Genomic DNA, 144179 nt, shown 5'->3' on the forward strand with positions numbered 1-144179 from the left:
TGTGTGTGTGTGTGTGTGCGTGCGTGCGCGTGTGTGTGTGTGTGTGTGTGTGTGTGTGTGTGTGTGTGTGTGTGTGTGTGTGCTGGGCGGGTGGGTGGGTTGGTGGGTGGGTGGGTGAGCTGTTGGGTGCCGAGGACAGGTCAGGTCCTGGGGAATGTGAGGCATCAGAGAAAGCAGACAAAACACGTCATATCCCTATCATGTGAATAACTGCCTCTCAAATGTACAGTAATCTACTGGCCCATCAGCGGCAGAGACTGTACGGTACAAAGACAGCCAGGCTGGCTGGAATAAAGCCTCTTCATGACATGTTGAAGGCTTGTTTATGTGTACACCTCTGATTTATATCAACGTTACAACTCCACACTGTTGTGGAAAACCCAATCCAACAATTAGGCAGATACTAATTTAATGGTATAGTAGGATTGATTTGAATGCATACAAGCAGCTGCAAGGTAGATCTGTCTCTCAGTCAGGATCTCCAAAGAGTAAATGGTTACATGTCCCTTATATAGTGGGAGATGGTAATAGAATGATATTGTTACGCAACCGTTCTTTTATACAAGCAGCAGTTCCGGAACACAATGGCCGGAGTCTATGAAGTGCATCACAGTTCAACACAGAACAGAGTACGAACCTTGAGAAGTTACAACAGCTCACCTCAATTCTGCCAGCGCAACACTCACGCACATACAAAATCATATTCACATACTCTCACTGCTGATGCTGTACACCGAGTGTACAAAAAATGACATAGGCTGCTCTTTCCATGACATAGACTGACCAGGTGAATCCAGGCGAAAGCTATGAACCCTTAATGATGTCACTTAAATCCACTCCAATAAGTGTAGATCAGTGCTCTCCAACTGACGGTCCGTGTGTGATTTTATCTGAGGTAAAGAAAAAGTTGAACACAAGACTGTAAAAACACTAGCAAATCAGCTCCAAGTGATTTTAATTCTGGAAACCTGTTCTAAAGTATTCTCATGCAGAATAGAGACAGATACAGTCTGTCATCATATACAAATGTAAGGAAGGTTTGAAATGATTCTGTTTTAGTTAAATATTGTATCCGTTTGAGTTTCTTGTGGTCGATTTGCAGTTTGCAAATGATTTGTAAATATGTTCCGGTCTCTGACCATCCGCTCAAGAAAATAATTGTCCCGCGGCTGAATCTAGTTGATGATCTCTGGTGTAGATGAAGGGGAGGAGACAGGGTAAAGAAATTGTTTTAAGCCTTGAGACAATTGAGACATGGATTGTATATATGTGCCATTCAGAGGGTAAATGGGTAAGAGAAAAGATTTAAGTGCCTATTAACAGGATATGGTAGTAGGTTCCAGGTGCACTGGTTTGTGTCAAGAACTGCGACACTGCTGGGTTTTTCACGCTCAACAGTTTCCTGTGTGTATCAAGAATGGTCCACCACCCGAAGGACATCCAGCCAACATGACACAACTTTGGGAAGCATTGGAGTCAATGTGTGCCAGCATCCCTGTAGAATGCCTTTCGACACCTTGTAGAGTCCACGCCTTGACGAATTGAGGCTGTTCTGAGGGCAAACGGAGATGCAACTCCTAATGTTCCTAATGGTTTGTACAATCAGTGTACACGTCATGTTTGTGCATGCGCGAGCTTACATCCGCGTGTGTATGTGTGTCTGAGTTGTAGCCGTGTGCCTGCGTGTGTGTGTCTGAGTTGTAGCCGTGTGCCTGCGTGTGTGTGTTTGTGCGTCTGTGAGCTCTGACTGGACAGGCAGGTTTCCTACCTCCTGGCGCCAGCGGGGATGAAAGCTTCACGCTTGGGCTGAGATTACCTGTGCGGGCGCCCTGTGTGGTGTGTTTATCAAGCATCCCTTTTTTGTTCCCATTTCCCCCTCAGCTTGCGTCGTTTAGGACAGTCCAGGAAGGGCTGCAGTGGGCCAAGTAAAGGCAGGGGTGGGTGGGTGTCATCACGCACACCTCGCTTCGCCGTGAACCCCTCACCTGGTGGTGACCCGCCTGCGGGTGTTTTCACCTGGTTATCACCGTGACGATAAAGCCCCGCGCCATGACAGAGGAATGAAAACAGTTTTAGAGAGGCCAGACAGACAGGAGTCAGAGACGTAGCCTAGCGCATCACGAGGACATACCGGCATGAGGCTAAACACACTCCACCCCACCCTGCTCTAATCTAGAAACATTCACAACCCCTTAGTATCACTCAGGTCCCCAAAACATATCACTCTCTTTCCTATCTAGCTATCTTAGATGACTGCCACATACCCACCCACACACATCCAGCCCAGGACATTCAGTCTCTACCTAGCACTATTGTTTACATGGTAGCAGTGTTCAGCTGGAACACTTAACTATTCCAGGCATGTGCAACATTCAAGTGTGGGACCATAGTGGCCTTTCTGGTGAGTGTCAGTTGTGTGTGTAACGACCGTGTAGTGTGTGAGTGACATGAGTCAAGAGTCTTTCAATTGGTGTGACTGTGATGGCGTTAGATTGACTACGCACAACAGCGTTTGGCAGCTTGTGGGGGATCTTTGTCTCTTTAAGAGTAAAAAAAAGCATGTGAAAACATTCAGTTGGAATGCGACAGTTGTGTTTAAACGGGGTCAATGCAGAGAGCTGTACCACTAGTCGAATCTAGACTGTGCCCAAATCCCCCCAATCCTTGACTTACCCTCCATATCAACCCTACCACTTCCACTTCCTCATCAACCCTACCACTTCCTCATTCCTCATGTCTCCATACCCCCACTCTCTTCTTTCCCTCTCTCTGCCACAGGCCCCAAAGCCCCAAGATGCTGGTTAAATTACCCATCATGCCCTTGACCTTGGAGGTCACCCAGCATTGCAGGATGAAGCTTTGGGTGCCCAGGGAGAGGGAGTGAGGGAGGCAGAGAGAGTGAGAGAGAGAGTGACAGAGAGAGAGAGAGAGAGTGAGGGAGGGAGGGAGGCAGAGAGAGAGAGAGAGAGAGAGAGAGAGAGAGAGAGAGAGAGAGAGAGAGAGAGAGAGAGAGAGAGAGAGGAAGGGTGGCAGAGAGAGCGGGGATGGTTGAGTGAGTGAGGGGGAGAGAGAGTGAGGGAAAGGAGGAGAGGTGGAGAGATGGAGGGAGAGGGATAGAGTGAGTGAGAGAGTGAAGGCCTCAGCCTCAGCCCTGGCTGCTCACTCTTATCTCTCCCGCTTGGTGGAGTTTTAAATTATTCATTCCCTGCTGCTCCCGCCGACTTACACATCTCCATCACACGGCTGCCCGCATCCGCCCGGGGAACAGGCGGTCGCCACGGCAACCTTATCGCAGATCGCAGATTTCGGCTCCAGAAATGAAATAAAAGAGGAAATTGGCTGTATTAGCATAAGAGGAGTCAGCCTGGAGTTGAATACACACATCACCCCCAAAGCACGTACAGCCCCCCCTCCTCCTTATCCCCCCTCCTCCTTATCAGCACTGTCTGATCGCTGCTCTCCTTTTCTTTTTTTTAGTCCTGCTTCCCGCCCCCTCACTCTTTGTTCCTGCTCGCACTGAGGGAAGAATGGAAGCAGGGGCTGATGGGTAGAAAATAGATGTGGTAGTGGCAACCTCTGACCTTTTCAGAACGAGTAAACAATGAGTAATAACCTGGGAGACGTGACTCAGCTGTCGTCGGGGGCGACAGACTGACAGCCCGCTTTATTTCCTGTCCAATAGGACCTTTTCTCCCCATCGTGTTTTTTTTAATCAAATGTTATTATTGCCGTGTTTTTTTTCTTTCTGTTATCGTTTCACCTGGTCTTTCGAGACCTGATATCCCGATTTGTTTGAGCGGGGGACTGACTGTGACCTTAAAGAAAAGGTGTGACATGTTTGTTTGGCTTTCTGATGACTGTGTAACTATATGTAACTTCTTGGCTGTATTCACAAGTCAGTCCAAGGCAATCAGTCCTTTATAGGCCCTTCGGTCCCCATTACCATCCTCTGTCAATACATATCTCTTATAGGCATCAAACCCCCTCCATCACTGTACAACCACAAAGACCAGGACACTAAGCAGACTCTTTAGAGCAGAGCTGTAAATGTGTTTTCTCCTTAGCACCTCTTCTCCCTCCACAAGTGGTCCCTGATTCCCTCCCTCCCTCTCCTCTCCTCCTCTCCTCTGCTCCCCCTTTCTCACGCCTCTCTCCCCTAATTGAAGTTAAACAGCTGAGAAATGGTCTTCATGCCTCCCCAGATGGTTTTAAATGTAGACATTCTCTCTCACTTAGATTGACACGTCCCTGGGGAGGTGTGTGTGTGTGTCTGTTATGGAAATGATTTCCCCACTCACTCACATCTATTGTGTAAATCAGAGCAGCATGGGGTCCCTGTGGGACAATAACACCAATGTCAATTATCATCATTGTCATCATTACGGAAACTTTATTGTAATGTTTCTCTGTTTCTCTGTATGTTCCCCAATGACTACCAAGGCATAGATGTATCTGAATTAATGATTTAATGATGGTTACGAATGAATGAACTCTCTTTAACTCTCTTTAGCTCTCTTTAACTCTCTTTAACTCTCTTTAACTCTCTTTAACTCTCTTTAACTCTCTTTAACTCTCTTTTTGAAGTCTCTTTAAAGTGACGCTCCAGAAGGTGGTGCTCACGAGCAAAAACGGGACCCTGTTTTTATGGCATACTTTTATTCTGATATATTGGATGTTCTGGTCCTGAGCCTTCAGTGTGTTAGTAGAACAGGTTTGTGAACTCAGTCCCAGGACCAGCTGGATGAGGGGTTGGTAATGATATGAGAGGGGGTCACTGTATTTTAGATGTTTCCGAAACTGCTCTTTTTTGAGTTTTTATTATTAGTGGATATTGGCCTAATTCTGCCCTGCATGCATTGTTTGTAGTTTTTCTCTGGACATGTAGGATAATCTTACAGAACTCTGCATGTATGGTTTCAATGGGGTGTTTGTCCCATTGATGAAATCTTGTTTTGCAAGTGGACCCCACACCTCACTGCCATAAAGTGCAATTGGTTCAATGACACATTCAATTAGTTTTAGACAAATATTAATAGGCATTTCAAATTGAATTTGTTTTTTAATGGTCTCTCTCTCTCTCCCTGTCTCTCTCTCTCTCTCTCTCTCTCTCTCTCTCTCTCTCTCTCCCTCTCTCTGTCTCTCTCTCTCTCTCTCTCTCTCTCTCTCTCTCTCTCTCTCTCTCTCTCTCTCTCTCTCTCTCTCTCCCTCTCTCTCTCTCTTTCTCCACTACCCATCTCCCTCTCTGCTCTGATGTGTCTCTGGATGAGTTCAGTCTTAAATCTGGACCTGGAGAGCCATCAGAAATCTCCTCCAGAACCACAGAGAGAGCCCATACCAGATCAAACTTACTCCTGAGGCCAGCTCTCCCACTGGACCTCTCCCAAACACCCCCTCCCTCCCCCACCCTCACCCTATACTGCCCCCTTGTGGCCCCTAGGGCATGTAAACCCTATTGTCTTGGTTTGAGAGAGTCCTCCTACTTCTTTAGTAGCAGTGCTGATGGCTCTCTAGGGATGGTGGTTGGTCTATGAGGAGGAGATAACTAGACGCTATGCAGTTCTGACCCAGACCAGACACTCCACCCCCTCTTGTCCTTTCACAGGGCCTCATCCAGTCTCCCTTTATAGTGGTTTCTCTCAGCTCTTCCTGTCCCCACGACACTGTCTGTCACTGTCCTCTCAGCCAAACCAGGGCTAGTTTCTGGGCCCCTGTTGTATGTTCCCATAGAGGAAAGATGATCAGGAGGAGAGGAGATGTAGATAGACAGATTCAAACGCTGAGACCCAGACAGTTGTGGGTGTAGTGGGTGGGTTATTTTACACTATCTATAGCCCCATGGGGTCAGAATTGGAGTAAACTCCAAAGCATCTCACTATCTGTACTAATGGCACTCTAACAACACAACTTTAGTGTCTGGTATCTACGTGTTCGCATAGAAAACTAGGAATAATGGGCAAAAGTCCAAAGGTCATTTTTCATACATCCTCTAACCTCGCAGGCTTCAGCTCAGTGTGAGAACAGGCCTTAGACCGTGTTTGTCTACTTATTTCTCTGGCTACGCTGTAAGATGCTGTCTTAGTGACATTGTGCAAAGTCGATTCCCCAATTCTAAATAACACTCTATTTGCAGCAGTTAATTCGAAAGAATTCTCAATGAACTTCTTTCTCTTCTCCCCTTTCATCTATTCATCTACGTTTATTACAAGTGCATTAATGTCAGAACAATTCCCTTCTTGTTCCAGGGCCACTATCTCCTCGAGGGGCTCTTTACTGGTTGTCCTAACATTCTAATTCCCCATGCGTCCCCATGGTGACGTCAGCGTCGTTGGTTTGTCAAGCTGTTAATCTGGTTAGATGATGAATACTTGGTAACAGTAGGAGAGCGGTCTAAAACGGTCCAGCCAGCCAGGCATCTATCCTGCAGTTTGCTCTACTCGTTGGTGGTCCAGAGGATTTTTTAACTAAAGCTTCTCTCCCTGTTTGATTGTACAGCTTGGTTGGTAAATGGTTGGAGGCTGATCGCAGCCTACGTGTGATTTCACATGGGGCTAAAGAGACGCTCAGTGCCTGTAGCTCTGTCCCACCCACACACAGTCTGCTCTGCAAACAGATCCACCACTCACTCACACTCACAATCGGGTGTGTAGGTTTGCTGTGAACCGCCTGTGGTGATGGAGGGAGCAGGGAGGGGTGAGTGTGTGTTTGTATTTATTGTGTTTGTGTTTGTGCGTGTGGCTCGGTATGTGTCAGTCCCAAGACCACACATCCAGGAAGGTTCTCTCTCTCGCTCTCTCTCTCTCCCTCTCTCTCTCACACACACACCGTGGCAGGCGGCTCTAGCTACCCCTCCTGTAATGTTAACTGACAGGGTGAGACAGGAGACAATGATGATCCTGCACCGTCCAAAACCGGATCGCTCCCTCTCCCTCTCCCTCCCTCTCGCTCTCGTCAAGCCCTTGTTCCTGTCCCTTGCCCTGGTGTCCGAGACCAGATAACCACAGCAGGGACCGGAGCGGGTCTGGGGGAACGAATCCCAGAGGTGGAGGGCTTTGGATGCAGACGCTGTATTTCTGGTGAGGAGCACGGGTGCAAAGGGGCTGATACCCCACTGGATTGTGGGTAGTGGTATCACACTCTTTCCTGCGCCCTCGGGGCTGAGGCGGAAGATACTGTCTCTCGTGTTCAGTCAGACCAGCGTCTCCGTGTTGGTCATGGGAGATTTAGGGAGCGGGACGAGGAGCTGTGAATGGTACCATTGCGTGTTAGAGACTGGCATCCCAAGATGGCAGCCACCGTGTAGTCATGTTTGGACAAGTGTTTGTTTGCAGTGGGATAACGTCATGGACATTTTAACAAAGGGGATTTAAAACGAGTTGTCGAACACAACAACTCCAGCCCCATATTTGATGTAGCTACAGTATGGAGAAAGGAGAAAGGGGAACTCTTCTGACAGTGTGAGTTTAGTTAATGTGGCATTGTAGAGCCACAATGGACCAAGGAGGAAGCCATGTTTCTTTTGAAGTATATCCTTATAGGTGTTTAACACTTTATTCAGATAGTAAGGAAATGAGAGAAACAACAGATGCAGGGATTGAACACTGGTCTCCAGTGGGGAGTTGGACAGGAGACGTTCCAGGGAGTGTTACCAATGAACCACAGCTCTGCACAAAAACACATGTTTCTTTACCATACGTGCATTCAAGCCCCTAAAAACATGATCCGTTTGATTTGATTGGTATTAAAACATGAAGCGTTGATGAGAACTGGACTTCTAATAGGCCGGTAGTCTGAGGTTTTCATGTCATATCTCAACCTCTAAACGTCCTCTCAGCAAAACATGGTGTAAAATAGATAGCCAATACAAGAGACATGTAAATAGAAATACGTGTGTGTGTGTGTGTGTGTGTGTGTGTGTGTGTGTGTGTGTGTGTGTGTGTGTGTGTGTGTGTGTGTGTGTGTGTGTGTGTGTGTGTGTATGTGTGTGTAGCGGAGGGAGAAGAAAGCAGGCCCATAAATCCTAGTGCTATCAGTGGTCCAGTCTCAGCCACCCTCGTGTTCCTTTATTGAATGTTATTGTAGCCGGACAGACCCCTAGATGATATTTCCTGGTCCCAAATCAAGATCAGAGACAGGGGGGAGGCAGGAGGAGGATGGAAGGAAAATGAGAAATGAGAGATGGAGGATGAGGAAGAAGGGATGAGGGTTGGAGGGTTGGGGGTGGTGGATTTAGGCACGAAGAGAAAAGAAAAGGAGAAAGGGAACGATTTACGGAATTCCTGTTAGGGAATACATAATGGGAATCCAGGGGGTGTGAGGAGAGGTGGGAGATGGGAGATGGGATCATCCCACTGGGGTGTATGAAGCAAAACGTCTATGGTCTCGGAAAGTAGATGTGGATGACTGAATCAGTTGGTTGGAAAAAGGAGGAGTGAGAAAAGAAAATGTTTGACAATACAAACATTATAATCTGAGTTTGTGTCACGGGTCGGCTTGAGCTTTAAAGTCAGAACCCACACGAGTAAACAAATAAAATAACCAGTGATGATGTCGGTGATAATGTATTGAAACAATGAGTGTGAATCAAGGGGGTGGAATACAACTAGAGTGAAATCATTCTTACACCCCCTGGAATGATTCAGATAATGTTACACTATATACTTATAACATAATAGGCCAACGTTAGAGCTGAGTACCTGTGTGTTTCTGCTGTACATACAGGACATAAGTGTTTGCTTTGGTTAAAACCCCTAGTGTATTTTGCTAAGCTTTTGTTCGTCCCATGCTATATTCTTACTGTAATTGTATTTGTGTATATTGTATGTATGTGAGCCCTTCACGGTTTGTGTGGGAGGTGTGCACAGTCTGTCCTTTTCTCAATTGAATTTGCTCAACTCCTGTGTCCTCTCTTCTCCGTCCTCTCTCAAATCCTTTCGAAAAAGGTCAAAGGTAATCGAGCCGGTGAGGAGAAGGAACGTGGACGAAAATGAGCTTGTATGAAATTAGACTCTTCTACACTCGCGCATCAGGCAAATTAAGTTTACAGGGGTAGATCCCAAAACAAATGAAGTTTACAGGGGTAGATCCCAAAACAAATGAAGTTTACAGGGGTGGATCCCAAAACAAATGAAGTTTACAATGGTGGATCCCAAAACAAATGAAGTTTACAATGGTGGATCCCAAAACAAATGAAGTTTACAATGGTGGATCCCAAAACAAATGAAGTTTACAATGGTGGGTCACTAAACAAATGATGTTTACGATGGTGGGTCACTAAACAAATGACGTTTACGATGGTGGGTCACTAAACAAATGAAGTTTACAATGGTGGATCCCAAGACAAATTAAGTTTACAATGGTGGGTCACTGAACAAATGAAGTTTACGATGGTGGATCACAAAACAAATGAAGTTTACAATGGTGGATCCCAAGACAAATGAAGTTTACAATGGTGGATCCCCAAACAAATGAAGTTTACAGGGGTGGATCCCAAAACAAATTAAGTTTACAGGGGTGGATCCCAAAACAAATGAAGTTTACAATGGTGGATCCCAAAACAAATGAAGTTTACAATGGTGAATCCCCAAACAAATGAAGTTTACAGGGGTGGGTCCCAAAACAAATGAAGTTTACAATGGTGGATCCCAAAACAAATGAAGTTTACAATGGTGAATCCCCAAACAAATGAAGTTTACAGGGGTGGGTCCCAAAACAAATGAAGTTTACAATGGTGAATCCCCAAACAAATGAAGTTTACAATGGTGGATCCCAAGACAAATAAAGTTTACAGGGGTGGATCCCAAAACAAATGAAGTTTACAGGTGTGGATCCCAAAACAAATTAAGTTTACAGGGGTAGATCCCCCCCCCAAAAATGAAGTTTACAGCGGTAGATCCCAAAACAAATGAGGTTTACAGATGTGGATCCCAAAACAAATGAAGTTTACAGGGGTGGATCCCAAAACAAATGAAGTTTACAATGGTGGATCCAAAATCAAATGAAGTTTACAATGGTGGATCCCAAAACAAATGAAGTTTACAGGGGTAGATCCCCCCCAAAAAATGAAGTTTACAGGGGTAGATCCCAAAACAAATGAGGTTTAGAGATGTGGATCCCAAAACAAATGAAGTTTACATGGGTGGATCCCAAAACAAATGAAGTTTACAATGGTGGATCCCAAAACAAATGAAGTTTACAATGGTGGATCCAAAATCAACTGAAGTTTACAATGGCGGATCCCAAAACAAATTACGTTTACAGGGGTGGATCCCAAAACAAATGAAGTTTACAATGGTGGATCCAAAATCAAATGAAGTTTACAATGGTGGGTCACTAAACAAATTAAGTTTACAATGGTGGATCCCAAATCAAATGAAGTTTACAATGGTGGATCCCAAAACAAATGAAGTTTACAATGGTGGATCCCAAAACAAATGAAGTTTACAATGGTGGATCCCAAATCAAATGAAGTTTACAATGGCGGATCCCAAAACAAATTAAGTTTACAATGGTGGATCCCAAAACAAATGAAGTTTACAGGGGTGGGTCCCAAAAACAAATGAAGTTTACAATGGTGGATCCCAAAACAAATGAAGTTTACAATGGTGGATCCCAAAACAAATGAAGTTTACAATGGTGGATCCCAAAACAAATGTGTAAAGTGATAAAAACAAATTATGTTAGTTGAGCAAGACATTTCATTGATAAACCGTAGCATGTTGTTTTTAAATGTGTGCATGCGTTTCCCCTCGGACAAAACATACGCTGATTCACAGGGGGTGTGGCAGATTATTAAAACTCTTCTGAGAAGAACTCAGGTAGGATACACATGACTAACCTCCGTGAAAGGTGGCTATTGAGGAGGGGAGGAAACTCTTCCGTTCGCTCTCCTCGACCACTTGAACACTTATCAGTTTCCGGGTCACGGATGAGAGAGGACAGAGGAGAGAGGGTGTCTGGATGGATTTTTGCCCAAATGAGAAAAGGCCTATGTCCTGCTCTGTGTGTTAGTGTGTTTCTCACTGTGTGTGTGTGTGTGTGTGCATGTGTGCGTGTGTGCGTACAGTAAATGTGAGTAGGCCCATCCGTAGGCGTGATTTCTTGGACTCCCCTGCGGCTATCTCCTTGCTCTTGATTCACTGGGGAATCGCTGGGAGACAGGGATAGAATGGACTCCAGAGATTGCCGTTCCACTGGTGTTTCCCAAACGTGCTTTGCTCAACATGCACCCTCACTCCAGCCCTCCCAAATTCCCCCATTCGCCACCGTCTCACCCCACACTGCGCCTTGGTAATAGAATCAAAACACCACTTTCTCTCTGTGGAACACCACCTTTTCTTTGGGGTGGGTGTGCTCCATCCCTCTTTATGGGGGATGTGGGGGGGGGGGGGTGAAGCGTGGAACCTTTGAATGGAGAGAGATACACAACCCACACCCCCAACGACTCCCCCCTTTTACTCACCCCCTCATCCTTCTGCCCAAATCCAGATTTACTGAGTTCTCCTCTCCTCTCCTCTCCTCTCCTCTCCTCTCCTCTCCTCTCCTCTCCTCTCCTCTCCTCTCCTCCTGTAGTTGTGCCCTCTAATGCCAGTAGCGGCTGTAGTGTGTGTGTATGTGTTTGCATGTGTGTGAACAAGAGAGGGCAGGATGGCAACTAATCTGGCCCAGCTCTAGAGGAGATAAGGTTTATTTAGTGTTTGGAGTTCCCCCGGCCCAGCGCCCAGCCCCCAGCCCCATGCGCCCAGCGCCCGCCACACTGGCACTAGAACATCTCAGACAACGCCAAGGTAGATGGAGACTGAAGATAGATCATAGCAGGCTGCTTTTTTTTTGAGTAGAAAGGATTTGATTTCATTCTGATCCCCCTCTATTTCTCTCACACACACACGCGCACGGTCACACACACACACACACACTCACACGCAAGACACACGGACCCAAGCACGTACGCCAACACGCAACCACAAACATGCACAGGAACATGTAACTCTCAACAGGGCTTAGGCCATAGTCTGGTGGCGATCCTACGTTAGCCAGATACATGGCAATTTGACACACACACAGATAAACCCACACCATCAGCAGCATAGGACCGAAGAACAGTAGATATCCCAAGTGGTGTTATTGTGATTAGAGCAGTGTTAGCGTTAGAGATGCAGAAGTGATAATAACTGATTATATACATTATCCACTCTTCTCCCTGATTCACATCTATCCCTGTCTCCCCTCCTCTGATCTGTAGCTGGGGGGGGGTCTACAAGGATAATGTAAAAAAAAAACTAATCTCACATCAGTAACAGACGTAGCTAACTGTCTCATTGGCCGGTTATCTACGTGTTCGACTACTTATGTGATTAGAATCACAGATCACTGTTTAGCTGTGCACTAATGATGTTGTACGTTGTTACAGTCACATTACCAACAGCACACTTTAGCGTGTAGGTGCTTGGTTTATTTGGCTGATTTCTATCACATTGAGACATTCTTCTATTTCTCAACTTTCAAATGTAATTCAGAATGGAGGGTTGATGAAGTGTCGTTGACAATGGACGACTTTCCTGCTTGCCTGGTGTCTTCCATGTTGTCCCTGGTAGCTGCGGTGAATTGGTTGTCGTGAGCGTCAGGTCCATAGCGATCCACTTGATTACTCGTTCTTGTCTCCCGCCTGCCTTTCGATCTGAGCACAGCGTGACCACACCACAGACAAAACACCCCCGCTCCGGGCCCATCCACATCAAACAGGTTACACTCCTCTACCTCTCCTTTCATCCCCTCCCTCTCTCTCTCTCTCCTTCCATTCTTTCCTCTGGACCTGCTAACCACAAGCCACCACACACCCAGCTATAGTTCTCTGTTCTTCCCTTCGTTTAACTCTTTCGGGAATCCCTCTCTTTCTTCTTCTTCTCTGATATCAATCTGTTTGCCCGTCATGGTCTCTCTCTCCTCCATCTCTCTTCCTCTCGTCCCTCGTTCTCCCTCTCGCTGTGTGGGCTGGTGTTCTACACAAGTCATATACAGGTACTAGGGCGTCCATGTTAGGACTCTGATCCAGAGAAGAAGGCAAATTATAGAAAAGAAGAAGAAAAAGAGGGAATAAGAGAAGGGAAAGAAAGGAGAGGGGGTCACAGCGCCATCATCACCACCATCATCATCAGAGCATGCCAATACCTTAATCAAGTCAACGCTAACATGTCTAACCACCCTCGAACGTTCCCCCAACGTAATGAAGTGCTACCCAGTAACGTTCCCGCAACGTAATAATGTGCACCTTCTGTCTAATTTGGCCATTATTCAGGCCTGTCAGACTGCAATTATTTAGAGCTTATCTCCCTCGCACACCACAAGACACGTTTGTCACGCTTTCACGCCGTTCAGCACACACCCTTCCGCTTGCCTCGCCCCCTCCACACGCACACACTCACATACCCCCCCCCGCAGCCCTCTCCACACACAGACACACACACCCGAGCCGAGGCGCTATAGAAGTTCCGCTGATGACTCTCTGCGATAGCGGCCGGCCGTAGCAGCGGCTCCCTCCCCGCTATCATTACTGCATTGATTACCGTGCTCTGCTTATCATCTGCACGTATTCACCACCGTCAAGGGAGGACACACTCCCTCAACACCGCGGTGGTTTAGATTGAGATTCTGGCTTTTGTTGTTGTTGTTGTTTCTCCCCTGTGTGGGGTAGATTATTTCTACTGGCGTGACTGTTGTTGGTTAATGTCATCCACACCCCTGGACAGGTGTGAAGAAAGAAAGAAGGAAACATCGTCTTTGAATTAAGATTGTTTCTAAAAGAATGGATGATTGTGGATTCTAGAATCTTTGAGATTCAATGTGATGCCACACAAAGGGTTTAGTGAAACACACGTGGAAACACTGTTAAATGGTGATCGGGTTTCATCTGAGAGGATGAGAGGTAGAAAAGAGGGAGAGAGAGAGACAGGGAGAGAGGGAGAGAGACAGACAGAGAGAGAGAGAGAGAGAGAGAGAGAGAGAGAGAGAGAGAGAAGAGCTGCACATCTATTTGGAGTTGTAGGGTTACATTCGCCACAACAAGACCAATCTTCCAGAATAAACTGGCCATGTAATTCACAATGAAAGATAAGTAATTATGTTTTTAAGCAATAAAGTCAATGGTTATGGCCATCATTAACAGGTACCATTACCATCTCAAACAAACAGATCCTATCTGCTGAAAATAATAACATTTTTCTGAGGACACGGAGGAAATGGGGCCCCGGACAATACTAGACATCAGATAGTGTGCCTTCTTAATTCTCTCATCCCCTGTTGAATAATATCATTATCATTGGCTAATGACGATGCTGCGGCTAGCGCTTATGGAATAAGCCGATTAGACAGAGACAAACAACGAGGGGACAGGAAGCACACCAAGGCCATTTACCATGCACTTCACACAGGACAAATCACCCCTCCCACCATCTCTCTCTCCTTCTCTCCTTCTCTCCCTCTCTCTCTTACCCTCTCACTCGCGCTCCACTTCTCTCGTTATTTCTCTCTCCATGTCTCTTCCCTCCATCTTCCTCCCCCGGATTTTTGTTTAAAAGGGGCATCATCATATATTTAATTCCCTTCCTTCTCCCTCCTCCCTCTATCTCCTCTCCCCCCCCCTGTTTGTGTGGAGGTAATTGTAGATACAAAGGGAAGAAGGTCCTTATCGGCCCATAACATCTGTTGGTGTGTCAGGTGATGATGAGATGGAGCTAGCTAGCGCTGTGCTGGCGGCGTGCAGGCAGGCTCCTTTAATGCAGAGAGGGGAGTGTGCAAACAAACAGCAGCAGATAGGGTCTATGCTTGTCACAATCGTTCAGGACCGTGATCTATCTTCCCCCTGCATTCGTTCCTTCTCTCTCTTGCGCTCTTTTGCTCCTTCTTTCGCTCGTGCTCGAGTGCCTATGTTCCTATGTTCCTTTCTCTCTCTCTCTCTCTCTCTTTCTCCTCACCCTCCCCTTTTGGATTAAATTCCCTCTCTTCCTCCTCATACTCTCTCCATCTCTCTCATTCTGTCTATCCTTGGATTGAATCTCTCTTTGTCTTGGGTGTGTGTTGGTTTGCTTGCGTCGTGGTTCTGTGAATGTATGCTCACAGTGTGCCCACAGGGGCCATGGGTTGACCAGTATGATGAGATGGTGGTGTATACAAGAGATAACAGAGAAATGGAGGAGAGAGAGAGAGAAAGGGATAAGAGACATCAGAGGAATGGAGGACAGAGAGAGAGAGAGAGGGATAAGAGACATCAGAGGAATGGAGGACAGAGAGAGAGAGAGAGAGAGGGATAAGAGACATCAGAGGAATGGAGGACAGAGAGAGAGAGAGAGAGGGATAAGAGACATCAGAGGAATGGAGGACAGAGGGAGGGATAAGAGACATCAGAGAAATGTTGGAGAGAGAGAGAGGGATAAGAGACATCAGAGAAATGGAGGAGAGAGAGGGCTATAAGAGATGAGGGGGCTAATGCTAGAGAGAGGTGGTTGTATTGCATTGGAAGAATTGTCTCCTGTCAAAATGGTTCATCATGTTGCAGTCGTCATCTTCATCGCCGTCTTCATCATCCGTTCAAACACAGGCCACCTTCTAGGGCCCATTTGCTCAATGCCAAGTCCAGACCTAATGTGAAGGCCAAAGAGACATCTTCATGCTGTACAATCACCATGTGCAACGCTAGCAGAAGGAAACACAACACCCTTAACGGTCTGTCAGCAGAAACAATATTTCTCTCTTTTCCCTCCATATTAAATGTTATTTCATCACCATGTCTGTTAGGTTGTATGAAGGAGCACTTTAAACATGTCCTGCCCTCTAAAGCACTCTTAAGCACACAGACATAATGTCATTGTCAGGAGGTCTGTGGCAGCTAAATCAATAAGCAGTAATTCCTGTAGTGAGGGCCGAGGGCCCTAGCTAGCGTCCAGGCTCAGCTCTGCTTTGCCCTGCCTGTCCCCCCCGATCTAGGATGTCCTCTAATGGACCAGGCTAGATCTAATCACAGCTGTAATTGAAATTTACTTTGAAGCTTTCAATCCAGTGGAATATTTACGAGGAAAACGAGGAAGAGGAGGTGAAACTCAATCTACTGGTCTGGCCCCTCTCAGACCTGATCTGATCTGCAGCTAACACTGGTCAATAATAGATGAGATGCATTGACATTGGGTTTCAATCTTTTTGTTGTTGTCTTTCTTCTGTTTGTGCATTTGCTTCCATTTTCCATAAACATTTTTAACACTTTTATCTTACTTAATTCCAAATGAATTATGAAAACTATATACAGTATGAAACATACAGTATTCATTAAAGAGATTGGTTTGTGGTATTAACTAGTCCAGGAAAAGCTGATTGAAATTCTCTTTCAATTGTGCATCAGGTGTGGGAAGGACATCTCCAGACTGGAGATGATGGCGACCGAGAGAGACCAAGATGGAGACCCAGTAAGGATGATGAAGCTGTAAGGTGGTGGAAAGTGAGGCAACATGTCTACCGTTTATTGTATGGATGTGTGCAATGTCTATGTAGGGACTGTTGCTTTGTTGTGATAGTGTTGTGTAGTGGTTGTTGTTGTGGTTGTGACAGTGTTGTGTGGGGGTTGTTGTGTGGTTGTGATAGTGCTGTGTAGTGGTTGTTGTGTGTTTGTTATAGTGTTATGTAGTGGTTGATGTGTGGTTGTGATTGTGTTATGTGGGGGTTGTTGTGTGGTTGTTGTGTGGTTGTGATAGTGTTGTGTAGGTGTTTTGTGTGGTTGTGATAATGTTGTGTAGTGGTTGTTGTGTGGTTGTGATAGTGTTATGATAGTGTTGGCGTGATTCCTGGCAGTGGCTCTCTGATTGATAAAGCTGACTGCGGAGGGGCAGCGTGAGATGAAGAGCAGTCTGATAGCAGAGAGCTAGATACTCTGAGATTCACTGTGTGCCAGATACTGATAACACAGAGAGAGGGAGAGAGAGAGAGAGAGAGAGAGAGAGAGAGAGAGAGAGTGGGAGAGAGGGGGAGAGAGAGAAGGAGTGGGGGGAAAAGGAATAGAGAGAGTGTCAGATTGGAATGGGAAGAAGGAGGCGACCAATTTCTAATTTCATCCCAGGCATAAACACTCTGCTCTGAGTCCCTCAGACACTGGCCTCACACAGACAAGGAACAAGCTTCGTCATCCTCCTCACTATATGGTTTGACACTCTCTCTCTCTCTCTCTCTCTCTCTCTCTCTCTCTCTCTCTCTCTCTCTCTCTCTCTCTCTCTCTCATATATATATATGTATGTATATATATATATATCTCATTCTCTGTCTGTCTCTATTTCTCTACCTCCGTGTCTCTTGTTATTACTAACTGCCTGTGGAAGATGAAGTAAAGCAGGTGAATTTATGTGGTTGGTCTCCCCTGTCAGAAGAAATGTATGTTTTGTGATAGCACTCTGAGAAAAATGTACCTTCTCCTCCTCTGTCTGGGTATCAATAACACTCTTCTACCATCCCTCTTTTGCAACCTATCCACTTTCCCCCCTCATTACTTCTGCCTTATCTATCCATTTTATCTCTCTCATTTTCAGCACTATTTTTCCTCTTCCTCGCCTTCCTCTCTCATGGTGACGTCACAAGGTTCTCTGTCGCCAGGGAGACGGAACTGGTTCTAGAACATGTGACGGCGGCTTGCTCTGTCACAAGGTTAATGACGCAACTGACTGTTGCACGCAAACACACACACACGCACAACGTCCACCTGGTCACAGGTCATATAACCTGGTATTCAAGTAAAGATATGACCTGGAGTTCACACATACCTGTCAGTCAGGTAGAGGATTGCAGTGAGACATCTAATCAATTTATAGAATGCAGTTAGGGCCATTCCACACATGGCAGTCATACCAGGACTGTCACAGACACCTGATATCCAGTGCCTTACAGGCACTACTGAAGTCTACAAGCAAAGAGACTCAACTCACTTCACGATGTATCATCACCTTAACGCTCAGTCACCCATTCTACTGTCTCTGGGAAGTCTCTGACCTGGGTCATGTTCATTAGGAATTTCAGTACTTCAGCGTAACGCTTCCTACAGGTTTCTTCTTGGTTCTATTTAAAGTCATGTTCTCAAATTGTTCCAAGAACGTTCAGAAAACAGTTCATAAAAACCACAGAAAACTTTAGTAACGTCCAGAGAAATCAAACGTTATTTAAAAACGTATACAGTACATTCAGTGCTCATCATCAACAAAACTCTCTCTATCCTCTATCTTGTTAACTGTGTTCAGGTGTGTAGGCCACGCCCACTAATTGGCCACACCTGATCTTAATGAATGCTTAATTCCTTTGAAATGGGGTCTGTCTGAATAGACTAAAATAAACAGCTTTGTATACGTAAAAAAAAAAAAACATAGCATGCCAGCTCCCTCCTGGTGGCGCTGTGAACTAATTCCATGATTAGAGAAAAGCAGATTAAAGGTTTGAATCTTTCTGATGCCGTGTCACAAAAAAAATAAAATGTGTTTGCATGATTAATGTATTCTCCACAAATCTGTGCTAAACAAATTGGCCTTTCACACTACATTTTACACCATCTCTTTACATGCTACTTCACAGGGACTCTTGAATAAGAAAAAAATGTGAGATTTGATGTTGCACTTCTGAGTATTAAGACTAAATTACTACATTTGCCAGGATTTCGCTTGAACACTTTTCTAAAGAGAATTGTGTTGTGGAGATTGTCAACCCTAAGAAACTGCTAAACGGGGAGAAAGCCTCACTGCTGGTCTTTACTTCTGCTGAACCTGCCCAGATGTTGGGGTGTCTCTTTGTAGACTTTAAAGCAGTGTGTTGTGTTGCTGAAGTCTATAGCTGCATTTTATTAATTCACGTAGACAGGCACAGTGCAGCTCTCATCTAGGGTGGTCTTGTGCCCAACAACTCTTCCATAGTACAAATCTTTAGAAATGAAGACTGATGCATCATTATCTATTGTGTTTAGCTTAGCCCCGATTCATAGTCATTTGTGATTTATAATCATTACAGGGGATTGTGTCCAATACAGAGTAGTGGTTTTAAATATGAATATTTATACCGCCTGTTTTAACATACTAATTCACACATGTTGCTGGATTTGGGATGTTAGTTGTGATGAGTAGGCACAAGCCTCAGACGCTCTGAGAAGTAGTTTCCATCGTTCCCTTTCATTCCCGTCAGGGTGAGGCCGGCTGGGGCGGAGGGGTTTTGGAGACATCGACCAGCAGGAAAATAAAAGAGGGGCTGCGTCAGACCATCAATGCTTCTGTGTTTGGTCTGCTCTAATTGATGTAATGAATGTGATTAGCTACTATCTGTGCGATCGTAGACCCTGCCCCTCCGCCCCGTCCTGTCCTTATCTACACTGGGCTTCCTGGGCGCTACGCAGCCGGCCCATAATGCATCACCATGGCTGAAGACCGCCTCTGTCTCCGTGACAGGGAGGGAGATGGATGGGCACCAAGTTGCTGTAGTTACCGGACAAAGCCTCACGAGCAACACAGAATGGCACAAAGACATGCACACATAGCCTAGTCTAATGCATACATTCTCACTTGAAGCCACAATCACACCCACATCACACAAAAGCATAAACACAAATGAATAACCGACAACAACCCATGTGATGCAGTTACTGATGGATAGTTGTACAGAGACTGTATTTTCCTGCCCATTCCTAGCAAATACTTTAAAGCCTGGGAATCAACCTAGGGAATTCTTGAACTGCCAAATGTGTATACCAAACTCTTAAACTCACAATGGACTTCTCTTTAAGTTGGTTACTATCCTCTTTGAGTTCTTAAGACCGTCGGACAGGACAGGATGAACACAGAGAGCATTCTGTTATTAAGCAACATTGTCATCCTGTGGAGGGAAGTTGACTTGCAAAGTGGAGAATCCTAGCTATAATACGATTCTGTGGAGTGCACTGCCCCTCTGTGGTTACGAGAAAATAGTATGTCCTTTCATTATTGGTTTGGTAAAAAATGAAAATTCCACTCAAGTGCACCTATCATTTCTCACCAGCAGGTGGTAGTATGACACTCCACTGACAATAACACTGCTGCCTTAAGAGAGAGTTCGACATGCAATAAACTGATGATGTGGAATAAGTCAAAGTCAATTTGAAGTCAATGGCTTTAGTGAATGAATCATTGTTTAGATGTATTACTTCATGCTTTGTAATGAGACCTCATAATAATCCATAACAGAGTCTATCACCATTGTGAGTTAATGGTGGTGGTGTTTATGCTAGTCATCAGTATTGATCACCTAGCTTCTCCATCATTATAGTAGATGATACTGTGTGGATCCTACAGCATATCTATAGCATCAGAATCTAACCATTAAAATGCCCATTACCCATTTAATGGACTGAAGCTTGTTGATATGTCTATTACAAGAGAAACAACCCCATACAGACTACTTATTAAACCCCTTTACAGGTGATTCCACCTGTGTAATCATAGAGTGAACTTTAACCTCTGCCACTGTGACAATAGCCAGCTACATTCTTATAGAGAGAGAAAAAGCAAGGGATTGTGGAAGGAGCAGGTGAACAGAAAGGGTGATTTCTATGAGATCATTAAAGTATGGAGAGAAAGTAAGAGTGTGGGGGGAGAGAGAGACATATAATTAGTGAGAAATCAAGAGAGCAGGTGTACAGACAGACACATAGATAGACAGATAGACATAACGAACGACGTAGTGAAGGGTTGACAGGAGTTCAGTCTCTCTGTAGCGGTAACGAGCGGTAGGGGTAACCTCACACCCCTCCACTCCCCTTTGGCCCTCAGCCTGCTCTGCCATTACCGGTTACTGGGGCTCAGAGCTGAGAGGCCTCCTGGTATCCTGGTAATAACTGTAGCATTGATCCCTCCTCCTTGGCCAGCCAATTACAGAACAGAACAGCCTCCATATTGTCTAATGAGCAGCAATCGCTCCTGTGGCAATTACTGAGGCATTCTGCAACCGAACAGAGAGGGTGGACCTTATATTCTACACACAACAGACAGTATAGTGTAGAACAGAACAGAATAGTGCACAGAACAGAACAGTATAGCAGAGCATGGACAGAATTTATCGTTTTCATTGACATGACTATCAATTGATCATCTCTCTCTCGACAAACTAAACACCATCTTCGCCCGCTTCGAGGAAAACAACACCGAGCCGCAGACATGGGCCCCCGCTGTTCACGAGGACTGTGTGCTCCCGATCTCCGTGGCCGATGTGATTAAGATATTCAAGCGTGTAAACCCTCGCAAGGCTGCCGGACCATACTGCATCCAAAGCCGTGCCCTCATAACATGTGCACACCAGTTGGCTGGAGTGTTACGGACATATTCAATCTCTCCCTGCCCCAGTCTGTTGTCCCCACTTGCTTTAGGATGTCCACCAATGTTTATGTACTCCCTCCTGTACTCCCTGTTCACACATGACTGCATGACTATGCACATGTCCAACTCAATCATCAAGTTTGCTCAAGACACAACAGTGGTAGGCCTGATTACCAACAATGATATGAAAGCCAACAGGGAGGAGGTAAAGAGCCCTGGCAGAGTGGTGCCAGGAAAATAACCTCTCCCTCTGGCAACAAAACAAAAGAGCTGATGGTGAACTACAGGAGACAGCAGAGAGAGTACACTCCAATCCACATCGACGGGGAAGCAGTAGCAGCAGTGGAGAGAGTGAAAAGCTTCAAGTTCCACGGCATGTACATCACAGAGGACCTGAAATGGTCCCTCCACACCAACAGCATGTTGAAGAAGGCGCAACAGCACCTCCTCAACCTCAGGAGGCTAAAGAAATTCCGCTTGGCCCCTAAGTCCCTCATGAACTTCTACAGATGCACCATTGAGAGCATTCCGCAGGGCTGTATCACCACCTCATCAAATCACAACTGCACTGTCCGCAACTGCAGGGCTCTCCAGAGGGTGGTGCTGTCAGCCCAACGCATCACCAGGGGAACACTGCCTGCCCTCCAAGACATCTACAGCACCCAGTGTCACAGGAAGGCCAAGAAGACCTCAGCCACCCGTGCTACTGCCTGTTCACCCCACTAGCATCTAGAAGGCAGAGACACTAAAGGTAGAGTGGGGCAAAAAAGTATTTAGTCAGCCACCAATAGTGCAAGTTCTCCCACTTAAAAATATGAGAGAGGCCTGTAATTAGGTACACTTCAACTATGACAGACAAAATGAGAAAAAAAATGCAGAAAATCACATTGTAGGATTTTTTATGAATTTATTTGCAAATTATGGTGGAAAATAAGTATTTGGTCAATAACAAAGATGTATCTCAATACTTTGTTATATACCCTTTGTTTGCAATGACAGAGGTCAAACGTTTTCTGTAAGTCTTCACAAGGTTTTCACACACTGTTGCTGGTATTTTGGCCCATTCCTCCATCTCCTCTAGAGCAGTGATGTTTTGGGGCTGTTGCTGGGCAACACGGACTTTCAACTCCCTCCAAAGATTTTCTATGGGGTTGAGATCTGGAGACTGGCTAGGCCACTCCAGGACCTTGAAATGCTTCTTATGAAGCCACTCCTTCGTTGCCCGGGCGGTGTGTTTGGGATCATTGTCATGCTGAAAGACCCAGCCACGTTTCATCTTCAATGCCCAAACTTCAGACGGGCCTGGACATGTACTGGCTTAAGCAGGGGGACACGTCTGGCACTGCAGAATTTGAGTCCCTGGCGGCGTAGTGTGTTACTGATGGTAGGCTTTGTTACTTTGGTCCCAGCTCTCTGCAGGTCATTCACTAGGTCCCCCCGTGTGGTTTTGGGATTTTTGTAATCATTTTGACCCCACGGGGTGAGATCTTGCGTGGAGCCCCAGCTCGAGGGAGATTATCAGTGGTCTTGTATGTCTTCCATTTCCTAATAATTGCTCCCACAGCTGATTTCTTCAAACCAAGCTGCTTACCTATTGCAGATTCAGTCTTCCCAGCCTGGTGCAGGTCTACAATTTTGTTTCTGGTGTCCTTTGACAGCTCTTTGGTCTTGGCCATAGTGGAGTTTGGAGTGTGACTATTTGAGGTTGTCTTTTATACTGATAACAAGGTCAAACAGGTGCCATTAATACAGGTAACGAGTGGAGGACAGAGGAGCTTCTTAAAGAAGAAGTTACAGGTCTGTGAGAGCCAGAAATATTGCTTGTTTGTAGGTGACCAAATACTTATTTTCCACCATAATTTGTAAATAAATTCATAAAAAATCCTACAATGTGATTTTCTGGATTTTTTTCCCTCATTTTGTCTGTCATCGTTGAAGTGTACATATGATGACAATTACAGGCCTCTCTCATCTTTTTAAGTGGGAGAACTTGAACAATTGGTGGCTGACTAAATACTTTTTTTGCCCCACTGTATATCAAAGCTGGGACAGGCCATCAGACTGTTAATAAACAGTCACCACTAGCGGGCCTCTGCCCAGTACACTGCCCTGAACCTTATTCATTGTTACTAGCCGGCTACCACCTGGTAATCTACCCTGCGCCTAAGAGATTGCTGCCCCATGTACATAGAGTCATTGAACACTGGTTGCTGTAATAATGTTAACATACTGTTTTATTCACTTTATATTGTATTCTAGTTATGGCTCATCCTATATAACTACAAACCTTTTCTATGTATATACTGTCCATAATGTCTATACATACGAGTTATATATATCTCGGAGTCTGAAATTACTAGTTCTGACATTACTCCTTCTGACATTACTCGTTCTGACATTAATCGTTCTGATATTACTCGTTCTGATATTACTCGTTCTGATACCACTCGTTCCGACATTACTCGTTCTGATATTACTCGTTCTGATACTACTCGTTCCGACATTACTCGTTCTGATATTACTCGTTCTGACATTACTCCTTCTGACATTACTCGTTCTGACATTAATCATTCTGATATTACTCGTTCTGATATTACTCGTTCTGATACCACTCGTTCCGACATTACTCGTTCTGATATTACTCGTTCTGATACTACTCGTTCCGACATTACTCGTTCTGATATTACTCGTTCTGATACTACTTGTTCCGACATTACTCGTTCTGATAATACTCGTTCTGATATTACTCGTTCTGATATAACTCGTTCAGATATTACTCGTTCTGATATTACTCGTTCCGACATTACTCGTTCTGATATTACTCGTTCTTATACTACTCGTTCTGACATTACTCGTTCTGATATTACTCGTTCTAATACTACTCGTTCCGACATTACTCGTTCTGATATTACTCGTTCTAATATTACTGTTTCTGACATTACGCCGTCTGACATTACTCCTTCTGACATTAATCATTCTGGCATTACTCATTCTGATACTACTCGTTCCGACATTACTCGTTCTGATATTACTCGTTCTGATACTACTTGTTCTGATATGACTCGTTCTGATATTACTCGTTCTGATATTACTTGTTCCGACTTTACTCGTTCTGATACTACTCGTTCCGACATTACTCGTTCTGATATTACTCGTTCTGATATTACTCGTTCTGATACTACTCGTTCCGACATTACTCGTTCTGATACTACTCGTTCAGCTATTACTCGTTCAGCTATTACTCGTTCAGCTATTACTCGTTCTGATATTACTCGTTCCGACATTACTCGGTCTGATATTACTGGTTCTGATACTACTCCTTCCGACATTACTCGTTCCGATATTACTCGTTCTGACATTACTCGTTCCGACATTACTTGTTCTGATATTACTCGTTCTGATATTACTCGTTCCGACATTACTCGTTCTGATAGTACTCGTTCTGATACTACTCGTTCCGACATTACTTGTTCTGATATTACTCGTTCTGATACTACTCGTTCAGCTATTACTCGTTCAGCTATTACTCGTTCTGATATTACTTGTTCCGACATTACTCGTTCTGATACTACTCGTTCCGACATTACTCGTTCCGATATTACTTGTTCAGCTATTACTCGTTCTGATATTACCCGTTCCGACATTACTCGTTCTGATACTACTCGTTCCGACATTACTCGTTCCGACATTACTCGTTCCGATATTACTAGTTCTGATACTACTCGTTCCGACATTACTCGTTCTGATATTACTCGTTCCGACATTACTCGTTCTAATATTACTAATTCTGATATTACTCGTTCCGACATTACTCGTTCTGATATTACTCGTTCTGACAATTCTCGTTCTGATATTACTTGTTCTGATACTACTCGTTCCGACATTACTCGTTCTGATATTACTCGTTCCAACATTACTCCTTCTGATATTACTCGTTCTGATATTACTCGTTCTGATACTACCCGTTCCGACATTACTCGTTCTGATATTACTCGTTCTGATACTACTCGTTCCGACATTACTCGTTCTGATATTACTCATTCTGATATTACTCGTTCCGACATTACTCCTTCTGACATTACTCCTTCTGACATTTCTCGTTCTGATATTACTCGTTCTGATACTACTTGTTCCGACATTACTCGTTCTGATACTACTCGTTCCGACATTACTCGTTCTGATATTACTCGTTCAGACATTACTCGATCTGATATTACTCGTTCAGCTATTACTCGTTCTGATATTACTCGTTCAGATATTAGTCATTCTGACATTACTCATTCTGACATTACTCACTCAGATATTACTCGTTCTTACATTACTCGTTCAGACATTACTCGTTCTGATATTACTCGTTCAGCTATTACTCGTTCAGCTATTACTTGTTCTGATATTACTCGTTCAGATAATTACTCGTTCTGATATTACTCATTCTGACATGACTAATTCTGACATTACTCGTTAAGATATTACTCGTTCAGATATTACTCTTTCTGGCATTATTCGTTCAGACATTAATCATTCTGATATTACTTGTTCAGCTATTACTCGTTCTGATATTACTAGTTCAGATGTTACTTGTTCTGATATTACTCGTTCAGATATTACTTGTTCTGACATTACCCGTTCTGATATTACTCGTTCTGACATTACTCGTTCAGATATTACTCATTCAGATATTACTCGTTCTGACATTACTCGTTCTGATATTACTCGTTCATATATTACTCATTCTGACATTACTCACTCAGATATTACTCGTTCAGATATTTCTCGTTCTGACATTACTCGTTCAGACATTACTCGTTCTGATATTACTCGTTCAGCTATTACTCGTTCTGATATTACTCGTTCAGATGTTACTCGTTCCGATATTACTCGTTCTGATATTACTCATTCAGATATTGCTCATTCAGATATTGCTCATTCAGATTTTTCCTGTTCTGATATTGCTCGTTCTGATATTTCTTCATTTTTCAAATTATTTAAACTCTTGGCTATTGTATTTAAAGATATTACTGCACCGTTGGAGCTAGAAAAATAAGCATTTTGCTACACCTGCAATAACATCTGCAAATCTGTGTATGCGACCAATAAACATGGATTTGAATTGGTTTTGATATGTCGTTCTCAACCTCTCCACTCATTTCTTAGCCTGTGTGTGTGTGTGCGTGTGTGTGTGCCTGTCTGTATGTCTGTCTACTTGTCTGTCCGTCCCTGTCTGTGTGTCGGCATCTTTGATTATGTTCTAGAGCTTTGAAATCACAAAGTTTTCTCTTTGTCTCAGTGGCTAACAACCGCTCAACTTGTCTAGTTAGTCCGTCTGTGAGCCTGTTTGTCTATCTGGATGTTCTAGAAACTTTAATATCACAGCTCAGAACACGAAGAAACTCAGTGACACAGAGATAAGGGAGCTACATAAACAGTCTTCAAACACCTTTTTATGTATTGTAAGTAAGAGAGAGAACAAAATGAAGAGACCAACATGGTGATGAGAGGGCCTGATGGAGGGTTTGACGTCAGGAGATAACAAAAGCCTCTAAGCCCCCTTCTTCATTAGAGATCACACACACACACGCGCGCACGCACACACACACACACACACACACACACACACACACACACACACACACACACACACACACACACACACACACACACACACACACACACACACACACACACACACACACACACACACACACACACACACAGAGCAGCAGCAGCAGCAGCAGCAGTGTCATTAGCCTGAGAGACAGTGGGGAGGGATAGGAGTGTAAAGGTTACATGATAATCAACACTCCCTCTCCACTGTCAACCCAAACAATAAAGACCTGACATCAATATGCCACATCACTCATCACCACAATACAGCCTGGCACCACAGGGAAAGGGCCCATGAGTACACCCACACTGATTCAACTGTGTGTGTGTGTGTGTGTGTGTGTGTGTGTGTGTGTGTGTGTGTGTGTGTGTGTGTGTGTGTGTGTGATGCTGGAATGGTGAGTAAGGCAGGTTGGGTCAGTGCCTTAGGGACAGCCATTAGCATGGAGTCATTAAGGCAAAGTGTTGGTGTGTGATATTTGTTAAGACTGACCCAGCTCTGAGACAGGGGCCAGACACTGCCCTTTCAGTCTGATAGAGCTGTCATTGCTTCCTCCACAGCAGAGAGAGTGACTCTCTCTCTCACACACACACACACAAACACACACACACACACACACACACACACACACACACACACACACACACACACACACACACACACTTTCTTGTTTTTTTCTCTTGATCTAAAGGTGTAACCTTTTATGTAGCATGAGGGAATATTTAGTAGGATAGAGAGACCATCATTCCATGTATATTTCACCTGTAGTGCTGGAACATACTATAGGACAGACAGGATGACTAATTTTGGTCCATCTGAAAGCTAAACATTTGGCTGCTGCACCTCTAGATGGAGGTATGACACCACTCCTATCTCGTACATATAGACAGACCCATACAGTTACATATGAATACACACACACATGCACACACACACAAATACAAAATAAACACACATAGTGATTGATTGCTACGGTTTGGTGTGTGTTTGGGAGGAAATTACCCACAAGTTCTCACAAACGCTTCAGCATAGGTGGAGAGTAGAAAGTACAGTTGTTTCATTCCCATGTGCTCACTGAAAACAACTTCTTACCGTCTACTCTTGCAAGCAATTTGTCTCACGTTTTCTACGTTTTATTTTCCACGTAATTGAACTTGATGCCAGCCAAAGTTTTTCTGTGTACATGCGTTGCCCTTTCAACCCTCTCTGACGTATCTGGGTCACGTGGCTATATCCAGTCCACCTGTCTCTCTCTGTCAGAGGTGTGTTCATTTATGGAGTAGTGTGTTTCTTCCTAGGTGTGTTAAACACTTGCAGGTAGCACTAAGGCGTTGTGTAGTCATGGTAATGTAATGACATCAGTGTGTGTGTGTTTGTGTTTCGACATGGACTGTACTTAGGCCAGTCCACTCTATCTTCCCCTGGGTAACACATCCGGCACCTCTTTCTAAGCACACATGAGCACACGCAAGCACGCGCACACACACATGCACACACCTATGAACTTAATTAACCAATGAATAATTAATGTTTGATTGCACCGTTCCCTCAGGCTGTCAACACAAGATAATTTATCATAAGATTATAATTCATCACTAATTGGTTTGGCAAGAGGTTTTTGATTAGAATAATTTGCTTATTTAATGCACAAATTTTATTAGGCAGCAAACTTTTTTTAAGAGTGTGTATAGATTTAGGGTCACACACGAGGTTAAAATGAGAGACTCGTTAAATTGCTTTTTATTGAATTACATTTTCGGGATTAAAAATAGGTGTTTGCTCAGTCAGAAAGCAGTCTGGCTTTCCATAATTTAGTTAAACAAAGCAGCTGAAAATACTCATGTTTTTAGATCCAATAGACTCTGGAAGACTCGGGGAGACTCGGGGAGAGACTTGGAACACAGAGGTGCTCTTCCCTCACCTCTAATCCAGGAACACAGTGTCCTTGTGGAACTTCTTCACTTCCTCGTTAATTTCTGTTTGTTTCTACTGAGCCTGGAGGCCCTATATGAATTAGAACAGTTTTAAATGACAGTATCTCTCAGCCACAGTACCTGTTTGTAAATCACTGTGTAATGTAGCTATCCAATCGTTGGATAGGAAGCTGTTGCACTATGTAACGTAAATCTCAAGACTCTCAGTGCGGTGGTGGCCACATCCGTTCTCTTTCTGTGGCATTTAAAAAATACAAAGGAGAGGAGAGGAGAGATGAGAGGAGTTGTGCTGTAAGGTCTGTGTGTTCCTCGTTCTGCTGCCCAATCGATGTGAGAGGACAGGGGTGCTGAAGGCCTGGACACCGCTACTGGTCCTCACCTCACCTCAGTGTCCTCACGTCACTGGAAATGATCCTCACAACACACACACACACACATTTTGCTATTCCTGTTGTGTGTTTTCCTCCGAGCCAAAAGCAGACAGAGAGAGCGTAGGGGTGTGTGTGGGTTATCATCCCAGCTCTGAGCTGGCCTTATCAGCCAGTCTCCTGAGGAAGACAGGGGGAGATTATCAGCCCTGCCAGCCAGCTGTGGTGGTGGCGAGAGGGGAGCGATGGGTGGCCAGATAGCACCCCCTTTCTCTCTCTCACACACACACACACACACACACACACACACACACACACACACACACACACACACACACACACACACACACACATTGCCAGAGAGACACTGTTAAAGGATTTGGCAGCCGTGGTGGAGCCGTCAGACAGCCAATCACAGGATCGATGGCAGCCGTGACTTGGCCAATGACCTGCACTGTTATCACTGCTGGCCATCCTCTCTCCCTTCAACTCACCGTCCAATTCATTCTCCCTCTGCGCTTATTTTCTTTTCTCTCTCACTCAATTTTTTTTCTTGCTTCCGCTCTCATTTCAGGCCATTTTCCTCTATCTAAAACTTTTCTTTCTTCAACTCCCTCCCTCTCTCTTTCCTCCCTCTCTCCTCTCTCTCCTCTCTCTCCCTCTCTCCTGGTATGGTTAGTGTGGTCTAATGAATCTGGGGTCTCAGGGCAGGCTCTGCTGGGCTGATTAGGATCCTCATTAAAGAGAGGACCAGACACCCCTCTAACCCCCCCCCCCATCCATCTTTTTTTCTCTCCTCCGCCCCTCCTCCCCTCCTCCCTCCGTCGTCCGTGCACCCTGCCCTGTCTCGCAGTGGCATTTTTAATTATCAGACCTCATCCTATAAAAGCATGGTAATGCATTAGAGGAGTACATCCGTATCAGTGTGTACGCGTGTTTGTGTGTGCGTGCGTCTATACGTGTGTGTGAGTGTTTGCATGTATTCACTACATATAAGCAGTGTATCAGTGGATGTAAACCCATTGCACACCTGGTCTAAGAGGGATGTAAGGAATGAGTACCCTATGGCTGTTACGGTTGACCAATAGCTGACGTGAAGAGAAAGTAGACAGATAACGGCCTCATTTAACGTGGTTTCAAATGTTTACAACCCCCTGCCAACTTCTAATAGGCTATAAGGAATAAAGAGTATCTACAGTTAAAAAGAGAGGGACAGACCAAGTTGAATGGTGAAGGGAGAGAGACAGAAAAGTACGGAGGGAGAGAAATGCAGGGGTAGAATGGCTGAGAACGAGCGAGAGAGAATTTCAGGGTTGTTCTGGGTTAGCCATATTCTAATGGGATCAGTATCAGTATAGCTACACAGGATGCTGAGGGACAGAAGATAAATCTGATTATGTTGCCTGAAAAGACAAATCTCCCTTGTTCTTGTGTTGAAAACATTACTCTGGGAGATATAGAGCAGAAAGCAATAGAGAGAGTGAGGGAGGGAAAGTAGAAATTCAGTGATGGAATATCATTCTCATTCTCTCACTTCCTCTCTCCTTCTATCTCTCTTTTTCTCTCGCTTTCTCTCTCTCTCTCTCTTTTTGTTTGCGTGTACGCATATGTCTCTGTCATGTCAGTTAGCTATCCAGTCACCCCGATGAAAGGGGATCGATGCCTACCTCAGGAGATGTTTATCACCTGACAGACACTCAGAACAAATCTAGTCATATCTGCCTCTCCCAAACAGAAATAGACAACAGAAAAGAGGCATGTCACCCCTCCCACCTCTCTTCTGTACAGCAGCAGAGACCAGAGACAGGGGGAGTCATCTGCCCAGGGGTTCAAATTGTACTATTTAGTACTGTACGTGGTAGAAGTGTTGTTTTTTCACAAATCTGTTCAGTGCTCCTCTAACTCTACCCCCATCCATGTCTACAGAAACAGACAGTGTAGACACAAACCTGATTCTGAACCCAACCCTACTTCCTCTCTCTCCTCTCTCCTCCCCTCCTCTCTCCCCCATCCTCTCTCCTCCCCTCCTCTCTCCTCGCCTCATTTCTCCTCCCCTCCTCTCTCTCGTTTCTCCTCCCCTCCTTTCTCCTCCCCTCCTCTCTCTCGTTTCTCCTCCCCTCCTCTCTCCTCCCTCCTCTCTCTCCTCTCTCCTTTCTCCTCCCCTCCTCTCTCCTCCCCTCCTTTCTCCTCCCCTCCTCTCTCTCGTTTCTCCTCACCTCCTCTCTCCTCCCTCCTCTCTCTCCTCTCTCCTCCCCTCCTCTCTCCTCCCCTCCTCTCTCCTCGCCTCCTTTCTCCTCCCCTCCTCTCTCCCCCCCTCCTCTCTCCTCCCCTCCTCTCTCCCCCCTCCTCGCTCCCCCCCTCCTCTCTCCTCCTCCTAACCTGTCAGTAGACATCAGGGTATTGGAATTGCTCACTGACTCGAAGAGTAACCAGAGAGGGAGGGATGGAGGGATAAACACACACAGACACACACACACAACATACACAGACACACACAGACACACGCACGCACACATACAAAGTGGCAGAAAGTCGCTGTTACGCTCTCTAATTCCTGCCTCTCTCCTCATGTACGGTCCAGTAATTAAAGTCCATTAAGAGTGGCGTTTGAGACCGCCGAGCCTCTGCCGGAAAAACAACATAGACGCGGGTAAAAATGCACCCAATTCGACAGCGTCTTCTCTAGACATGATCACACCTGACCATCGAGAGAGCCGTGGGTTCACTACGTCTCAACAAGCCTCAACTTTGAACACCAGCTAGAGGTTCGGGGAAGTTTGTAACGCTCAAACACAGCTCTAAAATTAGGAGAGATGGAGAGTTACAGGGGTAGAGATGTGAGGGAGTTGTGTGTTTTTGGGGTATTACAGAAGAGGGGTCAGACTGTTGGACTCCTCCATTCTCCACTCTCTAGGAGGCTAACTAACATGTACACGAGAGACCTTTCTACAGTTTAGGATCAGTGTGCTGTCCTTCTCTCATCTCTCTGTCTCTCTCATCTCTCTCCCTGCGGTGCCACTGAAGCCACCTTCACACAAAAAAAGCCATCTTCACTTGGTAGCCTTTATCAGTGACTGGGGCTGTCCCTATTAGCATACTCTGCTGACCACCGATAAAAGACCTCATGACAACATCTCAACATCCACACTAATGTATTTTTTTCATCTCCTTTTAAGAATTAAGGAAGGATGGAGGAATGAGGGGAGGGATAGTAGGAGGAAGGGTGTTAAGATGAAGAAATGGGAAAGGCACTGGTATTTCGGGTTCCCCCTCCCTGGTTGGACCTTTAGCAGTGGAAGGGGTGCGTCTTTGTCTGTCAGCGTGTGGTTTTGGCTCCCGTTGCTACGCTAACCCGGGGCATTGTCGCAGGGCCGCTAAATGTCACTATGCGCATTAGCATTTAGCCGCGCCACACGCCTGTCAATCTGGTTTTATCTCGGACCCCCCCCCCCCCCCCCCCCCCTCACTGTACCAATAAGGCAGCCATTACTCATTCACACCCCAACACAAGTCAAACCACACTAATTGCTTCCAATCGTTACTCTGCCGTTTGGAATTCCTCTAGTCCAGTCTATATGCAGTCTATACGTGTCTCTTGGACATGGGAGCCTGAGGTGTTCCACGGGAGATGTACCCACATATCAATATGCATGTAGGAGTACTAGCTGTCTGTTAAGTTTTGGGTCGATTACTAGTTTTATGACATGCTGAATTCATTGATTGACCCATTGTTAATGAAGATTTCAAGTAAAGTTGGCCAACTGCAATTTAGCAAACTCTGCTGAAGTCAGCAGCTGTCAGAACATCTCCTCGTAACCAACTGGCTCGATAGCATTATTACATTTCTGCACTCAGAGTTCACATACCATATTTATCACACAGTGGGTGTGTTTCTACTATTGAAGCTCTTTGATTGTTTATTTGGTGGCAAAATATGAAATAACTGGCTGACATTTTGTTGAGGAAGGACATCGATCGGCCAGCCATCTAAAGTGCCTCCTCTTCTTTCTCCTGTTTACCCTGTGAACAATGGCTGAGAGGGCAGCATGTCTCCACTTCACACACCTCGCCCGCGCGCACACACACAAACGTATACACGCACATGGGAGCGCGTGCACACGCACAGTCACAAACACACACACACACACACACACTTCCCAGCGTGCATGGTTACCTAACCACTCATTTCACATCTGTCATGTGTAAGACTTGTGATATAATGCCATGTACTGTGTGTTAGCCTGCATTTTGTTTCAGTCCCTCTATTTAACAGTGTAATAGGTGCTGAGTATGGCTCACCTTCACTAAATGGGTAAGGACTGTGGAAACAGAGTGCATTATGTAACCTGTTCAAACAGATATACTATAGCCACCTCTCCTCCCCTCTTCTTCTCTCTATTTCAGCAAGGGATGAGAGTGACAAAGGGAGAGAGAAATAGATGGGGAGAGAGAGAGAGAGAGGGGGAGAGGGAGAGAGAGAGAGAGAGAGAGAGAAAGAGAGAGAGAGAGAGAGAGAAAGAGAGAGAGAGAGAGAGAGAGAGAGAGAGAGAAAGAGAGAGGGAGGGTCTGGGCTCTCAAACTAAACAAAGCTTTAGGCCTTCAGCCCGTGTTCAGCTTGTGTTAATATTACCCAACACTGTCTCATTACCAGCGCCCTTACAAGAGCAGATTGAAGCGCCCTGTTACTTAACCAATCAAATAATGTAATTACAATGAAATAATGGCCATGGCTCCAAAGTTAAGCCATTGAAGGAGAAGATGGGGAGTGAATGTGTTTACTGAACCCAAGAGGCCTGCAAGAGGCTGTGAAATACAGACTGGGAGAAGAGAATTCATCCAACTGTCTTCATGCCTTCCACTCCACAAACTGTCGATTTTCACACACAATCTGGGAGTGAGGGGACATGTTGTAAGCGGGAGGGAGGAACTGGCGAGACAGGCCCGAGTGTACAGTGTGTTTTTGTTCCTGTTTTAAACTGTATGTGATTACGTGAGTGTATAGTGTCGTTGTGAATGTGTAGGGGTGGGGTGGTGGGTGTATGTGCGTGTGTGCATGCTTGTGTGTGTGTGTGTTTGGCCTGCTCTCCAGCTATTGCTTTTGAAGTTGTTAATTAAACCCTCAACCATCTGGTAGCTCAATGAAATTACAGAGAAAATCTCACCAATGAAAAAACATGAGTGACTGACTAAATGAATAAATAAATAGATTAATAATTAAATAAGTACTCTTCTCTTGTCTGCATAAGGGAGGGAACAATAAATTGTATTAATGTAAATTCCATGCTCCGCTCTCACCCTGTGTGTGTGTGTGTGTGTGTGTGTGTGTGTGTGTGTGTGTGTGTGTGTGTGTGTGTGTGTGTGTGTGTGTGTGTGTGTGTGTGTGTGTGTGTGCGTGTTTTTATGCCTTCAAGCTTCTAGGTGAATCAAAGACAGCTGTCATTATGTCAACCTTTGATCTCTCTCTCTCTCTCTCTCTCTCTGTCTATTTCTCTCTCTCACCCCCCCCCCCCCCCCCACTCCCTCTTCTCTCTCTCTCTCTCTACCAGACAGAAGGATGTGTCACATGCTGTGTGACTCCATGCAGGGTGGAAAGTAAACATACTAATTTACATATTTTAAAGCAGACATTACTTTACGTTTAAAAATAGCTATCAAATTGGATTGTCTCTCATATAACTTCAATTTTATTAGAACATATAGAAATATTTATAGAGCGAGGGATTTATGGAGCATCACAAAGCTATAATTAAATCATATATCCCAGTTCTTATAATAACAGCCAATATATATTGAAATCCATATGCATTGGAATTCATATATTTTAATATCCATGATGTATAAATCCCCATGTAAATAGCTAGAATTGGGCTCGTGTGAATCTCTCACGAGGCCTATTTCATCATAGTAAGTCTTTACTCTGCGTGTGTTCATTAAGTGTAACCAGGCCATGGATTAGAGAAGGAGACCAGTGGAATTGAATTTGCTAGCGCTCCTGTGGAAATCATATCCATCCCTGGTAGACAGCCACTAGAAGACTACTCTGAGATAACTGACAATAACACTATCTGTGTATGAGACTCTGACTTGGGCTGTCTCTCAAATGGCACAGTGAAACCTATGTGCAGTAGTGCACTACTTTTGACCTGGGCCCATAGAGCTCTGGTCCAAGGTAGTGCTCTATCAAGAGAATAGGGTGCTATTTGGGACACAGGCTTGATCTTTATTATGTTCAATAGTTTTGCCTTCCTTTGTCTTCTTTTTGGGTATAGTAGGGAACTGTTCAACATTGCAATCAGTGTATGAGGGAGGCAGGAGGAGTTGCCAAGACACTGAGCTGTCAGTGAAAGATGAACCACTCAAAATAGATATGTATATTTCTGAAGCCATTTTTATTCACTGGTGGTGAGAGTGGAACACAGTGTATGGGTCTGTAAGCAACCCATGAGTCACATACAGTATTGTGGACGCCGAAGACCCAAAACCAAAATGTTAACACTGTTGAGAGCAATCAGTAATTATCTAGGTCAGTTATTTCTTAGCATAGCTGTAGCTGTGGCATCTACTGTATACAGTTGTGTAAAGTACTTCAGTCGTTTTTTAGGGTATCTGTACTTTACTTTTTATATTTGTACAACTTTTTCTTTTACTTCACAACATTCCTAAAGAAAATAATGTACTTTTCACTCCATGTATATTATCTGAAACCCAAAAGTACTTACCAGGACAGAAAATTGTCCATTTATGCACTTACCCCTGGTCATCCCTACTCTTATCTGGCGGACTCACTAAACACACACATTTCGTTTGTAGATGATGTCTGAGTGTTGGAGTGTGCCCCTGGCTATCCATCAATACAACAAACAAGAAAATGGTGCAGTCTGGTTTGCTTAATTAATATAGGGAATTTGACTTTTGATACTTAAGTATATTTAACACCAAATACTTGTAGACTTTTACTGAAGTAGTGTTTTACTGGGTCACTTTTCCTTCAGTCATTTTCTATAAAAGTATCTTTACTTTTACTCAAGTATGACAGTTAGATACTTTTCCCATCACTTCATCTATACTTGTGTGGTATCTATCTCTCACATTGGGAAGAGAAGGAAGCCACAGAAGGTGTTGTGGGGATCTGAATGATCACAAAGACTATTAAACTATTAGTTTTATACACACAATGTCCACCTTCTCCAGCTCTAGAGTCAGTGCTTCGGACAGATATTGCTGTGATTCGCCATTATTGTATTCCATGTTATACACAAATTCTCTGACTATTCCTAAACAACATGAAAGGCAGTAAAGGTACCTGCGAATTAGAGGAAATTATTCAAGGGGAAATTCAGGAATCATCGAAAGTTAAGTTATAAAATACTGAACTTCCCCTTTAATGTCATTCCTCTGTCATTGGGCCAGGAGATTGTGGCTCTCTCTCCTGGCCCTGATAGACACTAGAGCTGTGTCTTGGTAAAATGACACTAGGGCAGTAGCTTGCTCTCTATAAGATGGATTAGTGCTGCCAGTATATCTGTAATTGGACTGTAAGCCTGGCTGATGTTAGTGAGGACCTCCTTCTAGAACATTCAGTATTGAAGGGTCCTAGTTCTCCATCAACAGATAAAGCAGCAGAGAATGCCATATTCGGTATGTCTGCATGACATTCGCGTGAGAGATAAATTCAGTTTATTACAAAGATTAGAATCTCTGAAAGTCTGTAAAATGCCAAGTCTATCTTACCTGCATTCTCTTTCTGCAGGTCCTCCACTTCCTTCTCACTGATAAGCTGTCTTCCAGGACTGAAATAACACAGACAAACAGAGCAGTCTATTTACAATACAAGCTTTTACAGAATAGTAGGTATCTAATAGTCTTTTTCTCATTTCCGTGATTTTCCTTCATTCCCTGTGGTCTCATTCTGAATAGCAGACACTGTGGCCTTCAAGGCTCAAATATAATAGAAACATCTACGTGAGGTGAAAGAACACAGCAGAATATGACAGTCAGCTGCTAGGTAACACTTGAGTCAACATTATAATTGTTAATACGTCTTTACAGTACCGTGCTATTTGTCTCTCTTTATTACCGACAGTCTCTCCCTCGCTGGCTGTCACTCTGGCCCCCATGACTGCCAGGTACAATGCCTGTTCTGGAAACATGGGAAGAAAATACCTTTCAGCTGCTGTTGATTTTCGACATAGCAAAGTAAATCAGAACGTCCCATGTTTCCACCACGACTTACCTGCATCCACATCTTCACCGGCTGACAGCCTGGCCACCAAATCTGAAATGAAACATTATAGTGGCATAGTAGGAATCATAAATAACACATCATTCAACTGATAAAGCAGCTACAGTGCCTTGCGAAAGTATTCGGCCCCCTTGAACTTTGCGACCTTTTGACACATTTCAGGCTTCAAACATAAATATATAAAACTGTATTTTTTTGTGAAGAATCAACAACAAGTGGGACACAATCATGAAGTGGAACGACATTTATTGGATATTTCAAACTTTTTTAACAAATCAAAAACTGAAAAATTGGGCGTGCAAAATTATTCAGCCCCCTTAAGTTAATACTTTGTAGCGCCACCTTTTGCTACGATTACAGCTGTAAGTCGCTTGGGGTATGTCTCTATCAGTTTTGCACATCGAGAGACTGACATTTTTTCCCATTCCTCCTTGCAAAACAGCTCGAGCTCAGTGAGGTTGGATGGAGAGCATTTGTGAACAGCAGTTTTCAGTTCTTTCCACAGATTCTCGATTGGATTCAGGTCTGGACTTTGACTTGGCCATTCTAACACCTGGATATGTTTATTTTTGAACCATTCCATTGTAGATTTTGCTTTATGTTTTGGATCATTGTCTTGTTGGAAGACAAATCTCCATACCAGTCTCAGGTCTTTTGCAGACTCCATCAGGTTTTCTTCCAGAATGGTCCTGTATTTGGCTCCATCCATCTTCCCATCAATTTTAACCATCTTCCCTGTCCTTGCTGAAGAAAAGCAGGCCCAAACCATGATGCCGCCACCACCATGTTTGACAGTGGGGATGGTGTGTTCAGGGTAATGAGCCGTGTTGCTTTTACGCCAAACATAACGGTTTGCATTGTTGCCAAAAAGTTACATTTTGGTTTCATCTGACCAGAGCACCTTCTTCCACATGTTTGGTGTGTCTCCCAGGTGGCTTGTGGCAAACTTTAAACGACACTTTTTATGGATATCTTTAAGAAATGGCTTTCTTCTTGCCACTCTTCCATAAAGGCCAGATTTGTGCAATATACGACTGATTGTTGTCCTATGGACAGAGTCTCCCACCTCAGCTGTAGATCTCTGCAGTTCATCCAGAGTGATCATGGGCCTCTTGGCTGCATCTCTGATCAGTCTTCTCCTTGTATGAGCTGAAAGTTTAGAGGGACGTCCAGGTCTTGGTAGATTTGCAGTGGTCTGATACTCCTTCCATTTCAATATTATTGCTTGCACAGTGCTCCTTGGGATGTTTAAAGCTTGGGAAATCTTTTTGTATCCAAATCCGGCTTTAAACTTCTTCACAACAGTATCTCGGACCTGCCTGGTGTGTTCCTTGTTCTTCATGATGCTCTCTGCGCTTTTAACGGACCTCTGAGACTATCACAGTGCAGGTGCATTTATACGGAGACTTGATTACACACAGGTGGATTGTATTTATCATCATTAGTCATTTAGGTCAACATTGGATCATTCAGAGATCCTCACTGAACTTCTGGAGAGAGTTTGCTGCACCAAAAGTAAAGGGGCTGAATAATTTTGCACGCCCAATTTTTCAGTTTTTGATTTGTTAAAAAAGTTTGAAATATCCAATAAATGTCGTTCCACTTCATGATTGTGTCCCACTTGTTGTTGATTCTTCACAAAAAAATACAGTTTTATATCTTTATGTTTGAAGCCTGAAATGTGGCAAAAGGTCGCAAAGTTCAAGGGGGCCGAATACTTTCGCAAGGCACTGTATATAACACTAACAATGCCATAAACATGGAAATAAACAATCAACTGTCAAAGATTGTGGAAGACCACATAGTTCAACAGCAATTTGCTTTAATGTTGACAAGTTCTGGCTACATGTACAGGTGTTGTCTCTCTCCGTTTGCTCCAGCTTGTACTTAGTCAACAGGAGTTCAGTTTGTGGCACAGAGTTCAGTTTGTGTGGCACAGAGTTCAGTTTGTGTGGCACAGAGTTCAGTTTGGGTGGCACAGAGTTCAGTTTGTAGCACCGGGTTCAGTTTGTGGCACAGAGTTCAGTTTGTAGCACCGGGTTCAGTTTGTGTGGCACAGGGTTCAGTTTGGGTGGCACAGAGTTCAGTTTGTGTGGCACAGAGTTCAGTTTGTGGCACAGAGTTCAGTTTGTGTGGCACAGGGTTCAGTTTGTGTGGCACAGAGTTCAGTTTGGGTAGCACAGAGTTCAGTTTGTAGCACCGGGTTCAGTTTGTGTGGCACAGGGTTCAGTTTGTGTGGCACAGAGTTCAGTTTGTGTGGCACAGAGTTCAGTTTGGGTGGCACAGAGTTCAGTTTGTGTGGCACAGAGTTCAGTTTGGGTGGCACAGGGTTCAGTTTGTGTGGCACAGAGTTCAGTTTGTGTGGCACAGAGTTCAGTTTGGGTGGCACAGGGTTCAGTTTGTGTGGCACAAGGTTCAGTTTGTGTGGCACAGAGTTCAGTTTGTGTGGCACAGAGTTCAGTTTGGGTGGCACAGGGTTCAGTTTGTGTGGCACAGAGTTCAGTTTGGGTGGCACAGAGTTCAGTTTGTAGCACCGGGTTCAGTTTGTGTGGCACAGGGTTCAGTTTGTGTGGCACAGAGTTCAGTTTGTGTGGCACAGGGTTCAGTTTGTGTGGCACAGGGTTCAGTTTGTGTGGCACAGAGTTCAGTTTGGGTGGCACAGAGTTCAGTTTGTGTGGCACAGGGTTCAGTTTGTGTGGCACAGAGTTCAGTTTGGGTGGCACAGAGTTCAGTTTGGGTGGCACAGAGTTCAGTTTGTAGCACCGGGTTCAGTTTGTGTGGCACAGGGTTCAGTTTGGGTGGCACAGAGTTCAGTTTGTGTGGCACAGAGTTCAGTTTGGGTGGCACAGAGTTCAGTTTGTGTGGCACAGAGTTCAGTTTGGGTGGCACAGAGTTCAGTTTGGGTGGCACAGAGTTCAGTTTGGGTGGCACAGAGTTCAGTTTGGTTGGCACAGAGTTCAGTTTGTGTGGCACAGAGCTCAGTTTGGGTGGCACAGAGTTCAGTTTGGGTGGCACGCTGCTCCCCTTTCAGCTCATCCACCTGCTCCCAGGTGTACCTCAGCTGAACTCTCTGGTCCACCACCATGTCTCAGCGCTCTAAGCTCAGTCCAGATGTCACGGGTGGTGGTTTGGCTGTCCGTCTGTCTGTGGGTCGTCGCTGTGTCTTCATCCAGCTCTCTCACCCTGCTCCCTCTTCCTACACTGTGAGCCTTCTGGGTCGATGTCATCCTCTCTGATCCCTCCACTCTCTCCCGGGACCCATTCCCCAAACAGACAGAATAGCAACACCAGCAGGACAGGAGTTTCTCTCATTTTGACACAACACCCTTCTCCGGAATGACACAGTGTATGACACTAAAGGACCACTTCTTTGTACACACACTCCTCTTAGGCAGCCTGAGTGCCAGTCTGTTTGTGCTATCAGGCCAACTATCCTGTGCTATCCTTCTCTATCATTGGCTTGTTTGGCATGACAAGGACCGTAATGGGGTTGGAAAGGGCACAAACAGATCTGGGACCAGGTTACCTCTTTAGGCGTTGGACGGGATATGTGAAAGCACAGCCCAAGGTCTCTGATAAAGCGTTGATAGAGTTGACCTCACATAATCTCATACAAGTCTATGGAACATTCGGAATCTGTTCATGACAAGACATATACTAATGTCGTTGTGTTGTCTACAGCTTATACTCAGACACACATCCACTACGACGACGCTGAGAAAAAGACAGACAAAGTGTAAATTGCAGTTGTTTGTGTTTGGTGAGTGGCTCAGTGCACGACTGTATACCATTGCATAATGAGACATTGAGCAAGAAAAATGGGTTGTGAGATTACAGTACAGAAAGATATTCATGAGAGCAGTGTAGAAGACCTACGTTGATGTCTTCAGGGAGTAAAAGAGAAAATATAATTTGATGTGAGCAGGGAGAGAGGGTTGAAGTAGGTATGGTGAAGTAGAGATGGAGAGAGAAGAGAGGTGAGAGAATGAGTGCTGAAAGAAAGATGGATAGAGCTGGAGGTGCTGCTTTCAGGGTCCTGCCAGCTGCACATCAGAGGGGCAAGAGATCCAGAGAAAAAAATCATAGAGTTTAGCTATAGTAGCCTGCAGGACACACACACACATACTTACACACATACTTACACACAACCCGTTGACAGTTTGTAGAAAAATGAGAATCAATAATCAGAGTTTTCTGTCTCGCATTGATATATACTTTTTTCTTCTGTGATGAGTTTCCATTAGACGCCATTAAACTTGTACTATAAGAGCCCTCTAACGCTCAACAATGCCTGTTGAGCGCTCTTCAGCATTAGGGTCTGCCTGGAGCCGCCCGCGTGGGAGCACTAACAGTGGGCCTTAAACACAGACAGATCCACTGGATTTTTCAAACTGTGTGCAGCTCATTAGAATGACTAAGAGCCGGAATGGAGGCCCTTGTGGGAAAGCCATAATGGAGGAAAGGCTCTTGTCTGAGCTGTAATGGAGGCTCTTGTGTCTAGTTGCACTCCTCTCTCCACCACATAGTACAGGCTTGAGCTGCAACTGTTGGGCTGGAGAGGGCTGACCTCTACAGAGTGGACCACAAGCCACCTATCACGTAAAAGCTATTGTACTGTACCATCATTACAGGGGTCAAAGGGCAGAAGGATTTCCTTGCTTCTGAGTGGCCGCCTCAGAAGCCAATCAATGCGAATGGAGGAGGGGTCAGACACAAGTGGCTTATGATGGAATGAAATTTGTCAGGGGATGGCTGAATGAAGGTGAATGTATGTCTGCATTCCCTCACAGTTTCCAGCCCTGGCCTTTGTCTCTTTGAGTGTGTTGTAACTCAGTCACTCAATGCTCACTAACATTACCAACATCAGCTTCATATACTCTATTACTTTTTCCTGCTAGTTTTTCCACACAAGCAACAACCTCTTGAATCTATTTCAGATTTTGTGATTAACTTCTGCTGTCTATCATAGCAGGGTTTAATATCGGAGGTATTTGCTGTTGCCACCCTGCTCTTTATAAATATCTCTGTGTGGTTGGTTGACTAAGCAGGCAGAGGCACATTTATTTTCTAGCATGTTAAATATTACTAGTGCTGGTTAAATGTGAGCTTATTTTGGGGGTATTGACATTTAAGAAGAACGTACTGTATGTGCGTGCGTGTGTTAGTGTGTGTGTGTTAGTGTATATGTGTGTGTGTCTTTGTCTGTGTGTGTGTATCTGCCTCTCAGTGTGTGGGCATATGAGCAGCGATGCTGTTTTACGGGCTTATCGATTTCATGCCCTCCTCTCACATCTATCCACATCTCAGACTCTCCGCCTCCTCGCCTTCCTCCTCCTTCTCCTCTTTGCATTGTTGCCCTGGGCGATGGTTTGCCTCGGTAACCACCATCTGAGCAGAAAGTGGGAGGTGGCCTGGAGAGCGGGGCTCCCGTGAGTGTTGCGTAAGGCAGTCATGTGACCGGGCCTTCGATCGACGCCTAGCGGGAGGGGTCAAGGTTCAGCCCTATGGGGCTTGTTCTCAGCAGGCTTTAAAAAGCTAAAGGAGGATGTTAAACACCTCATCTATCCACACTGCTCCTCAGAGACACAGAGCCTGGAACATTCTACAACCCCTGGTTTCTCTTATCACAAGGAGGGAAGAAGGGAGGGAAAGAGAGCACAGAGCCTGGAACATTCTACAACCCCTGGTTTCTATTTCCACATGGAGGGAGGGAGGGAGGGAGAGAGAGAGAGAAGAGAGAGAGAGAGGGAGGAAGGAGGGAGGGAAGGAGAGCACAGAGCCTGGAGCATTCTACAACCCCTGTTTCTCGTTTCACATGGAGGGAGAGAGAGAGAGAGAGAGAGAGAGAGAGAGAGAGAGAGAGAGAGAGAGAGAGAGAGAGAGAGAGAGAGAGCGAGAGAGAGAGAGAAAACAGAGCCTGGAACGTGGAAGGGGGGGAGGGGATGAACGAGCAGAGAGAGATAGGGCAGAAAGGAAACTGTATGAGAGAACTTTTCTTTACAGATGTCGGGATGTAAAACAGGGCTCAGGCTTTTATGTTTTTTCCCAGACAGGTTTAAGTGTTGCTGTTTTGAAGTAGGCCAGAGGCTCCTGTTGTGAGGGTGGGTTATTTTCAGCATCGTTTTTCTATGGGTGGAAACCTTCATGACATTCACAGATAGGCCAGGTTATGTAGGAGATCATTCACAGAGAGGCCAGGTTATGTAGGAGATCATTCACAGAGAGGCCGGGTTATGTAGGATATCATTCACATAGAGGCCAGGTTATGCAGGAGATAATTCACAGAGAGGCCAGGTTAGGCAGGAGATCATTCACAGAGAGGCCAGATTATGTAGGATATCATTCACAGAGAGGCCAGGTTATGCAGGAGATCATTCACAGAGAGACCAGGTTAGGCAGGAGATCATTCATATTGTTACAGTACTCATAATAGATGGCCTTGCTCCCTGGGAAACTAGGCCTTTAGAACAACAGAGAAATCACAGTCGCACAATTGCAAATGCAGTAGTTATAAGTTTGAATGTGATAACACATCTTTTTGTTTGTTTATGCACATGCCTATGTTGCGTGTTCACATGCGCAGTGTGTGCAGATTTGTGTGTGCGTGTGTGTGTGCGTGCATGTGCGCGTGCGTGCGTGTGTGTGTGTGTGTGTGCGTGCGTGTGTGTGTGTGTGTGCCATTATCCACTCCTTGCTGAGCTTTATGTGTGTAATTCCCTGCTCCCCTCTCTGTATTAGCAGGTGATCCTGCTGGCTGGGCCAAGCCTCCACATTCAAAAAGAATTGGACTGTTCCCAGGCTCTGTCATGAATCTCTAAGCTCTCCAACACAGAACAATTTACTGGCTGGGAACAGCATAGCCAAGGACCAAGAGCTGGGTAATGTGTATGTGTGCTTCTGTGTTTCCATGTGGGTTAGTGTCTGTGCCTCAATGCATGTGTGGGTGACTACAGTATATATTCATATGGAACTGAATTTCTTTCTACACTAATAACTTTCACTTCAATCTCTCGTCTCTGTCTTCCTTGCTGTTTATCCATTGTTTTATTCCCTCTTCACAGTGCTCACACCCATTCCCCATCCACCACCTCCCCACTCAGGTAGCATTCCCTCTGGCCTGGCCTCGTCAGCTGGTCTATCGAAGGGGTGTGAGATGAAACAACTGTTTGTGGTAGTTCTGCCACCTAGTGGTTTGATAGTGGGAAAAAAAAACCCAGTCCACCATTTGTCACTAAACATACCAGATGTGGTGGTGCTGGTGAATAGCTGTCCATCTTTAAAATTATGTGTCCATCGTTAAAACACTATAGTCATTACTCTGCCCTCTACTGCTCTCTGGCCTGGAGCCACGTCATCTCATTTAGAGCCCATTCTGAACCAGGCCTGTCTCCCTCTGTCTGCCTGGCTCTCAAACTAAATAGATTTCAGGGAGTGTCACTGACTGGATGGCTTGGAAGCAGAAACAAAAGGCAATGTTGGGAGCCAGCAGGACCGTTGCTTGAAAAGGTGGTCACACCATAATGATTTATCACTCATTCCAAGAGTCAGACTTGGTAAAAAGACTCCCTTGTTTCTTGTTTTGGGGTGGGGAGTGTTACATTGTGACTTGTAGTGCAGCGGTTTAGAGCAGGCTCACGTTGTAATTGAAGATGTTCTACCTTGCTCTCGCACTCCAGTCACCAAAGAGATCATGTTTAATTACTATAGGGGCTAAGTTAGATAAAGGTTCAATTAAATAAATAAAAATTACCATAGGGCTATGTCATAAACCGCCATTCCAGAATGGCGTTAAAACGGCAGCCATATTGGTCAGGGAGAAATCCAAACCAGTCTGATTGGAATAAATGGCACTAGAGCCATAATCCTGATTTTACTGCAGGAAAATAAAAGTAAGCAATATAATATATCAGAAATTGTGTATTTATAATTATTGTAAACCGAAGGTGTTCTCATAAAATTATAAACACAGTTTATACAGATTTGATTTAAAAAGTGTGTTAAATAGGCTCTTTTATATATAGAAACAGACCATACATGTCTAAAATATTGTTTTCTTGGAAAGCTGTGAGTAAATTATTTTTACAACTTTTCTAAGTCCTATCATCAACTGATTTCAGTCAGTGTATGGTCGTGGTGTCTCCCGTGACACGTGGATTGGCTGCATTATTTCAACGGAGTGTTGGCATATTGCAACTTAATTTGAAAAATAAATAATAATAAATAATTCCTCTAAAACTGTCTGGCTAGCTAGCTAAGAAACATATACCGCAGATAAATTCTTCAAATGAATTGCTTTACAGAATAACTTATCAGACTATTGGCAAACCATGGTTGACCAACTCCCTGACCAAAATGCATAACAAGGTTCATGACCATTCTAGTATTCTAATTCCTAATTCTATGCAAATCACAATCAAATCCTTGTGAGGCTATCCCCCAGTCTCTATCAGTCTCTTTACTCATTCCTATTACACTCAGTAACATACAACTTATCCTCTGTTTCACTCTGAGTCTTAGTGGAGCACTTGACCAGATGTGCACAGTGTGTGAGTGTGTGCGTGCGTGTGTGAGGTCCAGTCAGGACACAGCTGTCAGGCTCTCTCCTCAGTTGAAACAGACCTCTCTCTCTCTCTGCCTCTGTAGTAATTAAACTAGAAACACCTGCTCCTGCTCCGTACGTACAACTGAGTCTGCAGCCCTCTGGAGGGATGCCATACTTACCACTGGTAGGGCGTCAGTTCAAAATAAATTAGCATAGCTATTTGCATTTTTCTGTAAGTTGAAATGCTTCACTGAACTTGTGCTATTAGACACGATTTGACATATGTTAAAAGTTTTAGAACTTTATCTTACAACTACGTCAACTTTTCTTTTAAGTTGGAAAGTCAGTGACCTCCTGTGTATCTAACTCTATCTACCTCTATCCCCTCTGAATGTACCTTGACTTTCCACAGCTAACAGTTCCTGTTACGTCCTGTTTCATGCCCAAACAGGAGTGTCAAAAGCCACAGGTCCACTCCGAAAAGGAGGCGCAGAACGCTGAGAGGCGTCCCAGCGTTTTTAACAGGAACCACGCTCTTCTCTCCCTCCTCTCCCCTTTCCAATCTCCCACACAGCAGTCTCTCTGCCACCGCACAGGGTTACTCATCAACTCACCTGAGGCGCGTCGTCGTCCGAAAACGCCTTTGTTTTGGTTACAGCTGCTGTAAATATACTGGGAACAGTAGGGGGATGTTGCAGTGTGACAGCCAGGTATATGGAGCAATTTGTTGAAGATGGTTCCGCTCTGCCAGAATAATTAGACTCCTCTATTAGTTTTATGACAATAGAGATGGGGAACAGATGCCTTGTTCTCAGTAACTCACGTTTCAGCAGAAAATACATCCGTTTATGTCATCATTTATAATTGATGGTATGAATTTCAATTCCCCAATTACCATATAAAACAACATGCGAAGAACATGAAAAACAAATCGACTCGATAAACATAATGAACAAGACATGCACACAAATAGGCTATATGAATGAATGGCGTCGTTGTCAACAAAACGCCAAGGTTTCAGGTTACCAGTCGTGTCTTAGTGACTGTTGAATCCCAATACATGAGTACCGTAGGTGCCCCATCATATCTCACCCAACCACTCTCAGCACCCTCAGTCATCATTAAAATACCTCTCCACGGACTCGGCCTGTTGTACGCTGAGATGCTCCAGACCTTTGATGTCCACTCAGAGAGAATTCAAACGGCGCCTCCAGCCCCTCTTACCTTCTCAGACACACTGCTTCATTGTCAGAGCTCCTAGTGGCCTTAAGGGAATAATCCATTTAAAAGTCTGTTTTGAGGGGCGATGCTTCAGTGATCTTCAGTGATCTTCAGTGATCTTCAGTGCACCTGATGTGTTTTATTATCTGCCACATGTTGTTGAAATGAAGAGCTGTAACATATTTCTGACTTTGACCTGGCTAGCAGAACGGCGTATTCAGATCTCTCTCTGAATGTCAGAGAGAAAAGCAATGCAACTGTGTGTGTGTGTGTGTGTGTGTGTGTGTGTGTGTGTGTGTGTGTGCCACTCAGACACAGATGGCTAGTGAATTCTTGTTAAAACCATTACAGAGACTAGAATGAGACTTACTCCTGGTGACGATAAGGAGCTAAATTACCATAATTCTTTCCCTATTAGAGATATCAGAGAGCACAATTAGTCACTGTTTCTCTATCTCCCTACTCTACCTTCTATGACCTATCCTCTCTCCTTCCACTTCTCCCTATACCTCCTCCTTCACTCCTCTTGTGTGTGTGCGAATGTCTAGATGTGTGTGGTTGTGTGTGTGCCTGTGTGTGTGTGTGTGTGTGTGTGTGTGTGTGTATGTGTGTGTATTAGTGAATGTAGATAAGAAAATTCTAGCAGCACTTGTAAAGGTTAGGGTTAGTGCTTCTGTGAAGTGTGTCTGTGAATGGAGCCAGAAGGCACAGCTGTCCTTTCCCTGACTCGCTGACCTCGCTTTGACAGGCTGGGGTGCTCCAAAAGCATGTTCTAGTCCACCACACACACACTCAGACACCCCCCCCCCCCCCCCCCCCCCCCCCCCCCACACCCCACTGACCAACACATCAAAGCATGTCTCAGTCGAAGGGATGGTAGAATCCTCTCTCTATGGTGATTGTGTAGCAGGTCATTCAATTACTGATTGAAAATGAACTTAATGTGTCTTCACCAACCATTGATTGCCGATTTGAGTCAAAGACAAACATACAGTACGTTGTTCTTTTTTCCCCATTCCCCTCAGATCTTTCCTCCCATTCTCCAGTGATGTTTCTGGTGTGTCTGATGTACGTACCATGTGGTTATGCTTTAGTGGGACCGAGCCACCAGGCCGAGGCTGCCTGCTTCAAACTAACAACCTTCACAGAGCTCTTTGTATGCCCTGGCCATTAGTACACAGTAATGTGAACACTTGCGGTGAACCATAGGACTATCATTAAGGTGTGTGTTTGTGTGTGTGTGTGTGCATGCCTGTTCTAGCCAATCAGCATTCAGGATACAAACCACCTGGTTTATAATGCCAAACATAGCATATCCAACCCCCAGTTCTAATTCACTACCCCAGTGCCTTACCTTCAGCTCAACAATCCCCCCATCCTTCCCCAGCCCCAGTTCCCCATAAAAGTGATCCTCTCCCCTATAATAGCGCCCTATAGTGATCTTAAATTCCATCATTAGCCTGACTCTCTAGGTAGTCTTCAGACATCACCAGACTCTGTTGAGATAGAGTTGTACTCTGCAGCTTTGTGTCACAGGGCCGTTGACAGTTACAGTGACAGTGTTTGTGAGTCAGTGCCGCTCAGCGCTGCAGATGCTATCGATTAGCGCTCTGGCTCTTCTCACTGATGTGTCACAGGCATCCCCATTGTGTTGAGGTGATGGAGACGGAAGCACAGCGGAGACCCAGTGCAGAAAAACACACTCAATTGTCAGGGTTCAGGGCTTGTGTGTGTGTGGTACTGTCTCGGATCCCCCCGGTACTGCTGCTCATTCTGTTCACCAGTTCCGGAGGTCTACGTCACCGGATTGCTAGGCTTCACTGAACGGGATTCATTATCATCAACCCCGGACTGTCTTGTCTGATTACACACACCTGGTTCCTATTTCCCCTGATTAGTATATGTGCCCTCTGTTCCCTCTGTCGGTTATTGTTCCCATGTCCGTTGGTGGTGTGAGTACATATGCGTTGGTGCAGCTGTTATGCTGTGTGCTATATATATATATATATATATATATATATATATATATTGTGCATTACAGGTATCTTCCCGTGTTGTTCAATGAGGTTTACCCTCACTCTTTTGTTTGTTTTTGTAAACAATACACATTTTGGGTGTATTAAAAAACCCTATTGTGTATTCCTGCGCCTGTCTCCAAAATTCTTTATAGCGTGACAAGTATCTAGAAAAGTGAACTCAAGTGGGACGAAACTACTCCTCTTCTCAAATCACTGTAGTACGCTTCTCTCATCACCCAATGGGAACCATCGACACTGCTGGCTTGCCTATCTTCAAAGAGGCAGCTTCTGGAGCAAATGTAGTCTAGGGGGCTGCAGGTAGCCTAGCGGTTAGAGCGTTGGACTAGTAACCGGAAGGTTGCAAGATCGAATTTGAAAAGGTAAAAATCGGTTGTTCTGCCCCTGAACAAGGCAGTAAACCCACTGCTCCTAGGCCATCATTGAAAATGTATGGGAAATCAACTCTGTGGTTCTGTTCAGGACCTCACGACAAGTCACAGGATACCGGATGACAGCAGAGATTAAGAACAGTAGCAGCTGGGTGGGGACCCCTTTTGGACAATCAGAGCCTTACAAGCCTGTCACTAAAAAAGGCCCAGCATGAATAAGAAGATACGACAGTTCAGAATGATGATATGATAGGAGGTTATGATTAATAAGTAGACTGTTTATGGATGTGATATGTCGTGTCTTTGGCATTATTAAACTGAAGACTGTTAGGTTATCAAATCAATTCTCTTTAATTATTATTACGTGATTAACTAATCAGGTAAATGTAATTAACTAGGAAGTCGGGGCAACAAGGAAAATATTCAGATTACGAAGTTATCATTTTCCTAACATAACTTTCAGATATTTTAATATCTGATCAATTAGTCTTCTAATTAATGAATTATTCTTTACCTCACGTTAGTCTCATTCCAAACGTCGTAAATTCTTGGTTATCTGCACGAACCCAGTCTTCAATCCTTCATACAACAATTGTCTCAATCATTTATGTATTAACTAACTAAATAATCACAGAATGCACATACAAACAAACAAACAAAGTAGATATGGATGGAAGGAAATGACAGGGGATGTGTCCTAGTGGGCTAAACTGGTATTAAGGCTTGGTGGACAAAAGGGAAGTGGTTGTAGACTGAGAAAGGCAGGAATTACGCAAATGAATCACTACACACTTGATAATCATATTCATTGAAATGCTAATCCTTTGCACATGAACGCTCACTCATTCGGGAATAATTGCAATCAATATATATATTTACGTTCAGTGTGTCGTCATGATCTCTGTTGGGATCGTCCGTCTTTCTGTTGGAGAGTTTGTCCGCACTCTCACTCTCTTACGTAGTTAGAATGGATAGTTCAGAGTCCCATTCAGAAATGTTGTTATAGAATAGATGTTTCGGCAGTTGCCGGCCTTCGCATTCACGGGTACATAATTTCTAGCTGCAGACTAGTAATTAGTATTGAAGAGTAGCTCTTATTCTGTCGGATTGATAGTCTCAGAGTTTAACCACATGGTATGGTTAAAATATTTAGCAATCTACTCAAACCTTAACTCCCTCTGTGATGAGGTACTGGTCTGGTCTCAAACCTTAGCCCTCTCGTGGTAATTGAGGTAAACTGGTCTGGTCTCAAACCTTAGCCCTCTCGTGGTAATCGAGGTAAGCTGGTCTGAAGGGAATTCCTCCCGGTGGGGGTTATATTCGTAACAGTAGAAAGGGGCTGTCCCATGACGTCAGATCAATGTCTGTGCTCATGTGGCGGGCCAATGATTTAGTTAAACTCCAAAGGGAATTGGAGTTTCCTTCATTAAACAGTTGAAAATCACATTACATAATTTCACAAATAGTTTAATCTTTACTCATTCATTTTATACAACAATTAGATGCAAGCCTCACAACTGAGACTCTTGTATAAACAGAGTTATGGTAATGTGGCTGTATTGTCTCTCATGAGTTCACAAACATTAAATGAAATGGACCGGTCGTAGCTGGATTCTTCTCCGACCATGTACACATTCTCCAAAACATGGAAATTGTTCAGTTTTCAAGTTCTGTGATGTGGAAGAGGTTCATTTGTTCTCCTGTGAACCTCACTACCACTCTACTCTGGCCATGAGTAGAGAACTCCTCTAGGAATTTATGACCTGCCTAACAGAGCCTGGGTGTAGGAGGAAGAGAGAGAGGTGGTGAGAGAGAGTAGGGGATGGTGCAGAGAGAAGGAAATGGTGCAGAGAGAGTTGGGGGGGAGGGGGGCAGCCAGTTTATGCCACAGGGAGGATGCTGTCAGGATGTTGATTATCAGCACCCCCCCTCTATGACACTTGGGACAGGAGCCACCTCCACCTGGCCAGTCTTGATCCCACTGCCTGTGAGAGCTCTTCCCAGTTCTTCCTGACCCACCTTTCTTGAGCCCAGGTACATCCCCTAAATATTAAGCCCTTCACAACCCCATTGCTAGCCCATGGAAGCAGAGGGGGGGGCCCTATCCCTCCATGCCCCACATAAGAGTTTTGTTCTTACCCCAGTTCACCTTAGCTGACAAACTCCCTCGTACACCTTCAGACTGGTATCTAGTGCCTGCATATCCTGCCCAACCCCGACCATCACAGAAATGTTATCTGCATATGCTGACACTGCTATGCCTGTCAAAACACCCATGCCTGTTCAGCACACTCCCTGCAGTCTCCTGCGTAGCAGGCCCCAAAAAGGCTCAATGGCTAGTGTATATACATTAGGAAGAACAAGTATTTGATACACTGCTGATTTTGCAGGTTTTCCTACTTACAAAGCATGTAGAGGTCTATAATTTTTGCCATAGAGAGACGGAATCTAAAACAAAAATCCAGAAAATCACATTGTATGATTTTTAAGTTAATTCATTTGCATTTTATTGCATGACATAAGTATTTGATCACCTACCAACCAGTAAGAATTCCGGCTCTCACAGACCTGTTAGTTTTTATTTAAGAAGCCCTCCTGTTCTCCACTGTATTAACCTTTCTGATCTCCCCATCCCGGATCCGGGTTCGTGAATACAGACTCAAGCTCATTACCATAACGCAACGTTAACTATTCATGAAAATCGCAAATGAAATGAAATAAATATGCTAGCTCTCAAGCTTAGCCTTTTGTTAACAACACTGTCATCTCAGATTTTCAAAATATGCTTCTCAACCATTGCAAAACAATCATTTGTGTAACAGTATTGATGGCTAACGTAGCATTTAGCATTAGCATTCAGCTGGCAACATTTACACAAAAAAACAGAAAAGCATTCAAAAAAATCATTTACCTTTGAAGAACTTCAGATGTTTTCATTGAGGAGACTCTCAGATAGCAAATGTTCAGTTTTTCCTGAAAGATTATTTGTTTAGGACAAATCGCTCCGTTTTCTGCGTCACGTTTAGCTATGAAAAAACCCCTGTATCCAGGATTGTGTAAATCTATCAGCAAGCTCATTAGCATAACACAACGTTAACTATTTATGAAAATCGCAAATGAAATGAAATAAATATGCCATCTCTCAAGCTTAGCCTTTTGTAAACAACACTGTCATCTCAGATTTTCAAAATATGCTTCTCAACCATAGGAAAACAATCATTTGTGTAAAAGTAGCTAGCTAGAGTTAGCATTTCGCGTTAGCATTTAGCGTTAGCATTAGCGTTAGCATCCAGCACGCAACATTAACAAAAACATAAAAGCCTTCAAATAAAATAATTTACCTTTGAAGAACTTCTGATGTTTTCAATGAGGATACTCTCAGTTAGATAGCAGATGCTCAGTTTTTCCAAAAAGATTCCTTGTGTATTAGAAATAGCTCCGTTTTATACATCACATTTGGCTACCAAAAAAAATCCATAAATTCAGTCCTCAAAACGCAAACTTTTTTCCAAATTAACTCCATAATATCGACTGAAAACATGGCAAACGTTGTTTAGAATCAATCCTCAAGGTGTTTTTCACATATCTCTTCATTGATACATCGTTCTTGGAAACATGCTTTCTCTCCTGAATCCCAGGAGAAAATGCCTGCACCTGAAGATTACGCACAAATTTAGACAAAGGACACCGGGCGGACCTCTGGAAAATGTAGTCTCTTATGGCCAATCTTCCAATGATATGCCTACAAATACGTCACAATGCTGCTAAGACCTTGGGCGAACGACAGAAAGTGTAGGCTCATTCCTTGCGCAATCACAGCCATATAAGGAGAGAATGGAAAACAGAGCTTCAGAAATTCTGCTAATTCCTGGGTGATGCATCATCTTGGTTTCGCCTGTAGAATGAGTTCTGGGGCACTTACAGACAAAATCTTTGCAGATTCTGAAACTTCAGAGTGTTTTCTTTCAAAAACTGTCAAGAATATGCATAGTCGAGCATCTTTTCGTGACAAAATATCGCGCTTAAAACGGGAACGTTTTTTATCCAAAAATGAAATAGCGCCCCTAGAGCTCTAAGAGGTTAACTGCAACTGTTTGAACTCGTCACCTGTATAAAAGACACCTGTCCACACACTCAATCAAACAGACTACAACCTCTCCACAATTGCCAAGACCAGATAGCTGTGTAAGGACATCAGGGATACAATTGTAGACCTGTACAAGGCTGGGATGGGCTACAGGACAATAGGCAAGCAGCTTGGTGAGAAGGCAACAACTGTTGGCGCAATTACTAGAAAATGGATGAAGTTCAAGATGACGGTCAATCACCCTCGTTCTGGGGCTCCATGCAAGATCTCACCTCATGGGGCATCAATGATCATGAGGAAGGTGAGGGATCATCCCAGAACTACACGGCAGGACCTGGTCAATGACCTGAAGAGAGCTGGGACCACAGTCTCAAAGAAAACCATTAGTAACACACTACGCCGTCATGGATTAAAATCCTGCAGCGCACGCAAGGTCCCCCTGCTCAAGCCAGTGCATGTCCAGGCCCGTCTGAAGTTTGCCAATGACCATCTGGATGATCCAGAGGAGGAATGGGAGAAGGTCATGTGGTCTGATGAGACAAAAATAGAGCTTTTTGGTCTAAACTCCACTCGCCGTGTTTGGAGGAAGAAGAAGGATGAGTACAACCCCAAGAACACCATCCCAACCATGAAGCATGGAGGTGGATAATTCTTTGGGGATGCTTTTCTGCAAAGGGGACAGGACGACTGCATCGTATTGAGGGGAGGATGGATGGGGCCATTTATCGTGAGATTTTGGCCAACAACCTCCTTCCCTCAGTAAGAGCATTGAAGATGGGTCTTGGCTGGGTCTTCCAGCATGACAACGACCCGAAACACACAGCCAGGGCAACTAAGGAGTGGCTCCGCAAGAAGCATCTCAAGGTCCTTGAGTGGCCTAGCCAGTCTCCAGACCTGAACCCAATAGAAAATCTTTGGAGGGAGCTGAAAGTCCGTATTGCCCAGCGACAGCCCCAAAACCTGACGGATCTGGAGAAGGTCTGTATGGAGGAGTGGGCCAAAATCCCTGCTGCAGTGTGTGAAAACCTGGTGAAGAACTACAGGAAACGTATGATCTCTGTAATTGCAAACAAAGGTTTCTGTACCAAATATTAAGTTCTGCTTTTCTGATGTATCAAATACGTATGTCATGCAATAAAATGCAAATTAATTACTTAAAAATCATACAATGTGATTTTCTGGATTTTTGTTTTAGATTTCGTCTCTCACAGTTGAAGTGTACCTATGATAAAAATTACAGACCTCATCAAATACTACTTCTCCCCACTGTAACTGCCCTGATAGAGGGCACCCTTGTCTAATATCTACCTCACACAGACTGGTCCACTGAACCCCCCCTCCCACCTTGACCATACATGACGCCCCAGCTGTATACTCTTGACAGAAAAGCCGAATTTGGACTTTTCCCACAACCCACCATTGACTCAGAGACTCATACTCTTCTCTCATGACAACCGATACCACCTTTTCAAAAAAAGTCTGGAAGCCTTAGCCAAAAGGTGTCATCTCGTAGGAGCTTTACATTAAACTTCCAATGGGAAGCTTGCCGGGGCCCTGGTGAAATAGACAGCCGAGCCATGGTTATGTGGTAATCCGAAAAACACACTGGTAGAATGGTTGCACTCAACAGCCTACTGCTCTGATTCCTGGACATGTAAAACCGATCGAGTTGGGATGCACTCACCCTAGCCCCAAATACCTTCACCCATGTATATTGTCTTGTGTTGGGATGTCTAGTTTTAATGATGCCCTTTAACACCCCCACTCAGCCTGAATGAGGCTCCCCCCACAAAACAACATGCTTAACGGCATCTGCCTGAAAACCTGCCGACAGTATACAAAATCCGCAAGCTAACTTAACAAAACGACTCTTTCTGGATTTGATCATCCGATTTGATCATCCGCAATAAACAGAAACAAATATTTCACTAGCAATCAGCCTTCCCACTAAATGTACTCTTTTCATGATGTATGCAGAAAGTATAAATTCAGTTCCTACCTGTTCGAAGACCGCAAGCAGAACCTCCTCCACCTTATCTCCATTCTCAGGAACACACCTGAATCCATGCCGTAACGACAGCATCTCGAGCACACCACACCGCTCAAACCCCCAGGAAACTAAAACTCTGTCCTCTTCCTCTCTAACTTTGAATGAAAACAGTGGGTACCGCTAAACGAACAGTGTGTTAACCCTTCACTATAGAATATTTAAACTGAAAGAAAATACCAAGGAAAAATCTAGAAAAAATGTAAGGAAAGAGCCCTCCACACAGCCTCTCAATTAGAAAAACTCTCAGCAAGCACTGAGAGAAAGAGAGTGAGAGAGAGTTTGAGTTGAAAAAAAACTTTTGGGTCTGTGAATCCACAATGATATTTATCCCAAAATGAATCTACAATAATCTCCTGTATTTTAGCCAGAAGGCCAGATGGTGGCTCTAAACATGACAACCGATGCCACAGTGCAGAGGCAACCACATTGTTAACAACAATAGTGCGAGATAACAACCAATGCCATCTCCTCATCCTCCCTTCCAACATTTCAAGAAACACATTCCAATGTTTGTCCATTTTCCCCTAAATCCCCTAGGTACACTCCAAGATACTTAAAACCTCCCTTACACAATTCCAGCCCCCCTGGCAAAGCCATGATCCCTCCAGACCATTTTCCAAACTGTAAAGCACAACTTTTTTCCCAATTTACCTTTGCGGAGGATATTCCCCTAAACCGATCAACCATGAAACTCAAACTATCCACCACTGCTTGGTTTTTCACTAAAATAACTACATCATCAGCATAGGCTGAGAGACGAATAGGAGGAATATCCTCTGAAAGGTACACCCCTTCAATGCGACTTCTAATGATATTTAGTAGTGGCCCTATAGCGATGGCATATAGCATTCCTGACAAAGACCACCCCTGCCTAATACCTCTACACACTTTAAAAGGTGCACTAAAGACACCGTTAACTTTCAGTACACTTTCAATGTCACCAGATATCGCCCTGATCATAGCAATAAAACCAGAGCTGAAACCAAACGCCTCAAAGTGCGCCATAAATATTTCTATTTGTATTTATTGTGAATCCCCATTCGCTGCTGCCAAAGCAGCTACTCTTCCTCGGGTCCAGCAAAATTAAGGCAGTTCATTTCTTTTTTAACATTACAATACATTCACAGATTTCACAACACACTGTGTGCCCACTACCACATATCAACAGTACTAAATCCATGTGTATGTATACTGTGTATGTTATCGCGCGTGTGTGTGTGTGTGAGTATGTGTGTGTGTGCCTGTGCCAATGTTTGTGTTGCTTCACAGTCCCCGCTGTTCCATAAGGTGTTTTTTTATCAGTTTTTTGGGCAGTAGGCTGAGGACAGCCCTCCGATAGTATCCCTCCGGTCAAACTATCTCTAACTACTGCTAGCCAATCCTCTCCCAACATGGCCCAACAATACTTTAAAAAGTCAACGGGAAGCTCATCAATGCCTGGTGCCCTTCCAATTTACATTTTACATTAATGCAGTGTCATGACGTTGGTCTGGGGGTAGGTTTATGACAGTCATAAATACCTCTCCCCCCTTTTTCCTCTCTCTTCCCTACTGATGTGACATTTGAAAATCCCTTGGTAAATATAGATATTCTGGGAACATCAGAAGGTGGGGGGAAATGAACCATATTCTGGTAATCCGACCAGTTGGACATTTGCGGTGGTACTTAATGAATATGATGTCAGTTCGGTTGTCATCTGAGACATTCTCATCAATGATAAGATGACATAAACTCTACAGTGGAAAGTCTACACATTGTAGTTATCAGATTCACATGGAATTGTTGTTCAATATAAGTGTTTGAATATAACACTATTGGTGAAAAGATTAAATGTAATTTTAGCTTCCAAATGACAGATTTGGGTTTTCATAAGGTTAGGGCTCTGCTCAATCAGTGACCCGCCCCTGTGAAGAGACATGGGCTGTAAACCATGAAAACACACCCTTCTCCCTCCACTATATAAAGCCTTGATGAAAATGTAACCTCCTGTTCCGAGGATGTGAGGACGACGGTCCATACGTTAAAAGGACTAACATGTACATTAGGATGACGATCCAATGTCAGAATGGTTCAGATAATAACTATAGAACGAAGCCAACCTCAGCATCAGCTTTGGTTGCGAATGGTATGAACTTTGAACTATTATTCACTACAGAAGTGATACCTCCTAGCCGTTGAGTTAGCGACAGCAGCTGCAAACGTGGGCTAGGAAAGACCAGACAGAGTATCCCGTCTACCACACAATGACATTACTACAACGTATCCATTTTACCAGCAGAGACATTCTTCAAAGGACAAAGGACACTGATTGGAAACACGCCATCCATCTACCACCAACCTACCGAAGCGCAGCTCAGAGTAAATATTGAATGCATTTTTCCTTTTCCAAATGGGCGGTAATTTAGAATGCATAAGATACTGTATTTATGATAGCATGGCTTCTCCCTTTGTTCCTCAAGTCGTCCCGCTCTTTCACTCAAACCCAGCCCTTTTCTTTTGTGTAACAAGCTGTCATATCTGTTCCGTCCGCTAGAGACGTTTTCCTTTATGACATAATTTGTAATCCAGGTATGATTCATTCTGTGTATATGTAATTCTGTATGGTTAGTTAGGTATTTAGTAAAAAAATAATTAAACCCAATTTTGTATTGCTGATTCAACTTGTTAGCCAGGGTTCAAGATTTTACAACTTTCAGATGAGACTGAAATAAGGTGAAATAAGGTGACGATTAATATTGACTGCTATTGATGTAAAATATTACTAGGTCTGTAAGAGTTTATTCGGAAGATAACAGCTCTATAAATATTATTTAGTTGTTCCCCGACTTTCTAGTTAATTACATTAGCTCAATCAGGTAAAATTAATTACAGAGAAAGGATTTTATAGAATAGCATGTCATATCACTTAATCCGGCATAGCCAAAGACACGACAGCAGTGTATAGCTCCTGCAAAGACAATGGTTGCTCAAGCTCAACCTCAGCATCTGCAGCCACTTGTGGGAGCCCATCAAGGAACTGCTGTGTCACTGTTTTATCCTCTTTGTACTCACTCTTGTAGAGCATAGAACTCTACTGCCCTCTTTCTAATTGCACTAGGGCTAGTGAGCTCCTGTCCAACAGCTGCTTTGAGGCAATGAATAATTCTTCTTTGACCATTCTTTTTCTCTAAACCAAATAAAATTTGGATGAGGCATCCATTACAGAGATTTCCTGAAATGTACTTCTCACGAATGCCCCCTGTGCTCTGATACCCAGCAGATCTGACAATGCTGCTTTTTTTCTCTTGAGGGCTTAAGTATGGCCTCGGTCTCCTGTGGTCTCAACCAAAGTTAGGAGTTCCACTATTTCAGACTCTAGCGCATTCATTGATCTGGTGATGTTTCTGGTGACATTCATCGAGTACTGATCTGATTACAGAATTGTTGAATCTGGATTTTCCCTACATCCCACCACTGTTGAAAGGAAACAAAACTGTCCTTCTGAGACCTCCATCTCTCCCAGAAAGAACTACAACTTTTCCTGAAGTGAGCATCACTCAATAACATTATATTAAAATGTCAGTATGCACTTTTGGTTTTTACAGCATTAACGAACACCACCTCGGTTATTAAATTTTTTTCTGAAAATCCCACTGGGGTTATCACACCTGATTTAGACACCTGGGATTGATGCTCAAACAATAAAACCTATCTAACCTGGCCAGAGAGATTGTGTTCTCTCTTACATGTGCCCATGTGTACTGTCTCGTGCCTCCATGTTGGCTCTGAAAAATAACACACATGTGTTTAAAGGCATTTTAAAAAGTAATTGAGGCTATATTGGGTTCTTTGTGGTTTCTATCTAAATCCCTGACTGTGCAGTTAAAATCCCCAGCATCCAAAAATAACATTTTTTTATTATAGATACAAGTTGACCATGACGAGATAACTCTCCCTCCAACACATCATCTCCAACAAATGGTGGCACGTTGGAAAGTATAACTTTCTTTGCCGGATTCATAAGAGGAAATACCAACGTCTGTGTCTCCCACAACACAACACCACTCTCAACTATCGTATTCAACTTTTCAGTGGACCCTAAGAATTTTACTACAGCGCTATTCATCCTTGACGCTGATTTTATGCTATCATACCCATACATTCTTCCACCGAACACCCTGCCGCAGCAGGAATCTTTACTCCATGTCTCCGACTAAGTTTTTCAAACCCCAACCCCCTGCGAGTGGCCATTGCAACCAGACCCACACGCTGATTGCGCCCTCGAGAAAACTATCACACCACCCCATATTCGTGGGCAATAGTGGCAAACCTCACTGCTATCGTCCTATTCCTACTCACCCTTCTACAAGAACATGTCTAATGGCACACCAAGCACACACATACCACATGGTTGACCCAAGCCCCTGACCTCTCACCGGCACAATCACCACCCTTTTCCTTACATCAGGCGCTGCGGTCTGGTTCCACTTCCATTCACTCACACCGCTAACTTTTGTTTATTATCTATTTCACTTGCTTTGGCAATGTAAACATATGTTTCCCATGCCAATAAAGCCCTTAAATGAAATTTAATTGAGAGTTAGGAGAGAGGTAGTAGAGAGGGGGAGAGGCCCGTCCAGCCTGTTTGTCCTGCTCAACATGCTCTGTCTTTCTCTGCATCCATCCATCCTTCCCCCCTCCTTAAAGCCACTCATCTGTCCACACATTGATCTCTGTTGATTCACATTCAACTCACAACAGGAGGCCGCTGAAAGACATATTGATTCTGCATGCTGTGTGTGTGTGTGTGTGTGTGTGTGTGTGTGTGTGTGTGTGTGTGTGTGTGTGTGCGCGCGCGTGCGTGTGTGCACATTTGCAGGTATGCAGACTGTATCTTCTGGCTGAGACACTGCTCATGCACTAGACTAGATGAGCTGACTTGATGAGAGAAGAGGTGGAGCAGGACCATAGCGAGAGGAGGAGAGGAACGCTGGTGAAGAAAGAATATACAGTCATAACAGTGGATAGATGGACATTCCACCTCACAGCAACATTCCATTGTGGGTATAATAGGGTTGATATTGTATAATGCATAGATGCATTGATCATCTCTCTAAGTATGTTTCCTTTCACATTTTTCTTCTGTCACAAGATGAAAGTCTAGTGTCCCTCCACATTGAATGGACCTACATGGTTTTAGGAGGTTGAGAGGAAGGGAGGAGAAAGAAAGAAGAATTAAAATGTTACAGAGAGGAGTGTAGGGGGAGGTGAGGTTATAGGTCATGGGAGGTCGTAAGGGTACCTGGTGTTTTGGGGTTACAGTACATCCTCTCCTCCCTCACTCCCTCCCTCTCTCTCCTCTTCCCTTTGGGTCTTTTGTCAGGTTATTTCCAGCCTGTCGGAGGCATCTTGTTTCTGTGTGTTAACCTGTAACGTGAGTTATGGTGTTCTTGTTGTCTGTGAGGCAGTAACTGTCTGGACACAGGTAATCTTCACGGTGACTGTGTCAAATCGAATTTCCTACGCCGGCCTGGGATCACACACTTGCACCACATTCGCATACTCTCTCTGTCTCTCCTGCAATCACACACACACACACACACAGCACTGTTTTTCAAGTATCACAGGCAGTCAGGTAAACAGCAGGTAATCACCACGAAAGCTCTAACTCTAAACATCTATGTAGCTTGTTAATGCTATCATCAGATATCACTGTCATCATGATAGTCATTAGATCTCTCTCTCTCTCACTTTGCTTCTTTCCTCTCTCTCTCTCTCTCTCTCTCTCTCTCTCTCTCTCTCTCTCTCTCTCTCTCTCTCTCTCTCTCTCTCTCTCTCTCTCTCTATCTCTCTCTCTCGTCGGAGTGCATACTGGGAGTGAGTCGGGAAGCAGTAGCAATTGTGAGAGCAACTGACATTTTTTCACTCTATTGGGTTTCGGTGTTTTCAGTGTGTGTATATATATGTATATATATATAACAGCTTAGTAGTTGGCGCTATCATTGGGAATGATTGCATAAAATCAGCTTCAAGGATGAATAGCGCTGTAGTAAAATTCTTAGATTCCATTGAAAAAGTGAATACGATAGTTGAGAGTGATGTTGTGGGATCCACAGACGTCGGTATTTCCTCTTACGTGCCACCATTTGTTAGAGATGAAGTGTTGGAGCGAGAGTTATCTCGTCATGGTCAACTTGTATCTATATTATAAAAGGTTATTTTTGTATTAAAAACTCCATTGCTAGGGCCTCCTGAGTGGTGCAGTGGTCTAAGGCACTGCATCGCAGTGCTGGCTATGCCACTAGAGATTCTGGGTTCAAGTCCAGGCTCTGTCTCAGGCGACCAGGAGGCACATGGGGCGGTGCACAATTGGTCCAGCGTCGTTAGGGAGGGTTTGGCCGTCAGGGATATCCTTGTCTCATCGCACACTAGCCACCCCTGTGGAGGGCCGGGCGCAGTGCATGCTGACACGGTCGCCAGGTGTATGGTGTTTCCTCCGACGCATTGGTGCGTCTGGCTTCGGGGTCAGAGGGGGATTGTGAGGCTTGGTTGAGCTGTGTTTCGGGCGATGCATGGCTCTCGACCTTCACTTCTCCTGAGTCTGTACGGGAGTTGCAGCGATGCGACAAGACTGTAACTACCAATTGGGGTAATAAAAAAAAATCTCCATTGCTGAAACATGTCATGTCTCATAGGAGACAAGTGCATATGATTTTTAAGAAAGATACTGACAAACCTAATTTAGAGTTTTAAGATTGACCGATTTGATAATGTCTTCTATGCTTCTACTGAATGAATGAAATGCTTTGGCTGTCCCGAGAATGAGCGAACAGAGCCCAGTAGCAGCTCTAGCGCTGGTGCAGCTAATGCACCACAGCGAAGGGATGGACATGCTAAGGGTTCAGGGGAAGGGAGAAGGTGGGCAGATGTGGTTAGAAAAGGAGAGCAGTGTGGTTACGGGGGCAATTGTGGTAGATCAGAACAAAGAGGGAGGGGAAACAGCCGGTGAGACCTGGACTGGAGTCGCTGAGTCGGTGCTGGAAAATGAAATTGAATCAATGGAAAATGAAGCAGCTGTTTTCAAAGTAAGAGGAGTAATTTAAGGGGTGATGAAGGTTCTAATTCTTAGAGGAAGGTAGAGATTGGTAAATCAGTTGAGGATAAACAGGTTGAAGAGATGGTGGAGTTTTCCTTGGGGCAGGATAGTGAGAGTGAGTCATCTGATGCATTGGGGTGGGAGAGAGGTATGGGATTGAGAAGGTATGTCAATTTCTGAAATTGACAAAAGGGAAGTAATAAACTCAGCAAAAATAGAAATGTCCTCTCACTGTCAACTGTGTTGATTTTCAGCAAAATTAACATGTGTAAATATTTGTATGAACATAACAAGATTCAACAACTGAGACATAAACTGAACAAGTTCCACAGACATGTGACTAACAGAAATTGAATAATGTGTCCCTGATCAAAGAGGTGGTCAAAATCAAAGTAACAGTCAGTATCTGGTGTGGCCACCAGCTGCATTAAGTACTATTCGTCTCTCAGCCTATGCTGATGATGTAGTTATTTTATTGAAAAACCAAGCAGTGGTGGATAGTTTGAGTTTCATGGTTGATCGGTTTAGGGGAATATCCTCCGCAAAGGTAAATTGGGAAAAAAGTTGTGCTTTACAGTTTGGAAAATGGTCTGGAGGGATCATGGCTTTGCCAGGGGGGCTGGAATTGTGTAAGGGAGGTTTTAAGTATCTTGGAGTGTACCTAGGGGATGAGGGGACAATGGACAAACATTGGAATGTGTTTCTTGAAATGTTGGAAGGGAGGATGAGGAGATGTCATTGGTTGTTATCTCGCACTATTGTTGTTAACAATGTGGTTGCCTCTGCACTGTGGCATCGGTTGTCATGTTTAGAGCCACCATCTGGCCTTCTGGCTAAAATACAGGAGATTATTGTAGATTCATTTTGGGATAAATATCATTGGGTTCCACAAAGTGTTTTGTATTTGTCAAAAGAGGAGGGGGGAGGGGTGGCAGGTATTCTATTACAGCAGGTTGGGGGATTAGGTTTAAAGAAGGCTTTATTTTTGGTTGATAGTAGCCAGATTTTTAGGGAGTGAGTATCTCTGTTTTAGAGATGCCTTCTTAGGGTTTCAAGCCTGATGAAGGTGTCCAGATGCACTACAGTGGAGTCAGTGCATTGGATGCTGGAGGAAACTCTGGTGTATTATGGGGCAAAACTGGATTGTACAACTGCAGCTCTTCCACATTTTTCCAAGATTCTGGTAAAGAGAAAAATCATCACCCTAAAACAGTTAATGGCTATTTTTATTTTTATTTTTTATTTCACCTTTAGCCAGGTAGTTGAAAACAAGTTCTAATTTACAACTGCAACCTGGCCAAGACAATGCAAAGCAGTAGGACAAAAACAACACATAATTACACATATACAAACGTACAGTCAATAACACAAAAGAAAAGAAAAATAGAAAATTCTATGTACAGTGTGTGCATATGTAGAAGAGTAGAGAAGCAGGCAATAAATAGGCGCTAGAGACGAAAATAATTGCAATTTAGCATTAATACTGTGATAGATGTGCAGATGAGGATGTGCAGGTAGAGATACTGGTGTGCAAAAGAGCATAACAGCGTAAGTAATGATATGGGGATGAGGTAGTCGGGTGTGCTATTTACAGATTGGCTGTGTCCAGGTACAGTGATCAGTAAGCTGCTCTGACAGTTGATGCTTAAAGTTAGAGAGGGAGATATAAGACTCCAGCTTCAGAGATTTTTGAAATTATTTCCAGTCATCGGAAGCAGAGAACTGGAAGGAAAGGTGGCCAAAGTGTAGGCTTTCTTTGTTTCTAATGTTGCATTTCTTTGGTTCTCTCAAATTTGTTTTTGATGCTGCTTTTTGGAATATGCAATTTATGTTTTGAGTAGCCGAATTGACTCCTTCTTTATTGTTTTGATATTGTGAGTCAGTGAAGAACTGTATAAAGTTCATCATTTTATTTGAGTTTAATTAATGTTTCAATGAATTTCTCTGCACCGTTTGGAGCCCATCTGTACGATTGGTTAATGTTGTAGAGTTTATTGGGCTGTTTTTTTTAATGAGTATTGCTGGTTAATTTCTTTCAGAAACATGTTGATCTGACTGTGATCTGACAATGATGGCTGTGGTCTGACAGTGAATGCACTAATGGAGGAGGAGTCGATGTCAGTGATGGCATAGTTGACCACACTTGTCACAAGAGCTGAGCAGTAAGTAAACCGACCTAAAGAGTCCCCTCTGATTCTAGTATTAAGCATGTACAGGCCTAAGGCTCGACAGAGATGAACTAACTCCTTCCCGTTTTTGTTCAGTATTTGGTTAGGACTGTTTCTATTATTTATAATAGGGCTACTGTACAAGAAGGGGTGTTCAAATATATGGTGGTTACCTCCCGCATCAGTGTGGTCAGGCTCAGAACCTGTTCTCGCATTGAAATCTCCACAAATAAGCAATTTACCTTTGCCTGAAATTGAAGGATTTCTGTATGGAGATTGTCAAAAAAACTGATCATCATAATACGATTAATCTGAAGGAGGGGCATAAACTGCACATATGTATACATCATTGTCACAATAGATTGTACCTTTGTTAAGGTTTAGCCAAATGCTGATGGTAGTAAGCTTTCTCTATAGCCTGAGGGTCTCCACGACACCTTTTTTCCTGCAGGATTATGATGTCCTGTCCCTTAATGTTTTTAAGAAATTAATAGTTTTCTCACGTAAGTGTTCCTTTTGTCCAGGTGGGAAAGGGCAGTGTGGAGTGCAATAGAGATGGCATCATCTTTGGATCTGTTTGGGCGGAATGCAAATTGGAGTGGGTCTAGGGTTTCTGGGATAATGGTGTTGATGTGAGCCATTGCCAACCTTTCAAAGCACTTCATGGCTAAAGACGTGAGTGCTACGGGTCTGTAGTCATTTTGGCAGGTTGCCTTTGTGTTCTAGGGCACACGGACTATGGTGTTCTGCTTGAAACATGTTGGTATTACAGACTTAATCAGGGACATGTTGAAAATGTCAGTGAAGACACCTGCCAGTTGGTCAGCACATGCCCGGAGCACACGTCCTGGTAATCCGTCTGGCCTCGCAGCCTTGTGTATGTTGACCTGTTTAAAGGTCTTACTCACGTCGGCTACGAAGAGCGTGATCAAACAGTCGCCTGGAACAGCTTATGCTCTCATGCATACCTCAGTGTTGCTTGCCTCGAAGTGAGCATAGAAATGATTTAGCTCGTCTGGTAGGCTCGTGTTACTGGGCAGCTCGCGGCTGTGCTTCTCTTTGTAGTCTGTAACCGTTTGCAAGCCCAGCCACATAAGACGAGCATCGGAGCCAGTGTAGTATGATTCAATCCTAGCCCTGTATTGATGCTTTGCCTGTTTGATGGTTCGTCGCAGGGCATAGCAGGATTTCTTGTAAGCTTCCGGGTTAAAGTCCCACACCTTGAAAGCTGCAGCTCTACCCTTTAGCTCAGTGCGAATGTTGCCTGTAATCCATGGCTTCTGGTTGGGGTATGTACGTACAGTCACTGTGGGGACGACTTCCTCGATGCACTTATTGATAAAGCCAGTGACTGATGTGGTGTACTCCTCAATGCCATCGGAAGAGTCCCAGAACATGTTCCAGTCTGTGATAGCAAAACAGTCCTGTAGTTTAGCATCTGCTTCATCTGACCACTTTTTTTGTAGACCGAGTCACTGGTGCTTCCTGCTTTAATTTTAGCATGTAAGCAGGAATCAGGAGGATAGAGTTGTGGTCGGATTTATCAAATGGAGGGCGAGCTTTGTACGCGTCTCTGTGTGTGAGTACAGGTGATCTAAAAAGCAAATCCTCTGGTTGCACATTTAACATGTTGATGGAAATTTGGTATAACTGATTTAAGTTCTACCAAATGTGACAACACTATCTTAACTTTCACATTAGTCTTCACTTAACGTCTACCCTTGCTCTATGTGTGTGTGAGGAATAACCTTGTTCTCTTTGATAATATGTGTTTGCTTCATGGTTTCTGTGTGTCATTTTCTCCAGACAGTTTCGGTCATGGCTCTTCCTGCCTCTGGCTCTGTGTTGGCTTGTAATTGGACAGAGAAGATGGCAAATAGGGGCACAGTTCAGACTAAATATTTTCTTGTACTTTCTATTTTGCTCTCGTTCTCGTTCTCTTCTTCTTTCCGTCCTTTACCCTCTCCATTTCTCCTGCCCTTTTTGACTTAAAGTCTATTCTATTTCCATCAGGCTTCTTTATCTTCTCTTCCTCTCTTCCTTCTCTGATCTTCCTTCCTTTCATTTTCTGCCATGTGTGGGGTGCAGAGTGGTGTCTCTGTGTTGGTCTCTGTGTTCAGTTAAGGTCAGCTACGGAATAAGATTTCTGATGGGTAGACCCATTCTCTGATCCTGCTTTGACCATTCTCATTGGTTGCTGTGAGGTTGGGCCAAAGTTGGCCACTGACCTGCCTTTGGTCTCGCTGGGTCTGACTCACTCACACATCTTCGCTCGCTTTTTTGGATCATGGCCCCTCGACATGTGAGTCTGTACACAGTACTATTCGGGGCCAGGTCCCAGGCTGATGTGGGCAAGGTTCCAGGCTGATGTAGGGTTGAGTCCCAGGTTGTGAATCTGACTTTCCAGAATATTGTTTTTTGGAGAAGAGTAGCAATCAGCCTCTGGTGCGTTCTTCTTTTCTTTTTACATTTGTTTCATCGTCGATAAAGTGCAGCGAGACCGGTTTGTCAACACACCTCCGCCCCTCTCTACTGTAGGCTGTCTCTCTGCCTGCTTGCATTTCCTGTGCTCTCTCACATCACAAAGTGAGGCTTTTGCGCGATAAAGTTCAAAGCAGCATTATTAATTTCGAGAAAGACAGAGAGAAACTGACACAGACATCAAAAGGAGAGAAAAGGCCTTGTGATGGTGGGGACTGTCAAAGGACGCAACTTTGTGTGTGTGAGTCGACGTACAAAAGAGAAAAGTCTCCGGCTCCCTACACACACTCGCTCGCCGAGGACCCTGGGTTGTGATGTATCAGCCATCATGAAACAAGGCACAGAGATTGCTTTTAATCTTCTAAGGCTGGTGGAATTATGAAAAGGCATGTGTAGGGCACTGTGTGCTTTTTGAATGATTGGATTTAATTGAAGCAAGTCTGTCTCAGGGAAGGAGGAGATACAGGAAGCGCTTTGTGTGTGTGTGTTTGTGCGTGTGTGTGTGCGCGCATGTGCGTGTGTGTGTGTGTGTGCCTGTGGGTGTGGGTGTGTGTGGGTGTGTGTGGGTGTGTGTTTGTGTCAAACTGGGGGTGGCCATAGGGGCGTGCGCTTGATAAGTGAAGCTGCATTAGTTCATAGAGGATCAACCAGAACTCAAACCAAGTACTTCAACGGCGTCCTGGTTGAATCTAACAGTTGCAGCCGGTTTCAATAATAGATCAGTCACAGTTGGTTAGCTGTGCTATTTGAGGTCTATTGGTCTCTATTGTTAACTCAGACATCTATCATATCTCCATTAGTAATGTCTGTAAAAGGACACGGGTTCTGCACTGCTCTACTCTGCTCTGCAGACCAGCTGCGTCCCAAATGCCACCCTATTTTAAAAAAATTACCAGGGCCCTATGGATAGGGCACTATGTAGGGAATAGGGTGCCATTTGGTACACATACATCAAAGCAGAGGTATGAACGGTCCATTAGGCCAGCGGCTCTTTTAAAACACATTCTCTTTAATGCCCAAGCAAATTGGAGCTAAAACGGAGCAAAGTGTCATTAATTCTGCAATTCACTTCTGCCATCGTTAGGGCCACATCAAATTGCACTTAAAATGCTGTTTAGGTTAGCTAATGTTACAAGCAAGGGACAAGTGTATGTGTGTGTTTATGTGGGCATCCAGCGAAGAAACACGCACACACATAAACACACAGTTTTGGTTAAATTATAAAAACAACTTCTGTCAGCCGTATAAGTATACTTTCGTTCATTGCCATAAGTGACCCATGGTGGCGTGACAGCGGGATCAATATAAATATCTCTATGAAGACGCGTTTCTAAATGGAGCTGTTCACGTCTCTAAGGCAACCCTGCAACTAAACATGACACATTTTGCAAAGCAACAGAGACTTTTGTGTGGGCTTGATCTAATGCCATGTGATCATAGTGTCAGACATGAAAGACACAGAGGAGGGAGATGGAGGTGGAGACATAGACTCCTCTCCTATGGAGAACCAACATTCCACATGGGGAACAATTGCTCTAAGTCATGTCATGTGAAGTAAGATGCATCTTCCACCTTATGACATATATCACCAAGCAAACAATTGAGGAAGTAGAGAAGGTAATGTTATTATTGTCCTTCATTTGCCGTACAGAATCTCACTTTACTACCTTCCAGGTCTACATGCCTGTGTACGACTGTGACCACTATGAAGTGTCATGCTTAGTCCGTATTCAGTTTGCTTCATATTTAAACTCATGCTAGGTAAAGCTCCGCCTTATCTCAGTTCACTGGTCACGATGGCAACACCCACCCGTAGCACGCGCTCCAGGTCATCTACAAGTCCATGCTAGTTAAAGCTCCGCCTTATCTCAGTTCACTGGTCACGATGGCAACACCCACCCATAGCACGCGCTCCAGCAGGTGTATCTCACTGATCATTCCTAAAGCCAACACCTCATTTGGCCGCCTTTCCTTCCAGTTCTCTGCTGCCTGTGACTGGAACGAATTGCAAAAATCGCTGAAGTTGGAGACTTTTATCTCCCTCACCAACTTCAAACATCTGCTATATGAGCAGCTAACCGACCGCTGCAGCTGTACATAGTCTATCGGTAAATAGCCTACCCAATTTTACCTACCTCATCCCCATACTGTTTATATTTATTTACTTTTCTGCTCTTTTGCACACCAATATCTCTACCTGTACATGACCATCTGATCATGTATCACTCCAGTGTTAATCTGCAAAATTGTAATTATTCGCCTACCTCCTCATGCCTTTTGCACACAATGTATATAGACTCTCTTTTTTTCTACTGTGTTATTGACTTGTTAATTGTTTGTGTTGTCTGTTCACACTGCTATGCTTTTTCTTGGCCAGGTCGCAGTTTCAAATGAGAACTTGTTCTCAACTAGCCTACCTGGTTAAATAAAGGTGTTCTCAACTAGCCTACCTGGTTAAATAAAGGTGTTCTCAACTAGCCTACCTGGTTAAATAAAGGTGAAATAAAAAAATTAAAAAAATCCACTGCAGTGTGATTCAGCTCTTTCCCTCCTCCCTGTCCTACCCTGTATATTAATGAGGGCCCATTTAAGACCCTGGTTAATGTCAGAGCTGCCTCTCTGCCTGCCTGCCTACCTGCTTGCCTACCTGCCTGCCTACCTGCCTGCCTGCCTACCTGCCTGCCTACCTACCTGCCTGCCTGTAGACTCAGCAGAAAGTACTGAGGTCAAATGTGTCTTCCCTCTTCTGGGCTCATGAGGCCTTTAGTTTATGTCTCTTTGTTTTTCCTACTGCATCATTAACTGGAGCTGTTTGTTTTCCCTCCATTTCTCCATAAAAATGCCAGAATACGGTTTGCAACTGCACATGGGGACAAAGATTGTGTAACGAGTTTCGTCTTCATACGAAGGAGAGTCGGACCAAAATGCAGCGTGTGGTTTACGATCCATGTTTATTAATAATACGAAACACGAATCTCCAATACAATACTACAAAACAAAACGTAACGAAACCCTAACAGCCTATATAGTGTGGACACATAGGACAGGAACAATGACACTAAGGACAATCACCCACACCCACACAGTGAAACCCAGGCTACCTAAATATGGTTCCCAATCAGAGACAATGACGAACACCTGCCTCTGACTGAGAACCATATCAGGCTGAACATAGAAATAGACAAACAAGACATGAAACATAGAATACCCACTCAGATCACACCCTGACCAATCAAAACATAGAAAATACAAAGTAAACTATGGTCAGGGCGTGACAGTACCCCCCCCCCCCAAGGTGCGGACTCCGGCCGCAAAACCTGAACCTATAGGGGAGGGTCTGGGTGGGCATCTGTCCGCGGTGGCGGCTCTGGCGCTGGACGTGGACCCCACTCCATGACAGTTTTAATCCCCCTCCTAAACGTCCCTAAATAGGTTACCCACCACAATGATAACATGGGACAGAGGGACAGCTCGGGACAGAGGTAACTCGGGACAGATGGGTAGCTCAGCACTGAGAGGAAGCTCAGCACTGAGAAGAAGCTCAGCACTGAGAGGAAGCCCAGGCAGGTAGTAGAAACTACCAGAACCTGGCTGGCTAGCGGTTTCAGCAGATCCTGGTCGACTAGCAGATCTGGAAGAATCTGGTCGACTGGCGGATCTGGGAGAATCTGGTCGACTGGCGGATCTGGGAGAATCTGGTCGACTGGCGGATCTGGGAGAATCTGGTCGACTGGCGGATCTGGGAGAATCTGGTCGACTGGCAGATCTGGGAGAATCTGGTCGACTGGCAGATCTGAGAGAGTCTGGACGACTGGCAGATCTGGAAGAGTCTGGACGACTGGCAGATCTGGAAGAGTCTGGTCGACTGGCAGATCTGGAAGAGTCTGGTCGACTGGCAGATCTGGAAGAGTCTGGTCGACTGGCAGATCTGGAAGAGTCTGGTCGACTGGCAGATCTGGAAGAGTCTGGTCGACTGGCAGATCTGGAAGAGTCTGGTCGACTGGCAGATCTGGAAGAGTCTGGACGACTGGCAGATCTGGAAGAGTCTGGACGACTGGCAGATCTGGAAGAGTCTGGACGACTGGCAGATCTGGAAGAGTCTGGACGACTGGCAGATCTGGAAGAGTCTGGACGACGGGCAGATCTGGAAGAGTCTGGTCGACTGGCAGATCTGGAAGAGTCTGGACGACGGGCAGATCTGGAAGAGTCTGGACGACGGGCAGATCTGGAAGAGTCTGGTCGACTGGCAGATCTGGAAGAGTCTGGTCGACTGGCAGATCTGGAAGAGACTGGTCGACACAGACTGGCTGCTCTGGCTGCTCCATGCTGACTGACAGCTCTGGCTGCTCCATGCTGGCAGACTGCTCTGGCTGCTCCATGCTGACTGACAGCTCTGGCTGCTCCATGCTGACTGGCGGCCCTGGCTGCTCTGGCTGCTCCATGCTGACTGACAGCTCTGGCTGCTCTGGCTGCTCCATGCTGACTGGCGGCCCTGGCTGCTCTGGCTGCTCCATGCTGACTGGCGGCCCTGGCTGCTCCATGCTGACTGGCGGCCCTGGCTGCTCCCTGCTAACTGGCGGCCCTGGCTGCTCCCTGCTAACTGGCGGCCCTGGCTGCTCCCTGCTAACTGGCAGCTCCGGCGGCTCCTTGCAGACTGGCAGCTTTGGCAGCATCCTGCAGACTGGCAGCTCTGGCAGCTCCTTGCAGACTGGCAGCTCCTTGCAGACTGGCAGCTCTATGCATACTGGCAGCTCCTTGCTGACTGGCAGCTCTATACAAACTTGCAGCTCCATGCGGACTGGCAGCTCTGGCTGCTCCATGCTGACTGACTGCTCCATGCTGACTGGCAGCTCTGGCTGCTCCATGCTGACTGGCTGCTCTGGCTGCTCCATGCTGACTGGCTGCTCCATGCTGACTGGCTGCTCCATGCTGACTGGCTGCTCCATGCTGACTGGCTGCTCCATGCTGACTGGCGGCCCTGGCTGCTCCATGCTGACTGGCGGCCCTGGCTGCTCCATGCTGACTGGCGGCCCTGGCTGCTCCATGCTGACTGGCGGCCCTGGCTGCTCCATGCTGACTGGCGGCCCTGGCGGCTCCTTGCAGACTGGCAGCTCTGGCGGCTCCTTGCAGACTGGCAGCTCTGGCGGCTCCTTGCAGACTGGCAGCTCTGGCGGCTCCTTGCAGACTGGCAGTTTTGGCGGCATCCTGCAGACAGGCAGCTCTGGCGGCTCCTTGCAGAATGGCAGCTCCTTGCAGACTGGCAGCTCTATGCAGACTGGCAGCTCCTTGCAGACTGGCAGCTCCTTGCAGACTGGCAGCTCCTTGCTGACTGGCAGCTCTATGCTAACTGGCAGCTCTATGCTAACTGGCAGCTCTATGCTAACTGGCAGCTCTATGCTAACTGGCAGTTCTGAACAGGCGGGAGACTCCGGCAGCGCTGTAGAGAAGGAAGGCTCTAACAGCGCTAAACAGGCGGGAGACTCCAACAGCGCTGGAGAGGAGGAAGGCTCTGGCAGCGCTGAACAGGTGAGAGACTCCGACAGCGCTGGAGAGGAGGAAGGCTCCGACAGCGCTAAACAGGCGAGGCGCACTGTAGGCCTGATGCGTGGTGCTGGCACTGGTGGTACTGGGCCGAGGACACGCACAGGAAGCCTAGTGCGGGGAGCTGCTACCGGAGGGCTGGGGTGTGGAGGTGGCACAGGATGGGTTAGACCGTGAAGGCGTACTGGAGATCTTGAGAGCGGTGTTGGCACAGGACATGCAAGGCTAGGGAGGTACACAGGAGGCCTGGTGCGTGAGACTGGCACTGTCTTCACCAGCTGACTAGCACGCACCTCAGGACGAGTAGAGAGCACTGACCCAGGTGCCAATAAATCCCCGACACGCTCCTTCGGGCGAATATCATATTTAAAGCACCAACACAGCAACTCCCTCATTTCACTCTCCTCCAATTTCCCCATTAACTCCTTCACAGTCTCTGCTTCGCTTACCTCCAACACCGGTTCTGGTCTCCTCCTTGGCTCCTCACGATAAACAGGGGGAGTTGGCTCAGGTCTGCGACCTGGCGTAGCCATACTCCCTGTTAGCCCCCCCCCAAGAAATTTTTGAGGCTTACTCTCGGGCTTCCATCCGCTCCGTCGTGCTACTTCCTCATATTTGCGCCTCTCAGCTTTCGCCGCCTCCAGTTCTTCCTTGGGACGGCGATATTCTCCCGGTTGAGCCCATGGTCCACCATTATCTAATTCATACTCCCATGACGCTCTCTCCCACTGCGGCTGCTGCTGCTCCTGCTGCCTCTGTTCCTTCTTCGGCTGCACCTTGGTGCGGCTATACTCCCCTGGTTTAGCCCAGGGTCCTCTCCCGTCGAGGATTTCCTCCCATGTCCAGAAATCCTTACAACGTAACTCCTCTTTTTGCTGCTGCTGCTGCCTGTTGACACGCCGCTTGGTCCGTTGGTGGTGGGTGATTCTGTAACGAGTTTCGTCTTCATACGAAGGAGAGTCGGACCAAAATGCAGCGTGTGGTTTACGATCCATGTTTATTAATAATACGAAACACGAATCTCCAATACAATACTACAAAACAAAACGTAACGAAACCCTAACAGCCTATATAGTGTGGACACATAGGACAGGAACAATGACACTAAGGACAATCACCCACACCCACACAGTGAAACCCAGGCTACCTAAATATGGTTCCCAATCAGAGACAATGACGAACACCTGCCTCTGACTGAGAACCATATCAGGCTGAACATAGAAATAGACAAACAAGACATGAAACATAGAATACCCACTCAGATCACACCCTGACCAATCAAAACATAGAAAATACAAAGTAAACTATGGTCAGGGCGTGACAGATTGTACTTTTTGGAGAAATGTCCTCTGGTCTGATGAAACAAAAATAGAACTGTTTGGCCATAATGACCATCGTTATGTTTGGAGGAAAAAGGGGGAGGCTTGCAAGCCGAAGTACACCATCCCAACTGTGAAGCATGGGGGTGGCAGCATTGTGTTGTGGGGGTGCTTTGCTGCAGGAGGGACTGGTGCACTTCACAAAAGAGAGGTTGGAAAATGATGTGGATATATTGAAGCACCATCTCCAGACATCAGTCAGGAAGTTAAAGCTTGGTCGCAAATGGGTCTTGACCCCAAGCCTACTTCCAGTTGTGGCAAAATGGCTTAAGGACAACAAAGTCAAGGGTTTGGAGTGGCCATCACAAAGCCCTGACCTCAATCCTACAGAACATTTGTGGGCAGAACTGAAAAAGTGTGTGTGAGCAAGGAGGCCTACAAACCTGACTCAGTTACACCAGCTCTGTCAGGAGGATTGGGACAAAATTCCCCCACAATATAAAGGCAATGCTCCAAATACTAATTGAGCGTATGTAAACTTCTGACCCACTGGGAATGTGATGAAAGAAATATAAGCTGAAATAAATCATTCTCTCTACTATTATTCTGACATGTCACATTCTTAAAACAAAGTGGTTATCCTAACTGACCTAAGACTAGAATGAATTAAATGTCAGGAATTGTGAAAACTGAGTTTAAATGTATTTGGCTAAGGTAAGCTTCCGACTTCAATTGTATGTATTTGTGCATTTGTATGAAACTAGGAGAGATGAGGAGAAACATGCAGGGGAGGAGGATGGTGAATGTCAGGGGTGTGTTTGTGTTCAGTTGAGAGGGCACAGCGGGTTGCAGCCTCTCCCCTGACAACACAAAGGCCAAACGCAGACATGGGGCCTTGCTCACAGGGAGATGGAGAATTACTGTCCAAACTTAAGACAGATAACACGCCAGGAAAAATGTAGAAAAATGAAGAAAACAGCTACTTAGACAGAAATAGAAATGTGCTTAAATAGTTGGCACCTGAGCAAAAACAACAAGGCCAAAACCATTCACTTTCACACATACGTGGAATTACTATTTCTATGTAGTGTCGTGTCTTTGGCTATGCCGGATTAAGTGATATGACATGCTATTCTATAAAACAATTTCTCTGTAATTAATATTACCTGATTGAGCTAATCAGGTAGATAATTAACTAGAACGTCGGGGCACCACGAAAGAATGTTTATAGAGCTGTTATCTCTCGAATAAACTCTTAAAGACCTAGTAATCTTTTACATCAATAGCAGTTAAAATATAATCCTCACCATGTTTAGTCTCATTTGAAGGTGTTAAATTCTTGGTTATCTTTACTAATCCTGGCTAACAAATTGAATCAGCAATGCAAAATTTGGTTTAATTATTTATTTACTAAATACCTAACTAATCTTACAGAATTACATATACACAGAATGCAAATTATGTCATAAAGAAAACGTCCCTGTTGGACGCATCAGATACGACGGCTGGTTACACAAAGAGAGGGGGTTGGGTTTGAGTGAAAGAGCGGGAAGACTGAGTAACAAATGGAAAAGCTATGCTATTGTAAATACAGAATCTTATGCATTCTAAATAACTGCCCATTTGGAAAAGGAAAATGCAATAAATATTTACTCTGAGCTGCGCTTCAATGGGTTGGTTGTAGATGGAAGGCCGTGTTGCCCAACGGAGATCTTCCTGTCCTCGGAAGAATGTCTCTGGGGTAAACTGGATACGTTGTAGTATCGTTGTTGTGTGTTAGACTGAATACGTCATCCGTCCTAACTCAATTGGCTAGGAGGTATCACTTCTGGAGTGAATAAGAGTTCAAAGTTCATATCAAGTTGCCATACTTTTAAGCTTGTGCTATATTCTGCTAGGTTATTATCTGAGCCCTTTTAAAGTGGGACCGTCGTCCTCCTCGGAAGAGAAAGGTACATTTTCATCAAGGGATTTATATAGGAGGGGAGAGAAGGGTGTGTTTCATGGTTTATAACTATTATAACCAATGTCCCTTCACATGGGCGGGGCCACTGAGTGAGCAGAGCTTTAACCTTATGAAAACCCAATTCTCTCATTTGGAAGTTAAAATTACATTTGATCTTTTCACAAGTAGTTTCATATTGAAACATTTAAATTGCACAACAATTCCATGTAAATCTGATAACTAGAATGTGTAGACTTTCCAAGATCCAGTTTATCACGTCCTGTCATCAGTCATAATGTCTCAGAGGCCAACTGATCTGGCATCATATTCATTGAGTACCAACGCATATTTTCAACTGGTTGGATTACCGAAATATGGTTCCTTTCCCCCCACCCTTTGATGTTCCCAGACTCTCTATGTTCAACAAAGGCTTTTCAAGAGTCCTTCGGTAGAGTCAAGAGAGAGGAAAGGTATTTATGGGGGGTCATAAACCTTACCCACAGGCCAACGTCATGACAGCAGGCACAACCATGTCATTTGCCCCAGTATTGTGAAGCTGTTTATGACACTCACTACCTTGAAAAAGAAGAGATGCAACTTGTAAAATTGTTCATTCTTGCGTTTCAATCAGTGACTTATGAGACCTGGGAGAACCAGGACAATCCCTGACTTTAAAAAATATGTTATAGGTCGATTGGGCTGCTTCCCTGAATGACTAAAGCTGTGCCCCTACAGACTAACATGTTGATACTGTAGTTAAAATGCATAGGCTTCATAGATATGCATAGCATTCTGCAACATCATCTCTCTAAATAACAATCGTTTGTATTAGAGCACGATGTACAAATATGACCCCACCGTACCCAGCCTCAGGACAGTGTGTAGATAGAGAAAAACAGAGATGACATCAAATCAAGAGAGAGAGAGATTGCTCATTAAACAGAGACTGTGCCTTCCTCGGTCATCAGCCCATAACAGACCGACAAAACAGCAATAGAGCATCTCTTCATTCTCCCTCTCTCCTTCTCCCTTCCCTCATTCTCTCTCTCTCTGCGTGTTAATGGATATTTAAAGGTTATGTCAGAGTGCAGGATATAAAGCGTGCTAGGGGGTCAGAGGAGGCCACGCCTTACTCCCTCTCTCCCCCCGAGGATACAAGGAATGAAACATACAATAGACACGTTTACCAGAAGTTTCCTTTCAGAAAAACACTTCATATCGTCTGTTGTTCTTCCCGCAACTAATATTGTTTTGAATTAAAACGGCGACAGGTTATCCTAATCTAATATCAGAGACAATTGCAGCCGAGTACCTCGTCATAGCGACGGAAAGGAATCCGGATCAGAATTGGACATGCACTTGGATGAAATGACGGATGGGGGTAGAGAAATCATTTTGGTCTACATTGGGAAATATCGTTTTGTTGTTATTGCATGGTGGCGTGGTATAGCATTGTCTCTCGCACACTCCACGGATATCCAATCTTGTATTGTAAACATGAGTCTGAGATAGGAGGAGGAAGATGTTATTGTGTTATTCATAGCTGCAATATCTCTTCTCAAAATAATATCAGTCCCTGATGAAGTAATGCCATTTTATTATTTATGGTTTCTGTCTCTGCGTAGCTGAAAACCTCTCAGTAGTGCATCTGTGTGAGATATTTGAAACCCAGTCTTTAAATTAAGACACTCAAAGAAAATGTGAATTCTAACGTGATTTTGTAAAATAGACTATTTTCTTTTGAAGCACCCTTCGATTGGAGAATTGCCTCTTAAATGTGTGTCTGCGTGGTGATGTTTTTCACTTCAGATAGACTGTGACTGACTATGCTGTGGTATGTGCATATGTATGCATGCAAGCAGATACACAGACACACACACACGGACGCTGGCACACACATACACACATACACCCATGAGCGGTTTAAACCGTTTGAACCCTGCTGAAGCAGAAGTCCGTTCTTTGGTGGCGTCTGGTGTCCAGGCCGATGGCATGTGTCACTACCCATCACCAAGTCTCCCTCAAACCAGACATGTCACTTTAACCCAGTCAACCAGTGTAGAACACAGGGGACAGGCACCATCACACAGGCTAGGGACTGACAGAGGAATGGGTAGAAGTGGAGGAGGGCAGGGGGAGAGGAAGAGATATGGGAGACGTGTTCTGTAGGGGCTTGAGACAAAGGAAAGGAAGGATGAGAGAGGGGCGAGAGAGCGGTGGGGGCAGAGAGAGAAAAAGGGATGAAAGGAAGGAACGAGCGAAAGAGAGAGACATGAATGAAGGATGGGGTGCAGAGTTGAGGCATAATGTATCATTTCTATATCAGCGCCACCCCGGAGATCCCTGCCTCGGCCCATCCATCCATCACACCAGTGTCTGGGCGCTGGCGCTGTCACCAGACACGAAGGCGCATCATTGTGAGTACACAGACTCAGCCATGCATCACTGGGCTAGAGGCAGGTGAGATGATGTTCTGCAGAGGGATCTCTGTGAGAAAACAGATGGTTCATCTGTTGCTCAGGCTCAGGTGGTTAGAGCAATACAGACCTTACCTTCCAATGGAATAGCTGACTAAAATATAGAGATGTGACTTCCAGATTGGACCTTGTTTGAGATGATGTTATGGGAGCAATTCTTAGATTCAAATGTCTATTCTGAAGGCTAGTGCTAGGTGTTAATTGCTCAAAGATAGCCATTCTGGCTTTGATTGAATGTGTGAACTTTCCTAAATGAGCTGATCTTTTACCACTTTTCTTCCAGTTGTTTCTCACACCAGGGGGACAGGACACTGTGTCTCTCACATTTCATTGATGTCTGTCGATTCCTGTCATCTCATTATTTCCTAGGTCCATCTCTCTCTCTCTCTCTCTCTCTCTCTCTCTCTCTCTCTCTCTCTCTCTCTCTCTCTCTCTCTCTCTCTCTCTCTCTCTCTCTCTCTTTCCATCTCTTTGATTGTCAGGTTCACTGGCAGCGTGAATGAGATAATATGCCCGCTCGAATTCAACTACATTTTTACTCTGGTTTTATTCTGCATTTAAATATTTGAAGGAACGGCTACAGTGCCGCTTTGAGAATTGCCACAAAGGGATGAAGGCTGCAAATTTAAATGATGGAAACATGAATAAAGATCAGTCACTGGGCAGCTTTCAGCTTTCATCTGCTGCTAGGCGCTCCATTGGCCCGATCCCTGGGACGGAAAAGGACCATTATATATATGGTTTTGATTTTCTAACCAGGCAAAACAACAAAGTTACGGCGAGAACATTAGCACATTTATCACGTCTGGTCGATAGAATAAAACAGGCATTGACCTTTCCTTCATTTGGAGGCATGGCATTCGTTGTTGTAAGTCTCAGAGGGGTCTGGCTGAAAGCATGAACACAAATTACCAGCCACCATTAAAGGGACACATCTTTTCCACCGCTCACCGTCATTACCAGAGGCCCATAAAAGTCTGGAGGGACACCGTCCCGTGCTGTGGCAGGCCACACGCACGTAGAAAACACCCACACCCACACGCACCTGCACACACACACACACACACACACACACACACACACACACACACACACACACACACACACACACACACACACACACACACTGCTCGGGAGACCACTGAGAAGCCTATTACAGACACTCTGATTTACACCGGCAATGCCTGTCGCTACGACGATCAACCACAGCATCACATCAACTTGCCGTGGCAGGGCAACTAATTGAGCACATATATATCTGTCCTCTCCAACAGAGACCTGACTGAGGAACGGCTGCATGACGCTCCAGCCTGCAGGAAGCTGAACTAAACCCTATGCCTCCAGGTGTGGATTTGTGTAGACCCATGCACACTCATGTAGGATTCAAAACAGTATGGTTGTCGTATGATATTTACTGCAGCTCAGTTTAGTTTTTGTCTGCCCGTGCGCAGTGGGTCCATGTGGATAGGTCACTCTTGCTCTGAGCGATAGGTAGAGTCGGGTAACTTGGCGTCCATCCGTGTTGTGGCCCTCTGAAGATAGGTCATAACGTGAAGCATGTCCATGCTCATCAGTGTATATGAGGTGTGTGTGTGTGTGTGTGTGTGTGTGTGTGTGTGTGTGTGTGTGCGTGCGTGCGTGCGTGCGTGTTTTCCTTCTCTGTTGGTCGTGTCCTGCCTTAACACTCAGCTGACCGGATGATGCTCCACCGAGTTCTCCTCCACCCCATTGTTCTCAGAGCACAGAGAGAGGTCAGAGTGTCCACTCCTCTCTGGTTCACCACCGTCTTCCACTATTGCAGTCCTACAAGTCCGGCTTAACCCTCACAAGTCTAGCTTAACCCTTACAAGTCTGGCTTAACCCAGTGATTTTATCCACACTCAGACACAAACTCAAATCAGACCTCTGAATAGATCAGGTTGAGAGTCCATGTGTGCCTTTGTCATGTATGGTGTGGGGGCTGTGCTTTGGCAAAGTGGGTGGGGTTATATCCTTCCTGTTTAGCCCTGTCCGGGGGTGTCCTCGGATGGGGCCACAGTGTCTCCTGACCCCTCCTGTCTCAGCCTCCAGTATTTATGCTGCAGTAGTTTATGTGTCGGGGGGCTAGGGTCAGTTTGTTATATCTGGAGTACTTCTCCTGTCCTATTCGGTGTCCTGTGTGAATTTAAGTGTGCTCTCTCTAATTCTCTCTTTCTCTCTTTCTTTCTCTCTCTCGGAGGACCTGAGCCCTAGGACCATGCCTCAGGACTACCTGACATGATGACTCCTTACTGTCCCCAGTCCACCTGGCCGTGCTGCTGCTCCAGTTTCAACTGTTCTGCCTTATTATTATTGGACCATGCTGGTCATTTATGAACATTTGAACATCTTGGCCATGTTCTGTTATAATCTCCACCCGGCACAGCCAGAAGAGGACTGGCCACCCCACATAACCTGGTTCCTCTCTAGGTTTCTTCCTAGGTTTGGGCCTTTCTAGGGAGATTTTCCTAGCCACCGTGCTTCTACACCTGCATTGCTTGCTGTTTGGGGTTTTAGGCTGGGTTTCTGTACAGCACTTTGAGATATCAGCTGATGTACGAAGGGCTATATAAATAAATTTGATTTGATTTGATGTACTGAAGCCTTCCTGAGTGTGTGTGTATGTGTGTTTTTTAGTCATGTACTGAAGCCTACCTGATTGTGTGTGTATGTGTGTCTTTGTCATGTACTGAAGCCTTCCTGAGTGTGTGTATATGTGTGTCTTTGTAATGTACTGAAGCCTTCCTGAGTGTTTGTATATGTGTGTCTTTGTCATGTACTGAAGCCTTCCTGAGTGTTTGTGTATGTGTGTTTTTGTTTCATGGTGAGTGTGATTGGCTGTGTGGCTTCAGCCACAGCGTTAGAGACAGACTGGTCCTCTCCATTGCCTGGGCTCCTGGCGTACAGGCGTTTCATTTCACACACAACACTGACCATGTGACTCTGGGAATGGATTGTCCCATTCCCCTGCTACATAGGGAATTAGCCATGATGAGCTAACACACGCAAAGGGATGAAGAGAGAAAAAGAGAGGGAGAAAGAGATACAGAAGGAAGGCCATCCATTCTGGACTGGTTTGAATGGCGTTTTGTTGTTTTGTTCCTCCCTCCCTTATCTCCTATCCTCCCTCCCTGGAGGAGTGTGTAGAGCAGCCCAGCCCTCTTCCTGGAACACCAACAAAGCTTCACTCATATTCCCATGATGCTCGTGGAGTGGGTTCTGAGATAATCGGAGCACGGAATCCGGGGAGGATGGGATAGAGGAGTTGGCGTGTTTGTATGTGTGTGTGTGTGTCAGCTGGCAGAAAGATCCTGAGTCCATTGCCAGGCTCTGCCCATATGTCCAACACAGTCTGTCTATGCTCAATAATGTACAGCACCAACAGAGTGGACGGCATTACTGGTATTTAAAGTAACTGCCAACTGTTTCCAGATTTCTATGAAATATGACATATAACTACTTACAATATGAGCAAAATAGTTTTCCTTCCAAAAATGTTTAATTAAGCATGTTAAAAGAAGCTTTTCTGTGTTGGAATGGTGTGGGCGTACCCAAACAGCATAATGGTATGGGTGTATACCGGCCATTCAAAATATTAATGCAAGTAGAACGCTGATTGGCCAGCTCATCCTCCTCTAGACGGCTTATTGGCTAGCTCATCCTCCTCAGGGAGACGACATCTTGTTCTATGAGGAAATAGCAAGCATTTTTTTAACTTACAGTTTTGTCTCCAGTTTATGCTTTGGTCAAAATATAAGAGTATAGGACGAGTCAACCTCCTTATTTGGGTAAGAGTTAACAGAATATTATATCAAAATTAGATTTTCACTGGGCAGTTACTGAGACAGGACTAGCATCATAGAAAAAAAACAGATGCACTTCAACAGGATTATATTGATTTTATTTCTCTTTAATTGTAATAAGCAAATATGATGGTGGTTTTACACAATTGAGTTGTATAAAAAAATATATACACTACTGTTCAAAAGTTTGGGGTCACTTAGAAATGTCCTTGTTTTTGAAAGATAACCACATTTTTTGTCCATTAAAATAACATCAAAGTGATCAGAAATACAGTGTAGACATTATTAATGTTGTAAATTATTATTGTAGCTGGAAATGGCTGATTTTTTATGGAATATCTACATAGGCGTACATAGGACCATGATCAGCAACCATCACTCCCGTGTTCCAATGGCACGTTGTGTTAGCTAATCCAAGTTTATAATTAAAAAAAAGGCTAATTGATCATTAAAAGCACAAATTAAAACTGTTGTCCTGATTAAAGAAGCGGTTAAACTGGCCTTCTTTAGACTAGTTGAGTATCTGGAGCATAAGCATTTGTTGGTTCGATTACAGAAATGGCAAAATGGCCAGAAACAAAGAACTTTCTTCTGAAACTCCTCAGTCTAAAGAAGGCCAGTTTTATTGCTTCTTTAATCAGAACAACAGTTTTCTATAGTCTTTTACAACATTAACAATGTCTACACTGTATTTCTGATCAAGTTGCTGTTATTTTAATGGACAATTTGTTTTCTTTTCTTTCAATAACAAGGACATTTCTAAGTCACCCCAAACTTTTGAATGGTACTGTATATTTTAATTCAGTAGTACAATAACCAAGAGTAAGTCGGGGCTACTTACAGTACTTTATACTCTGAGTGCACTGTGATAAACATACAGATTCAAACACAGATTGTGTCCTCTCCCTGCGCCATATGGGGATGAAACAAGATCTGTTGCTCAGCCTCCAGACTGATTATCACATTTAGCCCAGTGTAAGAAAAGAAAATATTAGCTTAAGCTTGCAGGTGTGTGTTCTATGTGTGGCAGAGAGAGGCGGGTGGGGCTAATGCACGAAATCCCTCTGCTTTGAAAATTTGAAAATTTGAGAGAAAGTGGGAGAAAGTGACAGAGCGAGTGAGAGGTGAACAGATAGTGAGGGGAGCAAAGAAAGGACGAGGGGGAGTGAGAACGAAAAAGAGAGAGAGACGGGAAAAGGGGAAGTATTTTTTCAGTGCACAGATGGCGGTGCTCTCAGAGGGTAATGCCATGGCACTCAGAAGAGGACTGAGGACATGGAGGAGAGGGGTGAGAAAGCATTGATGCCAGAGGAACATAGGTGACAGTTTCTGGGGGTATGGAACAACCGTTCCCCTCCAGCCTTGGCATCTCTCCAGTCACCAGGGCAAGAATGACATCACTGCGGCAAGGGGGGGGGGGGGGGTGTATGTGTATGTGTGTGTGTGTGTGTGTGTGTGTGTGTGTGTGTGTGTGTGTGTGTGGGAGGGGGGGGGGGTACAGGTCGGGGGGTCTGACACCTCCTATCTAGATTAGGAGGTGATAATTGGCTTGGCAGCAGCTTCAGTTACACACACGCACAAACTTACCACCAACCACCAGACTCTAATGAAAAGAGCATACAGGTTTTTCAACCATTTCATAACTCCTGTGTACTGTCCTTTCAAAGGCTTCTCAAAGGCTCGTCACTGGAAGCTAGACAGTTGATTAGAAGAGAACATGACTTAAATGGACTCTGGGGGATTTTGAGGATATTTCTAGATGAAATACTGTAGACAAGCGACTTCATGGTGAAGAGTAGAAAGCTTTGTATTTGCATAAAAGAGGATAAGAGTAGGATTACGGAGAGAGTGAGAAAAGAGAGAGACTGCCCACAAAATGAGGTGGAAACTGAGCGGCACTTCCTAACCTCTTGCCAAATGTATGACCATGTTAGAGACATACATTTGCCTCAGATTACACAGACCCACAAGGATTTAGAAAACAGATCCAATTTTGGATCACATCAGTACATTTTGTGACCTGTTGCCACAAGAAAAGGGCAACCAGGGAAGAACAAGCACTATTGTAAACATATATATTTGATACATTTGCATATCATTACAATACTGTATAAAGCCATAATATGACACTTGAAATGTTTCTATTCCTTTGAAATTTGTGAGTGTAATGCTTAATGTTCGTTTTTTACTGTTTATTTCACTTTTGTTTATTATCTATTTCACTTGCTTTGGCAATATAACATATGTTTACCATGCCAATAAAGTCCTTTGAATTTAATTGAGAGAGAGAGATAGAGAGAGAGAGAGAGAGAGAGAGAGAGAGAGAGAGAGAGAGAGAGAGAGAAAAAAAAACTGCATGTAATGATAGTGGGAGGGTGAAATATACACTTTTTCGTAAAATGCAAGAACACGGCCCTGGTCTACGGTCTGATAAACAGTCTTATCAGCCCTGGGAGAGAGCGCAGAGGACGAAAGGAGGAGGAAAGGAGAGATAAAAAGAAAGAGGACATGGAAGGAGAAATGTATAAAATGAGAGCAAAGGAGGGAAGGACAGAGATAATGATGAAATACGGGGAGGATAGAGCGATTGGATCGTTCACTTAACTCATACCCATTGAGATGTACCTATTGGCAGGGATTTTCGTACTGTTGTGCGGCACTGGAAATCAGTGACCTCATGTTGATCTAGTTCTAAACCAGTGACAGACGTGGCTGTGATTGGATCGTGTCAGTAAAGCATATGGTATTCTCCCCTCGGTGCCACACCCCTTAGGTCATCCTATAGGCACTCCCTTCCAAAACGTCTACACTCATCCCGCCCCACCCGCATTTAGATCCGGATCTAGCCCATCTGTGGCACTGTCCCTGGGCAGCGTGGTGTCCCATGCCCCCTGGGCTCCACAGGTGCTGGCCAACATGTTTTTCCACTACCCAGTGGACGGGGTGGAGATGAGCTAATAGGTGAAAGATCCCATGTCCTTATAACGGGCCTTAGGTCCTATCTCTAAACCAAGCAAGACTAAACAATCTAAACCAAGCAAGATTCAAACCCACTCTTCACCAGCTCCGATCACTACAAATTCTAAGCTAGCTTGTCATTTCGGGAAGGTAACTGTTGACTTCAAAGGAAAGCACAGGGTGATGTCACCACACAAAGATTTGTGACCCCAGCTAACCCTTATCCTCATGAAGGTCTGTACAGTATGTCCTCTCCATCCCCCCCTGTAGTCCTTGTCTTTGGTTGTAAATACACAGAATAATGGAATTATTGTGTGTATCAGCGCAGTGTGTATCAGTATGTATGAACAGTGAAGGGGGTCAAGGAATAATGGGTGAGGAGGAAATAGTGGATAAATAAAGGAAATAACTCATTGATCCAACTCTGTGGTATATCAGAGAAGATCAAAGAGACAGATGGAAAAAAGCATTGGCAACTGGATGGGCACAGTGGATGCATGAAAACTAAATGTAACATTCCATGTAGTGAAAAGGTTAGGACATCTAAACCATTAAGGAGGGTCTGGGAAAAAGCAGAACTCAAATTTCTATGGACATTCTTCTTCTTGCCTAGTTAAATAAAGGTTAATTTCTTCTTCTTCTATATAAAAATAAAGACATTGTAAGAGGTGCGTGACTGGCTGCAGGGAAGTCAGGCACAGCAGAGCAGAACTGGGTAACAACCCGGAGCAGTTTAATGATGCAAAACAAATTGCACCCGGAACAACAAAATACGGGTTGAAATAACCCGTCGCAAACCAGTCTGAAGTGCACAATACACTTTACAACAAACAATTCCACTCACAGACATGGGGGGAACAGAGGGTTATATGCATGTCAAGTAATGAGGGAATGTAAACCAGGTGTGCGGGAATACAAGACAAAACAAATGGAAAATGAAAGGTGGATCGGCGATGGCTAGAAGACCGGTGACGTCGACCGCCGAACGCCGCCCGAACAAGGAGAGGAACCGACTTCGGCGGAAGTCATGACAGACATAGCCAAATGCTTCACTGGTAAATGCATTTACACAAGAAAAGCTGTGATACACATGTACTAAACACAAGCATTTCAGGGTGAAGTCTACACCAGTTGTAATCCGCAAATGTGACAAATAACATTTGATTTGAGAACAAGATAAGTGTTAGTGAAGGGAACATTGCTTTATCCTTCTACAGAATATCCTATCTGTAAAACAATTACATTTCTCTGTTTCTTCATTTCTCTAAGTCTGAGAAGTGGAGGCCAACAACAACAACAAACTGGAACATTTTGCCTCATTTTTCTCTTCTCCCCTGGATGTTAATGGTAATTCTCCTTTTAATTGCGTCAAACCGCTTTTTCCCACATCTGAAAAATGTTTACGTGTGAGGGTGTTGATTGGAAGAAGGTAAAAATACTACATGTAGGATGTTATGCTAATTAGCCTTTAAACCCTGCTCATGTCTGTTAGCTTCTCTAATAAGCATATTTTCGACAGGAGCGGGAAGAGTGAGAGAATGGCACGCCAGGGCTCTGCAGAACCAAATTAACAGTGTGAAAACAGATATGTTTGAATCTCTCTCTCTCTCTCTCTCTCTCTCTCTCTCTCTCTCTCTCTCTCTCTCTCTCTACCTGTGAATGAGTCTGTGAGAGTTGAGGGTATCTCCCTTGGCGACCAGGGGAGCCAGCAGGAGTTCTCTGTCCATCTGCTTATTGTTCTGTCTATCTGTGTGTCATCAGTGTGTTCTCTGTTGACTGATTGGTTTAGTCTTTCATCGCTGTTTTTCTTTTCATAACACAGATGCGGGTTTGTTGTCTTGATGTTCTGTTTCTGCTTTCCTAGAGTTGCTGGTGTTGTCTTAATGTTCTTCATACATTTCATTTCATTTCATACAGTTTTAGAGTGATGTGAGTCTCTTGGTTGTGTAGCTGTTGCGTTAGTTCAATGTTGCATTTGAGTAAATTAAACATATTGCAGTAGATATGCAGTTTGTGAGCTGTATATGACCTCTGCCAATGGTTCAAGACCTTCCCAACGTGGATGGTAGTAGTTGACATACCCTGTAGGTCAGTGAACTATATCTCCCTTCAGCAGCCCCACCTCAGCCTCTACCAGATGCTGCTGATTCTAAAATACATTTAATTCCTCATGTTCCTATCTGGCATCACTTTTAAAAAGGTGAAATTAAAGTGAGATTTATGATTTTATTCTGGAAAGTGTTTTAATGAAAAAACCCTAAGAACTTTGAATGAAAAAGATGTGCTAACGTGTTTGTGCCTCTGTTCTCCAATGTACTCCACTGACCCTCTCTCTCTCTTTCTCTCTCTCACTCTCTGTGCATGTCTGTGTTGCTGATGCAGTTTTTTATATATCATCCTAATTTCACCAAATCCTCATTTCCTGAGCACAGTAGCAGTCATCGGAATTAATTATGCAGTTGAAGGGGAAAAAACATGTAATTAGCTGATTTGAGCTAATCCCTTCCTTGTGTAAATGCAGGTGCTCTCTGTTTCTATCTTTCTGTTTATCTGCAGCTATCTATATCATTCTGTTCCTCTGTAGCTTTCTATATCATTCTGTTCCTCTGTAGATATCTATATCATTCTGTTCCTCTGTAGATATCTATATCATTCTGTTCCTCTGCAGCTATCTATATCATTCTGTTCCTCTGTAGATATCTATATGGTTCTGTTCTTCTGTAGATATCTATATCGTTCTGTTCCTCTGTAGATATCTATATCATTCTGTTCCTCTGTAGCTTTCTATATCATTCTGTTCCTCTGTAGATATCTATATCATTCTGTTCCTCTGTAGATATCTATATCATTCTGTTCCTCTGTAGGTTTCTATGTCATTCTGTTCCTCTGTAGATATCTATATCGTTCTGTTCTTCTGTAGCTATCTATATAATTATGTTCCTCTGTAGCTTTCTATATCATTCTGTTCCTCTGTAGATATCTATATCGTTCTGTTCCTCTGTAGATATCTATATCATTCTGTTCCTCTGTAGATATCTATATCATTCTGTTCCTCTGTAGATATCTATATCATTCTGTTCCTCTGTAGATATCTATATCATTCTGTTCCTCTGTAGATATCTATATCATTCTGTTCCTCTGTTGCTTTCCATATCATTCTGTTCCTCTGTAGATATATATAACATTCTGTTCCTCTGTAGATATCTATATCATTCTGTTCCTCTGTAGATATCTATATCATTCTGTTCCTCTGTAGATATCTATATCATTCTGTTCCTCTGTAGATATCTATATCATTCTGTTCCTCTGTAGATATCTATATCATTCTGTTCCTCTGTTGCTTTCCATATCATTCTGTTCCTCTGTAGATATCTATATCATTCTGTTCCTCTGTAGATATATATATCATTCTGTTCCTCTGTAGATATCTATATCATTCTGTTCCTCTGTAGATATCTATATCATTCTGTTCCTCTGTAGATATCTATATCATTCTGTTCCTCTGTAGATATCTATATCATTCTGTTTCTCTGTAGATATCTATATCATTCTGTTCCTCTGTAGCTTTCTATATCATTCTGTTCCTCTGTATATATCTATATCATTCTGTTCCTCTGTAGATATCTATATGGGTCTGTTCTTCTGTAGCTTTCTATATCGTTCTGTTCCTCTGTAGCTTTCTATATCATTCTGTTCCTCTGTAGATATCTATATCATTCTGTTCCTCTGAAGATATCTATAACATTCTGTTCCTCTGTAGATATCTATATCATTCTGTTCCTCTGTAGATATTTATATCATTCTGTTCCTCTGTAGATATCTATATCATTCTGTTCCTCTGTAGATATCTATATGGTTCTGTTCTTCTGTAGCTTTCTATATCGTTCTGTTCCTCTGTAGCTTTCTATATCATTCTGTTCCTCTGTAGATATCTATATCATTATGTTTATCTGCAGCTATCTATATCATTCTGTTCCTCTGTAGCTTTCTATATCATTCTGTTCCTCTGTAGCTATCTATATCATTCTGTTGCTCTGTAGCTTTCTATATCATTCTGTTCCTCTGTAGATATCTATATCATTCTGTTCCTCTGTAGATATCTATATCATTCTGTTCCTCTGCAGCTATCTATATCATTCTGTTCCTCTGTTGCTTTTTATATCATTCTGTTCCTCTGTAGATATCTATATCATTCTGTTCCTCTGTAGATATCTATATCATTCTGTTCCTCTGTAGCTTTCTGTATCATTCTGTTCCTCTGTAGATATCTATATCATTCTGTTCCTCTGTAGATATCTATATCATTCTGTTCCTCTGTAGCTATCTATATGGTTCTGTTCCTCTGTAGCTATCTATATGGTTCTGTTCTTCTGTAGATATCTATATCGTTCTGTTCCTCTGTAGCTATCTATATGGTTCTGTTCCTCTGTAGCTATCTATATGGTTCTGTTCCTCTGTAGCTATCTATATGGTTCTGTTCCTCTGTAGCTATCTATATCGTTCTGTTCCTCTGTAGCTATCTATATGGTTCTGTTCCTCTGTAGCTATCTATATCGTTCTGTTCCTCTGTAGCTATCTATATGGTTCTGTTCCTCTGTAGCTATCTATATGGTTCTGTTCTTCTGTAGCTATCTATATGGTTCTGTTCTTCTGTAGCTATCTATAGCTTTCTGTTCTTCTGTAGCTATCTATATGGTTCTGTTCTTCTGTAGCTATCTATATGGTTCTGTTCTTCTGTAGCTTTCTATATCATTCTGTTCCTCTGTAGCTTTCTATATCATTCTGTTCCTCTGTAGCTATCTATATCATTCTGTTGCTCTGTAGCTTTCTATATCATTCTGTTCCTCTGTAGATATCTATATCATTCTGTTCCTCTGTAGATATCTATATCATTCTGTTCCTCTGCAGCTATCTATATCATTCTGTTCCTCTGTTGCTTTTTATATCATTCTGTTCCTCTGTAGATATCTATATCATTCTGTTCCTCTGTAGATATCTATATCATTCTGTTCCTCTGTAGCTTTCTGTATCATTCTGTTCCTCTGTAGATATCTATATCATTCTGTTCCTCTGTAGATATCTATATCATTCTGTTTCTCTGTAGATATCTATATCATTCTGTTCCTCTGTAGCTTTCTATATCATTCTGTTCCTCTGTATATATCTATATCATTCTGTTCCTCTGTAGATATCTATATGGGTCTGTTCTTCTGTAGCTTTCTATATCGTTCTGTTCCTCTGTAGCTTTCTATATCATTCTGTTCCTCTGTAGATATCTATATCATTCTGTTCCTCTGAAGATATCTATAACATTCTGTTCCTCTGTAGATATCTATATCATTCTGTTCCTCTGTAGATATTTATATCATTCTGTTCCTCTGTAGATATCTATATCATTCTGTTCCTCTGTAGATATCTATATGGTTCTGTTCTTCTGTAGCTTTCTATATCGTTCTGTTCCTCTGTAGCTTTCTATATCATTCTGTTCCTCTGTAGATATCTATATCATTCTGTTTATCTGCAGCTATCTATATCATTCTGTTCCTCTGTAGCTTTCTATATCATTCTGTTCCTCTGTAGCTATCTATATCATTCTGTTGCTCTGTAGCTTTCTATATCATTCTGTTCCTCTGTAGATATCTATATCATTCTGTTCCTCTGTAGATATCTATATCATTCTGTTCCTCTGCAGCTATCTATATCATTCTGTTCCTCTGTTGCTTTTTATATCATTCTGTTCCTCTGTAGATATCTATATCATTCTGTTCCTCTGTAGATATCTATATCATTCTGTTCCTCTGTAGCTTTCTGTATCATTCTGTTCCTCTGTAGATATCTATATCATTCTGTTCCTCTGTAGATATCTATATCATTCTGTTCCTCTGTAGCTATCTATATGGTTCTGTTCCTCTGTAGCTATCTATATGGTTCTGTTCTTCTGTAGATATCTATATCGTTCTGTTCCTCTGTAGCTATCTATATGGTTCTGTTCCTCTGTAGCTATCTATATGGTTCTGTTCCTCTGTAGCTATCTATATGGTTCTGTTCCTCTGTAGCTATCTATATCGTTCTGTTCCTCTGTAGCTATCTATATGGTTCTGTTCCTCTGTAGCTATCTATATCGTTCTGTTCCTCTGTAGCTATCTATATGGTTCTGTTCCTCTGTAGCTATCTATATGGTTCTGTTCTTCTGTAGCTATCTATATGGTTCTGTTCTTCTGTAGCTATCTATAGCTTTCTGTTCTTCTGTAGCTATCTATATGGTTCTGTTCTTCTGTAGCTATCTATATGGTTCTGTTCTTCTGTAGCTATCTATAGCTTTCTGTTCTTCTGTAGCTATCTATATCGTTCTGTTCTTCTGTAGCTATCTATATCTCTCTGACAGACATGTCATAATCACACTCAATCATCAATTCCATACAAAACAACACAAACTCTATTTGTTAGTGGGGTTATGACCCCTTGAGGCAACAGATTTCTGGACAGCCATATACAAATACAGACTAACTGTCATTGAACTGTACCTGAACCTATGCATTATACAGTGGCTCTTTCAGGGTAGGTTTTGCAAAATGTACTTCCTATTTTCACAGTCAGTTAAGTGTGTAGGTTATTGTGGGGCAAACTGAAACATGTCAGTCAGATGAGTCGTGGTAAGGCGGGTTCTGAGGTTTAGAAGTCTTTAGGATCGCCGCAGCACTGTGCTGTTGGAGGATTCTAAGCAGAACCAGATGGAGTTCTATATATTTCATTTCCCTGGGGCCAGACTGAAACATGTTCTGATGCAGCACTACTGTCTCCGGGGATTCATATGAGCTACCTTTGTGTTTCCAATTAAATGTCGAAAACAACTCATGATAGCTGTGAGGTTTGGTGCTCTGTGCAATCGTGTGTGTGCGTTACAGTTGCACAGTAGGAGCACTCATTCATGAGTGCTCCTACTATTCAGCCCCACAAGCTGTACATTCACAATCTTTTACAGATCTTTGGATTTAAAAGGGCTTTGTCATCACACACGTTACTCCCACAATTTATGAGAGAGAGAGAGAAAGAGAGAGAGAGAGAGAGAGAGACCTATACAGCACAATAAGAGAAAGTAGGATGGAGGGAGGGAAGTGGTAGAGGTATTGAGACAGTGTGTGGGAGCTGAGCTCTGTGGCGTGCAGAGAGAGAGGATGGTCTCCTACAGCTCTATTGATTTTCTCTCTGTCTCTGCTCCACAGCGTCCCTCACTTCTCACTTCTTCTCTCTTCTGCTTCGCCTCTGAGAGAGCGGTTCTCTAACAAAGATCTCAGCGGCCGCCGGCCAACTCTGACCCTTCACCATCATGGCACTCCATTGGCTCTCCGTTGTGCCGCTGAAAGAACCCTCCGCGTCCAGACACTGACATTTGATTCTGCAGGAATTACTGAGGTCAGCCCCATCCCCTCCTTTCACCTCCTCTTACCAGTGAATGTGTGTGTGTTTCTGATAATAACAGCATCCAGCATTGTCACTTAAGGTATAATTATCCTACATGGTGGAGCATCCAATGAGTGTACAAAACATAAAGAACACCTACTCTTTCCATGACAGACTGACCAGGTGACTCCAGGTGAAATCTAGGATCCCTTATTGATGTCACTTGTTATATCCACTTCAGTCAGTGTAGATTAAGTGGAGGCGACAGGTTAAATAGGGATGTTTAAGCCTTGAGTCAATTAGACCTGGATTGTGTATGTGTGCCATTCAGAGGGTGAATGGGCAAGACAAAAGACTGAAGTTCCTTTAAAAGTGGTATGGTAGTATGTGCCAGGCGCACCGGTTTGAGTGTGTCAAGAACTGTTTTTCACACTCAACAGTTTCCTGTCTGTATCAAGAATGGTCCACCACCCTAAGGACATCCAGCCAACTTGACACAACTGTGGGAAGCATTGGAGTCAAAAAGGCAACACAGATCTCCCCATAGAAATGGAATAAGAATACCTGGATTGTAATGTATGTAATGTAATGTGTTAAGCGGGGTGGAACAGTGGAATTTATTGAACAGGTATTTATTGAACCCCAGGGGGAGACGGAGTGCAGGTCAAGGGAAGCTCAGTTGGGTTACTGGAAACCAGGTGCGGAGGATGAGGCTGGAACAAGTGGGGTAGAGACAGGGTAAAGCAGGTCCGGAGTTGAATCTAAGGGGGTAAAATAGTGGGGAATCCAGGACAGAGGAGCAGGATAACGAGACAAGGGACAGGAGACAGGGACCAGAGTCACAGCAGGCAGAACTGTAGCGGAGAGGAAAACAGCGTCAGGCAAGGAAAACAGGCACAACAGGATAGCAGGATCTGAATAGTAACAAGCAACTAGAACATGGACTGACTGAGCAGAGATTTCAATCCGTCAGCGTGGACGTGGCAGTGCTGAGTATTTGTAGAGGTCTTGGTTATGGAGCAGGTTGCAGCTGGTGGGGATCTGCTCTGACTCCAGTATGCCTGTCTCTGCCCACACAAGCACACACACAGAGAGAGAGGGGGAGAGGGAGAGAGTACTGGGGGAGCGGCGGCAGGTCAAGGAGACACAGGATGAGCAGTAGAGGGCATTGCAGGAGCAAATGTGACAGTAAAGTAAATATACCAAAATATTAGGAACACCTTCCTAATATTGAGTTGCACCCCCTTTTGCCCTCAGAACAGCCTCAATTCATTGGGGTGTGGACTCTACAAGGTGGAATTGAGGCTGTTCTGAGGGTAAAAGGGGGTCCAAATCAATATTAGGAATGTGTTCCTAATGTTTTGGTATACTCAGTGTATATTACATTACATACATTACAATCCAGGTATTCTTATTCCATTTCTATGGGGAGATCTGTGTTGCCTTTTTAGCTGACCTCTGCGTACGCGGGTCCCTTGTCTCCCTATCTGTTTGAACAGCCAATTAGAAAAGCATGTTGACTTAGGGGTTGGAATCAAAAGCAATTAGCGACACACCTTGGTTTGGCTATGGGTTAGGCCAGCTGCTGAGCCAGCGCCAGCAGATCTACACATAGCAACACAGCTAGACAGGTGGGCTTATCGTCACCACAGCCATCTCCAGGGCAATCACCATGGAGATCGCAGTTACGACAACCAAATGAATAAATGGAGAGGTCGTAAATCTATTAGGATTTTTTTTAAATGTAATGCATATGTGAGCATGACACACACAAACAGAAACACACACACACACACACACACACACACACACACACACACACACACACACACACACACACAATCACACACACCCAAAATACCTCTCATTATCCCTCTACTTAAAGTACTGTATCTACCTTTAAAGAAAACTCAAGTTCACAGAGATGTTAATTGCTGATGCTACCTAGAGTCATAGTTTAACATAATTGCTGGTAATAATGATATTCGATTAGTGAATAATTTGACTGTGGTGCTGCTGAGACTGGTGTGATTGACGCAGTGTTGAATAAGGGACTGTGATAGGAATCCTCTCTGGTCTGACTATCCTGGTTAAGACTGGTGGGAAGACAGCCCAGGGATAGACTGGCTCAATTGGGAACCGTGGAAACTGGGATGGGAACCAGTGACAGCACTTTGTGTTTCCAGGAGGATTTGAAAAGTAATGGAACTTCCAGAGGTGTTGTTTGGTCATGGCTAGAACGTATCCAGCTCAAATTAACATCATATTTGGAGTTTTCGTAGCAGGTTAGGAGAACTCACACAGCAGGTTAGGAGAATGAAAGTAGCAGGTTAGGATAATTAGGTTAAGATTAGGAAAAGGGTTAGGGTTAGTGTAAAAAATAAATTTAAAAAATGCAACTTTTGAAAATGCAACTTTCTTCTAGCCATTATTGTGTTGTTTATCAACTCCAGCCAGCTGAACCCATAACCTAACTCTATAGGCATCTCACACATCCACAAGTTTGATCTTTTATACAATGCAATGGGGATTGAAACTACTGGACAAGGATTTCACGATATGAACATGAAGGAAACAGTATGATGATATAGGTAAAAGTGAGAACAGTTCAAGGGAGAAAGTAAGGCAGATTTCAATGCCAAACTATTCTCAGTGCTTCGGTGCTATTCACTATTTTACATATGTATATCGTTCAGAGTAAGGCAGTAAGGTACAAACCTTTTTAACAAACTGAAGTGGTCTATATAATTCAATCCATTGCTGTTTTGGGAACAGTTGGACATATCTCTCTCTCTCGCTTTCTCACACACACGCACACACACACACACACTCACTGTTATCTCTGTGCCCTGGGCATCATTTTAACAGTAGCAGATTTTTTTTAAGTCAGTGAGGCGGGCATCGATCACAGCCCAACAATTCCCAATATCCAGTCCAGTCAGATAGCATCTCTCTCTCTGTAAAAAGAAGAGAGAGTGTGTGTGTGTGTGTGTGTGTGTGTGTGTGTGTGTGTGTGTGTGTGTGTGTGTGTGTGTGTGTGTGTGTGGTGTGTGTGTGTGTGTGTGTGTGTGTGTGTGTGTGTGTGTGTGTGTGTGTGTGTGTGTGTGTGTGTGTGTTTGTGTCCGTGTACCTCTGTTTGTGTGTGCGCATTACATTGTGTGTCCTATAGAGGGCAGCATAGTGAGCAGGTGTATTGTAATAGTGTGTACTACAGGGTAATATAATGAATGGTTGTCTCCAGGTCACCTGCTCCCCGGGATTGCCCTGAGGGCCTCTCACAGACACAGCATACTAATCCACCTGACAGCTTGACAGCAACTTGCTATTTATAAAACCACAAGACACCGTGCTGGATACAGTATGGGTGAATGTTTCTGTCTGTGTGTGTGTGTGTGTGTGTGTGTGTGTGTGTGTGTGTGTGTGTGTGTGTGTGTGTGTGTGTGTGTGTGGCAGGTTTAATTTTTTGGGGATTCATTTTGTCCTGTCGGCAGAGATGGGCCAGCTGCCCAGTCAAAATTAGGGTTAAGGTGTGTGTGTGTGTACAGGCCATCTTAGTTCTCATTTAAAATGTTCCCTACCGCTAACACAACAACAACACAATACAAATGTACAGCAGTGTTTGACCTGCCTTTAGGGTAGCTGACCTCTTTCTCTCTGCGTTACCATAGTACTGAGACTAAATACATGTGACATCTCGTTGGCTTATATAATCCTAACATTCTGCCATCATCAACGTGAAGTTGTGTGTGTGCTTGATGTTTTGTGTCTGACGTAGGAGCAGAAAGGTCTCTCTTGAAGTAAAATACATTCACAGGTTGTGTACATTCATAGGCTAAATAAATCAGATGGAAATGATATACTTTGACCCTTCAACTAATTTGACCCTCCCTGCCCAATATCACCACAGGCATTTGTCTACATACCTGCTCTGAAAAGTAAGGTCAAACCCTTTCCATTCCAGAGTCAGAGCTGACGTAACACTGTTTCGTCCTTTCTTATCCTCTCTTCTCTCTGTTCTGACATTCTTTGGCATTTGCCTCATGATGCCATCTCAGTCTCCCAACAAATTGAGTTGACAGACTCCCCACTTCATCCCTGCATGGCTTGGAGGGAGAGAGCGGAGGTAGTCTCACACACACACACACACACACACACACACACACACACACACACACACACACACACACACACGCACACGAACACGCACACACACACACACCTAGAGTCAGAAAGCAAACAAATAAACAATCTAATGACAGTTCCTGGAACAGTCGATTCATGCTCATATTGCTTGATAAACACACACCCAAACTAAACATCTTTAGTTTAGTCCTGATCCAAGAGACCAACCAGAATTAGCCGCACCACAGAGACTTCCAATAATCATTGCAAGCAGTTTTTCTCCTATCTCCCTCCTGATCGTTCATCCTCCTCTACACTCAAATCTCAGAGTAGCCATCAGTCAAACTATTCCACTGTAATTATGCAAGGCCCAGATATTTTTTTATGACTAAATTCGATGAAATGATTGTGATGAGCTATAATTGGAGGGAAAAAATGTTGCAGGAGCCAGGCATCTCTCTCTCTCTCCCCATCTCTCCATCTCTTCACCCCTCTTTCTCTGGTCCCAGTGTTAGGTTAGTTCTGTAGCCTAATTGCTTTCTTCAGGGGGGGAATTAGCATGAGCTGTCCTGAGTGGGCTGATCTAATGCATAAAGAACAGGAGGGACAGACAGAGGCAGCCAGAAGCCACAGTGAGATCCTTCATTAACTGTTAAATCACACTAAGTGAGTGCTTTTTAAAGAATATGATGGCTGCATGTTGTCACTCTTGGGATGTCTTCATCTGGTGCACCAGTCTTTTTTCTCATTCTCTCCATCACCTTGATCCTGGGCTCACCTCCCCCAACTGACTAGTGTGACGGCCCTCCCACTCTGTCTGCCGAGTTCTTTCTCTTTGTTCTTGTTTTCATTAATAGGATGTTGGTGGGCAGAGCCGGCAGGGTCGTTCAGCGAAATGGGACACACCTGGGCTCGGGTGTGTCCCGGGACAAATACACCTTTTCCCCATTCATTGAGAAGACTCTGGCCATGCAGACACAGTGTTAGATGTTTGGTTGTGGCATTTTCTGTGACCGTTTTATTTGTTTACTTTACTTTACCTTTTTGTTGCGGACTTTGAGCCGGTTTGTGACACTAGCACTCTGCTTTAAGCATGGTCAAAGAGAAATGATATTGACATCCTTCTTTGGCATCTTTCTTCTTCCTCATCTCCCTCCTTCCTTTCCTCCTCCTGCAGAGAGACACAACGCAACACCGAGGTGGTTGAGCTCAACGTTCACTGCTGGGGAGTTTAGTTAAACCATCTTATCTAATGGAGTTTATTTCACATTAAGGTCTGTAGCATTGTTTTGGTTTAGAGGCATTCCTTGTGTGTGTACAGAGGTCTGGTTGATGTGAGAGTTGACAGTGCTGGGCATTAGGCATCAGACAGGACATGGCCAGCCATAGGGTCTGCTGCTGTGCTCCTGTTCGTTTTCAATAAAGCTGGAGACCTGTGGATCTGCAGGGCTGGATGGGGCTGCTGGGAAGAGATGGCTGGTAGATAACCTACAGTACATTCTGATGTTAAAGTAGAGGACAGGAGATGTGAAAATTGTAGTGTTTGAGAGATAAGCAGCACACCTGGTTAAAATGATATGCAAATGTTCTGTGCGTGATATTGGAAATATCTATCTGATTGGATGTGCATAGCTTAATTGGCAGGCCCTCATTGGTTGTTGGCCAGGGTATTCAAGTGTGCTACCTTTGAGAGGGTGCAGATGGACTCAGCTTGGAACCGGCTATGTTGTATCCACTGTCATGTTGGAAATAAACCGTCTTTGTGATGTTAATGCTTAATACTGTCGAGTTTCTCTTTACAAAAACTAAAAAGAACCCACTTCCTTTCACCTCAGATGCAACAGATTGACGACAATGTTTTTGTCTAAAGAGAACAAGAAAGGTTTGAACAGTATTTTGCAGCTAATGGGCTCAAGTACAAGGATGATAAGTCAAAAGCCATTTTTCTGATGATTGTTGGCAGAAAGACTCACAAGGTGTTCATGGACTTACGTGCGCCACAGAAACCAAGTGAAAAAACGTCGACAGAGTTGGTCGCACTGTTTAAAAGTCACTACATACCAAGGACAAATTTTATTGCTGAAAGATGCAAGTTTCATGCAAGGAGTCAACTCGAGGGAGAGTCGATTAGTGAGTACTTGGCTAGTTTAAGAAAACTATCAGCCACATGTAAATTAGCTCAGTTTCTTGAAGAGTCATTAAGTGATAGATTTGTTTGCGGTATTAAAAGTGCAAAGCTGAGGGACCGTTTACTGAATGCAGCTCACACAAAATACTTAACATTAGCACTTACTGTGGATATTGGATTTTCTTTTGAAGCAACAAAGAAAAGTGCACAGCAGTTTTCAGAAAGACTTAAAACAAATGCAGTGCGAAAAGTGCAAATCAATGCCAGAACAACAGCAAAGGACCTTGTGAAGATGCTGCAGGAAACAGGTACAAAAGTATCTATATCCACAGTAAAACAAGTCCTATATCGACATAACCTGGAAGGCCACTCAGCAAGGAAGAAGCCACTTCTCCAAAACCGCCATAAAAAAGCCAGACTATGGTTTGCAACTGCACATGGTGACCAAGATCATACTTTTGGAGAAATGTCCTCTGGTCTGATGAAACAAAAATAGAACTGTTTGGCCATAATGACCATCGTTATGTTTGGAGGAAAACGGGGAAGTTTTGCAAGCCGAAGAACACCATCCCAACCATGAAGCATGGGGGCGGCAGCATCGTGTTGTGGGGGTGTTTTGCTGCAGGAGGGACTGGAGCACTTCATAAAATAGATGGCATCATGAGGAGGAAAATCATGTGGATATATTGAAGCAACATCTCCAGACATCAGTTAAAGTTTGGTCGCAAATGGGTCTTCCAAATGAACAAAGGCCCCAAGAATACTTCCAAAGTTGTGGCAAATGGCTTAATGACAACAAAGTCAAGGTATTGGAGTGGCCATCACAAAGTCCTGACCTCAATAGCAAAGAAAATTTGTTGGCAGAACTGAAAAAGCGTGTGCGAGCAAGGAGGCCTACAAACCTGACTCAGTTACACCAGCTCTGTCAGGAGGAATGGGCCAAAATTCACCCAACTTATTGTGAGAAGCTAGTGGAAGTCTACCCAAAATGTTTGACCCAAGTTAAACAATTTAAAGGCAATGCTACCAAATACTAATTTAGTGTACTTAAACTTCTGACCTACTGGGAATGTGATGAAAGAAATAAAAGCTGAAATAAATCATTCTCGCTACTATTATTCTGACATTTCACATTCTTAAAATAAAGTGGTGATCTTAACTGACCTAAGAGAGGGAATTTTTACTAGGATTAAATGTCTGGAATTGTGAAAAACTGTACAAAATGTACAAAAATGTATTTGGCTAAGGTGTATGTAAACTTCCGACTTCAACTGTACATTGCACCTTTGCAATCCGTTTCTCATGATACTATATAACATTATAACCCATTTATAAAATCCCATCCCTAAGACTTCCTAAGACTTCCAATTTGCCCTTTCATTTAAATGAGCCATTCAGGACAGGCACTACAAAGCCAGCCGATTGCTGTCGCTTTGGTCCTTATCCCAGCGTACCCGGAAGCTACAGAGACGGAGAGAGAGTAACAGAACCAAACAAACAGTGCACTTATCCATAACATTGATAAGTACAATAAACGTTGCTTAACTCCCCTGTTGTGTTCGTTTCATGTTAATTAATTCTGTGTTCCCGGTCCAAAATGACCACCCCATTATAGCTGATTATAAATCCATAATAATACATATATTATCACCTAATGTTCTGTTAGATCTTTTTATCAACATAAGTTGCTGTGAACAATACAAGTTTTGAACTTATATTTGCTATTTATGGCCTGTAGGCCTCATTGACCTGAGCTCATACAACTCGTTTTTGAGTAAAAAACATAATGCATAATGAATGGTTATTTTATATATAACAAATACTCAGATTAATCATAATGTGCTATTTATCATAGACTACTTTATGTCAAAGTTTAACAAGAACTGTCTCCTCCTCACCAGTGTCATGATCAAAGATATGATCAAGGGCCTCACATACCATATATTGTTTGGTCATTGTGCTGCCACAGAATGAATTGTGAGCAAAGCCTCAAAAAAGCTTTATATACCAGAGCTGCAAGAAAAGTTCTATATATTATTGAAAGAATGTTGCGATTGTTTGTGAGAATGCCAACAGGTGTGGTTCCCGTGGGGAAAGATTCTACTGGGGAAAGGTTCCCGTGGGGGTTGCCATGGACGCCAAGAAGGGGAGTGAGGTGTGTGTGCTCAAACACGTGGGGGTCCGGGAGAGGAAGTGCGTCCATCTGATTAATGGGCATGTGCCTGAACTCACATTTATGCACTAATTGTAGTCTCTCCCATTCATTTCTAATGACCGGTAATTTTTGACCGGGAACACCACAGGTGTACAAAAGTTAAATAAAACACCCAAAATGTAATGAAAATCATCAAAATGTATTTTGTGTGTTCAGATGCCCTGTGTGGACAAAGTCATGGAACCTTAAGACAATCAGATTAAAATAACTACATTTTTCAGAGAGAAATGTGTAAATCGTAAATCGGTCCAATTCAATTGGAACACAGCAGGAGGGATAAGTTAACCCAATGACCTGCCACTATGTTAATTAACAGCAGAGAAAACCCCCTAAATAATATTCTTTCAACTTTAAATTTGATTACTTTTACTAGTGACCCCAACATTAGAAAAAGTGAAACATTTCGCTTGTTCATATTTCCATGAAAGCTGTAAACCACCAGGGTACAAACATTGTCTTTGCATTTATAAAACAATTTACACACCACAAAAAACACAAAGACACACACACACACACACACACACACACACACACACACACACACACACACACACACACACACACACACACACACACACACACACACACACACAATGAGAAATTGAGATTGTGTGCTACTGATTGAACTCAGACAAAACTCAACCTTTATTATGCATCTCACCTCCACGACCCCACACATGACTCAAGTTCACAGACAAAATATACAACATTTCAGACAAAATAAACATTTATTGAAAGCACTGATTACTAATGGAGAATGCAGTCAGAGGCTATAAAGGTGCTGCAGAGTTCTCTCTTGCTGAAGCCATGAGTGCACGTTTCAGTGCCCAATAGGTCAGATGTCCAGGAGGAACAAGAGAACAATGATTTAGAAGAGGAGGAGGTATCTGAAGAAGAAGATCGGGAAGAATACAACCTAGAGCACGATGCATCATCTTCAGATGAAGGAGAAATCCCCCAAGCTGAAAGAGAGACATTTTTTGTCAAAGAACAGCAAAATAACATGGTCCTCGTCACCATATGACAACCAGGGAAGGTTGCACAAAATGTCATAAGGATGACCCCAGGGCCCACAAGACATGCAGTTGCCCATGCCCAGGACGTCGTCTCAACATTCTACATGTTCATCACACCAGCCAACGAAAAAATCATCCTGGAGATGACAAATTTGGAGGGTTTCCGTAAATATGGAGACAACTGGAAAAGGATGTATGAAATTGACCTGCGTGCCTACATATGGCTGCTAATCTTAGCGGGTGTGTATAGGTCCCGAGGTGAGGCTACATGTAGTCTCTGGGATGCAGAGAGTGGAAAGGCAAGTTTCCATGCCATGATGCCACTGAAAGTCTTTCACACTTTCTCAAGAATGCTACAATTGATAACCGTGAGTCAAGACCTGCAAGACGTGTGACAGACAAACTGGCGGCGATAAGAGAGGTCTGGGAGAAGTGGGTGGTACATTTTTATTTTCATATCTGTAATGTAAGTGATTTTCAATGTTACTTTTATTATGTATTGCTGTAATGTCATTGATTTATGTGATTGTTTTCTGTGACACTGATACTAATTACTGAAAGTAATCACTTTTGTCAAAATGTAGCTGTCCTTTCTGGCAGGATATGCCCAGCAAGCCAGCAAAATATGGCATCAAGATATGGGATTGCTGTGACGCACAATTCCGCTATGCTTGGAAGATGCAAGTCTTCACAGGGAAGCCGACCAGTGGAGGCCCGGAGAAGATGTGACAGATGGACTGAGGGTGCACAATGTCACGTGACAATTTCTTCACCTCTTATGAACTCAGCCAGCGGCTCCCGAAGAGGAAGATTACCATGGTTGGCACAGTTAGAAAGAACAAGCCTGAGCTCCTCCCTGCAATCCTCGCAACAAGGGGGAGAGAGGCCTTCTCATCAAAGTTTGCCTTCACCCCCACCACCACTCTAGTTTCTTACCTCCCTAAGAGGAACAATAATGTGGTCCTCCTGAGCACACTGCACAAAACGGCTGAGATCAGTGATCGTGAGAACAGGAACCACAACAAACCACAGCTGCAAACAGCTGGAGGCAGGGCTTTCTCCTATAGAGCTCCATTTTTATGGAATGGTCTGCCTACCCATGTGAGAGACGCAAACTTGGTCTCAACCTTTAAGTCTTTACTGAAGACTAATCTCTTCAGTGGGTCATATGATTGAGTGTAGTCTGGGACAGGAGTGTGAAGGTGAACGGAAAGGCTCTGGAGCAACGAGCCGCACTTGCTGTCTCTGCCTGGCCGGTTCCCCTCTTTCCACTGGGATTCTCTGCCTCTAACCCTATTACAGGGGCTGAGTCACTGGCTTACTGGTGCTCTTTCATGCCGTCCCTAGGAGGGGTGCGTCACTGGAGTGGGTTGAGTCACTGATGTGATCTTCCTGTCTGGGTTGGCGCCCCCCCTTGGGTTGTGGCGTGGCGGAGATCTTTGTGGGCTATACTCGGCCTTGTCTCAGGATGGTAAGTTGGTGGTTGAAGATATCCCTCTAGTGGTGTGGGGGCTGTGCTTTGGCAAAGTGGGAGGGGTTATATCCTTCCTGTTTGGCCCTGTCTGGGGGTATAATCGGATGGGGCCACAGTGTCTCCTGACCCCTCATGTCTCAGCCTCCAGTATTTATGCTGCAGTAGTTTATGTGTCGGGGGGCTAGGGTCAGTTTGTTATATCTGGAGTACTTCTCCTGTCTTATCCGGTGTCCTGTGTGAATTTAAGTATGCTCTCTCTAATTCTCGCTTTCTCTCTTTCTTTCTCTCTCTTGGAGAACCTGAGCCGTAGGACCATGCCTCAGGACTACCTGGCATGATGACTCCTTGCTGTCCCCAGTCCACCTGGCCGTGCTGCTGCTCCAGTTTCAACTGTTCTGTCTGCAGCTATGGAATCCTGACCTGTTCACTGGACATGCTACCTGTCCCAGACCTATTATTTGACCATGCTGGTCATTTATGAACATTTGAACATCTTGGCCATGTTCTGTTATAATCTCCACCTGGCACAGCCAGAAGAGGACTGGCCACCCCTCATAGCCTGGTTTCTTCCTAGGTTTTGGCCTTTCTAGTTTATCCTAGCCAACGTGCTTCAACACCTGCATTGCTTCCTGTTTGGGGTTTTAGGCTGGGTTTCTGTACAGCACTTTGAGATATCAGCTGATGTACGAAAGGCTATAGAAATAAATTTGATTTGAACAAAGGATGCGTGGACAACCTGGACAAGGTGATTGGAACTTACAGCTGCAGGAGGATGATTGCCCGCTGGCCTCTGGTCATCTCCCATAACATAATTGATGTGTCCTCATACAATGCCTTTGTGATATGGAACAAGATCAACCCTACCTGGATGCCTGATAAGCGGAACAAGAGGAGGGTGTTCCTGGAGCAGCTGGGAAAGGCACTTGTAACCCCACACATTCATAGAAGGGAGTGCCTCTGTAGCTTTTCAGGGGGCTGAAGCTGGGGCAGGCAAGAGGAGGAGATGCCAAATCTGCCCCCCAAAGAAAGACTGTGAAACAAATACTGTATGCTGCACATGTGAGAAATACTTCTGCAAAGTCCATGCACACACATTTGAATAACATTTGAATACTGTCCTACATGTGCTAATTAGAGTTGATTGATTTATGTTCTTCAGGTTTTTGCTTTGTATCTGTTAGCTTATTTAATTCTTATTTATTGTTGTTGTTCATACACCTTGTAGGTGGGGTCAATGGTTCAAAAGACTAGGATTTTGTAGATGAATTTCTCATTGTACATTACATAAAAACATATCGCTATGTTGCTGCAAAAGTTCAAGACTTGTTGTTGTTTCCTTTCAATAAATGGCATTCAAACTACTTTCTGTACATTTCTGCTACTTTCTTAGACTATACAAGTGCTATCTCTTGCAACAAAAAAACATGTGTACCCCTATGCAGTACCTTTAGCAATAGTAATAATAATAATAAACCTCTACTTTAGTAAAGAAAACAAGTATGACAGGTGGGTTGTAATAAAAAATGAGTGGTGTCCACTGATTAAATGCAGTCTTTCTGCACTGTGAAGAGGGAAAACTCAGATACTCACCAAGTTTGTGATGAATTGTCCACCTGGTTGTTTCTTCATGCAAAATATATTTGGGGTTTAAAATTAAAGTAAGCTGCTTTATTTTAGGGGTTTAGTGAAGTTGGGTTATTTTGTTTACCTTAGGACAAGGGGAGCATACAGAATGTTAAGACTACACAAGGGTTAAACATGAACACTTGTCTGTGTATTCTTTATACCATAACAAACTGTTACTGATGGGGGGTAAGAGTAAAGTTTGTAATGTATGTACTAAGATAGCGAAGTTAACTTGTGTGTCGACCCACATTGCTAACTTAGCTGATAACGGAGCAGGGAGGTGGCGATGAGTGTGTGTGTGTGTGTGTGTGTGTGTGTGTGTGTGTGTGTGTGTGTGTGTGTGTGTGTGTGTGTGTGTGTGTGTGTGTGTGTGTGTTAGTGTACCAAATGCTGTCCGCAGCCAGTGATGGACTTCTCAGTCACATTACCTTCCTCCTCTCCTGAAGCGACAAGGTTCGGTAGTCCTCCATGACTTTTTTGTTTCCTGCCTTGTGATGGACACAGAACCTGAAGGGCTGGAGCTCCAACTACCACCTGATCATGCGAGATTTCCTGTCCTTCATGGTCTGGATCCATGTCAGGGCTCTGTGGTCCGTGTGCAGGTAAAATTCCCTCCCAAGAAGGTAATACCGGAGGCTATCTAGTACCCACTTTATAGCGAGGCACTCCTTCTCGATTGTCGAATACCTGATTTCCCTGAGCAACAGCTTCCGACTCAGGTACAGGATGGGGAGCTCTTCTCCTGGCTCCCCCCTGAGCTCCAATTCCCACAGCTGAAACGTCCACCTGTACGAGAAACCTCTTATGAGAATCAGGGCCCTGGAGAACAGGGGATGAGCGCAGGTTTTTTTCAGCATCATGAAAGCTTCCTCACACTCCTCAGTCCACTTCACAGGGTTTCTGGCCACCTTTGAAGTGAGGTTGGTCAGAGGGGCCGCGATGGTCGAGAACTGTGGAAGGAATCTACTTTATCAGCCTGCCAGACCTAGGAGGACTTCACCTGTGTCTTGCTTCTGGATTGAGGGCTGTTCCTGATGGACTCCACTTTGTCCAGGCTGAACATCACCCTTACCCAGCTGGTAACCCAGCTACTTTGTTTTGCCCACTCACACTTCAGGAGGTTAAGCATGAGACCCGCATCATGGATCATCCCCAGGACTCTGCTAAGACTCTGCTGTATATGCTCCTCCCAGAAGTGGCTGTAGACCACATCATCCCACCATGTCGTCCAAGTAGGCAGCACAGCAATCGTCACAGTCCTGGAGGACCTTGTTCCTCAGCATCCGGAAGGCAGTGTAGGCCTTGGAATGTTTGTCCAGGGTCACCTGACAATACCCTTTGCAGAGATCCAATGTGGTGATGTAATGAGCTCTACGTATTCTCAGTAAGTTGTCAATGCGGGGCATAGGGTAGGCATCAAACTGGGAGATGGCATTCACTTTACGGAAGTCCATGCAGACCTGCAGAGAGCCATCCTTCTTTGGGACAATGACAATAGGGCTGCACCATTCACTTGAAGATGGCTCGACATCATCCATCTCTATCATGTTGTTGACCTCTTCCTTGAGGGCTACCACCAGCTTCTCAGGCACACGGTAAGGATGATGGCGGACAGGGTTCTGGTCAGGCTTTAAACGGATGACGTGTTCCAGGAACTTGGTTCTTCCTGGCCACTAACTGAAGAGGGCTGGATACTCGCCAAATAGCTGCTTCATCTCATTTTGCTTGCCTTCTTCAAGTGAGCCAGTATGACCTTTGCTCATCCTTTCTATGCCTCTGTGACCCCCTTCGACTCATCCTCTTCTTCTACTCTGTGGACCAGAAAGGACTTCCCCTTGGAGAGTTCCTCTCTCTCCTCCCAGGCCTTGAGGAGGTTCACATGATGGGTTTGCTTCTCCTTGCCCTTGTCTGGGTGCAGGGCCTCTAATGTCACCGTGCCCATCTTCCTTCCATTTAGGTACGGCCCTTGCCACTGCGCAAGGAGCTTGCTGGTAGACGAGGGAAGGAGGAGCAGGACTTTCTGTCCTGGTTCGAACTCTCTGTTGCGAGCGTGCTGGTCATAACCTCTCTTCTGGGCCTCTGGGCTTGCTGAAGGTTTGCCCTAGCTTCCTCTCGGTACCGGTCCAGACTGTCTTGCATCTGGAGGACGTACTGAACAATCCCCTGTCCCTAGGTAGCTACTGGGGACCCTCCCAGTACTTCTTCAGCAGATCCAGTGGTCCCTGCACTGGTCACCCATAGAGGAGTTTGAATGGCGAGAAACCTGTTGACGCCTGAGGCACCTCCCTGTAAGCAAAAAGTTAAAAGGGTAACCACTTATCCCAGTCTTTATCAGTGTCAGCCGCAAACTTCCTTGCATGTTCTTGAGCATTTAAATTGAACCTCTCTACAAGTCCATCCATTTGGGGATTGTAGGGAGTGGTCAAGCCTTTAATGCATCAGGATCCATCAGGATTTCATCTGGGATTCCTACACGAGAGAAGAACTGAACAAGAGCACAGATTTATTTTTTTGTCACAGCTCGTTGCAGTCACTAGCTGCAGCAAACTGAAAAGACGAGCGACCTAGGGATGTGTATGCTTTAGGGACCTTAAACAGAATGTGACTGGCAGAACGGGTGTTGTATGTGGAGGATGAGGGCTGCAGTAGATATCTCAGATAGGAGGGAGTGAAGCCTAAGAGAGATTTATAAATAAGCATCAACCAGTGGGTCTTGCGACAGGTATACAGAGATGACCAGTTTACAGCTGAGTATAGAGTGCAGTGATGTGTCCTATAAGGAGCATTGGAGGCAAATCTGTGGGCGAATGATAAAGAACATCTAACCGCTCGAGAGCACCCTTACCTGCCGATCTATAAATTACATCTCCATAATCTAGCATGGGTAGGATGGTCATCTGAATTAGGTTTAGTTTGGCAGCTGGGGTGAAAGAGGAGCGATTACGATAGAGGAAACCAAGTCTAGATTTAACTTTAGCCTGTAGCTTTGATATGTGCTGAGAGAAGGACAGTGTACCGTCTAGCCATACTACTAAGTACTTGTATGAGGTGACTACCTCAAACTCTAAACCCTCAGAGGTAGTTATCACACCGGTGGGGAGAGAGGCATTTTTCTTACGAAACCACATGACCTTTGTTTTGGAGGTGTTCCGAACAAGGTTGAAGGCAGAGAACATTTGTTGGACACTAAGAAAGCTTTGTTGTAGAGTGTTTAACACAAAATCTGGGGAGGGGCCAGCTTGAGTATAAAACTGTATAATCTGATATAAATGGATGAGAGAGCTTCTAACTGCCTGAGCTATGTTGTTGATGTAAATTGAAAAGAGTGTGGAGCCTAGGATCAAGAATTGGGGCACTCCCTTGGTGACAGGCAGTGACTGAGACAGCAGATTTTCTGACTTTATACACTGCACTCTTTGAGAGAGTTAGTTAGCAAACCAGGCCAAAGACCCCTCAGAGACACCAATACTCCTTAGCCGGCCCACAAGAATGGAATGTTCTACCGTATCAAAAGCTTTGGCCAAGTCAATAAAAATAGCAGCACAACATTGCTAAGAATCAAGGACAATGGTGACGTCATTGAGGAACACCTTTAAGGTTGCAGTGACACATTCATAACCTGAGCGGAAACCAGATTGCATACCAGAGAGAATACTATAGACATCAAGAAAGCCAGTCAGTTGATTATTGACAAGTTCTTTCAACACTTTTGATAAACAGGACAACATAGAATCTGACCTTTTACAGTTGGGATCAGCTTAATCTCCTCCTTTAAATAAAGGATGCACTGTGGCTGCCTTCCAAGCAATGGGAACCTCCCCAGAGAGGAGAGTTGGTTAAAAAGGAGGATCCCCTGCTGATTTTGTACGTTTGACCTCTGTGATTGCCAACAAGGGTTTTGCCACCAAGTACTAAGTCATGTTTTGCAGAGGGGTCAAATACTTATATTTCCCTCATTAAAATGCAAATCAATTTATAACATTTTTGACATGCGTTTTTTTCTGGATTTTGTTGTTGTTATTCTGTCTCTCACTGTTCAAATAAACCCACCATTAAAATTATAGACTCATAATTTCTTTGTCAGTGGGCAAACGTACAAAATCAGCATGGGATCAAATACTTTTTTCCCTCACTGTACCTATACTATACCTATACTATACCTACACTATACCTATATTATACCTACACTATACCTACACTGTACCTATATTATATCTACATTATACCTACACTATACCTACACTGTACCTATATTATACCTACATTATACCTACACTTTACCTACATTATACCTACACTTCACCTACACTATTCCTACATTATACCTACACTATACTTACATTATGTAGTTCTGTCAGGTATCACTCCCGTCTGGAACACTCCCCAATGGTCCAGCTTGAAAATAATCCAGCTGGCTCATTAAGGGGGTATGGCTGATCCCAGTAGGACTAATTAAGGGTGTTGCTGACCCATTAATTAACTGGTCCACCTTACACAACTACAGAAACGTCTTCATGTACAGTCACAGAAACACTGAGTCCGAGACGACAGTGTACTGTGGTGTCTGTTTGTGGCTGGCAGTGAGTCTCTATGCGGCTGGTTTTGTGTCTGTGTGTGGCTGGCTGTGTGGCTGGCTGTGCATCTGTCTGAGCTTGGTAAGAGGAAGCTAGTTGTAATTACATACGGGCCTGACATTGATTAATATTGTTGATGAGCGCTGGCAGCAGGGGTGAAGACACAGACACAAAGAGAGGAAGAGCTGTCAGACAGAAGCCCAGGTAACATCCTTCATCCCCCCCTCGCTCCTCTCCTCCTCTCCTAGCCCCCTGGCTTATCCTTTAGAGTGCTATAGTGTTGGTAACACAGTTTGACACGGCCCAGCAGTTTATTGTTGATTACATCTCACTGATTGGGTCTATTTTAGGGGGTGCGAAAGAAGCTATATGGCTGAGTAATTTCATTCACATTTGAGCCTAGAGAATATGGCTGTCAATTCAATTAAATTCAAAGGACTTTATTGGCATGGTAAACATATGTTATATTGCCAAAGCAAGTGAAATAGATAATAAACAAAAGTGAAATAAACAGTTCCAAAGGAATAGAAACATTTCAAATGTCCTATTACGGCTATATACAGTACAGTGTTGAAACGATGGAAAATAATGGGAAATAAATAAACATAAATATGAGTTGTATTTACAATGGTGTTTGTGCTTCGCTGGTTGCCCTTTTCTTCTTGCAATGGGTCACAAATCTTGCTGCTGTGATGGCAGCCTAGTGGTTAGAGTACAGGGCCAGTAACAGAAAGGTTGCTGGATTAAATCCCCGAGCAGACAAGGTACAAATATGTTGTTCTGCCCCTGAACAAGGCAGTTAACCCACTGTTCCCTGGTAGGTTGTCAATGTAAATAAGAATGTGTTCTTAACTGACTTGCCTAGTTTAAAAAAAAATGGCAGCAAGATTCAATTACACCTGTAGAGGCAACTTGTGTTTTATTGTTACTTGCACCACTTGGCCACTTTATTTTAGTAGGTTCTGTGAAGTCATGCTTGGTTGAGTTCGGACATGTTTAGTTGAACTTGTTGCAGACAGAGAAGAACAGTCAGGAGTGAATTGATGAAAATATACAATTATGCATGTGTTATTACTAGATGATGAGGGATAATATCGTCATCAGTAATATTAATTCATTATTAATTCATAATAAGTAAGGAATTATAGAGATTTTATTGAATGTAAATCTTTTTAATGATGCATGGGAAACCTCCCCTTTGAGGAAAGCCCTCTATATCGGAGCGATTTCAGCGTGCATGCACATCTGTGTGGTGCTTCTCTGTGTGTCAGTGTGTGTGTGTGTGTGTGTGTGTGTGTGTGTGTGTGTGTGTGTGTGTGTGTGTGTGTGTGTGTGTGTGTGTGTGTGTGTGTGTGTGTGTGCTTCTACGCGTCTGTGTGTCTGGTGGTCTTATCTCATAATTAAGTGGCATTTAACAGACTGTTCTTAAACTCTGTGATTTCTCCACGGGCTGCAGAAGAGAGGCATACAGTATATAATCAGTTAAAGTGTCAGAGTATATTCATGTTGTGTGTTCTCGTTAATACAATTTCTTTATTATATTTCAAATTTCATTAAAAGGCAATATCAGCGGCAGAATAATTAAGCAAATATTGGCCCAGAGATCCAGGAACCAGGCATTTATGATACCCATTAAAAACATTAATAGGAAGAAATGATTCTGGCTGAACGAAGGTAAATGTGCAAGAGAGATGTGGTGATATCTGCTCTCCGCATTGACGACAAGGTCAATGATAGAGGGAGGAGAGGAGTAGAGAAGAGAAGAGGAGAAAATCACAGTGTATAGAAAGATCAGGAGACGGAGAGATTAGGAATGACGAACAAATGAGAGAATAGCAGTGATGAAGAGGTCAGAGGCGGAAAGGATGATTGACAGACGAGAGAAGAACTGTAATGATAATAGGATAATGGGTCGAGAAGAGAAGATAGATAGAGAAATGGGGTTGAGGGAGAGAGGAGAAAGAGGGGAGTGGATGGAAAGAACAGTGGGGATGTTAGAAGAAGCATGAAGGAGTTGAGGAAGGGATAGAGGGAGGTGGAGGTGTAAGAACACGAGAAGAAGGGGGAACACCAATGTTGGAGAGATGAAGGAAGGATTAAGGGATAGACAGATCAGAGGAAGAAGAGGTGTGGGAGATGAAGGAATGGTTGATGATGAGAGAGAAAAGGAGATAATGCAAGAACAACAATATTGATGTTGGGTAAATGAAGAGGTGGAGGTATAGCAATGACAGAGGGATGACGAAGAGAGAAAAAAGACAGGAGAGAGATAGTAGCCTATGCATATGGGTGACCCGAGTGGCGCAGTGGTCTAAGTCAATGTATCTAAGTGCTAGAGGCGTCACTACAGACCCTGGTTTGATTCCAGGCTGTATCACAACCGGCCGTGATTGGGAGTCCCATAGGGCGGCGCACAATTGGCCCAGCATCGTCCGGGTTAGGGTTTGGCCGAGCTAGACAGTCATTGTAAATATGAATTAGTTCTCAACTGACATGCCTAGTTAAATAAAGGCTAAATGTACAAACAAATATGGGATCAGACACTAAGTAAAGTCTGAAAGAGTTAGAAAGGGAAATATCTAGGGTTTCATTTTCTCCTGACCAGTTCAAGATTTCTCCAATGCAATACAACCCACCACATCCAAAGGGATTCAGATAGACCTTCCCTATGGAGGTTCCCTATGGAGTCATGCTTCACCATGCTTCACTAGCTCCTCTCTGACAGGCCTATGGAAATATAGCAGCGATGTTTGAGCCAATTAGAGCCTATTGGCAGACTGGGTAACGGATAACGTCCGTCCCACACACATCACACCAGACACACAGAGATGGGAAGGATCCATCTGGGCTGTCCATGGAACTGTCTTCCTTTTCTCCCCTCTCTTTTCACATCTCTTCCTGTCTTTCTCTCCATGTTGCAGAGCATCTTCATCTCTCTTTCATCTATCTATGCCAACCTCCCCCCCCTCCCCTCTCTCCCTCCCTCTCTCTCTCTCCCTCTCTCTCTTTCTCTTTCTCTCTCTCTCTCTCTATGATGGGTGAATAACTGGCAGTATTTTATCCAAATGAGAGCGTTGGCCATGCTCCCTAGTTAATAAAGCTGAAGCATCAGTGGGATGAAGGGATGAGGCGACTGACGGATGGAGAGCGGGAGAGACCAGGTGGAAGGGTGGAGCAGGGTGGAACTTAAATAAGAACTCTCCCTCTTATATCCCTGCTTGTTTTAATATGAATAATGGCTCTGGAATGGTAATGAATTCCTAGCCTACCCCGGCAGCAAGCAGTAGTCATATACTGTATGCATGAGATCAGCGTTGCACAGGAAACAATAATAAACCTGAGAGGTGGGAAATAAAACAACAAACAGAAAAAATACATCATATCATAACCTGATTCCTTCAAAATAGTTTTTCTCATCGTTTCCTCTCTTTGCGTGATTCTTCCTCCTCCTCCTCTCTTTTACTTGTTTTTTTCTTCTTCTTCTTTCACTCGCTCATCCTAACAAGCGCCTTCTTCATCAGCCGTCTGCAGCACCCCGTGTGAATGTGCCTCCAGTCACCCCCGGGGAGTCAGAACGGAGAGCGTTGTTGTCTCTCCTCTCCATCTCTCTATCCTGCTATCTCTCCTCCAACTCTGCCTCTCTCTTCACTTTCCCTCCTCTACAGGTGGTATTATCTTTGTCATTTGCCCTCCCCCTTATATCTCTTCCTCTCCCCTGTCCTCCACAAACAAGTGTCTATCACTGTTTTGCTCTCTTTTCATGCTTTGTATAAAGTTGTTGCTTCATAAGTTTGCAACAACAGTATGTGAAGGAACCTGTTGTTGAAGATACAGTAGTTGCATGAGTTTATTGTCCTTATACATGTTCTGTTCCTGGATAGTGAATGACTTGCTGTTGCATAGATTGCTTCCAATTTAGCTGGGGATTAGATTGTGTCTCTGTGTGAGAGGCGTTTGTTGTGTTGGATGAGTTCTGTACGTTAGATTATGGTGATATACTAATTAACGCAGTGACTCCACACACTCTGGCAGACACACATGCACACACACATGCACACTAACACACACATACACACACAGCCTTTCTCCGTCAGTGATATAATTTGGCCTATACCTCACCACGGTGAATCTGGGTCACACAAATGCCCATCACGCTCTCTTTGATGTGTCATCCCACAGCCCATCCGTTTTCTCGGTCGCTATATAAGTATTTCAGGGAAACGTTGGCCATGTCAAGGTGGTAAAGGAATCCATTGTAGGTTGTAGGTACAGTGGATTTCACCATGATTAACCACACCATACAGTGGTATCTACATACTCGGATCATAGGACATCCTGTGATCTATAGACTGGACCCATAACACAATTACACCCAATACAACTCAGTACAAAAACACCTCACTTCTACTACTTGATTTATTTTTCAATTAGACTTCTCCTTTGAAAGGATGTTTATTTAATGAATAGGATGACGGAGAAATAAAGCAATAATACAGTAATAACAGAGTAGATTTGACATTGGCTTTCATTTTCTTTAATTTCCCTAGTGAAGGGTGTGTGTGTGTGTGTGTGTGTGTGTGTGTGTGTGTGTGTGTGTGCGTACGTGCGCTTGTGCATGTGTGTGTGTGTGCGTGCGTGTTTATCTACTCACAGACACTGAGTACTGATCCCAGCACGGATTAGACAAGGTATTACGACATCACAAGCACTCCCTTTGTGCTCTCAGCCATTGTCTTAAGGATAAACACAGTTGCGTTCAAGAGATTTTTTTTCTTTCTTAAATGAGGGGAAGGAGGGAGGGAGAAAGAGACAGAGTTTGGAATCTGAAATTAAGCACTATTATTCTGCGGAATCAATCAAGTAAACATTCATAATTGCGCCTTTAATTGCTAATAGAAGTGGAACCGTTTAAAAAAAAACATTAACTCGAGAGACCAAAATCATTACAATGTTATATTGCAATCCCAATCGCATAACAAATTATTCTATGAGGCTTTAAAAAATAAAAAAACGTGTTAAATCACACCATCTCATTTGGATGTCATTTATATGATGATTTTGGTTATATTAGCTTGAATTAATGGGGACTATAACCGGGTTGGGGAGCTATCCGGGGTAGCGAGGTCCAGAGGGAGGTTTGGGAGATAATGAGTCTAGACCTTGAGACTGATAATGTACAGCTATAACATCAGAGATGGAGAAGATTCTCCGCTCTCTCTAACCGGTATCAGATAGGGCAGCTCTGCTTCAATCTCCTAAGCAAGTTTGCAGTATTTTGTTTTTTGTGAGTTATTTCATTATTAGCCCTAATTTTGTGTAATTACATACAGTCTCCTGAGTGGCGCAGCGGTCTAAGGGACTGCATCTCAGTGCTAGAGGTGTCACTGCAGTGCCTTAGACCCTGGTTCGATTCCAGGCTGTATCACAGGCCATGATTGGGAGTCACATAGGGCGGCATACAATTGGCCCAGCATCGTTAGGGTTCATGGGTAACTGCCTTGCCTAGATAATAAAAAATTCACATTTATTTATAAATCCCTTCTTACATCAGCTGATATCTCAAAGTGCTGTACAGGAACCCAGCCTAAAACCCCAAACAGCAAGCAATGCAGGTGTAGAAGCACGGTAAAGGTTAAATAAAATAAATTATAAACAGACAGGCAGAACTTTTGGATTTCAGAGTGGCGGTAACACACCAGCATTGCGACCGGTAATACGACTTTCCCAAATTGGATCCTTTGTTAGTTCCCACAGGGCAATTGAACTGATTCCAGAGGCTGATCCAAAACACCGCCGGCTGAGAAGAGGTATTCGGAGTGAACTTCCAGTCTGACTCAGAAGGCACACATACCATGACCGTTTCCGAGCATATTACTCGCTAATGTTCAGTCTCTGGATAATAAGTTAGATGAGCTCAGGGTGAGAATCTCTTTCCAGAGAGACATCAGGGATTGTAACATACTCTGTTTCACGGAAACATGGCTCTTTCGGGATATACTGTCTTTGTCCATACAGCCAGCTGGGTTCTCAGTATATCGTGCAGACAGGAATAAAAAGCTCCCCGGAAAGAAGAAAGGCAGGGGTGTATGTTTCATGATTAACCACTCATGGTGTGATTGTGATAACATACAGAAACTCAAGTCCTTTAGTTCACCCAACCTAGAATACCCCACAATCAAATGCCGACCGGATTACCTCCTAATAGTGTAATATTGACGAATACACAGATACGGTGATTGAGTTTATCATGACGTGTACAGGATATGTTGTGCCCACTGTGACGATGAAAACCTACCCTAAACAGAAACCGTGGATAGATAGCAGTATTCGCACAAAACTGAAAGCGCAAACCACCACATTTAACCATGGCAAGGTGATTGGGAATAAAACAAACAGTGTAGTTATTCCCTCCTTAAGGCAATCAAACAGGCAAAATGTCAGTATAGAGACAAAGAGGAGTCACATTTCAACGGCACAGACAATTCAATGGCTTAGACGGTCTACAGACAATCACGGACTAGAAAGTGAAAACCCTCCACCTCGCTTTCTTGCTTCCGGACAAGCTATAAACATGTTTCGCCTGCTTTGAGGATAACACAGTGCCACCGACGGACCTCTATCAAGGACTGTGGGCTCTTCTTCTCTGTGGCCGACGTGGCTAAGACATTTAAGCGTGTTAACCCTTGCAAGATTGCCGGCCCAGACAGCATCCCTAGCCGCGTCCTCAGAGCATGCGCAGACCGGCTGGCTGGAGTGTTTACGGACATATTCAATCTCTCCCCATCCCAGCCTGCTGTCCCCACTTGCTTCAAGATGTCCACCATTGTTCATGTACCCAAGAGCAAAGGCAACTGAACTAAATTAATATAGCCCCGTAGCACTCACTTCTGTCATCATGAAGTGTTTTGAGAGGCTAGTTAAGGACCAAATCACCTCTATCTTACCTAAAACCCTAGACCCACTTAAATTTGCTTACCGCACCAACAGATCCACAGATGATGCAATCGCCATCGCACTTCACACTGCCCTATCCCATCTGTACAAGAGGAATACCTACAGTGGGGAGAACAAGTATTTGATACACTGCCGATTTTGCAGGTTTTCCTACTTACAAAGCCTTTAGAGGTCTGTAATTTTTATCATAGGTACACTTCAACTGTGAGAAATGGAATCTAAAACAAAAATCCAGAAAATCACATTGTATGATTTTTAAGTAATTATTTTGCATTTTATTGCATGACATAAGTATTTGATAAATCAGAAAAGCAGAACTTAATATTTGATACAGAAACCTTTGTTTGCAATTACAGAGATCATACAATTCCTGTAGTCCTTGAACAGGTTTCAACAATGCAGCAGGGATTTTGGCCCACTCCTCCATACAGACCTTTTTATTTTTATTTTATTTTACCTTTATTTAACCAGGTAGGCAAGTTGAGAACAAGTTCTCATTTACAATTGCAACCTGGCCAAGATAAAGCAAAGCAGTTCGACAGATACAACGACACAGAGTTACACATGGAGTAAAACAAACATACAGTCAATAATACAGTATAAACAAGTCTATATACAATGTGAGCAAATGAGGTGAGAAGGGAGGTAAAGGCAAAAAAGGCCATGGTGGCAAGGTAAATACAATATAGCAAGTAAAACACTGGAATGGTCGTTTTTCAATGGAAGAATGTGCAAAGTAGAAATAAAAATAATGGGGTGCAAAGGAGCTAAATAAATAAATTAATTAAATACAGTTGGGAAAGAGGTAGTTGTTTGGGCTAAATTATAGGTGGGCTATGTACAGGTGCAGTAATCTGTGAGCTGCTCTGACAGTTGGTGCTTAAAGCTAGTGAGGGAGATAAGTGTTTCCAGTTTCAGAGATTTTTGTAGTTCGTTCCAGTCATTGGCAGCAGAGAACTGGAAAGAGAGGCGGCCAAAGAAAGAATTGGTTTTGGGGGTGACTAGAGAGATATACCTGCTGGAGCGTGTGCTACAGGTGGGAGATGCTATGGTGACCAGCGAGCTGAGATAAGGGGGGACTTTACCTAGCAGGGTCTTGTAGATGACATGGAGCCAGTGGGTTTGGCGACGAGTATGAAGTGAGGGCCAGCCAACGAGAGCGTACAGGTCGCAATGGTGGGTAGTACATGGGGCTTTGGTGACAAAACGGATTGCACTGTGATAGACTGCATCCAATTTGTTGAGTAGGGTATTGGAGGCTATTTTGTAAATGACATCGCCAAAGTCGAGGATTGGTAGGATGGTCAGTTTTACAAGGGTATGTTTGGCAGCATGAGTGAAGGATGCTTTGTTGCGAAATAGGAAGCCAATTCTAGATTTAACTTTGGATTGGAGATGTTTGATATGGGTCTGGAAGGAGAGTTTACAGTCTAACCAGACACCTAAGTATTTGTAGTTGTCCACGTATTCTAAGTCAGAGCCGTCCAGAGTAGTGATGTTGGACAGGCAGGTAGGTGCAGGTAGTGATCGGTTGAAGAGCATGCATTTAGTTTTACTTGTATTTAAGAGCAATTGGAGGCCACGGAAGTAGAGTTGTATGGCATTGAAGCTTGCCTGGAGGGTTGTTAACACAGTGTCCAAAGAAGGGCCGGAACCTTCTCCAGATCCTTCAGGTTTTGGGGCTGTCGCTGGGCAATATGGACTTTCAGCTCCCTCCGAAGATTTTCTATTGAGTTCAGGTCTGGAGACTGGCTAGGCCACTCCATGATGTTTCCACCTCCTTGCTTCACGGTTAGGATGGTGTTCTTGGGGTTGTACTCATCCTTCTTCTTCCCCCAAACACAACGAGTGGAGTTTCGACCAAAAGCTATATTTTTGTCTCATCAGACCACATGACCTTCTCCCATTCCTCCTCTGGATCATCCAGATGGTCATTGGCAAACTTCAGACGGGCCTGAACATGCGTTGGCTTGAGCAGGGGGATCTTGCGTGCGCTGCAGGATTTTAATCCATGATGGCGTAATGTGTTATTAATGGTTTTCTTTGAGACTGTGGTCCCAGCTCTCTTCAGGTCATTGACCAGGTCCTGCCATGTAGTTCTGTGCTGATCCCTCACCTTCTTCATGATCATTGATGCCCCACAAAGTGAGATCTTGCATGGAGCCCCAGACCGAGGGTGATTGACCGTCATCTTGAACTTCTTCCATTTTCTAATAATTGCACCAACAGTTGTTGCCTTCTCACCAAGCTGCTTGCCTATTGTCCTGTAGCCCATCCCAGCCTTGTGCAGGTCTACAATTTTAACCCTGATGTCCTTACACAGCTCTCTGGTCTTGGCCATTGTGGAGAGGTTGTAGTCTGTTTGATTGAGTGTGTGGACAGGTGTCTTTTATACAGGTAACGAGTTCAAAGTGGTGCAGTTAATACAGGTAATGAGTGGAGAACAGGAGGGCTTCTTAAAGAAAAACTAACAGGTCTGTGAGAGCCGGAATTCTTACTGGTTGGTAGGTGATCAAATACTTATGTCATGCAATAAAATGCAAATGAATTACTTAAAAATCATCCAATGTGATTTTCTGGATTTTTATTTTAGATTCTGTCTCTCACAGTTGAAGTGTACCTATGATAAAAATTACAGACCTCTACATGCTTTGTAAGTAGGAAAACCTGCTAAATTGGCAGTGTATCAAATACTTGTTCTCCCCACTGTATGTAAGAATGCTGTTCATTGACTATAGCTCAGCATTCAACACCATCGTTCCCAAGCTCAATATTAAGTTCGGGGCCCTGGGTCTGAACCCCGCCCTGTGCAACTGGGTCCTGGACTCCCTGACGGGCCAGGTAGGTAGGAAACAACACCTCCATTTCGCTGATCCTCAACACAGGGGCCCCACAAGGGTGCGTGCTCAGATCCCTCCTGTAATACCTTTTCACCCATGACTGCGTGGCCACCCACACCTCCAATTCAATCATCAAGTTTGCAGATGACGCAACAGTAATAGGCCTGATTATCAACAAGGACGAGACAGCCTACAGAGATGAGGTGAGGGCCCTGAGAGTGTGGTGGACGACACTACAGTGGTAGGTTTGATTACCAACAATGACGAGACGGCCTACAGGGAGGAGGTGAGGGCCCTCGGAGTGTGGTGTCAGGAAAATAACCTCACACACAACTTCAACAAAACAAAAGAGATGATTGTGGACTTCAGGAAACAGCAGAGGGAGCACCCCCCTATCCACATCGACGGGACAGTAGTGGAGAGGGTAGTACGTTTTAAGTTCCTCGGCGCACACATCACAGACAAACTGAATTGGTCCACCCACACAGCCAGGGTTGTGAAGAAGGCGCAGCAGCGCCTCTTCAACCTCAGGAGGCTGAAGAAATGCGGTTTGTCACCAAAAGCACTCACAAACTTCTACAGATGCACAATCTAGAGCATCCTGTCGGGCTGTATCACCGCCTGGTATGGCAACTGCTCCGCCCACAACCGTAAGGCTCTCCAGAGGGTAGTGAGGTCTGCACAACGCATCACCAGGGGCAAACTACCTGCCCTCCAGGACACCTACACCACCCGATGTCACAGGAAGGCCATAAAGATCATCAAGGACAACAACCACCCGAGCCACTGCCTGTTCACCCCGCTATCATCCAGAAGGCGAGGTCAGTACAGGTGCATCAAAGCTGGGACCGAGAGACTGAAAAACAGCTTCTATCTCAAGGCCATCAGACTGTTAACAGCCACCACTAACATTGAGTGGCTGCTGCCAACACACTGACTCAACTCCAGCCACTTTAATAATGGGAATTTATGGGAAATTATGGAAAAAATGTATCACTAGCCACTTAATATAATGTTTACATACCCTACATTACTCATCTCATATGTATATGTATATACTGTACTCTATATCATCTACTGCATCTTGCCATCTTTATGTAATACATGTATCACTAGCCACTTTAAACTATGCCACTTTATGTTTACATACCCTACATTACTCATCTCATATCGAGTACAGTATATGCGGTACGTATATACTGTACTCGATACCATCTACTGCATCTTCCCTATGCCGTTATGTACCATCACTCATTCATATATCTTTATGTACAGTACATATTCTTTATCCCTTTACACTTGTGTGTATAAGGTAGTAGTTGTGGAATTGTTAGGTTAGATTACTCGTTGGTTATTACTGCATTGTCGGAACTAGAAGCACAAGCATTTCGCTACACTCGCGTTAACATCTGCTAACCATGTGTATGTGACAAATAAAATTTGATTTGATTTGATTTGATATATGCTAAGAGATTCATAAAGCTGTAGGTTTTAGTTTCTGACATCTCCTTGGAGCCTATGTGTCACGCCCTGACCTTAGTTATCTTTGTTTTCTTTATTATTTTGGTTAGGTCAGGATGTGACAAGGGTGGTTGGTTTAGTTGTTGTATTGTTTAGGTGTTTTTATCCTGTCTAGGGTTTTTGTATATCTATGGGGTGTTAGTATGTCTAGGTATATGTAGGTCTATGGTGGCCTGAATTGGTTCCCAATCAGAGACAGCTGTTTATTGTTGTCTCTGATTGGGGATCCTATTTAGGTTGCCATTTTCCATTTTGGTTTTCTGGGTTATTGTCTATGTGTAGTTGCATGTCAGCACTCGTGTTTATAGCGTCACGGGCGTTTTGTTAGTTTGTTTAAGTGTTCTTCGTGTAAATCAAGAAGAATGTATTCTTATCATGCTGCGCCTTGGTCTCATCGTTATGACGAACGTGACACTATGACGAGTATAGGAGGAGGGTGGGGTGGTCTCTTCTCAGCAACAAGATATCATATACTGTACACAGTATGAAGAGCTCCGTTTTAGATCCATTTTCTATATATTAAGTTTCCCTTAAATCTGTCAAGAATGTAGGAATTCTCACTCATATTCAGTACTCATACCCTACAATCTTTACCACTTAGCCCCATAGACAGCAGCACCTGCATTCACCATAACCAACCACGTGTTTCATGGTTTAAATCAGAGGGTTTTATACCTGACTTCCCCCTCTCTGTGTGCCTCAGCTGCACTTCATAAAGACATTGGGTATGCCATAACTTAGTGAGAGCAGGTAAGAAAAGGGGAGGAGGGTATCCCCCTCTCTCACTCTCTCGTTCTCTTCTTCCCTCTCTCTATCTAATCCATCTGGCTGGGTGAATTATTTGAGCCCTGCTACTTATCCTCTCTTTTCAAGTGGGGCCCTTTTACATTTTTCAGCATGACCAGGTCATCAAAAGGATCAAAGCCCCGGCGGTAGCAGCAATCCCAGGGACTATTTTACACACTAACAAGTAGAGAAAATTATATCCCTGAGAGCCGGCTGGCTGCCGAGCCTGAATAACCCGAGCGTTCCGGGGAGCTCCACTGCAGAAATACCAGCGATCGCTGCAGAGGAGAGCACAAAGGAGAGATGACCATTACAGAGACAGGGTTGATGGACTGGTGTGTGTTGTGGGTATGGGGGATGTGTGTGTGTGTGTGTGTGTAAGAGAGAGAGTTTTGTGTGTGTCTACATGTATGCGCTTGTTTTACTGTGCAAACAAATGTCACAAGTAAAAATAGTCAAGGTTCTGTCATTCAACTCAGGCGTGAATATGTTTTGACTTGTTTTCTCCTCTCTCCCTCTCCCTCCCTCTCTCTCTTTCTCTCTCCCTCTATCTCAATCACTTTCCGTTGGTCTCTCATTCTCTCTCTCTTTCTCTTTGTGGCTCTTCAGCTGTCTTTATCTTCCTCTTTCTTTCCTTTCTGTCTGTCTTGTCTTTCTTTTTTCTCCATTTGTTAATGTGACAAATATAATGGCTTCCGTCAAAAGCTACTTTATTTGTATTTCTCTTTGTCCTTTTCTTTGAATGTTCCCCCTCTCTTCTTAATTCTTTGAATTGATAACACAAAATCCCATTGTGGAAGATAATGACGGGCAAAGTCCTCATCAGAAAAACTAACATCCACAAGTCTACTGAATAGTCCTATTCTTCCTCGCATTAGCCTCTCACAAAACATGAAATATTAAACTGGGCAGTCATTGTTGTCTGTCCCGTGGTTCATTCACTCATCACATTTCATTCAATCGACATGTTTATTTGTGAAGGACACGTTGGTTGTTGTCAGAACATTACCGGAACCTTTAGTTCCTGGACCAGCTCACACTCAATCTCTGCAGTATGAAACTGCTTGGTTTGGTCTGACGACTTTATTCCTGAGTCAAACAAATAGCCCTCCCCTACATTGACTCAAACCTGATGGATAGATACAAACTAGCACCATGGCAACTACTGTACCTCAGCTGGTGAAAAAAATATAATCTATGCTCTCAGTTAGTCGACACCTCAAAGAGAGCGGGAAAGAGAGAGAACGAGAGAGGGACAGAAACACAAAGTCTCTCTCCTGCTCTCATAAGGTGGAGAGTTGTCACAGACCGCGAACGTGGGTAAATTAAATGATTTAACCTTTGAGCAGCGAACGGAAGAGACAGAGGAAAGTGAGAAAATGAAAGCAAGAGAGTGTGGAAGGAGAAAAGAGGAAAGATCTCTCCTTTTCCTCTCCTCCTGTCAGGGGTAGCGGTGTGTTGAGTTTGATGCCTGCGATAAGGCTCTGTGGCTAATGAGGAAAGCACTAGACACTCATTAAAGTGAATGTGTGTGTGTGTGTGTGGAACAAGGGAGAAAGATAAAGAAAGATAAAGCAGCCGCTCCGTAGACTAGAAAAGGCACTCATTAGAATAACTCGTTCTCAAAGGCCATGTTAGTGTGCGGCACTGAGCTGCATCCAGCTACCCATCCTCACCATCCTCTCATCCCCCACGCCAGCCAAATGAAATCAACCCCCCACCCCTCCCTATCCCCGGTCCCTGCCACTCATCTCAACGTCCCTGTTTTCACCTTCTTTTCCCTCCAGTCACATTGATGTTGTTTAATTAAGCTCTGGTTCCTCATATCAGACCTGGCTATAAATATGTTGTTATTCAAAGCGTCTCTTCAGACTGGTGTAATGAACAGAGCTGAACCCATGGAGAGGTAAGTGGCGGCTGCCGCCTCCTGTGTACTCCAACTCTCTACCGCTCTCTCCAACTCTCTACCAGTCTCTCCAACTCTCTACCGCTCTTTCCAACTCTCTACCAGTCTCCAACTCTCTACCAGTCTCTCCAACTCTCTACCAGTCTCCAACTCTCTACCAGTCTCCAACTCTCTACCAGTCTCCAACTCTCTACCAGTCTCTCCAACTCTCTACCGCTCTCTCCAACTCTCTACCAGTCTCCAACTCTCTACCAGTCTCTCCAACTCTCTACCGCTCTCTCCAACTCTCTACCAGTCTCTCCAACTCTCTACTGCTCTCTCCAACTCTCTACCAGTCTCTCCAACTCTCTACCGCTCTCTCCAACTCTCTACCAGTCTCTCCAACTCTCTACCAGTCTCTCCAACTCTCTACCGCTCTCTCCAACTCTCTACCAGTCTCCAACTCTCTACCGCTCTCTCCAACTCTCTACCAGTCTCCAACTCTCTCTCAGTCTCTCCAACTCTCTACCGCTCTCTCCAACTCTCTACCAGTCTCTCCAACTCTCTACCAGTCTCTCTACCGCTCTCTCCAACTCTCTACCAGTCTCTCCAACTCTCTACCGCTCTCTCCAACTCTCTACCGCTCTCTCCAACTCTCTACCAGTCTCTCCAACTCTCTACCAGTCTCTCCAACTCTCTCCATTCTACTAGTAGAAGTTTTCAAAAGAATGATGACTAAATATCATTTGAGGTGTTGTCTAAGGGGAGATAATGAATTGAGGTGTCTGTGGGTGTGGAGGGAGGGTGGGTGGGGGAGGGGGGGTGAGGGGGGTTGTGGTGTGTACATTTGTGGCGTGTAGGGACAGTTGAGTAGTTTGACCCATTATTTACATTCAGCATTACTGCGTCAAGGGAAATATAGTATTCTTTCTAACAAAGACATCTACATAGACTTCAGGATGTTGTGTATGGCTAAAAACAAAAGTGATCTCTTGGCTCAATTTACCCCAGGTATGAGGTATGTTAATCCGACTACACATTTCTGTACTGAATGAAATATTACCACTACCTTTTGAAAACCATGTCTATCTTTATATCCCAAACACAATCGCAATCATATTTTTGTCTTTTAATAATTTTAAGCATCTTTTAACACCGGCTTAAAACCCAACAAACACTTTTTACAGACCAGCCCCTGGTGTTACCTCATATCTCAGAGATAATGCCTTGCATTACGCCTGGGAAGAAAAACACATAAATTAGCTTAACTTTCCATTGGCTCAACTTACCCCGAGGCAAGCATGTTGACTATATTAGCCCACACAGCTACAAGGATTTACTTTCATGCTAGGTTTAGGACCTCATATTGAAGCTTGTAGAGACTCCAACTGATCTTAAAATGATCTACTTTGGTTTAGATACAAGCATCATGAAACCTCTAACACGATACATTCATTTGACTTGGTGAAAACCTGTCTTTTTTGCCTAACTTGCTTAACACTTTTCCCATCTGGTTTCTTCTTTCACAGACTTCATGAAATTACAGTACGACTTTATTTGGTCAAATTCTTATTTTTGGGTATGGTTTCCTAGAAACAAGGGGTGACTCAACTTACCCCACTCTCCCCTACTGTGTACATGGGTGGTGTGTACTGCGTACACGTGTGGTGTGTACTGGGGGCAGGGGAGCAATAGGGGTTTGCAATGAGAAAAGTAGATAACTACTGTTCTGACGCACAGCATCCCTCTGTGACGTCTGATAGCCATCTCTTCCTGTGGGTGGGGCAGCTTTACATAGCTTGCTCTGGACCAATAATTTTACGCAGTGTGAAGCACAGCACAGCAATGCAAAGCAATCACAGCTGCTGCGTGTGGCATTAAGGGATGCTTTTCAGGAAGTAATGCGTTGTGTCTTCACTCATCACTCAATTCACTTGAATTATTAATGGAGAGCATATGGAAAGCATATTCTCTTCATCTTCTTCCCACCTGTGTGAGGCAATAAGCCGCTGACACACACACACACACACACACACACACACACACACACACACACACACACACACACACACACACACACACACAGTCAGTGTGTGTAATCCTCCCACCTTCAAAGAGTGAGGCTTTATTCAAATAATAATTATCAAAAGCGTGTTGGAAATAAGCCAGGGTATTCTCATAACAAAACAATCAAGGGGGGAGTGAATTGTTGACAGTGCTGTCAAGTGCGTGTGTGTGTGTGTGTGTGTGTGTACACTGTATGTGTGTGTCATTAGTGTGTGGAGGAGTGTGTGTGTCTCTTGTGATGTTGTAAACTCTGTGTGATGCGAGACGGTCTCACACCCTCAACCGGTTTGATTCTTCCTGTCGAGCAGGTGACCTGGCATTTCAGTGACTTTTAGAGGTGTTACTACCCTGACATATTGTTCTCCCTACTGCCTCTGTTCCTGTATCTCCCTCTACCACAGCCATCCTTCTCCCTCTCTCTCTCCCTCTCCCTCTCTCTCTCATTTTCACTCTTCTTTCACTTTCTCTGCTTCTCACTATTCCTTCCCCCTTCCTTTTCTCTCCCTCTAATTTAATCCCATCTCTCTCTCTCTTTCTCCATGAACCCGCCCTCCATCTCTCTCTGTCCTCTCTTCCACTCTTTATCTCTCTCTGTCTCTCTTGTGAGTTGTTTATCTCTAAGAGAGCAAAAGTAAGAGAGCAAAAGAAAGGGGGGAGAGAGAAAGGAGATAAAAGTGATTTATTCTGCTCTTCTCTTTCTCAAAAAATGAACTCATATTTCAGAATGACGCCGTTTCACCTCCTTGCCTCTTCCCGACTGTCTCCGCCACTCTATCCACTCACATTTTGATCAGGGATATTTAGCGGCAAAAGAAAAACTCCAATTATCTGTGCTGACGGTCTTTACGGAGCTATTGACCTCAACCTTCTTGTATCTTAGCAATTTAATTTAACCCGCGCTACGTGCTAACCGCTAATTAGATAGCATTTCAAAGGAAACTCACACCAGGAGCCCGGCCCAGGAGAAAAAAGAGAAAGAGAGAGCGAGAGGTAGATTAGGAGAGAGAGAGAGATAGACATGTGGCTATGCTTTAATTGCTACGGGGTCGACCTTGTTGGTGCATTTTGAAAGGATAAAAAATGACAGTGGTTAAACGGTGAACTAACTGGCTGAGACAGAGAGGAGCAGCTACTATCAGGTCTCTGAGAGAGGGAGAAGAGAGGAGGAAGAGGAGAGGCGATGAGATGAGATGAGATGAGATGAGAGGAGAGGAGAGGAAAGGAGAGGAGAGGAGAGGAAAGGAGAGGAGAGGAGAGGAGAGGAGAGGAGAGGAGAGGAGAGGAGAGGAGAGGAGAGGAGAGGAGGGGAGGGGAGAGGAGAGGAGAGGAGAGGAGAGGAGAGGAGAGGAGAGGAGAGGAGAGGAGAGGAGAGGAGGGCAAAGGGAGGGGAGAGGAGAGGAGATGACCTATGCAACATCTGCTTGTCTAAAGCTAGAAAGAGACAGTAAAAGCCAGAGTAGGCCATTGTGTTTCATTACAGTATCTCTATTGAGACAGTTGTGGCTCTTTAGCTGTTGATCGGGAACAAGAGGGAGGGAGAGATAGACAAGCGATAGACGAGAGAGGGACACAAGGAGGGAAGATAGGGAACGAGATATAAATGAGAGAGGGACAAAGGGAGGAACAAGAGAGGGGTGAGATGAGGAGTAAGGTGGCCCAGGGGTGCAGGGTCGATGCACCCCCGCCAAATCCATTACTTATGTTGGTGGAGCCGTCAGGCCCCAACTCCAATTAGCTGTTTCATTTCAGGGAGGGAATGTGACTGTGGGGAGACAGCCTAGCACCAATAACACCTCCTCAATAAATAACAGCCACCAGAGAGGGAGGTAGGGAGAGATGGAGATTAGAGACGGGGGAGTGTGTGTGTGTGTGTGTGTGTGTGTGTGTGTGTGTGTGTGTGTGTGTGTGTGTGTGTGTGTGTGTACACGCTGGCTCATTCATGCCTGCTCCACAGGAGAAATTTCGCCTGCCAACCAGCACATTAAAAAAACATGGAGCACCTCCATTCTCCAATACTGCTGTGTCTTGGCGGTTTGCTGTGTATGTGTTCCTGCGTACTGTGTGTGTGTGTGTGTGTGTATGGATGGTGCTGCTGCTGTTTGTCAGATGGGCCCATTAATAAGACTTGGCATTTATTACCTTTAAGTGATCCAGTGTGTGTCTGGCTGCCAACTCTCTCTCTACTAGCTAATCCTCTTATGTTATGTGTGTCCCCAGAAAACATTGTGTGTGTGTGTGTGGGGGGGGGGGGGGGGGGGGGGGCTTTCTCTGTCTTAGTATGATTGATTGATGAGAAGCTTGCGTGTATTTGTGTGCAGGTCTTGGGATTGCATGGATATTGCATGTGTTAATGTGTGTGTGTTTATCTCTGTTCGGATGTGTGTGTTTGTGTGTGTGTTTGTGTACATTTGTGTCCCCCAGTATGCTGGCTCTTTGCAGGGATTAGAGTTGGAGCTGGAAGCCTCTTAGCCCACTTAGCCACAGCTCTCTGCCTCTTCTAATGGTACTTCAGCCACCCAGTCTGAATCTATTGGCAGGTTCATTGGTTGACGCGTTGCTTGGACGACCACATCCTCTCTTCTCAGAGTATGAAAGGAAAAGTTGACTTGGCATGCTGCGACGCCATTGTCTAAATCAGGAGACTTTAATGACGTTAGGCATTTTGCCTGTTTTAAACTAAAGCATAAAACTCCTACAGAATCGTATTACTCACATAAAGTGTAATCTGTGTGCGTGTGTGTGTGTGTGTGTGTGTGTGTGTGTGTGTGTGTGTGTGTGTGTGTGTGTGTGTGTGTGTTTCTCTGTCTTTTTGCGCGTGCATGTGTTCTGGAGGCAGCCCTGTTAAGTTAAAGCGAGAGAGAGAGGTTTACATGGAGAACATAACTGTGTGCTTTGGCTCTGACACTTCCTCTACTCACACTGGCATGTGGTGTCAGCACCCAAACACATCTATTACCTAATTGAAGGATGCATTGAGTAGCATGCAGGTGTGTGTGTATGTCTGATAGTCTTGCTCTAGTTTACAACAATAAGGTGATCTAATCTAATCGTGTCTCATTGTTTATTTGACAAGGCTCCCCTAGGGTGCCTTTACTTTGTATTTGTTTCTCTGTGTGTGTGTGTGTGTGTGTGTGTGTGTGTGTGTGTGTGTGTGTGTGTGTGTGTGTGTGTGTGTGTGTGTGTGTGTGTGTGTGTGTGTGTGTGTGTGTGTGTGTGTGTGTGTGTGTGTGTGTGTGTGTGTGTGTGTGTGTGTGTGTGTGTGTGTGTGTGTGTGTGAGAATGTTGATGTGTGTTTTCATTTTACTCAGCTATAGCACTTTGTACCGTTCACTCAAATTGTCTCATTTATTTTGTAATGGACAGCTGGTGTAAAAACGGAGGGAAAGACGTTAGTGTGCTCTCCACGTCAGGCTGAATTGAGCGGGGGTGTAGAGGAGAGGAAACAGAGGGAACATGGTCCTTACCGCTGTCACTAACAAGACCATTAGTGTTACAGTGCTGCATTCGCCATTATGCCACAACATTCTCCCATCCGCTTGTTACCTGTCTAAAAAGTCATTTACATCATTCACATATCTAGCATTCGCCACAGTTTAAAGTAAGATACATGTAAAATACATTTCTACAAATGTAGACACAGAGGAACGTTTCAAAGGAACGTGTTTCATATTTGAGGATGTATGCCCATCCACGTCCTGTATCAAAGCACAGTGTTAGATGTTAAAGAAGGGCTCCAACTAGTTCTACGTGTTGAATCTTGGCATGTGTATGTGTTCCTTGGCGGGTGGTCTATCTAAGTGATAGAAATACAGTGTGAATACACAGGAAGCTGAATGTAGTTTGATGTCTGCATATTCGCTGTCCCCTGCAATGACCGTCGTCTCATTAGGTTGGGGAAGTTTAGCAGTGCCTGAGCTACATCACTTCATGTCCCCACCTTTGCCTTGTGTGGTATTCATTCTCACCGTCTCTCTCTCTCGTTCCCTCTTTCCTCGCTGCTGCGGGTCCAAACACAAGTCTTTCATTTACTCCCAAATGCCACCCTATTCAATTTATATTGCACTACTTTTGACCAGGCCATATAATTTAGGTGTCTGGTCAAAGTAGTGTACTACATAGGGAATAGGTTGCTGTTTGAGATGCTGCCATAAAAGGGCAGTCATGGTGGGAGGTTCCTCTGCTCTGGCTCTAATAGGGATGTTCTATTGATTAACAATGTGCTGATCTTGTACCCCTATCCCTGCTGGGGAGGAAAAGAAGAGGGCGAGAGATGTGGGGGGAGAGAGGGGCGTGGAGAGGGAGGAGAGAGGGGGAGAGGGAGGAAAGAGGGGGAGTAGGGGAGAGGGAGGAGAGAGGGGGAGTAGGGGAGAGGGTTAGTATCAGTCACAGTGCTGAGGCCTTAATGAAACACCCTTACATATGTGTGAATTCACTCATGCGCACACACACACACACACACACACACACACACACACACACACACACACTCACACACACACACACACACACACACACACACACACACACACACACACACACACACACACACACACACACACACACACGTACCAGCCAGTGACCATATATATAATCACAAATGGCACTGACTGAATCTTCTACCACACTGAAAGTTTAAACATCTTTTAGGTTAAATGTCCATGCCAAGTTTCAGTTCCATCAAGTCATTGCTGTAGCCTACAGAATGTCATCTTTGTTGTCAAAAAGATAAAGGACTCATAGAAGGGTATAAGTTACTACTAAAGGACAATAGGACACACAAGTGTGTATAAACAGTTCAGTCATCAGCCTGTTGTGCTTGCATTGGTGAATTCAACATCAATTGCGCTGCTATCAAGTGTCCCATTTACAGCGCGCAGAAGAGGGAAAGTGTACAGACACATGCCACAGTCCTAGCTAGACTCAATGGAGATTTCAGCATGTAAATATTGGTGGGGCAAATACCCCAAAAATGTATATGCTTATGTATATACACAACACAACACTAAACAATACATTAGTTGCACTATAACGGTGAAAAGTGGTGCCCACAAACTGTTAGGGCCTACATAAAGCTGTCCCAACACCAGCTGTCCTTCCAGCACCATGGAGTGAATCCTTTCCACCGCTACACCTGGCTATCAGTGGAGCCTTGTCTGGCAGAGAAACAGTTCAAACAGCCTCATTTACTGCCTTTTATGGTTGACTTTTTAAACAAATGTGGTGTCTACTGGCAATTGAGATTACATAGGCTACATGTGCACCACCTCAGAACAGTAGGCTAAGTTAAGAGGGGGAAAGAGACATAATTAGAATGAGGCACATGGGCTACTAACAGCTTACTACACAACATACAGTATTACTTTCTTAGCTACGGTATACATATCTCCCTAGCATATTACATTTTTGTACTCACCTTGTTGTTCTGTGCCCACTTGAACATGAAGGTGGTGCGACGGTCCTTCTGGCATTTTGTCATCAAAGTCTGGCATTCTCAGGATGTATGGTGCTTTCAAGTTCCCAGTTGTCTTGAACTCGCTGAAGTCTGAGATTACCCAGTTCTGAGTTTCCAGTTGTTTTGAACTCTGCAGAAGTAAAGCTGCATTGACAGCATTGCCACTGTATTCAACCTTTTCTGGCCCATGGTGTTGTATGTGAATGTTTATCCTTTTAAGCTTGGAAAAGAGACCCTTAAACCCAGACTTGGACTACACACTGGAAACAGGAGACAAAGGGCTGTGAGACGTGAGCTCAGGACATATGAAAGGTGGGGTATGTACGAAGGGTATGGGCTAACAGAAGATAAAACAGTTTTAGAGATGGGAAACGGGCCAATAAACCATGGGGAGAGTTTGCGGAATTCCACCTGGAGGGGCAGATCCCGGGTGGATAGCCATACCTTCTGCCTGAGACGATGCAGGGGAGCTAGGGGCCAATGGAAATCCACTTGTCGTTGATACCTGGAGGTGGTCTTGAGGAGGGCCAACCAGGCTCTCCTCCAGGTACGATGACAGCGGCTGACAAACATCTGGACAGAAGTGACGGCGACCTCTTCCTCCTGCTCGGGGAAGAGCGGTGGCGGATACCCCAGGGAACATTCAAAGGGCATCAGGCCCCAGAGTTGGAATCCGGAGGACAGGTTGGCCCGTGACCCAATAAGGGTGTAGAACGCCTTCCAGAACTGAGACGAGAACTGAGGACCCAGGCTGGAGACCATGTCCACTGGGAGTCCGGTGATCCTGAAGACGTGCTGCACCATAGCTGGGCAGTCTCTTTGGCAGAGGGTAGTTTGAGGAGAAGGATGAAATGGGCGGCCTTGGAACACCGATCCACCACCGTCAGAATGACAGTGTTGCCATCAGACAGAAGGAGCCCAGTGACAAAGTCCAGGGAGATATGGGACCAGGGACGATGAGGGACAGGTAATGGCTGAAGGAGGCCGGAAGGGGCTTGCCTTGGAGTCTTATTCTGAGCACAAATGGTGCATGCGGCGACGAAAGCAGATGCGTAAGGAGCCAATTGTGGGCCACCAGAAACGCAGTCGGAGGAAAGCCAGGGGTCGACGGGAACCCAGGTGACAGGTAAGCCTGGAGAAATGAGCCCATTCCAGGACCCGGGACTGGACAGAATTAGGGACGAACAACCGGTTAGCAGGGCCACCTCCATGAGGTAGGGAGGATGGTCTCGGAGTCAGGGGATGTTAAGTTGAACCTGGTGAGTAAGAGAGCCCACCAGGCCTGCCTGGAGTTAAGGCACTTGGCTGTGCAGATATATTCCAAATTCTTGGATGAAAAAATGGATGTTCTGCTCCCTCCAGAGAGTGTCTCCGCTCCTCCAGTGCCACCTTGACCGCCAGGAGTTCTCTGTTACCCACATTGTAGTTTCTTTCTGCAGAGTTCAGATCATGGGACAGGAAGGCACAGGGATGGAGCTTTTGGTTCTGGACAGATTGCTGGGACAGGATAGCCCCCACTTCAACGTCAGAAGCATTGACCTCAACCACAAACTGAGAATGGGGGCCGTAGTGAACTGACGCTTCAGTACCACAAAGGCTCTGCCAACCGCTGGGGACCATGTGAACGGTACCTTTGGAGAGGTGAGTGCCGAGAGGGAGGCCACCAGGGTGCTGTAGCCTCGAATGAAATGCCGGTAGAAATTGGCAAACCCCAGGAAATGTTGTAGCTGTACCCTGGATGTAGGTTGGGGCCAATCCACAACTGCTTTCACCTTTTCCAGGTCCATCTGGACATTTCCTTCAATTATGACATATCCCAGAAAGGAGAGGGTAGAACGGTGGAACTCGCATTCCTCCACTTTCAAAAATAACTGGTTCTCCAGGAGGCGCTGAAGGACTTGTCGAACATGGGCAGAACGGGGGAAAAAATCAGGATGTCGTCGAGATATACGAACACGAAATGGTTTTACATGTCCCGGAGCACATTGTTTACCAGGGCGTGGAAGACTGCGGGGGCATTGGTGAGTCGAAACGTCATGACCATGTACTCACTGGCAGTGTTGAAGGCTGCCTTCCACTCATCCCCTTCACGTATCCAAACCAGGTGGTAGGCATTCTGAAGGTCCAGCTTAGAGAAGATGGTAGCCCCCTGGAGAGTTTCAAAAATCCCAACACAACAGGAACATGGGGGGACTCAATAGGGAGAAGCTGTATAGCCTCACTGTGATTTCCTGAAATCACAGATTAACAGGAACAGTGCTGTGGGTAACACTACCAATGGATCGGCCGTCCCGTGCTCTAGAGTCCATGGGAACAAAGAGGAGTTGAGTCGGGATACTTAATTCAGAAACTAGGGTAGCGTACATAAAACTCTCATCCGCCCCAGAGTCAATGAGCACCCGGAGAAACTTAGACTGGTCTCCCCACAGCAGTATCATGAAAAAAGGACAGTGGTTGATGGAAATTAGAGGATTCCCAGTCTGGCTCACCAGAGTGCTTGTACCTACTAACAAAATAGGTCTCTTAACAGGGCAGGTGGCTATATAATGTCCCGCAGCCCCACAGTACAGACAACTGTTGGAATCTAGTTTAAGTGAACGTTCCCTAGGCGATAATCTAGCTCTGCCCAGTTTCATAGGTTCCGTTGTATCTGACTCACCTGTCGCCGATGATTCTCGAGGGAACTCGGGTGGCTTCGGATCTTCTCGGAAATACAGCCTTCGGGAACTTACGGATTCCTTTGGATATGAAAAAGCAGCAGTGGATGAACGAGTGTGCCCAAGACTAGACCTCATCTCACTCCTGCGTTCCTGTAGATGCCCATCAATCCCAAGAGTAAGGGCAATAAGGGAATCGGGGCACAGCGGTAACTCCCGAGCTGCTAGCTTGTCTTTTATTTCCTCTGAGAGTCGGTGAAGGAAGGTATTGAATAGGGACTCCGGATTCCAGGCTCTCTCGGTGGCCAACATGTGAAAATCTATTGTGTAGTCTGCCACACTACGGGAGTCTTGACGTAACTCAAGCAGTTTTCGGCCCGAAAGGAACGAAGATGGCTGTAGCTCAAAAATAAGGGAGCATTGAGAAAGAAAACCCAGGCAGGTTCCAGGATCCACAGAATATCACTCCGGAGGAGGTAAGCGGGGTTCTCGGGGAACCGGGGTAGGCTGTACAAACTCACCACTGATAGTAGACAGGTTACTGGGTGTTTGGGAGTTCTCAGAGGTGGCAGGACTACCTATGAGCTAACTCATTGATTCGCTCCATGATAGCCTTGAACCCTTGGTCGTGGCATTCCGTCAGGGAACAAAGCCCTTCCAAAAGGTCCAGCAGTAGCTACTCATGCCTCCCAATGGTGGCTCCCTGCAGGGAGACAGCATGGTGGAGCTGGTCCAAATCTGCTGGGTCTGTCATGGCCAGTTCGTACTATAAGGGCACAAAGCGAGACCCAGATGCAGACAAGGGAGGCAGATGGTTTGAGTCTTTGATATTTATTAATAAACCAAAAAGGGTAGGCGTGGACAGGCAAAAGGTCAAAACCAGTTCAGAGTCCAGGAGGTACCGTGTGTCAGGCAGGGTCGAGGTCAGGGCAGACAGAATGGTCAGGCAGGCGGGTACAGAGTCCAGAAGACAGGTAAGGGTCTAAACCAGGAGGACTAGCAAGAGAATCGAAAAGGCAGGCGCACGGGAAAACCACGCTGGTTGACTTGGAACATACAAGACGAACTGGCACAGACAGACAGAAAACACAGGTTTAAATACCATGGGGATAATGGGGAACATGGGTGGCACCCGGAGGTGGTGGAGACAAGCACAAGGACAGGTGAAACAGATCAGGGTGTGACAGAATGATTCATTATAGATTGACTTTGAGTGTCCCTGTGTTTAATTTCCACGACAACAGAATCCTATGTACATACAGTACATGTATGTCTTCTAATAAAACAATGGGCAGTTTGGTTTGCAGTTGTAGGCCTATACAAAAAAAATTGTAAACTAACATAACAGTCTATGTCTGGCCTGCGAATTCATTGTGCTTTTTCAATATGGCCGGTGCACTGACTGAAATTGACACCCCTGCTGTAAGGTGCAGCATCTTATCTATTTGTCCATCCTTCTGTATATCATATTTCAAGCATAATGACGAAGTATCCAGGTATTTCTGTGTGTTGTTAATCAGCAGTTTATCCTTTGATGAAACAAATGACATCTGATAGTGGCTGGTAATATCCTAGTGAAATGTGATTATACGGCTGAGTGGATATCAGTCACTTCCGACTGTGCTGCTGTGTTCTTTGTGTTCAGGAGAGGAAAGTGTTTTGTTCCATTTTATTACCTCTGTCCATCACTCCTGAAACAGTCTTTACAGATGAAAAAGTAAAAGCACTTTGACTGGAACAGAGAAAAAGGGATTTCTGTAAGTTGAAAATAAAGCCCTTGGAAGCAAGGTGCACATTTGTGCCTTGAGATGGAGAAATGCACAGAGAGGGGGAGAGGGAGGGAGAGGGGGAGAGAGAGGCAGAGAGAGAGAGAGCGAGAGAGAGGTAAGTAAAGGTAATTGAAATGGTAGAGCGCTCTAACATCAGCCACTGTGTCCATCAACATCCCAACACTGTGGGGGAGAGAGTGGTTTCTGTGTTTGTGTTTGTGTGTGTGTGTGTGTGTGTCTGTGTGTGTGTGTGTGTGTGTGTGTGTGCGTGCGTGCGTGCATGCGTGTGTGCGTGCGTGTGTGTAGTACCCTTGTAGAGAGGCCTCTGCCTTGGTTGTTTCAGAGTGAGAGTAGGGTTGACTGCTGACGAGGTGTTTATGTGTGACAGGCTGTCTTGCTGAGAGGGTCTTTTCTCAGTTTTTTGTTTTATCCAGCCTGATTTGTCTGGGCTGGTAAAGGCTTGCCCTGTCCTCTGTATGGCAGGCAGGGTGTTTCCCTCTGTCTCTATCTAGCCTCTGGAACACGAGGAGACCAGAATAGACTTCTACTGCCCACATACAGAGATATACATGTACATGACTGACCATATGACTGGGATGTCACTGATATGTTTCTGCTGAGGTTGAAGATGATGATGATGACGACGACGACAATGACGATGATGATGAGGGTGAGAACAAGGATTCTCCTGATGACGATGCCAAAAACAGTGATTGGTAAAAGGGAGAAAGTTCAGTAATATGTCCTAACCTCCATGTTATTACAACAGACCTCTACCCAGCAGGATGTCTGATAGTACTAAGGCCTGGCTGAGGCCATATGGTAAAGTAGTTAGCTAGTGGTGTTTATAATCACTGGTCTTATCTTCATTCAGAGCAGCACTCCTGTACTGTGATCCCAGAGTGTTGCTACTGCTGATGGTGATGCGGTGTGTATCAGTGTGAACTTAAAGAGCCCATTTAAAGAGTGAAATCCTTTACAAGCCTGGTAATTAACCAACAGCCGTGGCCTACTTTGATCTACACTAATGATCTATGCTCTGGGATCACAGGGCTTTTAAAAGTAGCGATGTGATGGCGTGTGTGTGGGGGGATGCAGTGGGGTGTGTGTGTGTGTGTGTGTGTGTGTGTGTGTTTTCCAAGCCCTGTCAAACACAGTGGATGTATATGCCAAAGATACACTATCCATAGTCCACAGCTGTGCTACCTCTCCCCTTTCAACCGTCAGCAAAACAATTTATGATTTCTGTTTTAAGATAATCAACTGATGTTGCTACATATTAATGGTGATAATGACCGTGTCAGCTTAGGTAATTTACTGTCTGTCCGGGGAGCAGTTATAAACACATATGCATATACATATACACACACATATACATATACACACACACATACTCACACACACACACACACACACACACACACACACACACACACACACACACACACACACACACACACCCCACTGCATCCCCCCACACACACGCCATCACACAGACATTGGCGAACAGTGTCTGTCCCGACCGAGCCCAGTTGACTGGCAGGGGATGTATATATGAGTTTATTTAAGCACTTACAAGGAGTCAATAGTCTCTTAAAGTCAGGGGGAGCTGAGAGAGGAGTCCTCTCCTGATCTACTGTTTGAAGAGTGGCACAGAGACGCCTCTGTCAGGGGAGATAAGGCGAGCACAAAGCAGAAAGGACGGAGCTGAGCAAAGCGCCAAATGACTGACTGACTGCACTGCTCCGCACGCCACCCTCAATCACTCTGGAAACAAAATAAATATAGTCAAATCAAATGTCTTTATAAAGACAGTTTACATCAAATCAAACCAAATCAAATTGTATCAGTCACATGCGCCGAATAAAACAGGTGTAGACCTTACAGTGAAATGCTGAATAAAACAGGTGTAGACCTTACAGTGAGTGAAATGCTGAATAAAACAAGTGTTGACCTTACAGTGAAATGCTGAATAAAAGAGGTGTCGACCTTACAGTGAAATGCTGAATAAAACAGGTGTAGACCTTACAGTGGAATGCTGAATAAAACAGGTGTAGACCTTACAGTGGAATGCTGAATAAAACAGGTGTAGACCTTACAGTGAGTGAAATACTGAATAAAACAGGTGTAGTAGACCTTACAGTGGAATGCTGAATAAAACAGGTGTAGACCTTACAGTGAAATGCTTACTTAGATAAAGCCCTTAACCTACAATGCAGTTTCAAAAAATATGGAGAAGAATATGAGAAAAGTAACAAGTAATTAAAGAACAGCAGTAAAAAATAAGAAAATATACAGGGGGGTGCCGGGACAGTCAATGTGTGGGGGCACCAGTTAGTTGAGGTGGTATGTACATGTAAGTAGAGTTAATTAAAGTGACTATGCACAGATGACAACAGAGAGTGGCAGTTGTGTGGACAGGAGAGGGGGGAGGGCAATGCAAATAGTCTGGGTAGCCATTTGACTAGATGTTCAGGAGTCTTATGGCTATGGGGTAGAAGCTGTTTAGAAGCCTCTTGGACCTAGACATGGCGCTCCAGTATTGCTTGCCCTGTGGAAGCAGAGAGAACAGTTTATGACTAGGGTGGCCAGAGTCTTTCACAAATGTTAGGTCCTTCCTCTGACACTGCCTGGTATAGAGGTCCTGGAAGGCAGGAAGCTTGGCCCCAGTGATGTACTGGGCTGTACTGGGCCGTTCGCACTATCCGCGGAGGCTGAGCGGTTGCCATACCAGGCAGTGATGCAACTAGTCAGGATGCTCTCAATGATGCAGCTGTAGAACCTTTTGAGGATCTGAGGACCCATGCCAAATCTTTTCAGTCTCCTGAGGGGGAATGGGTTTTGTCGTGCCCGCTTCACGACTGTCCTGGTGTGTTTTGACCATGTAAGTGTGTTGGTGATGTGGACAGCAAGGAACTTGAAGCTCTCAACCTGCTCCACTGCAGCCCCGTCGATGAGAATGGGGAGCATGCTCGATCCTCTTTTTCCTGTAGTCCACAATCATCTACTTTGTCTTGATCACGTTGAGGGAGAGGTTGCTGTTCAGCAGATGTTACAAAGTGCTCATACATAAATAAACTGAGAAGTGGGAAGAATGAAGGAATGAAGTGAGAGAGAGAGAGAAAATAGAAAGGGTGGGAGAAAGAGACAGAGAGAGAGAGAGAGTTATTTTCAGGATGGATAAACAGGAAGAGTCTCTCCCTCACAGCTCTGTATGGCAGCGTGAAAGTTTCACCCTGATTGTGGCTCTTTGAAGTAATGTGACTTGAGAGTTATGTTGATGTTCTGTGTTACAATCCATAGCCCGTATCACAATCAGCCCCCTGTGAGGGAATTGGAGCAGACTAGCGAAGCGCTACATACATACAGCAGAGTACATAGCATCTACTGTAGCACATTAGGTACGCATCAGGACTGGAATGAGCACATACTCAGATTTTATCACTACAAAAAACTAACCATGCAAGATAGAGGCTGATTCCCCTCAGAGCAGTTCTACATCACTTTTTCACTCGGAAAATGTTATACAAAGTGTGTTGAAAATGTGTTTTCCAGATATGACCTATGACCTCATTAAAGTGATAAACTCATGGGGGAGAGGTGGTTTCTGGGAGTTGTAGTCATTTCAGTGCTCATTATTTATGATTCTACCATGGGTCCATCATTAGGACAGTCTTTGTGAGCAGCTCATCAAAGACTAGTCAGTCTATATTAGCATTACTATGGCCCCTGAGGTAGCTAGTGAAGTGCAGAGGGCTGCCCTCAGCCAGGCATCACTTTCATAATTGTCCTGTATTCTACAGAAATAGTATGTGGTTGTGTGTGTGTGTGTGTGTGTGTGTGCGTGTGTGCGTGTGTGCGTGTGTGCGTGTGTGTGTGTGTGTGTGTGTGTGTGTGTGTGTGTGTGTGTGTGTGTGTGTGCGTGCGTGCGTGCGTGCGTGCGTGTGGCAATTTCTCCAGCTCTTTATTCAAATGATTTTAATTGTCCTACATGATGGCGACAGGCAGCATCCAACTGCCGACAAAAACACAGATTCTGACAATTTCAAAACAACAAAAACGTGCTGCCTATCTAACGAAGCCTTCATCTCTGAGCGTGTGGGTGAGTTCAGCTGGGTGTGAGTGATTGGGGGGGTTAATGATCAGTTTGTAGCTCCATGCTACTTGATTGTGCTCGGCACGACTGGTAATTTGATATTGTCGTTGTCATTCAGAGTAGTGGAGAGTCTCATCTCCCTGTTTTAACCTAGCTGTTTCTACTATCTTGATCCCAGACGTACCTGAGGCTCTGTAATTACCTGCACATTTCTCTCAGCCTTTCAATATTTGTTTAACAAACGCACCAGTGCAACTGCCGACACACACTCACAGGAGTACAGACACGAGCGCATGAAGGCACACGCACACACAAAGACACGTACATACACAAGTGTGCGCACATGCACACGCCCGCAATCTCTCACTCACACACACTGTAGTTTGGTGATTTTAGAGGAGCATGTGTGTGTTTGTGTGTGTGTGTTTCTGTGCTGTAGTCAAATGCTTGTTTTGCGATGGTTTAGGTCCCAGGGAAGACGATCACACTCTAGCCTTACAGTTGAATGTCTTCATTAGCATAAAGTCACCAGGCTGTTTGTTGTGTAGATTATTCAGTGTGAGTAGAGACCATGTGCAGGAGTCAGGGCTACTGCTTGATTGTAAAAACATCTTGATAGATGCAATTGGTATTCATCTTCCATCAGAAAGAGGACACAGAGTCGACATTGTGGAGCACAGTGGTGACCTGTCATTCATTTTTTTGCATGAATACGTGTCACATATCAGTTTGCAAACAATAACAACAAATAATTGAGTTTATAAAGCCGCATACAAACATGGTCTCTTTTTGCTTAATTGAGTAAGGCAGCTCCAAAATGCAGCTGTTTCAGCCAAGCTCAGTGCTTTCTGTGGTGGAGGGGCAGCCAGCGGAAAATAGTGTAGAAGTTGGTAATGTTCTCTAGTTAAACCATGATTGGCTCAGTCTTCTGTCACACATGGGGACACTACATCACAGCAAAATCTACAGGGAGAGCTAGAAAGTTCAAGCCACTTGGCTGCTGCCATAGATTTACATTAGAAGTGCCAAGTCAAGTAACGTTATATTAACCGTATCTTTGATTGGACTGTCAACATCAGACTTTCAAAATCGTAGCTAGCAAGCTAGACAAGCAGTCATTATCATGAATCAAGTCGACAACCTACTGGCAAATCCTTTTCAATCGTTGTCATATGAAGATAAACTATAGATAAAATGTTTCGGTGCTCATCGGCCATTGTACATAAACACTACAACAAGTTGGAAATCGCAAATTCAACAATGAGTGGTTGGAAGGTGTAATGAAAACGATGGGAGACAGAGAGCTGGTTTCAAGCCCAGGTGTTTATTTGTAAAGGACCACATTAGAAGGCAGGTAGCTGGGTCCAGGGGCAGGCAGAAGGTCATACACAGGGGGTCCACAAAGGCAACAGAACAGACAGGGAAAAGGCTAGTAACGTTGTCCGGGAGATCAGGCAATAGGTTGATAACAGGACATCCGATAGGCTAAAGTACAGACAGGGAATATGCAAAAGGCGACGTTAGTGAGGCAGGCAAAAACTATCATACAAGGGAGGATTTCATTACGAGAAAACCAGTGCTATGAATAGCAGTGTGTCACAAAACAAACAATACCTCACAATGATGGGGTGCAAAGAACAGAACTAAATGGTGTGTGATGATGACATACATGTGTGTGAACAGGTGATCAGAATTCAGGTGATTGGGATCTGGAGCGTGAGCTGCATTCAGGGGATCTACATGTTTGAGAGTGTGAGTTGGAAGCAGACGTTACAGAAGGAATCAGTGTCTAACTGCAAGCGTTGCAAAACAATCACTAGCCTGCTTTTCGGTGGAGAGTGTGTGCGGTCCAATTCTGGGTTTAAAGGCCACTTTACCAAGCTTAAAATAATAAACATTCACCTGCGTCATGGGCCAGGGAATGTTGAATACATTGTCCGTGCTGTCAATCCGGCATGACTTCTTCCGCATTCAAAATAACTGGAAACTCGGAACTGGGAAATCTCAAACTTCAGTGAGTTCAAGACAACTGGAAACTCGGAAAAAAACAAGCTCCAACTCGGACAATGCGTTTTGAACAGTCATCCAATTTGGGAACTCGGGCCTCTTTCTAGAGCTCCGACCTGAAGATCACTGACATCATGATTCAACCTTGTTATTTTCAGAGTTCGCAGTTCTCTTGAAAGCACCATAAATCCAGAGAATGCCAGACTTTGATGACAAAGTTTTCCCACAAGAAGGAACGCCACGCCACCTTCCTATTCAAGTGAGCACAGCACAACAAGGTCCAAATACTTATTGTATGCTGCTGCATAAATTATGCAAAATGCCACGGAGATGTGTATACTGTAACTAAGAAAGTAATACTAAGCGTATGTTGTGTAGTAAGCTGTTAGGAGCCCATGTGCCTCACCCTTATTAGGTCCATTTCCCCCTCATAACTTAGCCTACTGTTCTGACTTGGTGGTGCATATGTAGCCTATAGCCTGTTTTACAGAAATGTCATCATCATATCTTGTAAGAACTTTCATTGTCTGCTTATATGCCCCCTTAATTTATCCTACGGTTCTGACTTGGTGTACAGGGAGAATACTGTAAGAACGGCCCATGTTCTGAATTCTGTCGCTAAACATTTCAAAAGTGCTGAACAAATAGATATATTGACTACGTCCATTTTAGCTCGCTCATTAATGTCTTCATTGAAATTACGGATTGCCTCTTATCCACTCATTGTTTCCTTATGCCAAAGTTGGTACATATCAAATGACAGTACAAACCACATTTATTTAAGCAAGTCAGCCATATCAGCCATGTTTTTTGAAAAGGCAGTAAATGAGGCTGAATGAACTGTTTCGCTGCCAGACAAGGCTCCGCTGATAGCCAGGTGTAGCGGTGGTAAGGATTCACTCCATGGTGCTGAAAAGAAAGCTCTGCTGTTGGGACAGCTTTATGTAGGCCCTAACAGTTTGTGGGCACCACTTTTCACTGTTATAGTGCAATTAATGTATTGTGTAGAGGTTTTGCTGGCATGCATACACTTTTTTTTTGCACCAACCAAGATTTACATGCTGAAATCACCACTGATGGAGCGTGTATCACACAGCGGAGAGCTGGACTGAAAAGAGCTAAGTGTGTCAACACTGTCTGTTTTTCTCAGAGGAGTACTCTAAGCACCCAAAGGAAGAGGAGAGTGGATTGTCACTCTCCGCAGTCTGGAGAAGGGTGGCCATAGGAAGAAAGTGTGTGTTTTCTGAGAGAGAGAGAGAGAGAGAGAGAGAGAGAGAGGGAGAGAGAGAGAGAGAGAGAGAGAGAGAGAGAGAGAGAGAGAGAGAGAGAGAGAGAGAGAGAGAGAGAGAGAGAGATTTGTGTGTCCTCTAGCTATGACACATCTTCTCTGGTTAGAAGTACAAAATTGATGAAATGTCCAGCAAGTGTCACGCACTCACAAGACAGTCCTGTCATTGTGTGTGTATATGCACATTTGTGTGTGTCCCTGTGTGAGAGGAGACAGAGCTTGAGAATGTTGTTCAGACAAAGTTCATATTTATACTGAACAAAAATATAAATGCAACACGCAACAATTTCATATAAGAAAACCAGTCAATTGAAATTATTTCATTAGGCTCTAATCTCAAATTAAATCAAATGAAATTGTATTGGTCAGATACACATGGTTAGCGAGTGTAGCAAAATGCTTATGCTTCTAGATCCGACAGTGCAGCAGTGTCTAACAGGTAATATCTAACAAATTCCACAACAAAACCTAATACACACAATCTAGTAAAGGAATGGTATAAGAATATATACGAATAAAATATATGGATAAGCAGTGACAGAGTGGATAAGATGCAATAGGTAGTAAAGAATAGATAGTGAAGGATACAGTATACGGTATATACATATGAGTTGAGTAATGTGAGATAAGTAAACATTCTTAAAGTGGCATTATTACTGCTGTCCCATCGATGTGCATAGGGGGGTGCTCCCTTTGCTGTTACCTGAAGTCTA

Source organism: Oncorhynchus mykiss, chromosome 15, assembly GCF_013265735.2.
Source record: "Oncorhynchus mykiss isolate Arlee chromosome 15, USDA_OmykA_1.1, whole genome shotgun sequence".
NCBI lineage: Eukaryota > Metazoa > Chordata > Actinopteri > Salmoniformes > Salmonidae > Oncorhynchus > Oncorhynchus mykiss.